This window comes from Hevea brasiliensis, chromosome 7 (assembly GCF_030052815.1).
Source record: "Hevea brasiliensis isolate MT/VB/25A 57/8 chromosome 7, ASM3005281v1, whole genome shotgun sequence".
Classification (NCBI taxonomy): Eukaryota; Viridiplantae; Streptophyta; class Magnoliopsida; order Malpighiales; family Euphorbiaceae; genus Hevea; species Hevea brasiliensis.
The window spans coordinates 1,310,969-1,455,147 of NC_079499.1; the positions used below are offsets into that span (position 1 = coordinate 1,310,969).

At 33.4% G+C, this 144,179-nt stretch overlaps 10 protein-coding genes, 3 long non-coding RNA genes and 2 other non-coding genes across 22 annotated transcripts; 7 read left to right on the forward strand and 8 right to left on the reverse strand.

Moving 5' to 3' along the window:
• The first annotated feature begins 7,775 nt into the window (after positions 1-7,775).
• Positions 7,776-14,302, forward strand: LOC110638130 (agamous-like MADS-box protein MADS4). The gene is made up of 8 exons (XM_021788574.2): positions 7,776-8,297; positions 11,109-11,187; positions 12,978-13,045; positions 13,170-13,269; positions 13,377-13,418; positions 13,509-13,550; positions 13,682-13,812; positions 13,958-14,302. The coding sequence occupies exons 1-8, from the start codon at positions 8,113-8,115 to the stop codon at positions 14,031-14,033; spliced, it is 723 nt and encodes a 240-aa protein (XP_021644266.1). The 5' UTR covers positions 7,776-8,112; the 3' UTR covers positions 14,034-14,302.
• A 5,365-nt stretch (positions 14,303-19,667) lies between these two features.
• Positions 19,668-58,076, forward strand: LOC110638157 (MADS-box protein FLOWERING LOCUS C). 2 transcript variants are annotated; one of them, XM_058149585.1, is made up of 7 exons: positions 19,671-19,979; positions 54,773-54,851; positions 55,053-55,118; positions 55,217-55,312; positions 56,775-56,816; positions 57,384-57,425; positions 57,537-58,076. In XM_058149585.1, the coding sequence occupies exons 1-7, from the start codon at positions 19,795-19,797 to the stop codon at positions 57,642-57,644; spliced, it is 618 nt and encodes a 205-aa protein (XP_058005568.1). In that variant the 5' UTR covers positions 19,671-19,794; the 3' UTR covers positions 57,645-58,076. The 2 variants fall into 2 exon arrangements, with proteins under 2 accessions (XP_021644301.2, XP_058005568.1); XM_021788609.2 differs by lacking the exon at positions 55,053-55,118 and having other exon boundaries at positions 19,668-19,979; positions 54,759-54,851; positions 55,213-55,312.
• Positions 49,048-67,384, reverse strand: LOC110638160 (uncharacterized). Of its 3 annotated transcripts, none has more exons than XM_058149584.1 (3): positions 67,087-67,384; positions 66,834-66,983; positions 49,048-53,809 (listed from the first exon to the last, which is right to left on the reverse strand). In XM_058149584.1, the coding sequence occupies exon 3, from the start codon at positions 52,201-52,203 to the stop codon at positions 50,791-50,793; it is 1,413 nt and encodes a 470-aa protein (XP_058005567.1). In that variant the 5' UTR covers positions 52,204-53,809; positions 66,834-66,983; positions 67,087-67,384; the 3' UTR covers positions 49,048-50,790. The 3 variants fall into 3 exon arrangements, with proteins under 3 accessions (XP_058005567.1, XP_058005565.1, XP_058005566.1); XM_058149582.1 differs by having other exon boundaries at positions 66,834-67,001; XM_058149583.1 differs by having other exon boundaries at positions 66,834-67,384.
• Positions 51,554-51,660, forward strand: LOC131181904 (small nucleolar RNA R71). The gene has a single exon (XR_009150378.1). It is a non-coding gene; the product is annotated as a small nucleolar RNA R71 (small nucleolar RNA).
• Positions 67,385-69,419: 2,035 nt separating the features above from the next.
• LOC110638158 (uncharacterized) lies at positions 69,420-72,352 on the forward strand. Its single transcript, XM_021788610.2, has 2 exons — positions 69,420-70,189; positions 72,002-72,352. Exons 1-2 carry the CDS (start codon positions 69,805-69,807, stop codon positions 72,016-72,018), a joined length of 402 nt encoding a protein of 133 aa, XP_021644302.2. The 5' UTR covers positions 69,420-69,804; the 3' UTR covers positions 72,019-72,352.
• A 518-nt stretch (positions 72,353-72,870) lies between these two features.
• On the reverse strand, positions 72,871-74,151 carry LOC131181637 (uncharacterized). Its single transcript, XR_009150141.1, has 2 exons — positions 74,023-74,151; positions 72,871-73,132 (listed from the first exon to the last, which is right to left on the reverse strand). It is a non-coding gene; the product is annotated as an uncharacterized LOC131181637 (long non-coding RNA).
• A 7,043-nt stretch (positions 74,152-81,194) lies between these two features.
• LOC110638161 (uncharacterized) lies at positions 81,195-84,202 on the reverse strand. Its single transcript, XM_021788614.2, has 2 exons — positions 83,767-84,202; positions 81,195-81,544 (listed from the first exon to the last, which is right to left on the reverse strand). Exons 1-2 carry the CDS (start codon positions 83,969-83,971, stop codon positions 81,315-81,317), a joined length of 435 nt encoding a protein of 144 aa, XP_021644306.1. The 5' UTR covers positions 83,972-84,202; the 3' UTR covers positions 81,195-81,314.
• A 2,831-nt stretch (positions 84,203-87,033) lies between these two features.
• On the forward strand, positions 87,034-95,911 carry LOC110638132 (calmodulin-binding transcription activator 4). The gene is made up of 13 exons (XM_021788576.2): positions 87,034-87,380; positions 87,526-87,651; positions 87,756-87,871; positions 88,591-88,679; positions 88,956-89,001; positions 89,608-90,100; positions 90,782-90,900; positions 91,141-91,228; positions 91,321-91,544; positions 92,863-93,542; positions 94,152-94,734; positions 94,984-95,277; positions 95,607-95,911. The coding sequence occupies exons 1-13, from the start codon at positions 87,368-87,370 to the stop codon at positions 95,685-95,687; spliced, it is 2,952 nt and encodes a 983-aa protein (XP_021644268.2). The 5' UTR covers positions 87,034-87,367; the 3' UTR covers positions 95,688-95,911.
• A 4,948-nt stretch (positions 95,912-100,859) lies between these two features.
• On the reverse strand, positions 100,860-103,194 carry LOC110638142 (nuclear transport factor 2B). Its single transcript, XM_021788588.2, has 2 exons — positions 102,761-103,194; positions 100,860-101,226 (listed from the first exon to the last, which is right to left on the reverse strand). Exons 1-2 carry the CDS (start codon positions 103,055-103,057, stop codon positions 101,152-101,154), a joined length of 372 nt encoding a protein of 123 aa, XP_021644280.1. The 5' UTR covers positions 103,058-103,194; the 3' UTR covers positions 100,860-101,151.
• Positions 103,195-104,743: 1,549 nt separating this feature from the next.
• Positions 104,744-104,825, reverse strand: TRNAS-UGA (transfer RNA serine (anticodon UGA)). The gene has a single exon. It is a non-coding gene; the product is annotated as a tRNA-Ser (tRNA).
• Positions 104,826-105,349: 524 nt separating this feature from the next.
• LOC110638141 (histidine kinase 3) lies at positions 105,350-112,946 on the reverse strand. Its single transcript, XM_058149587.1, has 11 exons — positions 111,491-112,946; positions 110,795-111,076; positions 110,305-110,474; positions 109,759-109,971; positions 109,290-109,476; positions 109,159-109,210; positions 108,824-109,053; positions 108,488-108,586; positions 106,809-107,929; positions 106,026-106,387; positions 105,350-105,851 (listed from the first exon to the last, which is right to left on the reverse strand). The coding sequence occupies exons 1-10, from the start codon at positions 111,974-111,976 to the stop codon at positions 106,123-106,125; spliced, it is 3,105 nt and encodes a 1,034-aa protein (XP_058005570.1). The 5' UTR covers positions 111,977-112,946; the 3' UTR covers positions 105,350-105,851; positions 106,026-106,122.
• Positions 112,947-120,405: 7,459 nt separating this feature from the next.
• Positions 120,406-122,688, reverse strand: LOC131181457 (uncharacterized). Of its 2 annotated transcripts, XR_009149961.1 has the most exons (3): positions 122,606-122,688; positions 121,224-122,296; positions 120,406-121,070 (listed from the first exon to the last, which is right to left on the reverse strand). It is a non-coding gene; the product is annotated as an uncharacterized LOC131181457 (long non-coding RNA). The 2 variants fall into 2 exon arrangements; XR_009149960.1 differs by lacking the exon at positions 122,606-122,688 and having other exon boundaries at positions 121,224-122,569.
• A 6,623-nt stretch (positions 122,689-129,311) lies between these two features.
• LOC131181459 (uncharacterized) lies at positions 129,312-130,995 on the forward strand. Its single transcript, XM_058149588.1, has 3 exons — positions 129,312-129,480; positions 130,021-130,177; positions 130,821-130,995. The coding sequence occupies exons 1-3, from the start codon at positions 129,478-129,480 to the stop codon at positions 130,865-130,867; spliced, it is 207 nt and encodes a 68-aa protein (XP_058005571.1). The 5' UTR covers positions 129,312-129,477; the 3' UTR covers positions 130,868-130,995.
• An 895-nt stretch (positions 130,996-131,890) lies between these two features.
• Positions 131,891-136,186, reverse strand: LOC110638126 (F-box only protein 6). Of its 2 annotated transcripts, none has more exons than XM_021788568.2 (2): positions 135,829-136,186; positions 131,891-133,335 (listed from the first exon to the last, which is right to left on the reverse strand). In XM_021788568.2, exons 1-2 carry the CDS (start codon positions 135,972-135,974, stop codon positions 132,090-132,092), a joined length of 1,392 nt encoding a protein of 463 aa, XP_021644260.2. In that variant the 5' UTR covers positions 135,975-136,186; the 3' UTR covers positions 131,891-132,089. The 2 variants fall into 2 exon arrangements, with proteins under 2 accessions (XP_021644260.2, XP_021644261.1); XM_021788569.2 differs by having other exon boundaries at positions 131,891-133,300; positions 135,829-135,974.
• Positions 136,187-141,048: 4,862 nt separating this feature from the next.
• Positions 141,049-142,882, forward strand: LOC110638154 (uncharacterized). Of its 3 annotated transcripts, XR_009149963.1 has the most exons (4): positions 141,049-141,193; positions 141,302-141,481; positions 141,650-141,783; positions 142,291-142,882. It is a non-coding gene; the product is annotated as an uncharacterized LOC110638154 (long non-coding RNA). The 3 variants fall into 3 exon arrangements; XR_009149962.1 differs by lacking the exon at positions 141,049-141,193 and having other exon boundaries at positions 141,251-141,481; XR_009149964.1 differs by lacking the exon at positions 141,049-141,193 and having other exon boundaries at positions 141,251-141,481; positions 141,658-141,783.
• The last annotated feature ends 1,297 nt before the right edge of the window (positions 142,883-144,179 follow it).

Sequence of the window (144,179 nt, forward strand, 5' to 3'; positions counted from 1 at the left end):
AAAACTCCCCGTTGGAAAGTCCATTTTATGGCCGGACTCTGTCCGTTTGTTTTCTTGATATTGGGCCCAAATGGGCCTTAGAGTTGGGTTAATGAATAGTTAAGGCTTACTACGGGCCTCGGGGGCTTTAGGCTGGCCCAGGTCCTAGTGCCGGTCCGGCCCATAGGTTGGGTCGTGACAAAAATAATAATTTAGTTTACAGACCCAAATCAAATAAACATTTCTAACACATGCGGAAATTCTAAGATTTAACAAGTTTATACAAACATTAATAATCGACCTGCGAGGAAGAAAGCAGGTTAACCTCAAAAATATCCTCCTGTGGCCTGGAAAAATATTGAACATGAGTGAGCGTTCGACTCAGAGAGTAAAATATCAATTTTAACCATAATCTCTATAACTATCTAAAACTAATGCACTCTGTAGAGTGAAATGCAACAACAGCAATAATTGCACATCATAACAGCAAAAAGGTAATTTTGAGCACTCACGCACCCAGCAATATCAATCATATATATATGGGAGCTGATCCCCTATACAGCTCTCTTAATTCCAACTGTGCCAGCGAAGAACTCAGCTCGGACTTTCACTTAATAACCAAATCGGGGTCCCAGCGAAGAACTCAAGCAGTGTCTACCCCGAAGGACAGGGTCCCAGCGAAGATCTCAAGCCGTGCCTACCCATCCTATCCATGGTCCACACCACATCACACGCACGCCAACGCACGCACACTGCTCCAAATTACCACAACAACATACATGGCACTTTCACAGTTATGAATGCAACATAAATCGTGCCTAAAGTTTAACTACATAGATACATACATATAGGTGATGCATGGGCATGCCTGAACATATAATAATATCGAAATTACAATTAAAATTAATATTTTACTCACAGACTGGACAACGGTCACTGTGGCGGCTGGGCGGAGGAAGAAGGTCATCGCTCACCTGACAATTACATTACAATTATTTAATACAAATGACTCCATACAAATCAAGAAAAGACCAAATACGTACTAAGTCGTGCCGAAAATCCGGCAGAGTCTCCCCTATACCTAGGACCTACCCAACCTGCAAAATGGCTCAAAACACACTTCTATATTCACAATCCATATATCCATAACTCAATCACATCATACAGCCCCTCCTGGGCCCATCAAATCAGTCATCCATCACAATATGTAAAATTTCAATTTAGTCTTTATAATTGATCATTTTTGCAAAAACTACCCAAATAAGCTCTAAAAATTTTAAAACTTTGCCCCGCTGTCCTTAGCAATATTATTAGGCTATTGCAAAAAGAATCATAATTTTCTAAGTTACCACGAATATTTTATGGATTTTTAATCCTATTTAAACACTAGAAAATTACGAAAAAGTAAAGTTTGGGTTTACCTTTGCCGATTCCGACTTCGGGAACGCGCTCGGGACGTCTGACAATGGGGGGTAGCCAAAACCTCGGTCCAATTCGGAAACTTTTCCGGTAACGGGTCTTTCTGACCCGAAATTTGCAGACTCGGTCAACTGTCGAATTTCCACGAATTGAGGATACCTACACGAAGCCCACAACACGGGGGTTAGTACATAATTTTTTCAGAATTTTCTAAGCTCATTTAATGCTTGGAAAGACACTGCGAAGTTCCATGGGACCCATCGAAAAATGGTGTCGAAAAAATTTCAAATTTATGTCGCCGCGAAGCTCTCGACGAATGGAGCGCTCTGGTACTCTCGGTTTTCTCGTGGGATTTACGGTTTGCGAGAAATCTAGCCAGAAAGTCAAAATGGGCCAAAACTTCCCGGGCAAAAATTAGACAAACCGCTCGATGGATTTCGGTGTTCTTGGTGTCTATGGAAAGCTCTCGCCGAGTAGATGATTTTAGACACAAGACCCGGTCCGATTGGTGGCCGGATCGGCCGGATTTTGGCCGGGAAGTCGAGGCGTCGCGCGGGCGCTGCGCGTCGTTTCTGGGGCCGTTTTCCGGCGTTCCAGGCGGCGGCCGGCCGTGGGGGAGGGCTGAGGTGAGGCGCCGGCGAGGTGGGGAGGCAGGGGAGGTGGCGGCGCGGCAAGGGGAGGAGGGAGGAGAGAGAAAAGAGAGAGAGAAGGGGAGGAGGTCAGAACGTGCGGAAGAAAAGAGAAGAAGAAAAAGGAGCCGGTCTGATCGGTCCGGTTCGATTCGGCCGGTTCGATTCGGAATACAAAATTTTAAATTTTTACTCTGCCTCGGGACCAAAAACGAGGTCCAAAAATTTCTAAAAAATTTCAGAAAACTCAGAAAAATTTGTAGATTCTAAATATATTTTTAGTTTTGCCACGTGGTCTTTAAATTAATTTTTAAAAATTATCAAAGTTTATATTTTCGAAAAATCGAACCCGATTTTTAAAAATCCGAAAAATCTCAAAAAAATTCCTAAAATTTAAATAAATTAAAATACAAAAAAAATGCTCATAAAATAATAAAATTTAAAATTTTGGGGTGTTACATCAATAACAATGGATTTAGAATAATGGCCGTCTAGCTTCTCCTTTTCTCATAAAGTTTGCATGCCCAATTGGCCATGAGTTCGCACAGCTGAACTTAGCTCTCACTTTTATTGGATAAGAGGCTTTATTTTTTTTTTTTAAGAAAGAATGCAAATACATAGCGCTTAATGATATAATTCGATATTTTAATAAAATCATAATAATTTTATCAAGACATTTTAATAAAATTATAATAATTTTATCAAGATCTCTCGTTTCATATAAATATTACGTACGTACATTCCAACTCTTGATAAGAAGTTCTCAAGCATTTAGGTCACAACCAAAAGCATTAATCATTTTGAATTAATTGCATATCAAAATAGGTTAACTATCTCCTCATTAATTAATGCCATTTTAGAAGGAAAATCAAAAAGAAAAGAAAACGAAAAGTGAATCATTGCGCACCCCATCGTGCGACCGAAGTGTGGAATTGCGGTTAAGGCATGCATTGTAATCCATCTGTCTCAGTTCAAATGTTTTTTAAATTTTTTTATAAAAATTTAGAAAATAATTAAATAATATTATTTAAAAAAAACTAATAATTGAATAAAGTATCATTATATTTAATTAAAATTATATTTAATAATATTAACTATTTTAATAGTTATTAATTATTTTAGTAGTTAATTATTTTATTAGCGATTAACTGTTTATGGTTAACTATTTTAAGTAAAAATATTTGATAAAAATAACTGTTAGATTAACCGTTAAATATAAAAATAACAGTACAATCTTATTGATCCTGGTCAAAATACTCTTTTAATTTTTAAGAAGTAACTTTTCATAAACCACTTTATCAACCTTTAAATTTTAATATAAGTACTATGTTATTGAACAATATAAATAAGAAAAATAATATTTTAACTAGAATTAAAATACCAAATATTACATTAAAAACTGTTACCGAACAGAGCGGAAGATAGAGAATAGTGATGAGAAATAGATAAATATATTAGAAATAATAATAAATAAGGATAAAGTTTAAAAAATTAAAATAATTAATAATTTCTTATTTTTTTTAAAAATAAATAAAATGAAATAATTTTTTTTTATGTATTTTTAAGACATCACTTGGAATGAGACAGAAGGAGTAACATATAGAAGCTAGCTAGCTAATGTTATATTATTATTATTATTATTGATCGAACTCAATTAAAATTTGAAGTGAAAATTACATTCAAGATTTCATTTTATCAGTTTTTTATTATATAAATAGTCTTTTTTTTTTTTATGAAAAAGAAAGCAATAGAGGTTTTTTTTTTCCCAACTAGCAAATAGACATTAAATTACTAATGGTGAATATAATGAATTGAATGATGGAGTTTTCATCTTTTGAATATATATTACAATTTTTAGATAGATTCAATCTACCTTATTATTATTATTATTATTATTGCAAGAACAAGGGCGCAAATCACCCGATGAAGAGAAACTAACGGCCATACACCACTCCTACTCTATCGTGTAGCAACCATGGAAGAACTCTAGTAGGAGGATCCTGTAACTGGTGATAGTCTAACGGGAACATTCTTGCAAAACCAGCAAGCTATCTGCTAAATAATTAGATTCACGAAATACATGAGTCAGCCGGATGTCCTAAACCGATGAAAAATGTAAGTAACGCCAACCAGATTTCCATAGGGACTGAAACCCATAATCATATCCATAACACCCTTATTGTCACACTCCACCACCGTCTGAGTGATACCCAACTCCTTGGCAAGCTGAACACCATATCATTTATAAAATTATTATATGGTAAAATAAATATGAAAAAAATATATGATCTAATTTTTATAATATAATTATAAATAAATATAAATAATTTGATTTATACTCCTTTTAATTATAGTTGATAAATTGATAGGATGATTGCCACTCATCGTAGAATTTTTATCTGGTACAACCATTATACATACAACAGTTTAATTATAATTATTGATAACGGTGAGATTCATGTGAAATTTGCCACAATCAATAATTATAATGAAATTATTACACATACATCAATTTTATTATATAATTTTTTCTTATCGTGACAGTAAAAGTGATAATAAGAGGAATGCTAACAAAATGGAATCTTGCTTACACTCATCAAGATGGGACATTTCAAAACAGAGTGATTATTATTATTATTATTATCTGAATGCTTGCTGCTCATCAGTTTCAGGCACATATTGAAAATTTGAGAAGAATAATAATGGTTTGGATGTTGGACACAAGTCATTGTCTTGATAAAGAAAAACAAAAAAAAATTCCATTAAAAGTACACATATCTTGAAATGGCAACAATTAAACACCCTTACAAACTCCAATCCCTCCTCTTGACTCTTATCACATTGCCCTCTTCAACCTCCTATTTCTACAAATGTTACTTTAACTTCGGCCACATTCAGATAACTTTAATTTCTTCCATAATCTTTTCACCATTCACACTCCCAACTGCCCATAACCAACCAAATTATCTCTATTTTAGTTATAATACATTTTAGTGAGATAAATAGTTATTTGCAGTCATAATAAACATAAGAGAAGGAAATACTTAAACCTTGTTTGCTTCAAACTCTTTATTTTCTGGCACACTTCTCAGGAAAGTAACTTACTCCATAGGGTTAAGTAAATTACTTCCATTAAATTGAAGGAATTTGCTTCACTTATTTACTATGCATGCTTTATTTTATTTATTTTTAACTTATTTATTTTATATTTATTTTTATTTAATTTTAATTTATGACAAATTCAAAATGCAAGATATATATAATATAATTTAAATGAGTTTCAGATATGTATATTTTAAATTCATGTGATCAACAATAATTTTTTATTTTAAAATTTAAATTTTTAATTTTTATATTACCAACAATCACTTTAGTAATTCTATATATTTTTTAATATAAAATTTAAATTATAAATAAATAAAAAGAAAAACAAAAAAATAAAGCAATGAGAAACTTCTGCAGCATTTCCATCGAAAACTCTGTTTAACAGAATGCCGTCTGAGATTTTGACTAATATCATCATCTGACAAAACGCATTTTCTTTTATCTACATTTTTCACGACCAAATAAGCCCTATGTATTACGGGTCAAAAGTGCCAACCAGCCATGCAAGAGAAAGAGCTCATCAGCCTCAGTTGAATGTGCTAGCTATAAGAAGCCAGATTTAAAATTCGGTTTAGGTCAATTTAAATTAAAATTAAAATTAATTAAAATTAAATTAACTAAAATTGGCATCGAAATCAGGCGATTTGATTTTGGGCTAAAATAAAATTTTCTTTTTAAAAAAATAAAAGAAAATTGGAAAAAAAAAATCAACCATTAACTAGATTTGATCAAAATCAGAATCACAAAATTGGGGAATTCTAAAAAATCAATTATGATTTTCCCTGGACCTAGCTTAAATTAAAATCACTAATTCAAAACCAGAACCGTTCCTTGGCGAGGTTTATAAGAAGCTACCAAGCAAAGTAGTTGAGGATAAGGGAAACTTTATTTTAATCAAAGTTCATTGAAAATTTTCCTTTTCCTAACACACTAAACGTGTGGAAGTGGAAGTATTACTTTGAAAAATAAATATTTCTTTTTAATTCAACTAGTCAATTTCAATGAAACACGCATAAGATTTCAATTCACCCTCTCGTTCGAAGGCCTTTTTTTCCCTCTATTTAAATGCATGTAAATTTCAAATAATATTGCTTAGTAATCCAAGAAATAGATAGATAAGAGAAAAATTTGCCTGGGACAAAATAAATAATTAACTAGTATAACACTTAAGCAATTACTATGTAATTAGAATATCACCATGATGTATATCTATCCATCCTTTTTAATTAACCTATATATATATAATTAATGTCTCAACAATATAAGTAAAACATGTTTGATTTATAAGAGTATTTTGCCTTTTAATTCATAGTTTCAATCTCTTATTTGTAAGTTGGGTTTGGACATTTGGCAACTGTTTCTCAAATTTAACCGTAAGAGGATACATGCCCAGTATGCATATATTTTTCTTGTCTATACTTAGTCCACTATGGATTTAAGATATAAGATATATGGTAAGGTCCATTTATTAAATATATGAATTCCACATATTTATATTTTTGGTTTATGATAGATCGGGTCTAGACAAGAATTTCTTTGCATGCATATGGGTTCAAACTCTTCACATCAAGTATTTGGTGTATTCATTTGAATAAATTATTTGCAATGAATTCTCATACAATCATTTTTTATTTCTATTTTTAAAAAAATATATATTTTTTTTAAATTAAAAAGAATTGAATTGTTTTATTTCAAATGTAAGAGTTAATAAAAAATTTTAATTAAATTAAATTTTAATAAAATTCTAAATTTCAAACTGGATAGTATTTACAATTTTCTAATTTGTGCCCAAGCAATAGGATTCCTTGTAGTGAAATTAAGGCAATCAAGAATAATTGTAAGTAAAAGCTTCATCTTGTATATGATTTTATTGTAGAAAACAAGTTTTCTTAGTCCAAAAAACTTTATTAAATAGATTCAGATAAACGAACGATTTTAATTTAGGTTTTGAATCAAACTTTTAAAAGAAATTAAATTAGGTCAATTTTGATCCCTCTCAACCTTAAATTAAAATCAAAGGTTTGATATCATTTAAATCATATTTAAAAGAAAAATAATAATGTAATTGACGCAGGAATGTATCACATGAATTGAATTAGAATGAATTACTCAAAGATCAAAACTTGAATCACCTAAATTAGAATCAAAATTACCATAAATTAGAATCAAAACTTTTTATTGAACCGTCTTGAAATAGGAATAAATTAGAATTGTTTAGAATCGATTTGGCTCTTTTTTTTTCAATTTTAAATTGTTAATTTTAGTTAGATGTAATCCTAACGATATATATTATATTAAAAAATTATGAATTCATGTAACCATGGTAGGTCATTTTGAGAGAAAAATGAAAATGATCAAAGGTAAAATGGGGGGGTGTTAGCGTAAATGGATGGGAGGGAACATACGAAGGTTCAGCTTGTTTAAGGTTAGGTCACATGATTGCCCGAACCCGAAAATGATCAGGCGGATTATCGGACGCCTTCATACTTCACTTCATCTTTGGACACGTAGCAAAACCTTGGTCCCTTTTGCATTTATTGCCACCAATATCACTTCCTCTTTCCATAAGCCATTCTCAGCTTTTCCTCGAGATCCCACTTGTCCACCGTCCGATTCATTTGGACTTCACATCACGCACGTACGAGAACTGCTTTGATTTTAATAAAGGACTAGGTTTTGTGATTCCCTATCTTTCTTGCTTTTGCTTGGAGGGTCATATCATATCATATGTCTTAAACAAAGGCTTTAGAGAGGAAGAGAGAGGCATTATATAATTTTTTTTTTTTATTGGCTTTAGATTATTGTAAAGGGTATAGCCAGCTAGGTAGCTTGCAGTCTTACACTGGGTGGGTGATGGTGAGAGAGAGAGTATATAAATAAAGGGGTCACAGAGCCAAAAGAGAGAGAGAGCTGATCAGGTAAGAATTGTTGGGTTGTGAAGAATTTTTGTTAAAGATAAGCAAAAGAAGGAAGGAGAGAAATGGGAAGAGGTAGGGTTGAATTGAAGAGGATTGAGAACAAGATTAACAGGCAAGTGACCTTTGCAAAGAGGAGAAATGGGCTTTTGAAGAAAGCCTATGAGCTTTCCGTTCTTTGTGATGCCGAGGTTGCTCTCATCATCTTCTCTAATAGAGGAAAGCTGTACGAGTTTTGCAGTAGTTCAAGGTATATCACCAAAACAACCAAACTTTGTCCCCCTCAATACACTAAAAAAGCTCCTCTCTTTTCCTTCTCTATCTCTTAACCCACCTCACAGCTACCTAGATTCCCTCATTTCTTTGATTCTTTTTTCTTGTTTTGAAATCTGACTTTAGATCTTGAGAGCTTAGTGAGGTGATTTTTGCTGTTTTCAGTGTTGGTTTCTTTGAGCTTTTGTTTTGGAAGAAAACAAAAGAAAGGAGAAACCATAGATACAGAGAGCGAAATAAAAGTAGTTTTTATTTTTTTTTTATCGCTGTTGAGGTTTTCCGTTTCCGTGAATGTCTCGGCGTTTATAGCAGGTTGAGTGTATGATGTTAGATCTGCAACTGGAAAACCAATAAAAGAGAATGAAGAAGAAGCAGGAGAGAAGATCACTGTTATATTGACTCTTTAATATATATATATATATATATATATATATATTTTTTTTTTTTTCTTTTGGTTTCCCCAATTCTTTGCCTTTTCCTTCCATCTTTTTTCCTCTTTTGTTGAATCTCTGAATTTTCCATTTTTGTTTCTTGAATTTCTCTGTGTTTGAAAAAGAATAAAGTTTATTCGATCGATCTGTTGCTTTTCAAAGCTCTTGAAAGTCTGATCATAGATGATTTGGAGTTTTCTCTTAATTAAACAAAGCTCATAAATTTTTGCCCGTTAATTTCTTTAGAAGCAACACGTTGTTTATGGAATTTGTTTATTTACCTTTTGTTTCTTTTCCTCAAGGTTTCTTCAGGATTCAAACGTGGTCTGTTTGTTACCTTGGTTTAAACTTTTGCAGTTGAATTAGCTAGCTCTGATGTTTCTTGGCTTAAAATGTTCTTTTATAGGGCTTTAATTACTTTGTTTTGATCAGTTATTTAACTTTTGTTTCAAGAAATTTGCAATCAAATTGATTTCTGATTTTAGGGTTTTGTTTCACCTTCAAAGTCTATGTTCATGGCGTTTTGCTTTTGTTTTTTATTTTATAATTTTAAGAATTTTCGTTGGCTTTTTTGTCAGCTGCATCACAAGGGTAAAACAAAATCCATACAATGACAAATGGTTTATTTCTCTCTTCCCTATGAATTTTGTTTCAGATATATTTGTATCAATCAAGCAGAATGAGACATTTTGGCTGCTATTTCTTTTCCCTTCTCTTTCAGATTGATCCTTTCTTGTTGGAGAGCTTGTATTTCTTCCATTGGATCATAAACTTCTCTCTCTCTCTCTCTTCATGTTTTCCATCAGTTTAAGTTTTCAATCTCTTAATCTGATGGAGACATTTAGGGTTTTTATCTTTCCAAGGCTACTATGAACTTAGGGTTTCTTTTCTTCAGATCAGTCCTCTCTGTCTCTGATCTGCAACTGTTATCTTTCTTTCTTTGTTTCAGATGTGAATTTATGTCGATTATATGATATGTGTTGAAGTCCGTAATTGAGTTCAAGTGCTGTGGAGAGATCAATCTAATGTCTACAGGATGCTCAAATTCCTCTTAATTAGCACTCCATTAGATTCAAATATAATATTATATTTTATGTGCTTATTAAGTGCTTATTTGGTTCAGTTTCATAGCACAAAATTTTGTTGAATTCAATCAGATTTCATACTTTATGCTTTTAGTTTTTTTAAAAAAATAGAATTCAATTATAAAAATTGGTTATTAAAATAAAATACTATAAAATTGATGATATTTGAAATCAATTTTACAAAATTTATATAACATATTTTTTTTTAACTAAAATAAACTTACTCTCAACAAAATTTCATTGAATAAAGAAAAAAAATAGAAACTATAAATTAGCTTTTTATCTATTTATTATTAATATTTTAGGATAAGAATATAAGATATTTTATATTTTCCTAATTTTTTAATATTTAAACTTATCGTACACTTAGTAATGATATTATTTATGTTATATAAATTTCCTATATTATGAGACATGTTAATTTAGTTTATATTTATTACTATATTGCTAATTGGTTTACAATTTTATTAATTGTTTAAATTTATTATATAAGATTTTTTTTTTTTTTTCTCTAAAGAGTAGTTTCTGCCAAGATTCCAATTTTCTTCTTTTAATTGCTATCGTCTTTCCCATTACACATTATTCCAAAACATTATTGTTGAGTTTTGTCACCTAATTTATCCACTAGATTATCTATGTTTTGCTAGAATGCTTGCTTCCTATTCGCATAACATTTTCTTTCTTTTTTGTTACTCTTATTACAACTACATGTACTAGCATTACAACTGCATGTTACAACTGCATGGGAATCAGAAGGAAAGGAAATCTGTTAATTCAAGGAATGATGGTGTTTGAATTAGAAAATTAATTATCTTGAATGTTATCTTCATTCTTTGTCTTGTATGTTATCTTCATTCTTTGTTTCCTTGTAATGGTGTTTGTGCAGAGCAAACCTGAAAATTTTCTTTTAAGTGCTTACTTTCTTAATCATGATTTTCATGAACATTTTTGCTCAAGACTCTGAGTCTAATCTTAATTAACTAAAAGCCATTGACTATTCATGTTTCCCTATGATGCATTAGTTTCTTGATATATTAATTTCGAGTTCATTATTGATCTATCCAAAATTCAGATGAGGTCTAATGAATTTTTAATTAGTCCTCGTACTTCTCCAATAATGATTTTTTTTAATGAATTCTATATGCTTGTTATGATTTTTGCATCAATACTTGTAGATTTTTATGTTCATGTAGAAACTAGGACATTTTCTTAACGAGTTTCATTATGTTAAGACATTTTCTTAACAAGTTTCATTATGTTCTTCAAATTTAGCATGCTCAAAACACTTGAGAGGTATCAGAAATGCAACTATGGAGCACCAGAACCAAATGTATCTGCAAGGGAGGCTTTGGTAATGTTTTCCTGTTTTTTTATTCTTTCATGAAAATAGTTATTTTATTTATTATCTCTAAAAAATTTTGGAGCTGTAAACTTCTTTTTTCATTATTACTGACTCTTTACGTCATTTTAGGTCTACCTCTTACTTTCTTAATCTCTTATTGTTAAAAAAAATTGCTGTTTGCAAACTTCCTTTTTTAACTTATAGCTGGTATGTACCATTTTGTGATCATTTGAGATCCTTTGTTATCCTAACTTAATCCTTTGCTTTGGATTCTTCTTATTTCTTTTATCCCTTTACATAAGATAGAGCTTAAATTATTTGGACTATGTGCTTTGTGGAACCTTAATGACATCTAGACTAACCTTAATAAGTTTCCACTTTCCATTGCTAAAACTGTAATGCATATGTTTATTTCATAGACCTAGACTTGAAATCCTTATTGCCATCTAGACCAACCTTCCACTTTAACTTTTCGTTAACTTCAAGTTGAATTTTGGGTCTATTGGCGTTTAAACTGTTATCAAGAAAAACATTACCTTAATTATGTTAGTTAGAGGGATTATTTTCTACGAGTAAGAAAGCACTAAATTTAAGTGCTATCAGTACACTGTAAAATTTTCCTGTTAGTTAGAAGCTATTAAAAATTATTTTTTTATTAAATTTGAAATGTTATATTTATAGAAAAAAAAAATCAAAAACAGCTTATTTAGATAGCTTTTTTCAACAGTATGGGTATTTTTCTAAAGATCATATTTCAACTTCAATATCGAACATGCTTCTTGTTCATAAAAACTAAACCATATTCAAGATACTACTCACCAAGAGATTTTACATCTAAACAAGAGATTTTACATCCAAACATAGAATAATAAATAAAATCTGTAATCGTGCTATAAATCCTTCTTCCCATTCTAAAGGTTAGAGCTAAGTAGAAACTTCCTACTTAGAATATATTTCAGGTTTTGGCCACAAATTTTATTATATTTCAAATCAAACTTAATTCATCTCTGAAACTTTAGGAAAAACAAAGCAAAAATAACCTCAAAGAGAAAGAAAGAAAGAGATGAATGTTGGAATATTGGTAATAACTCATTCCCATTGTTCTTCGGTACTATCTATCTCAGGGATTAGATGATATTTGATTTTTTTTGATATATTAGCGTTTGTTTGGTTCATTTGCTTTTTTACTTTAAAAGAAAAAAAAGTAAATTTAGCTAAATAATGATATAATATATTTAAAAGTAAAAAGAAAGTATAAAAAATAACATCCTCAGAATATTACAGGTAATTTTAATTACTCTATTTGTGAGTGTGGATTTGAAATACCTATAAATGAGTAAACTCTATCACATAATAATGATTTTTTGTACAACTACATTGCATGTGAATTCTACCAAAAAATCTTGTATATGAACTAAAAAGAAATGCAAGAAAGAGAACAAAATTTTTTTTTCTAAAATTATTGTTCCTGTTATAATATAAATAAAGTAACTATATAAATTTAATAATTAAAAGTTAAATAAATTAAATAAATATAAAAGAAAAATAAGACTTTTATATAAGTCATATCTAAATGATTAAAAAATAAAAAGCACTTTAAAAAAAAGTACGTTTGAATGTGTGGTGGAGTCATGGAGCTTCATGGAGGGGATGGAGCTTGAAAAGACTAGCATTCATATCCTTTTATACTGTTCCCGTGAACAGAAACGATGGGTATCATTTTAGTATATATAAAAGTCAAATAGATATCATTCTGAATCATTCAAGCTGCAAATGGAATTTTATTGTTGTTTTTGCAGGAGCTAAGTAGTCAGCAGGAATATCTGAAGCTTAAAGCTCGCTATGAAGCCTTACAACGATCTCAAAGGTGACTCACTACCTTACCTTATGCATGTGATCTTTCCTTGAAAATTCCCTTAATTATTTTCAAATTGAAGTATGAAGTTTGATTGTTTGAACATGATACACTTGTGTTCTTGCTGTTGCACCAGAAATCTTCTGGGAGAAGATCTTGGCCCTCTAAGCAGCAAGGAGCTTGAGTCACTTGAAAGGCAGCTTGATATGTCATTGAAGCAGATCAGATCAACGAGGGTAAATTGGCTTGATGCATAAAAATAAAGTCTCTGGCTTTGTACGGATAATTAAGATGTTATAGATCATTGTTTGTCTCACTTTCATCATCCCTTCACCTCTTGCAGACCCAATACATGCTGGATCAGCTCACTGACCTGCAACGCAAGGTACGTATACATGGAAACATCTGAAGCTTTTTCTTCTTCTTACTTCGTTTTGTTGCTCCAATAATCCATTTGTTGGATTCTTGCGTGCAGGAACACATGCTGAACGAAGCAAATAAGACCCTGAAACAAAGGGTAGGTTACATTTCCAACCATTTAAACTTCACTAATTAATTACATATGCATAATTAATCCAAGATTGATCCCCTACAATAAGAAAAAAGAGCATCAATCTTGATCCTATTAATGTGCTGGTGCTTTTGCAGCTGGTGGAAGGATACCAAGTAAATTCAATGCAGTTGAATCCAAGTGCAGAAGATGTTGGGTTTGGCCGCCAAGCAGCTCATGGTGATGTCTTCTTTCATGCACTGGAGTGTGAGCCTACTTTACAAATTGGGTATGCCTAGCTAGCCTCTCCTCTTTCTTTTTCTTTTTCTTTTTTTTTTCCCCATGTATTAATTAACTAATTAGAAACCATATTGTTGGAAAGAAGAGAATGCCTTACTACTGCTGCTTTTGATTCCAATGAAATATGGCCGCAGATACCAGCCTGATCCAATAACAGTAGTGACTGCTGGGCCAAGTGTGAATAATTACATGCCAGGATGGTTACCCTGATGAGAAGACTCTGCATCAGCCATTGGTATGCATTCCTTTCACAAGAATCAACAAATTTATCTTTTGTATGGTATTTTGATGAAACGAGCAGTTGTAATTTGGACCTAATATATTTATTTCTTTACCTTAGGAACAGTAAAAGTAATTCTGTAATGTGTGTATGTATGTGTCCAAGAACTGCACTAGCTACCTTAGCAGTTGCAGGCTCTGAAAATAATTGTCATTTTGCATAATTTAGGCCATTTAATTAAGCTGTTAATTTATATCCACTTTACCCATCCCTTCTATCCATGAAATCAAATAATTACGTAATGGTCGTTATTTACAGGTTTTAGAGGAGCCCGTTACCAGTTAGGCCGTTATTTACGGGCCTATTTTGATTTACAGAATAACGGCCGTTACCATTGTTAAATAACGGTAACAGCCGTTAACGGTAACGACCATTACCAATGTGACAGAATTTATGGACTGATAGGAGGCAAAAATCACATGATTTTAGCAGTCCAAAAACTACCTAATTTCAATCCAAAATGGTAGAAAATAATTCAAACTAATAATTCAGTCCAAACTCACTTTTTAACTTTCAAATAATGCTCCATTCTCTAGTCTCCACCTTCATAATTTATTTTTTCTTACTTGAAAACAAAAAATAGCAGGGACAGCCCCTATAGATGATAACATCTTTATTTGATATATAAATGCTTAATATATAGTTGTATATCTTAATTTTATTTATTTTTATCAATATCTACTTTTTTTATGAATTTTATAAATTTTTCAAAAAAAATTGCGTAACGCCAAACCATTACCGTTACGTTACGGCCGTTACAAGCCCGTTTCCGTTACCTGCGATAGTGACCTCGATTGCGACCGTAAACATGATTGAAAACCATGCTTCTATCCAAGAACCATGCTTCTATCCCAAGAACTGCAGCGAATGTAGAACTTCTATTAACTACAGTAGTCATGTGTTGTAAAAATAAGTAGAATAGTCATTTAAACCTTAATCAAATTGAATAGGTGATTTAAATCCTCAAACTTTTTAAACAAAATCCAAATTTAACAAAGTTAAGTCTCCAAGAACCATAATAATAATAATAATAATAATAATAATAATTATTATTATTATTATTATTATTATTATTAAAGGGAATTATTCAATTTACCAAAATCACCTTCAGTGCGAACGATGATTCTGATGTAGTAGCCACGGCGGAGAAGGCGGTTGACGATGGCGAGAACAAGAAAGGAAACACCGCTAGTAACGCAAACAAGCTTCTGGGCATCTTAATTGTCGACATTGAAATCTATGGACTGAAAACGCGACCCGGGGAAATCATCTTGGTCTTTCCTTTACATGTCTCTTTGCGTATTCTCTGCTTTGCAGGCTTGTTATTGCGCAAATATTGACCATAGTTTTTGATAAAGAAGCATAATAACCAGAACTTACATGCGTAGAATAGCAGCATTATCATTTTTTTGAATTAAAAATTCAAACAAGTCCACGTTGTGGCAGGATTATATCTTATCCTCTTTGGTATTGTTATTGTTGTAATTGCATAAATTCAAGAACTTTCTATTCTTGATAATTATATGCTCTTAAAACCAGGCACTGTTGCTACTTCAACTCCAGAAAAACAAGAGAACAACGATTCTAATTTCTAGAGAAGAAGGGCGAGTTTTAAATGAAAAGACAGATCCTTTATAATTGCCTTCAGCAAACCAATTCTCTCATTGTTCGAAACGTGGTCAAGCGATGACGGTGATGATAATTGATGTTGTTTATGTGTTATTTAACCACCACTTCGGGGAGGAACTAGACGGGTACATAGATGAAAGAGTAATTAAGAGATTCACGTAGCCTTTACATGGGCTTTGGTGTGGATTCTCGTTAGGAATAAGAAATTGTGTCCTATGAGAGAGTTCACAATGTATGAGAGTTCACACTGTTCAAATTAAATGGATCTTTTGCATATTGTAAAGAGAAGAGTAAATTGTTATTAATATCCAATGAATTAATAATCTATAACAGTGAAATTGAATCCTTCATTTTTAATATAATATTTTTCAAAAATATAATATTTCATTCATAATAATAGCCATAAAATATCAAACCGTTAGATTTCATCCAAACATAACTACCATAATTTTAATTAAATTTACTCATTTTAAAAATTAAATTAACTTTCTTACCCTATAAATTTGAATTTTTAAATTGAGAAATAAAAGAGCATTTTAGACTAAAAAAATTTAGATAAATTAAAATTTTCAACATTAAGTAATGGAGTGATGAGTAAAATTTGCTCATTTGTTAAGAGAAAACTAAATTTTGTTTATTATGCAAGCTAGCATGATACTAAGATGTGAATAAAATTTTAAATTAAGTACTATAGATAATAAAAAAATAATTATTCAAAAAGAGTTGATGAGGAGGCTAAGGAAGAAAGAGGCATCAAAGTCTACTTATTGCGTACTCATCTGAAGCCAAGTCTTAGCTCTCCATTGGACCAACCAATTCCATACAAGCTCAAACGCACAAGCAGGCACTAGCGGAGAAAGCAGACTATGAACACCAATATCTGAGGCATTTCAATCTCATATAGTCTTAGGTTCGACTTAAGGCATTCTAGCTAGTGAATTACTCGGCAAAGTATACTCCCCTTAAGCTAGCTCATACCATGTCAGAGCTTTAGTTAGCCAAATACGGGCTTAAAACAAAGCTCTCTCTTAGACTGCCCAATATATAAAATCAAAATGCAAATATCTATATACCCAATCCAAATGGGGGAGAGCAACTTAAACTCAGGCTGGAGACCATCATAAAAATACTACACACCTTCCTCTACTCAAAGGGCAGAGAAAATAAGGGAAAGACACTTGGTCAGAACCGAGAAAACAAAGCCACTGCTTGTTGGATTATTTGGAAAGAAAAGAATAAAGTAACTTTTAATAATTCTACTCCTAATCCTTATTTTGTCGCCCAACAAATCAATAGAAGCATTGCTGAAGCACAGATACTAGAGAAAATTAGACCCCCTGATCACATGCCATATTGTGTTCAAAACATTTCTAATAATGTTTGGTTTCCTCCCTTGGCAAGTTATTTAAAATGATGTGATGTGAAAACATCAAGATTCTAAGGCGGTTGCAGCTATTCTGTTTAGAAATCATAATGGCCAACTCATTGATGGATTAGTAAAATCTATTGAGGACTCATCCCCTTTGACTGGAGAAGCTTTAGCTATGCAAGAGCCGGTTCAATTGGCCATCAACATGGGTGTGTCGAAGATAGTTCTTGAAACAGATTCATCCATTCTTCTTTCTGCACTGTCCTTGTAGCAGTAGGTTTTAATGTGGAAAATTCATGTTATTATTATAATGGTTATTATTATTATTATAATGGCTATTAAATTTTTTGTTTGTAAGATTTTTTTATGTCCTTTTCCCTTTGGTAAAAAGGTCTACCAATAAAACTGCAAATTATTTGAAAAAACTTTTTATATTAAAAATATTTTTAATAATTAATTAATTAATATTTTAAATAATTTGTATCTTGCATCAAGATTCTCATAAAGTCTTGTAATGCAATTTTAGTTGCAGTTAAATAAAAGAAAGCCTGTGACGTGACATTCAGCAGAATAATGAAAAGCGTCATTAAGTTAATGTTCATTTCTAAATTTGCCCGTGCGGAATCTAGAACCCTCACAATTTGTTGGTATGCAAAAAGATGATGGGCCAGCCTTCTGGCCGATATTTTTGGTGGGTGCCCCAAACAAGAATAAGCATATGCAGAAAAAACGGAGGAAGAGGGTGAGTGGTAATAGTAAAAACCTACAATGAATAGAAAAAAATAAAGCGTTTGGAAAAATGACATCATATATGATTTATTCTATGTAAAATAGTTTATACAAAATAATTAATTAAAATATTTTGCTACTAAATACTAGCATCAATGAATTTTTAAAAAATTATAACCAACAAATATTTTTTTAAAAAATAATAATTATAATTATTTATACATTAATTTATAATTTTATATAAAATAATCTCGTCTAATTAATTAATTACAGTCGATTCAATATAAAATTTTATATATTTTTATTATAGGAAACTATTTTTTTTCAATTCGATATATTATAGATTTAAATTATAAATGTGTAAAATTTATATATTTAATATATAAATTTCATTATTTATTTTATATTTTTAATTCATAATAAACCAAATTTGAGGATAAAAAATCATGCACTGTAAATAAGTGTTTTTATTTTCAGCTTTAGCTTTTTCTTTTTTGTGTAGTATTTAGTTTTGTATATTTTTAGTAAAAGAATTCATATTATTTTTCTTCAAAAAATGAAATTTAAAATATAAATTACTAATAAAAATGAAATGAAATTAATCAATCATATTTTTGTATATATATACGCTATTTTATTGTTAAAATGCTATATAGGTAATTAATTTAAGTTTTGGGATTCGTATTACTGTTTTAAATTATTATACATAGGAGACCTTGTTCAGAATTGAAATCTGATCGATTTAATTTATAATTAAAATTATAATAAAATTAAAATTTAAAATTAGATTAAAAATGGATCAAAATCATTTTTATAAAAAAGGTTTTAAACCGGGTTGAAAATGTCTAATACTCTGACTAAATTCAAATTTTTTTACTTAAAAATTAAAAAATTTCCACCACTAGATTTAATCAAATTGGACCAAATCAAAAGGATTTTAAAATTCCTATTTCCTTAAACCTTAAATTGGAACCACTATATATCTAAGTCCTACTGGTCCTTAATTTGGCCAACCCTAAAATATTGTAATTAATAGAAGTTTGTTTTTATATAAGAATAAATTTAATAGCTCTTACATTAAATATTTTCTATGAAATTTGTATATAGCTAATTAAGATTTATATATAATTAAAATAATGTGTATATTGACTCTATGTAAATTTCATAGTAAATACTTAATATAAAAACTTATATGCTTAATTCTTATAAAAAATGACTTATAGTAGATATATATATATATATATATATATATATATATAAAAAAGTTACACAAATGTAAATATAAATATTTGATATAATTTCATTTTATATAAAATTAAACTTATAATATCCACTCATATTTAATATTAATTTAATTTTATATAAAAATAAATTTAATAATTATTAAATTAAATATTTATATTAAAATTTATATATAATTAATTAAAGTATATAAATCATAATTTAAAGAACTACCCATAATCTTGATTATTTTATTACTATTAATTAATTAATATTGGTATTGCTGTGCTTGGTTATTTAATCGACCAGCCTTGCCCAGCGCCCAGAGAGAAGCGAAGCCGCAACATGAGTTATGCCACGTGTCAGTAAGGCATTACGTTCCGCAAAATAGTGGATAATACAACTGAAATGGCACATTAATTATGTAAAAACAATTAAATATAAAAAATAATTATTATTTAAAAAAAAATTATTTTTAACAAATAAATAAAATAAATTTTATAAAATTTATTTTATCTTAATTATTACCCTATAATTAATTTATCATTTTATAGAAAATTATCTACATAAATAATCGACTCACTATATAATTTCTCACCTTCCACCGGCTTTTTTTTTTTTAATGCAATCCCAACAGGTATTTATCCCCTTTCACTTTTTGTTTTTCCACTTCTCTAGTTGTCTTCATCTTGGTCTTCACTCTGCTCTTGCTCAAGCAAATTAGGTCGGAATTTTGATTGAGAATGGGGCGAAAGAAGGTGGAGTTGAAGCGAATCGAAGACAAAAGCAGCCGTCTGGTGACTTTCTCCAAGAGGAGAAACGGATTGATTAAGAAGGCTCGCGAACTCTCCGTACTCTGCGACGTTGAAATTGGTGTAATCATCTTCTCCAGCAGCGGCAAGCTCTATGAGTTCTGTAGCAACGGAAGGTACGCTTCCTCCTTTAATTTTCTCCTTCTTCTGCTACTCGTCTTTCTGTTTGATTCCTTCTAAAATACTTGTAAGGAAACACCAGGAAAATGATCCAAGTCTCAAATTAGTTGTGAAAAATGAGCTTCCGACTCCAAAAGTGCTAGTATCTCTTTATTCTTGTTATTGTTATCAAGTCATGTTTATGCTCCTTTAACAGCTCTCTTTAATTCTTCGATTTCCATTAGAATGTTAACATATCTATTACCTTATTGAATTCTTAAAACAGAACGTTCTGTTCTATAATATGTTTTGTAAGGATTGGTACCAGATTTGGTTTTGTATTCTCTCTTTCTCTCTATTCCAAGTACTAAACGTGTGGTCGTTTCATGATTGTCTGATGCTTCTTTAAATTCAGAACGGATTCGCTGTTTTATATATATGACATGATTTTGTATGTATATAAGAGCTAGTACTCCATTTCAGCTTCTTCGCTTTTTTTTAATCGGCTCTTTATTATCGGTACACGTAATCTTTGAATGCCATTGCCGACTGCCTTGCGTATGAAAATAAGATCACCGATGAGTGTTTTGATGCAGAAGGAATGATCTCTCTCCATCATTTTTTTTTCCTGCAAAATACTAAATTGTAGCCATATCTCCCCTTTGTCTTCGATCTCTCCATTTTAACTTCGTAGAATTTCTTGCATACTTAGATTGCTCTCCATTTTGGCCTTCTAGAAACTTCTTATTCTTCGGTTATGTCTGTTTCTTGAACCCTGACTTCCCGTTTATTAATAAACACAAATGGAAAACAATTAAAATCAATGAGATTTAACTGTTCTAGTTTTCAGTCAAAACTAAATGAATAAAAAAGATTAAAAATATACTTTTTATTTTTTTTAATCTTTTTTATTCATTTAGTTTTGAATGTTTGCAAATTACGATAATCTTCACTATCAATTATCACCACCACAGGCTGTGAGATTTTTATAGTTAATTGAATCATAACTTTTACTCAATCAATTTTATTAATTTTTATCAATTCAATTTATTATCTTTCACTAATGAGTTAAATTAGGTTAATGATGATTTTAATTTGTATTTTGAAAATTGTTGTAGATAATGTTTGAACCTGTAGGCTCTATATAAGATGTAGAGTAAAGTAAGATTTTTCATCGTTTTTAAACCTTTATAATTTTATGGTGTTTGAGAGGATAAGATAGAGAATTTATTTGAAGAATTTAAAGGTTTTAAAGAAAAAAAAAACTTCTTAATTTACTAATAATTAAAAAATGAAAATTTTTAAAGGTTTTAAAAAATTTTTAAAAACCTTATTTTAAAAAATCACATATTCTTTCACATGCAAGTTTGAAAAATTTCCTATTATTTTAATAACCTCTTCCATATAAAGGGTAATTTCCCATTTTAGACTTGATATTTAGTTAATTTAGTGGTAATTTAATAATTGACCAGATTCAACTTTCACTGATGTGACATTTAGTAATAATTTATCAATCAAATTTATTTTTATATATTAATATTATTATATTATATATAAAAGTTACTTTATAATAATCATTATTGTAATTTTATATTATTGTGAATTGTGTAATTTACAAAGAAGCATAAAAAGCAAACTCAAATTTATGTTCATAAACATGCCATTTTTTTTTATTATTAAATAATAATTTACATCAATAAAATTAAAGTTTCACTTAGTATCTATTAACCTCATTACATCTAAAAGATATCACATTGATCACTAAATATATTAGTTTATTCCTCTAATTTTTTTTTCCTACACATAATATATTTACTACTTGACATTAAACTCATGTTACATCGTAATAAATAGAATAGCTTGTACCTCTCATTTTCTATTAAATTAATTATCTACTATTACAACTTAATATTAAGAGCAAAAACCTCTTTTTGTGGGCTTCAGTGCACAATAGTAATTTCTATTGGACTATGATAATTTTCATTCGATGGACTACAATCAAATAATATCTCTTACAATGATTCTATTTATAGTGTTAGTCCCCTTAATTATAATCTCAATAAGAATCTTACTCAATTAAAAATAACATAAGAGTTGTTCTCTAGATAAGAGACAATTCTTTGTGCAATAGAAAAATATTAATCCCATTAAAACTAGTTGAAGGTTTTCCACAACCACAAAGATTTTGTCATTAACATAATAAATATTTACCTTCACTTAAAATATACCAATTATACATACTTTAAATTTTTGAATATCTTTAATAATCAAATCTTCGTGCATGAACTTAAATGTGGTGAAATCTTTATTTTTAATCTCATCTTGATTGTAACTTATTTTTTTCTTCCAAATTTTTGTGTCATCAGTTTTCTTGATTTCACACCAAGAGTTTCACATTAATTTTAACTTTTCATAACTTTGGCAATCAAATCTACCTTGTTGTGGTTGTGGAAGCTTGCAATCTACAAAAAAACAAAGGAAACAAACACAATACAATATTTATGTGGTTCATTCTCCCAATATAGAACTATGTCCATGAGTATGTCATTTTCTATTATCATCAAATAACAATTTATATTAATAAGCTTAAAACTTCATTCACTACCCATTAACCTTATTAACCTAAGAAATACCCTTCACATACTACTCATATAAAATATATTAATTTGTCCATCTTATCTTATTTTTTTCTAGACAATTAATATTTTTACTATTTGACATCAATGTCACCTTACTATGACTATATCATAGTAAATGGAATATTTCTTCCTTTTCATTTTGCTCTAGATATAACTAAAATATCTATTATTACGTCATATCATGAACAAAAACCTTCTCCCTCTATAGGCTGCAATAGATAATAGTTTATTTTTTTTTGGACTATGTACTTTCTTCTTCTATGAGCTAAAGTCAAATAACCTCTCATATAATGCTTAGTGTTAGTCCCTTGATTCTAAAATAACATTATAATTTCTTTACATAGGAAATAATCCTCTATCTAATTGAGGAATATTTATCCCACTAAAATTAATAAAAAATTTTCTACATCTACAAGAATTTTGAGTCATTGACTTAACAATCACATTAAAATGTTAAATTATAAATTTATCAAGATTTATGGTTAAAACATGAAATGGCTATTAGAAAATATATATTTTCATTTATTAATATTTAAAAGATATAAAATATCATGTTTAATTCAGTTAACCATCAAATATTAGTAAAACAAAAGTTAGCAAAAGCATCAATTGGTTGGGATTTTAAGATTGATTTCAAATAAATGTTTTGCGTCTACCTGTATTATTTTCCTATATAAGCAAAGTTTATATGCAATTTGATCAAGCTTTTATTTAATTTTTACATGTTTACAAAATGTCTTTTGGTGCCAAAGCTTAAAAAAGTTAAAAGTACCAATGAGCTAAGTATTAATTCAGTAATGTTGAATTATTTTGAATGCTATAAGGTCTTGAGTTTGAATTTCAATTGAAATCAATTATAAAAAAGAAAAAGAGTTAAAAGTGTACTCTTAATACACCAATTAAGCTCACTTGCATATTTGAAAAATGCAAGCACCTTCTTGATATTAGCCAAGAAGGTAAAAAGCAACTACTATATTAAAAAGGAATTGATGAAGGCAAAACTCTAGTTTGATTTCATTGGAATTTTTAACTATAAGGATTACCATTTTTAAGTTAATGAACTAATAATTTAATATTTATTCAATGTAGTTCTAGAAAAATTCTCTATCTACTAATAAAAAGAAAAAGTAAATGCCAAACACTAATTTATGTTAAACAAACAATTAAGGATCGAGACAAGATTGGCTTTCATGACCTATATATTTTTTTGCAGTTTCACCTAACGGAGGGGTTAAAAAGTTGCAAGAATCATTTAAAACAAAGAAAATAAAGTTTTTTTTTTTCAAAGATTATCGTCATTATACCATGAGTTCTTTTTTGAAAACTATTATACCATGAGATTTTGATGAAGTAAATGATTAAAATTTTTACTATGAATCAACTTGAAAGGTATTGTAAAATAGTTTTTCTTTTAAACAATATTTAAGTGGATCATAATTTTAGTGATAGCTAGATATACTGTTATCTATGAGTGGATGTTGAGATCCATAATTTATTAATTAAAAATATACTTTGTGAAAAATTTCTTAATTAACATATATGGTAACAATTAAGTGATTTTTATGTTTTAGATTACTTGAAATAAAACCTATATAAATATTATAAAATTGAGTTTTAAAATAGGTTAATACAATAATGATAAGTGAAAATCTATTTTATTGAAAGAGTTTTTCATTCCTATTTTAGTGGCTATCTCTCTCCATCACTCCATTACAGTCTCAATTGTATATTTCTTTAACTCTTTATTTTTCGTAAGTTTCAACCATATGCACTTTTTCCTCTAAATCTCCAAATAAAAAAGCATTTTTGACATTGAACTGATATAAATCCTGTTAGAATTGTGACTGAAAATCTTAGTGAGATTTAGAGAGAGATCTTTTCCTATATAAGTAGAACTCTTATTTTAGTGTTATTTCTAAATTGAATAGGACTCCTAATCAGATTAGATTGAGGGAATTAACACTATAAATAGGAGAACGGTGAAAAAAGTTATTTGACTTTCAGCTTATAAAATGAGGTTGTCGCCTATTGTAAAGAGAGGCTTTGCCAATTGCTGAAGATTTGACTTTACCAATTGGTGAGGGACTCTTGCCTATTGTAGTCCCATGGAAGGAAAGAGGTTTCGGCTTAAGGTGGAGAAAGGGTATAGAATTCAAAAGTGGAGAAAGGGCATAGAATTCAAAAGGAAAGAATTATTGTCCATTGGCGAGAGGGCTCTTGTCTATATAGTTGAAAACACCCTTTGTGGTGTAATAGTTGTAGTAGTAAATATATTGAGTTATATGTAGAGGAGACTGAGAGGACTAACTAATGTATTTACTATGAGCAGTTTGTAGAGTAGGTTATCTTGAGCGTAATTGGGATGATGGGTAGTATAGTTTGAGCTTGTAATGATGATTATTATTTGAAGATAGTGGAAGATGGCATGTCCATGGATGTAGCCCTATGTGGAGAGGGTGAACCATGTAAATATTATTGTTTTGTGTATTTATTTTATTTTTTTATAGTTTATACGCTTCTGCGGTGCACAACAATTGGTATCAGAGTATGGACATGATCTTAGTGAGTTTGGTTGAAGGTGGAGCTGTTGCGACATGTAGAAAGTCACACATGCAACAATGGAGATCGTGGAGAGTTAAATTTAAGGTGGAGCTCTTGATGCAAAGTCAAAAAAGTTGATGACGCAAAGATTTTCTGAAGAAAGAAGCAAGTTACACCAAAGATGAAGATTGAAGAATTAAAGATTTGAAGGGTTCAAGCTCAAGTATGATGGATTGATGATTTGATGACACCCAAGAATTTGAGGTATGCAATGGTTGATGGATTTTGAGTTAAGGTGGTGATGTTTAGAATTATGACTCAAAATCTTAGTGAGATTTAGAAAAAGACTTTTTCCTATATAAGTAGAACACTTATTTTAGTGTTATTCCTAAATTGAGTAGAAGTACTAATTAGATTAGGATTGAGGGAATTAACAGTATAAATAGGAAAATGGTAGAAAAAGTTATTTGGCTTTTAGCTCATGGAATGAGGCTGTTGCGCATTACAAAGAGGGACTTTATCAATTGCTGAAGATTTGACTTTGCCCCATTAATGAGGGGCTCCTGCCATTGCAGCCCCATGAAGGGAAAGAGGTTTCGACCTAAGGTAAAGAAAGTGCATAGAATTCAAAAGAAATGAATTCTTGTCCATTGGTGAGAGGGCTCTTGCCCATATAGTTGAAGACACCATTTGTGGTGTAGTACTTGTAGTAGTAAATATACTGAATTATGTCTAAAGAAGATTAAAATGACTAACTAATGTATTTACTATGAGCAGTTTGTAGTTTGAATTATCTTGGGTGTAATTGGGATGATAGGTAGTATAGTTTGAGTTTGTATTGATGATTATTATTTGAAGATAGTGAAAGATGGAATGTCTGTGGATATAGCCCTGTGTTTAGAGAGTGAACCACATAAATATTGCTGTTTTATGTGTTTGCTTTATTTTTTTACAATTTACGCGCTTCTGCAATGCACAACAAATCCTAATCAAGATTTGTTGCACAGGACAATAAAATTCTGATAGTGTTTATTTTTGCAATAGGGGCAAAAGTCTTTTGATAATCCACTCCATATGTCTGTGTGAATCCCTTAGCTACCATTCTGGGTTTGTATCTCTCAATTAAGCCATCTGCTTTGTGCTTTATAGTAAACACTCACTTGCATTTAATTGATTTTTTTCCTATTGAGGAGAGTAACAAGATCCTATATCCCAATTTTTGCCAAAGCTTTTATCTCCTCAACCATAGTAGTCTTCCATTTTGAATCAAGATATGCTTCCTTCCAATCCTGTGGAATAGAAACAGATAACACAAAAGTTCTATAGGATGGGGATAATGAGTCATTAGACATAAAATTAGAAATGGGATGCTTGGTATAACCTCTGACTCCTTCTTAAGGCAATAGGGATATCAAGATCAGAATGATTAGAATTAGGATTAGAACTAGTAGTAATATAAGGAGACTCATTGCATACCTTAGGATGTCCAGGGTCTGAATCCGAGAATTCTGATTGATCAGGAGTATCATGCTCAATGGCCTCATGCATTCTGTTCCGACGAGTGTAGGTTCTCAAATCCAACCTATTTAATCTCTATCTAGACTGGGGTGATCTGTTTTGAACATGTTGAGGTGACTCATCCTGAACATCATTACTTTCACCTTGAAGAATTAGGGGGGAAAATGATGGAGGAACAAACACTTCTTCTCTCTTATCACCCCCCCCCCCCCCTCTGAAGAGGTGTCTGATAAAACAATTCAGATTCCCTAAAAGTGACATCTATGCTCATAAAATATTTTCTCGAAAGTAGATAACATTTATACCATTTTTGAGTACCAGAATATCCAACAAAAACACATTTAAAAGTTTTAGGTTCTAATTTCCCAACATTAGTCTTATGAACAAAGCATCACAACCAAACACTTTAGGTGGATTAGTGTAAGAGTTTTTTTCCTACAAAACTTCCAATAAACTTTAAAAATATAGGGTTCTAAGAGGCATTCTATTAATTAGATAGGCTGGAGGCAGAACAACATCTCTCCAGTAACGTGTGGGAAGGTTCATAGTAAACATGAGGGCTTAAACTACTTGAGAGTTTTTTGATTCCCACTGAATGTAGGTAGAACTGCTGGTTTCTGGTTTCGACTTATCTTCAATAATATATCCCTGCAATCCTTTAGATTGAATGAATAGAAGACAGGATCTTGGCCAAGCAAGATAATTAGTTCCATTAAGCTTTATAGGACTGATTTTTAGAGAGGGATTATCATTAAAAATAGTTGCATTACCCCAAGTAATTTTTTTTTTTCCCCTTCAACCATCTCAAAGTACAAGACCCAAAGAACCAAAGAGAGAAAACAAAAAAATCAAAGAAAGAAACTATTGCATAAGAGCCAAAAGATTAAAAAGTGTGAACCAAGTCACAGGTTTGGGCTGGTCAGAGGCACAACATGGAGGGAAGATTGCTGTAAAGAAGCACTGCCGAATAGGATTGCCGGAAAGGTGCTCACGCACCGCAGCGTGGGGAAATGTCGTGAATGGTCTGACGGCGCATGACAACATGTGCGTGCTTAAAAGATGATGCAACACTGGGAAATGGTGGGAATCAGCTAGTCTTCCTTCTGGAAGGGGTAGCGTTAGTCACCTCCTCCCTTAAAGCCGCCCAGAAACTTGACCTAGAAAAAAACCCTGAGTCTTTGTTTTCTCTGTATCACGTAACCTTATGCCAGTTGATGATGGCAAGGCTCTGATACCATGTTGAATTGAAAAAACAAATTGGAGAGGGAAAATCTGTGTATTATTTTTTTTATGTCAATGACTTGTACATATGTCTATTTATATACAAAAATCCTAGCTTTACAAGGAAACTTAATTTAATAGAAAACTAATACAAATAGGAGACAAGATATACAAAGGGAGAAAGAAATAATAATTCCTTTAATGTAGGGATTGGGATTTCAACACTACCTATAATTTGGGCCGCATATATGTGGAAGAAAGCTTGGCAACTGATACAAATTGAATTAGGCGAACACAGTTATAGAATACCAGCACCATTTTGAACATTTCCTAACATGGGCTTAGAAATTATCTTCTCAAGCTGCATCAACAATCCAAGTGGAAGTCACGTTGCATAAATCCACTGATTTGTGAACAATAATGAATTTAGCTTGTCTATATGAACATCGTCTAGAGGGTGCAAATTACCCCAACTCCTTTTACAAGCCCGTAATGTCTCTTCAGAGCTGTGATGGTATACAACGAAGGATTTATGTTTCAATTGTGACAAACAGTACACTTCTAACTACCAGTGTTAAAAGCTATTTTATTTAAAAGAACTTGAGGAATGGTTGAAAGAATAGGATTTGGTAAAATTTTTGGAGGTCATGACTAAACCATAAATTTCTTTACATGACATCTCAAGATTCTATACTCCTCAGATCATGCAAGTTCAATTAAAATGAGTATTTCTCCCTCATTTGCTCTGATCAATTCAGGAAGCACACATAGTTATAATTTTTGCGAATGGGTAATGCATTAGATGCCAAGGAATTTGTTGCAATGTGTCACCGCAATTTGAGGTTTAGACAATTAAGGTAGATTTATACATATTACTCTTAAGCGAGTTTGATGTTGCCTTGGGAGTTGATTGGTTATGCACTTTTGGATAAGTTGTTTGAGACTTAGATTTATGTACATGAAGTTTTTGTTATAGGGCTGTGAAGTAGAACTTAAAGGGATTTGGGAAATTACCAATACAAGAGGGAGCTTGTTGCGATCCAAGGGGAAGGAATTCGCGATAGGAATTTACTAAAATTATGGCAAATTTCACAAACCTATTTTCAAACTAGTAGTTATGCCTCCCTTAAGCAAACATGAACGTTGAATTATTTTGTTGCTCGGGACAACTCCAATGATGTTTTGACCATATTGTTATCTTTGTCGACACCATATTTTGGCCGATCCCCCGAAATTAATAAACTTTGAAGCCGATCCCCAACACAGTCCCTTTTGCCAACCAACCACACTTCCGATCTCCCCTCAAAAAGAATTTAATTAATATCAAGTCTCCAGGTCATTTAAAGCCTCACCGATCCCTCAATCCAATTCTCGAGTCCCTTGATCATTTAATCATATTTCCGATCTTTCTTGTCAAATAAGATTGAACCAACATAAGGTCTTCGTACCACCAGTCTTATTGCCGATCTCTCATTTAAAAATCTGAGAATGATAAAGGTTTCGACTCGGTTTAAAGATGATCCCGATCTTAAGTGTTCAAAGCCAAATTTCTAATTTTAATTAAGTCCCGTTTCGTAACTGATCTCATGCATATTGTGTTTTCCGATCTCCTACACTTAGATTAATAATCACTTTCAGTTGTCATTCTAATATGTTTAAAAAATCAAGTGCTAATGCAATTTAGAAACTTTCCGATCACAATCAATCATTGGACAAAAAGGGAACTTTCATTTCATTTCAAAATTTATACAAGTCATTCGGCTGGGGGATCCCCCAGCCTGAACTACATGTTCATTTTCTCTCTCACCTTCAGCCTCCTCTTCGCTATCCTCACCTTCGTCATCGGGAGCCAGGCTGGCCATCCAGGAGAAGTCTTCCTCAGGATAACGCTTCTTGAGCTCAGCCAGGAGATCTCTATGAGCATTCACATAAGCGCCGGCCACTCCGGTCACCATTTCTTCTTCTTTCGCCTTGAGCTCCTCAGCAAGATGAGCGAGTTGAGCAGCTTCATCAGCTCGGAGCGTTTGAACTCCCTCGAGAACACGATCTTGCTCGGCCAGAACATGAGCTTGCTCGGCCAGCTTTTCCTCATAGAACTTCATTCGTCCCTCAATTTGAGATATGTAGTCCTGAGCGGACGAAAGTTGGGATTGGAGAGAAGACATCTCATGACTCATCCTCTCGACTTCCTTACCCAGGCGATGAGCCTTCTCCCGGACCATGTGCTGGTTCACCAAACACTCCACGTTCAGGCTCATAGATCTGGTCAAGATATCATCAAGGTTATCCGGAGACAGTCTATCCCGATCTTCTCGAAGATAGATGGAGGATGCCAAGACCTTGGCGAAACCAGGGTTCTCTCGATCCGTATGGTTTTTCTCCAAAGAGTGGATCAGCACTTGGGCACCGCGGGAAAGGGACCTTACAGGAGGTTGGGAAGGACCCCCTTCCGCACTCGGAGCGACTGGAGGAGGTGGAGGCGGCTCTTCTCGGCGAGGAGGAGATCAGACCACTTCTATGACCGGAGGCCCAGAAGGTTGAGACGAGCCTTCCTGTATTTCCCCGGGCTCATGACCAGGTGTTTGAAGCAGCTCGGAATGCTTCATCTCCCGTACTTTTCGGGAGATCTCTCTCTTCCGCTTTCGGCTCTCCTTAGAGGCTTTGCCGCTTGCCATACCTGCACAAAGAAGAGGTCAGTGAGATCGCTAAGGTCCAAAGATCTGAGATATAGAAAATACCGATGCCGAGATCAGAGAGCTGAAACCTGCGATCTTGACCGGTGACCAGATGCATAGTCGAATGGTGTAGCTCGGCCGTCACTGCATCCAAATAAGAGAACTTTTCTCTGGACGCCTGCTCCTTCAACTCCATTACCATTGCACCCTCTTCCCTATTTAGGGCGATGTGCTTCGTAAGCAAGGGACCCTGATGTAGCCAGCTCCGAGGGAAGCCTTCAAAAGCGTTCGGAATTTTGCTCCTCAAGATGAAGAAGCGATTCTTCCAATTCTTCAAGGAGGAAGGTAGATCGGTAAAAATCCCACAATGGGGTTTCGCCTGGAAGAACCAATACTCGTCGTCCTTTCGACGAGTTAGCCGGTGCAGTTTAGCGAACACCTTAGCCGTGGGTCGGAGCCCTTTAGCTCGGCATAGGCCTCGGAAGGCTACCAAGATCCGCCACGAATTCGGGTGAACTTGAGCGATGCACACTTGGTGATATTTCAAAACTTCTTTGAAGAAGTCGTCCAAACAGAAAATTTAAACTAAAAGAAAGATCAAAACCCTTACCGGAGCTTGATCGACGTCGGAGGAACTTGAGAAAACGAGAGAATTTGGAAGTTGTTCGCGAGAGACTGAAAATGACATAAAGGAGCAACTGGCTAACCCCACCCCTATTTATACTCGTCCGAGCATTTAATGCTCACGATGTTCCAGGTAGTGCATCGGATAGCGGGACTAGCCAGCTGTTCTGACACGTCTCACGAATATTCTGGAGATTCCATAATGAGATTGGTTAACTATAGAGCGGTAGATTAAGGTGTTTTGAATTACGGATCAGATAAGTGTCATTCAAACAAAGAGTCGGATCGGATAAATACTTCAGAGATCAGAAAATAATTAATGCAATAATAATAAAACAACAGTTGTCAAAATAAATTTTATTTCCGAAAAGATCTGATTACAATATTTGGGCTATCTCTGGAGATCGGATTACAGTAAAAGTCTGATTACATCATAAGGGCTATCTTTAGAGACCGGCGGAACATCCTATCTAAAAGGCCTATGTCAAAGCCTAGTCTCGTGGCTGAGTCAAAAGATATGTTTGACCAGGAGATCGGCTGGGGGGACTATGTCTCTCATGAGAATGAGAGAGGTCGTCATCAAAGTTACCGCTCGAAACCGAAAGCCCGGTGTGGAGGGGAGCCAGATGAACGCCAAAGAGCAGTCATCAGTGTTGAGGGGAATATTAGCAGTCTTCTCGCCCGAAATCAGTTCGCCGATTATATCGGGCGAACGATTCGAGATCGGCATGATCGAGGTCCTCGATCCAGATCGGTTAATTAGTCCAGTTCTCTCACTGTCATCAGATAAGGTCATCATGATTTTTCGATCACCGGGATCGTAAATTTTCAGGCAAGGAACAAAGAGGACAACCGGAAAAAGATTAAAAGCGGTCATTTTGTCCGGAATTGTTGCCGGAACAGCTAGAATAAGGAAAATGAGGAGAATAGGGGAGAAAGTCAAGTGAGGTAGGGCTTCCCAGTTGAAGGTATATATATAGGAAAATTTGAGCATTTATTGCAAGCAGAAAACGAAGCGGACGCCTCGAGAATTGAGGGAAATAAATGCTTTGACTGGACCGAACCCGACGAAAAGGAAGACTGGTGTAGTAAAGATCAGTAGAAGGGAGACCGGCATGAAAGATCGGAAGAGAGCGTGTCAGGAGAAATCGGAAGAGAGGAACCCGGTATGAGAGATCGAAAAAGGATCACGTTGAAAAGACCGAAAAGGAGGGGAGATCGGAAGACAAAGAGAATAAGACAGCTCCTGCCGATTATCGTCATAATCAGAGCTGAGGTAGTTAAAGCGTTGCAGGTGAAATCTCAACCGCACGCTCCAAAATCGCCCGTATCATTGACATGTGCCAGAGTACCTCAGGACAGCGCTGTACACTCTAATCTCCACCATTGATCTTACTTGTAAGGGCGAGCTCGAAGCCCTCGGATCGAAGAAGAAAACGACAAGATCAACGCCTTTCACTCCTAGCCCTTGGATCGCTCTTGACAAGAAATTTTGGGCCGTCAGATTAGAAGAGAGAAAAGGACAAATACTCCGGAAGGGATCCCAGTCGTTCGTTCTAATTCGCTTTAATTCTTGAGCCCTTAGATCATGTCCTTCAAAATCTTAATCCTCCATCTCCCCCAAAACAGATCCTGACCCTTCATGGGGAGTACCCGGTTCCTATAAATACTTGCATGAAAAATTATTCAAGAAAGACGAAAAAAAGAGGGCAGTGACTATAGTGGAAGAACTCTGAAACTTAATTCAGTTCGTTACTCTGCTTTTTTTTTGCGTTCATAAGAAAAACTTTTGAAACCAGTTTTCTAAAATGTTTTCTTGCAAAAGGGATTCTTGAATACTGAAACTCTCTATTTTCAGTTCATTCATTATCCTGTGGTGCTCTCATTTTCAGCTCTTTGTTTTATTTAGTTCCACTCCCATTGTCCAGGCTCAACCTCATTTAAACTCGGGTATTATTTCGACCCGATTGCATTTTAGCGAAGCATCCTTCGTTTCAAGGCGGACCTTAACCTTCCGGTTATCAAACCTGCAGTTCTATTAAGCTTTGTGATTCAATACTTAGTTTAATAGATTTGGCTCCCTACAGGTGAGTGCTCGTATTGCCATTTTATTAAGTGCTCGTTTACATTCTTTTGCATTTCCTTTGTTCTTTTATGTACGTAGTTTTTTTTTTTTTTTTAAAAAAGTTTATATTGCGCTAAAGAATACCAAAAGGTTACTCTCGGGTTTACTCCTTTGTTGATCAGTCCATTCTTTTCATTAATCTTTGTTATTTCTAAATGCAAGTTTTCTAGTCTCGAGTAATGTATAAGGGGTCGGGTAAAATGTAGGTAATCTTATCTTAAGGGTCTCTTTAAAAATAATAAAAGGTCTAAACAATGAGTCGGGAAAATAGTAAGGCCGAATCACTAGAATAATGCAAAAGATAATTGAATAAAACAACACAAGGCAGAGTAAAACTGAACTTTAAGATAGATAAATGGGATAGATCGGGTATCAAAAGGTACTGATAAGGCGATCACATAGGAATGGTCGGAAAATTCGGTTTGGTATCTCCTGACTGGATACAAGGTACCAATGAATTACAAGAAGCCTTATTCCGAGCCCCTACATCTTTAAATGCCAAAACCCTTAGGTCTAGGATTTCGTGACGTGTAGCTGTAATCAAGTTTCAAGAGATCGGAAAAGTCCTTATCCGATCCCTATTAAAATAAAGGAGATCGGAGGAGAGTTCTTATCCGATTCCCACTTAAAATTTTAATAAATACTTAAAAGGAGATCGGAGGAGAGTTCTTATCCGATTTCCACTTAAAAATTTTAATAAATATTTAAAAGGAGATCGGAGGAGAGTTCTTATCCGATTTCCACTTAAGAATTTTTAATAAATACTTAAAAGGAGATCGGAGGAGAGTTCTTATCCGGTTTCCACTTAAAAATTTTAATAAATATTTAAAAGGAGATCGGAGGAGAGTTCTTATCCGGTTTTCCCTTAAAATTTTTAATAAATATTTAAAAAGGAGATCGGAGGAGAGTTCTTATCCGATTCTCAAGCTTAAAAATTTTAATAAATATTTAAAGGAGATCGGAGGAGAGTTCTTATCCGATTCCCAAATTAAATTTCAACAAATACGTAAGATGATTCCCCCTGAAATAAAATTAATACGAAACCGCAACTCACTAAGGTCGTCTCATTTACTTATGTATCTGGGTAATCCGGATTAGTGAAAAATCAAACATTCCTTTCGGTCAAAAGGATTAACATTTCTATTCAAACTCTCCTAACTATGAAGAACGTGAAGTTAAATCTGCTTACCCTCGTTGAGGGACGAGGTGGGGTGCCTAACACCTTCCCCACCCGTTCATGTACCCCGAACCTAGAATCTCTGTTTTTGAAGTGGTTTTATTCTAACTTACTTTCACAAATGGTTTTCTTTAATTTCCCTCAAAATTAAAGTGGCGACTCCTCACTTTTCCCACTTCGGTGAGTGTTCGTCCAGGCGACCGCAAAATACCTTGCGACAATCTTCATCTCCAAAAGAATGAAATTGAGAAACAGTAAAGCAATGTCATAGCAAGGCTTGATTGTAAAAGCCAATTTCCGTTCTCTTCTTTGGTATTATTAGTAGAAAAGCAAGATTGTACTTGGCATCTTAGTGTTAACTACCGTTATTTGAATATGTATAAATGTTAAATTTTTCATTCTCGTTAATGGTGAGTTATTAGATGAATTGCATGTGACGAAACACTTTACAAATATTGATTTGTGCTCGAGTTACCAATAGATACGCATGCACTCAGGTTATGTAAAGAAGACAAGTTATTTAACCCACTATCGTCTTTTTGAATTTCTATTTATGTTATTTGGATTGATAAATGCACCATTTACCTTTCAAGCTTTAATTAATGAGGTATTTCACCCTTCATGCATACCTTCGAAAGTTCATTGTTGTATTTTTTTGACGATATTCTTAATTTTATATATAGGAATACTTAGGCAGAAAACCTTCATCACTTGCGATTAATCTTAGGTTCTTCGTAAATAATGCTTATACTTGAAACAATCCAAATACTTATTGCTCAAGCAAAAGTGACCTATTTAGACGACCAAAGGAAAATCCAAAGTGATCATGGAATGGTACAACCGAGTATCATCACTGGGTATTATAAAAATTTCATTGAAAATTGTTAAGATTTAAGAATAAGAAAGAGAAAAAAAAAAAAAAGGAAGAAAGGAAGAGAAGGGAAGAACCATAAAGGGCTACATCATTTTCTCATTAATTTTATAAAATAATAGATTATATATTTATATATATATATAAATCTCCTATAATTACTCCACTTAATTAGGGATATAATTCCTAAGAGAAGGGAAAAACCATAAAGGGCTCCATCATTTTCTCATTAATTTTATAAAATAATAGATTATATATTTATTTATATATATAAATCTCCTATAATCACTCCACTTAATTAGGGATATAATTCCTACCCATTTTGAAATATAAATCTTGCACTAATTAGGAATATATAAAATCTATTAACTAGAAATAGATAAAATCTTTATGGACTTTCCATATCCCTTAAAATGGAATATCATTAATTCTAACACTTCCTCTTAATGAGAACAATAGCTCAAAAGCTAGATTCAAAAAGACCTACACAAAGGTAACAACACAAAGCACCAAAACTCAAAGCAAACCCTCTCCAAAAGCGATGCCGGCAAGGAAACATCAACACAAAAAGCAACTCATTGGGTTGAACTTCCCTCTCCAATGGCAATGTCGATGAGGGAACACCAACGTAACGCAACTCATTGGTTTGCACTTCCTTCTCCAAAGGCGACACCAGAAAAAAAAAAAAAAAAGACAATAGGTGGTCTTTACTTAAAACTCACATGACTGATTGCAATGGCTATCCAAACTCTAACCTTTAAGGGAGTCTCAAAATGGAGCAGCAACTAGGAATGACTCAAGGTTCAGCTGTGAGCCCTTACCTTTTTACATTAGTTCTAGATGAATTGACAAAATATATATAAAAGAGTATCACTTGGTGCATGATGCTTACGGATAATATAGTTCTAATGGATGAGACGTGAGAATGAGTCAATAGAAAGCTAGAGCTTTAGAGAAGTACTCTAGAGTCAAAGGGCTTTAAGTTAAGTAGAATGAAGATAGAATACATGCATTGTAAGTTCAGTGAAGGCCGAATTGGTGATAGGGAATGAGTTAGTTTGGATAGAGTGGTATTGCCCCAGAGTAATCACTTTAAATATCTAGGCTCAATCCTTCAAGTAAATAGGAGATGTGAGGAGGATTTAGTCATAGGATTAAAGCCGGATGGTTGAAGTGGAGACGTGCCACGGGAGTTTTATGTGATTGCAAGATTTCCAATAAGTTGAAAGGAAAATTTTACCTTACAGCCATAAGATCGGCCATGTTATATGGTAATGACTATTAGGCAATGAAGGAGCTATATGTGTCTAAGATGAGAGTTGTAGAGATGAGAATGTTAAGGTGGATGAGTAGCCATACTAGACTAGATAAAGTCTGTAATGAGAGTATTAGATAAAAAGTGGGAGTGGTGCCAATTGAGAATAAGTTGAGAGAAGGGAGATTGAGGTGGTTTGGTCATGTGAAGTGTAGATATACAGAGGCTCTAGTTAGACAAATAGAGCACATTGGGTTAGAGGATAGAAAGAAAAAAAAAAGTAGACCTAAACTGACTTGGAGTAGAGTAGTACAACATGACCTAGAAGTATTATACATTTTCGATGATTTAACCTAAAATCGTTTAGAGTGGAGAAAGAGAATCCATATAGCTGATCCCAATAAATTTTTGGGATAAAGGATAATTTTTGGGATAAAGGTTTAGTTGAGTTGAGTTAATATTATTATTAATAAACTTTTTTCTTATAAAAAAAATTTGATAGAGAGAGTGAGAGAGAGGGAAGGGAGGAGGGTTGGGCGGCAAATATAGATCTAATAGCTCTAGAAACCTCTAAATCTTGTTTTGACAAAGTAAAGGTAAGTTCAATTCAAAATAAATTTGATCTATGCATTTTAAAATCTTGATGGAAAATTGATATCACTTTTTTTTTTTTTTTTTCTTTAATTTGAGGCTTTGAAGATCATAAAATATGAGAACAATAACACATTTTTTATGCATTAACTTTTTATAATCTATTGAAAAATATTTATTTATCCCTCAATTAAAAAGCAAGTCCTATAAGAATAATGGAAACATTCGCAAATTTATTCATGGATCTCCATTGTCTAATTTATTTAAAATTTTCAATTTTAGCATTATTGTTTTATTAAAAAATGTTTAAATTTTTTAATTGTTTATTATTTTGACAATAAGTATCTATTTTACATTATATATCGGTAAAACTTATCTCTATGCTTATAAGCTTGTATGCAGACTAATCATGAGCTCTTAAAAGAGATTGTTTCATGGGTTAATAAATGACACAATTCACAAGCTGATTATATATGATTCTAAAACTGATTTATTTAGTCCATCGAATGGTAACATGATTCGTTTTCATCCATCTTTAAAGTGTAGGGAGTGGGAGGTCTCAAGTTCAAATCTCTCTATCCACCTAATCTAAAACTTATTACCCCTAAGAATACCTTTTATAAGCAAGTTATCTTATGAATTGAAATGAAATTAGTATTAAATTAAACTAAAACTTACTTTTCAATAGTAAAATGAAACTTGGAAAAACGCTTTTACCTTCTAACTCCATGTTACACACAAATCCTCATATAATTACTCAACCATAATAATTTGAGTTCATTACATTTTAAGTTTAACTATTGTTCATATCTTTTAAATCCTTGTTGCACAAATCCGCAAGTGTACGGGTCGTCTCAAGTAATAGAGTGATGAATCAAGTATCGTTCCCACGAGGATTTGTTGTTTGAGTACTAAACTATGAATGAATCAATTATTTGGGCTAATGATTGGTGAATAAATGGTAAATGTAAATGAGCAAAGTAAATTGATTAATCTAATTGGAATGGGTAAAGAGCAAGCAAATAAATTCTAAATCTAGATGCAATTGAACTAAATTAATAATGGGTAATTTAAATCAAAGTCTAATTATATTTAAAGTGATTCCAGAGTTAGGGGTTTATGCATAGATTAATTAGTATTTGTCTTGGGTATTTCAATTTTAAGGGAAAATAGAGTTGGAAGGTGATTGATTCTAAATTCCTTTGATATCTTTTTCAAGTAAACCAAAGTGTGTTCTAAAATAACCAAACTTACTTTCGTAGTATATTTGATTAATTTAAAACCCATTAAGTTTTGTAATCAATCATCAATTCCTCTTAAAACTTTAGTTTATTTCTAAATCTAAGTAATTTTAAGTTTCAATCCTTAATTATCTATCAATGACTTTCACCTTTCGGTCTTTCAATCAAAGATTAACGCAATACCCAATGGGTACCAACATTAGGCAAGTAAAACAAGTACACAAGGAAGGAATCAAAACTCATATTTATATAAAATATGAAAATGCCTAGTCCAAATCCACAAATTAATCTAAAACATATTTATATAAAATATGAAAATATCCAATCCAAATCTACAAATTAATTTAAAACATATTTTCCTCTGAAATTCAAAAAGTTTACTTACTCATATTGGTATTTACAAGAAAGATTGATAGAAAAGTAAAGAAAAACATGATAAGAGGACTAAAAATAGAAAAAATCAGGTAGAAGAACCCAAAACTTTGATTTCTGGAGCTCTCAAAGATGGTTGTAGCAGCTCCTCCCTCAGAAAAATGGCGTCCTTCTCCTCTCTCTATTTATAATTTTTTTCTTTTCTTTATTTCTTCCCATTTCCTCTTGTGGCAAAAGCTAGAAAATGATGCTTTTATATGGTCCCAAAGGTTACCCTAAAAATAGATAAGAGCCAAGGAGTGGATAGAAAATGAGGTGTAAAATTATCCAAGTCAGCAGCATTATTCACGTTCTGGGCAGTCTGCTTAGGGTACTGATTAACCCTAAGTAGCTTCTTCAGCAAATTTCAGTCTCTGGTTGCACTGTCTGCTTAAGGTTAAGCAAACCCTCAGTAAATCTCGGCAGGCTTAGAATAAAATGGGTTTTTCTGCTTATGCTTGACTTCCAGCTTGACCTGTGCTGCACTTTAAGCACTGCTGCTTATCCTAAGCAGAATCTCAAGCAGGATCTTAAGCAATTCTCGGTAGGTTTTGGGATGAAAGCTTGAATGTGTAGGATTTAAGCCGTACTTGACTTGCGGCTTGACCAAGCTTAAGGTTAAGCAATATGACATACCCTAAGCAACATCATAAGTAAAGTCTCAAGCAAATTTCGGCTAACTTGATCTTTTAAGGCTTGATTTCTTTAACTTTTCTCCATGCTCAAGGAGCTCTAAATTTCTTCAAATCACTTTCTAATGCACTCATTGACCCTTAATTTGCCATAAAAACCTATTAAAAATAATAAAATTACAAAAATTAAATATAAAGTAACTAAAGTTAACAAATAAGCTAAAATAAAGGTAAAAACATAAAATATACTAAAATATAAGGGCAAAATGGATGCAAAACTACCCTAAAAATCCTATATGAAATGAGTGCAATAAATTTCCCCAAACTCAAACCTTTGCTTGTCCTCAAGCAAATTAAAAATAATTAATGCAATTTGGGATACCTTACCTTAAATTTATGAAAATTACTTATTCAAACTCTCAAGCTTACTTTTAGCCACCAACAAACCATATACCCACTTTCAAGGTACAAAGAATTCAATCCTTACCAAAGTTATCACCGTTTAGCCTTGGGTCAATTATCCATATCATCAAGCTCAAACCAATCAATCACGAAGAATAATCATGCCTAAATAGACTATAGAGTAATCCATAAATTAAAGTGTCTCAAATAATGATGGAAGTAAATGAATGGATTAATGATATTCCAATCCAATAGGCAATTCCCCTATTCCAATCTCCACTAATGTAGCAAAACATCATCAAAAGATCAAAAGGACTTTTAAGGGTTGTAATGGGGCTAAGGGGGTGATAATGTGGCTAACAAGGAAAGGATAAAGGTAACAAAATATGAGAATAATCAAATTATTAAAAGATTAAGACATTTTTTTTTCTTTTTTTTTTTTTAATAATCAAATGGGAGAAGAACTTTACAACTGTTCACCAATGCTAGCATATAATTTTGAAGCTTGTGGAGGGACTACATAAATAACATTGACTTTGAATTACAATTGTTCCTTTTAATTCACCCCCAAACTCATTTTTTTGTGTACTTGGGTGGTGAATTACTTTACATATCATAATTGAATTTGTTAGCCTTTTTATTTTAGTCACTTCTCCCAATTAATTATTATATTTTTTCTTTTTCTTTTTATATTTTTAAAATTTTTATTATTATTTTATTATTATTATTTTTTAAGTGTATCTATCACTCAAAGAATTATTCTCATGGAGGGTAGGTAAGTATTTGGGTTTATGGCTAGGCATTAATGTGGGTTCTAAAGAAGTAAGAGGGATAAATGTAGGCTTAAATTGGTTCCAAAGAGAAATTTTAAAGTGAGGTTGGTTAAGGCTAAAATATGAGTTTAAAATTCAAAGAATACCTAGATCATTTCTTTTTTTCAAGTGCATGCTATGATTTTGCCTTGAAAGGTTTAAAAGGATTGTTCTATGATTGGTGAGACATTAATTAGCTATTTCTTACCCTAGAGTTTTCTCTAAGCACTCAAACTCAATGCAATTGATTGGGTGACCCTTGGCTAAGAAAATATAAACTAAGGCAAGGATCTAAACCTTACACATATCCAGAACTTTCAATCAATCAAACCCTTCTAAAGTAAGCTCAATTGCTCTTCAAAGCAATTCTCAATCCTCTAAGGACAAGGTAAAAAATTATTTTTATGATATGCATGATCCTAAAATGAATGCATAAATCAAATTAAAACTAAGTGTAATGTATATGAAAACTATATGCAAATGTATGTGTATGAGTATAGACATGTGTGTGGTATATGTATAAGTGTATGGATTATCTATATATGAATGAATGAAGTGCAATAAATGAATGAATGAAAATTTTAAAGAAAATTTTAAAAATTTTGCCCTCACCCCCAAACTCAAATGAAACATTGTCCTCAATATATAAAATGAATGCAAAGATGGGCAAAATTGTGTGAACTAATCAATTAATGAAATATATACAATTAGGAATAGAACAGATAGTAGAACAGAACACAAGATAGACATAGAAAACAATAGAAGATATCATAGAAGGAGACCAATTAGGAAGGAACAAGATAGGAGGAGGATTAGGGTTGATACTTGGAATGTTGGATCACTTATAGGAAAATTAATGGAGCTTGTGAATACCTTGGAAAGGAGAAGAGTGGATATTGCTTGCATTCAGGAGACTAAATGAATAGGAAAGAAAAGCAAGGAAGTGGGTAATTCAGGGTACAAACTGTGGTTTACCGGAAAGGAGAGAAACAAGAACGGAGTGGGCATAATCATAGACAGGACATTGAAAGACCCTGTAATAGCTGTGAAAAGAGTAGGAGATAGAATTATACTAGTAAAACTAGTACTAGAAGGAGAAACAATAAATGTAATTAGTGCTTATGCCCCACAAATAGGATAGATAGTGAGAGTAAACAAAGGTTTTGGGAAGATATGGATGATTTAATGCAAAGCACACCGAATGAAGAGAATGTTTTCATTAGTGGAGATTTGAATGGACATGTAGGAAGTGATATGCAAGGTTATGAGAATGTTTATGGAGGTTTTGGTTTTGGCAGTCGAAATGAGGAGGGAAAAAATATCCTGGATTTTTCTATGGCATACGAACTCCGCCTAAGTAGTTTGCGCTTAGCCGGTCCCAAGCCCGGATAAAGGAGGAGGGTTGCGGTAGGTGACAACCAGCGTAAAAATTTCGTCACACCCTATGATATGGATTCAAAAGATATAAACGTTGGGGCGTCCTTTACTAACGACGCGCTACATCGGAGCCCGGGTGTAGTGATAAATATGCAAGGGTGTAGGGCGTTCACCGAAAGCGACGCGCTATGCCTGCGCCCGGGTGTGGTGTTAAGTGAGCAAGGGTTCCCACATCATGGACGGGTGTGGGTAAAGAAGTTAGTCCATAGGACAGATAGTAGAACAAATAGTGGAACAGAACACAAGATAGACATAGAAAACAATAGAAGATATCATAGAAGGAGACCAATTAGAAAGGAGCAGGATAGGAGGAGGATCAGGGTTGGTACTTGGAATGTTGGATCACTTACAGGAAAATTAATGGAGCTTGTGGATACCTTGGAAAGGAGAAGGGTGAATATCGCTTGCATTCAGGAGACTAAATGGGTAGTAGAGAAAAGTAAGGAAGTGGGTAATTCAGGGTACAAATTGTGGTTTACTGGAAAGGAGAGAAACAAGAACGGAGTGGGTATAATCATAGACAGAACATTGAAAGACGCAGTAGTAGCTGTGAAAAGAGTAGGAGATAGAATTATACTAGTAAAGCTAGTACTAGAAGGAGAAACAATAAATATAGTTAGTGCTTATGCCCCACAAATAGGGCTAGACAGTGAGAGTAAACAAAGGTTTTGGGAAGATATGGATGATTTAATGCAAAGCATACCGAATGAAGAGAATGTTTTCATTGGTGGAGATTTGAATGGACATGTAGGAAGTGATAGACAAGGTTATGAGAATGTTCATGGAGGTTTTGGTTTTGGCAAATGAGGAGGAAAAAGCATCCTGGATTTTGCTATGGCATACGACCTAATACTAGCAAATACCTACTTTATAAAAAGAGAGTCACATTTAGTGACTTTCAAAAGTGGGCAACATAGAAGCCAAATCGACTTCCTCTTAACCAGGAAGACAAATAGAGCTCTATGCAAGGATTGCAAGGTCATTCCAGGAGAGGCTTTAACAAGTCAACATAGGTTGGTGGTCTTGGATGTCAAGTTTAGGAACAATGCAAGTAAGGTCAGAAGAAATAGTGTAGCTCGAACAAAGTGGTGGGAGTTCAAAGGAGTAAAGCAAGTGAAGTTCAAAAATGAGCTTCGAGTCCAAGTATGGAAGGTAGATATGGAGGCCAATGATATGTGGATACAGATGGCATCAAAGATTAGAGAAGTAGCTAGAAAAGTACTTGGAGAGTCTAAAGGACATGGACCACCCTCAAAAGAGAGATGGTGGTGGAATGAGGAAGTACAAAAGGCAGTGAAGAGAAAAAGAGAATGGTATAAGAAATTACCTAAATGTGATAATAATGAGGCATATGAACAATACAAGATAGCAAAGAAAGAGGCAAAAGGCGATTAGTCAAGCAAGAGCGCAGCCTTTGAAAAGTTATACGATAAACTTGGAACTAAAGAACGGGAGAAAGATATTTATAGATTAGCAAGGAGTAGAGAAAGGAAATGTCAAGATCTCAATCAAGTTAGGTGCATTAAGGATAAAGAAGGAAAAGTATTGGTGAAAGATGAGGACATTAAAGAAAGATGGAGAAATTATTTTAATGATCTCTTTAATAATAGTCAAAATGGAAATAGCGCGAATATAGATTATAGAACAATAGAAAAGAATGTAAATTATACTAGAAGGATTAGATCTTTAGAAGTAAAGGAAGCACTTAAGAGAATGAAAGTGGGTAAAGCCTGTGGACCCGATGAAATACCAATTGAAGTGTGGAAGTATTTGGGAGATATGGGAGTGGCATGGTTAACTAAATTATTTAATAAGATTCTAAACTCAAAGAAAATGCCTGATGAATGGAGGAAGAGTATTTTAGTACCTATTTTTAAAAATAAGGGAGACATACAGAGTTGCTCAAACTATAGGGGAATTAAACTCATGAGCCATACTATGAAGTTGTGGGAGAGAGTTGTGGAGCATCGACTACGTCATGATACTTCTATCTCTCTCAATCAATTTGGTTTCATGCCCGGTCGTTCAACTATGGAAGCGATCTTTCTCATTAGAAGCTTGATGGAGAAATATAGAGATGTGAAGAAAGATCTATACATGGTTTTTATTAATTTGGAGAAGGCTTATGATAGTGTTCCAAGAGAAGTCTTATGGAATGTGTTAGAACAAAAGAGGGTATCTATTAGGTACATACAAGTATTGAAAGATATGTATGAAGGAGCAACTACTATTGTGCGCACAAAGGAGGATACAAGAGATTTTCCGATCTCAATTGGATTACACCAAGGATCAGCCATAAGCCCTTACCTTTTACATTAGTTTTAGATGAACAAACATATACAAGAGAGTATTCCTTGGTGCATGATGTTTGCGGATGATATTGTTCTGATAGATGAGACACGAGAAGGAGTCAATAGGAAGCTAGAACTTTGGAGAAGTACTCTAGAGTCAAAGGGTTTTAAGTTAAGTAGAACGAAGACAGAATACATGCATTGCAAGTTCAGTGAAGGCCAAACTGGTGATAGGGAAGGAGTTAGTTTGAATGGAGTGGTACTGTCCCAAAGTAATCACTTTAAATATCTAGGCTCAGTCCTTCAAGTAGATGGGGGATGTGAGGAGGATGTTAGTCATAGGATTAAAGCCGGATGGTTGAAGTGGAGACGTGCCACGGGAGTTTTATGTGATCGTAAGATTCCCAATAAATTAAAAGGAAAATTTTACCGCATGACCATACCGTCTATGTTATATGGTAGTGAGTGTTGGGCACTGAAAGAGTCGTATGCATCTAAGATAAGAGTTGCAAAGATGAGAATGTTAAGGTGGATGAGTGGCCATACTAGACTAGATAAAGTCCGTAATGAAAGTATTAGAGAAAAGGTAGGAGTAGTGCCAATTGAAGATAAGTTGAGAGAAGGGAGATTAAGGTGGTTTGGTCATGTGAAGCGTAGACATATGGAGGCTCCAGTTAGACAAGTAGAGCACATTAGGTTAGAGGATAGAAAGAAAAAAAGGGGTAGACCTAAATTGAGTTGGAGGAGAGTAGTACAACATGATTTAGAAACATTACACATTTCTGAGGATTTAACCCAAAATCGTTCAGAGTGGAAAAAGCGAATCCATATAGCCGACCCCAAATTTTTGGGATAAAGGCTTAGTTGAGTTGAGTTGAGTTTTTCTATGGCATACGACCTAATACTAGCAAATACCTACTTTATAAAAAAAGAGTCATATTTAGTAACTTTCAAAAGTGGGCAACATAGAACCAAATCGACTTCCTCTTAACCAGGAAGACAAATAGAGCTCTATGCAAGGATTGTAAGGTTATTCCAGGAGAGGCTTTAACAAGTCAACATCGGTTAGTGGTCTTGGATGTCAAGTTTAGGAACAATTCAAGTAAGGTCAGAAGAAATAGTGTAGCTCGTACAAAGTGGTGGGAGTTCAAAGGAGTAAAGCAAGTGAAGTTCATAAATGAGCTTCTCGAGTCCGAAGCATGGAAGCTGGATATGGAGGCCAATGATATGTGGATACAGATGGCATCAAAGATTAGAGAAGTAGCTAGAAAAGTACTTGGAGAGTCTAAAGGACATGGACCACCCTCAAAAGAGAGATGGTGGTGGAATGAGGAAGTACAAAAGGCAGTGAAGAGAAAAAGGGAATGGTATGAGAAATTACCTAAATGTGATAATAATTAGGCATATGAACAGTACAAGATAGTAAAGAAAGAGGCAAAAAAGGCAGTTAGTTAAGCAAGAGCACAGGCCTTTAAAAAGTTATATGAGAAACTTGAAACTAAAGAAGGAGAAAAATATATTTATAAATTAGCAAGGAGGAGGGAAAGGAAATGTCAAGATCTCAATCAAGTTAGGTGCATTAAGGATAAAGAAGGAAAAGTGTTGGTGAAAGATGAGGACATTAAAGAAAGATGGAGAAATTATTTTAATGATCTCTTTAATAATAGTCAAAATGGTAATAGCGTGAATGTAGACTATAGAACAATAGAAAAGAATGTGAATTATACTAGAAGGATTAGATCTTTAGAAGTAAAAGAAGCACTTAAGAGAATAAAAGTGGGTAAAGCCTGTGGACTCGATGGAATACCAATTGAAGTGTGGAAGTGTTTGGGAGATATGGGAGTGGCATAGTTAACTAAATTATTTAATAAGATTCTAAAATCAATGATGAATGGAGGAGGAGTAGTTTAGTACCTATTTTTAAAAATAAGGGAGACATACAGAGTTGCTCAAACTACAGGGGAATTAAACTCATGAGCCATACTATGAAGTTGTGGGAGAAAGTTGTGGAGCATCGACTACATCATGATACTTCTATTTCTCAATTTGGCTTCATGCCCGGTCGTTCAACTATGGAAGCGATCTTTCTCATTAGAAGTTTGATGGAGAAATATAGAAATGTGAAGAAAGATTTGCACATGGTTTTTATTGATTTGGAGAAGGCTTATGATAGTGTTCCAAGAGATATCTTATGGAGTGTATTAGAACAAAAGAGAGTATCTATTAGGTACATATAAGTGTTGAAAGATATGTTTGAAGGAGCAACTACTATTGTACGCACAGTCGGAGGGGACACAAGAGATTTTCCGATCTCAATTCGATTACACCAAGGATCAGCTATAAGCCCCTACCTTTTTACATTAGTTTTAGATGAATTAACGAAATATATATAAGAGAGTATTCCTTGGTGCATGATGTTTGCGAATGATATTGTTCTGATAGATGAGACGCGAGAACGAGTCAATAGAAAGCTAGAGCTTTGGAGAAGTACTCTAGAGTCAAAGGGCTTTAAGTTAAGTAGAATGAAGACGGAATATATGCATTGCAAGTTCAGTGAAGGCCAAACTAGTGATAGAGAAGGAGTTAGTTTGGATGGAGTGGTACTGTCCCAAAGTAATCGCTTTAAATATCTCGGCTCAGTCCTTCAAGTAGATGGGGGATGTGAGGAGGATGTTAGTCATAGGATTAAAGCTGGATGGTTGAAGTGGAGACGTGCTACGGGAGTTTTATGTGATCGCAAGATTCCCAATAAGTTGAAAGGAAAATTTTACCGTACAGTCATACGACCGGCTATGTTATATGGTAGTGAGTGTTGGGAACTGAAGGAGTCGTATGCGTCTAAGATAAGAGTTGCAGAGATGAGATTGTTAAGGTGGATGACGACCATACTAGACTAGATAAAGTTCGTAATGAGAGTATTAGAGAAAAGGTAAGAGTGGTGCCAATTGAGGATAAATTGAGAGAAGGGAGATTGAGGTGGTTTGGTCATGTGAAGCGAAGACATACGGAGGCTCTAGTTAGACAAATAGAGCACATTAGGTTAGAGGATAGAAAAAAAAAAAAGGGGTAGACTTAAATTGACTTGGAGTAGAGTAGTACAACATGACCTAGAAGCATTACACATTTTTGAGGATTTAACTCAAAATCGTTTAGAGCGGAGAAAGTGAATCCATATAGCCAATCTCAAATTTTTGGGATAAAGGCTTAGTTGAGTTGAGTTGAATTTAGTTGGGGATTAAATCAATATAAGCGCAAGAATTCGAAAATTAGCTCAAAATGATATTAACAATGAAGCTTTAGAGAGAAAAATGTGAAAAAGTATTCCAAATGTATGAATTTACACTGCTTAAGATGTTGCTTAACCTGTTGCATAGGGTAAGCAAAAGCATAAGCATTGGCAACATACCATAAGCATAAATAGTAGAAGGGTAAGCTGTTACCTCAAAATGATGTTAAACATATGCAACTCAAAGTAAATTATGCAATTCATCAATATCAACAAAATTAGGACTGAATAAAAGATAAAGTACAAAAATAATGTGCAAGAAGATGAAAAAGTGTAATGAAATAAGATCTAACAGTTAAATCAAGAATTAAATCAAAAAGCATTCATAGAATAACTATATCTATATCAGAAGATAAAATAAAATAAGCTAAACTAAAGGAAATGAATGCAAATATAATCATAAAAGCTAATTAACAAAGTATTGCAACTATTACTAAAGTTTGAAAATTAAAATAAACAGATTACAAAATAAACCTAAAACAGAAACTAAAACTCAATTGAAGAACTAAAACTAGTACTAAACTACTGCTACTGTTCAAGCTTTGCTGTCAAGGCTTTACTGTTGTTCAGCTTGCTGTTGGTGGGTCTACTAGTGCTACAAGGTATTTTGCTGAGGTAAGCACAAAATTACTTAAGGTTAAGCATGACTTGCATTGGGTAGTTGCTTAGGTTAAGCATGTACCAATTGCTGAAGTTAAAGATTCTGGGTAATGCTTAGGGTCTGCATAAATTTGCTTAGGGTTAAGCAGAATTTACATAGGGTACAGTTTAGGAAAAGCATGCAGCAATTGCTGAACTAACGATTCTGGTGTTGCTTAGGGTCAAGCACAAATTTGCTTAGGGTTAAGCAGAATTTGCATAGGGTACAGCTTAGGGTAAGCAACATCATCAGCAAATTTCTACAGGTTTTGGGAAAAATTGTGATTTTACTTTCCAAAAATAGTGCAAATGCTATCATGACTCTTAGCAATTACCAAATACACATTAACACCACAAAACATTAACACCACAAAATTGAAGAATTTAAGCTCATCATCTCTCATAAACTTATCAAGCATGATACAAGCATGTGGTAATTAGCTCAAATTAGGCACAAATTGTGATTATCCTTTGCAAACTTAATGAAATGGTCTTATTCCTAAGTTTATACCCAAAGCACATTTTCAGTAGCATTTGAGACAAGTTCCAAGCATTCAAAAATTGCAGAAAAGACATAGAAATTGACTTCTCAAGTAGCATGAACAGTAGCGTGAACAATAACATAAACAGTAACTCAAACAAAAACATGCAAATTCTAACAAATTACAAAAATTATATATACACTAAAAGGTAAAACTTAACAAACACCATTTTTACACTTTAATAAAGTTCACATTAGTCCTAAATATCAAAATTGATCCTCATTCAAGTTGCATTTCACAAAATTTACACAAGACGTAAAATTAAACATGTGCTATCAAGTAGATTTCAATATCAACAATTTAGCACAAGTTTAAAAGTGTTATTGTTCACAGGGACTAGATAAATGCATGAATTTGCTTTATACTTGCTCCCTCTCAATTCGTCCTTTCTTTGCTACAAGTCTCAATTTGCCCAATCTTCGTGAATAACCTACAAAAAATAAACAAATATCACTTTTGAGTTTAATGAGGGTAAAAACTAAAATGAGATGAAATAGAAAATTAATAAACTATAAAAGGATACGCTTGACTTGTCTCCTAATAAGCGCTTGTTTAAGGTTTTAAGCTTGACCTTCTTTTCAAAGCTCATGGTGGTTGGAATTGGAAAATATTACCTCCCTTCACAACAGGTGTTGAAATGAATTTATACTTCAACTTTTTCCTATTATATGTGAAAATACTTGTTGCTTTATTCAGAATCCCAACTATATCTTGAAGATTATTCTTACAAACTTTATATGAATCTCCTCTTTTGAGTGATTTTGATGGAGGCTTGAGCTTAACTTTCGAAGCTTCATTGTTAATCAAATGAGGTGGTGAAGCTGACTTTTTCTTTCGCACTTTATGCTGATTGCATTGCATTGGAATAGCTTGATTTTCCTCTAGTTTAGTAACTTCAGTTTCAGCATCATGCTCTATAACATCTACCCTATAACAAGAATTCATCATAGCTGGTTTCTTGGAATGTTGGAATAAATTAAACTCTATTTCCTCCACCCCAACTGTCAACTTCAATTTCCCATTCTTTACATCTATATTAGCTCCTGCAGTGGCTAAAAATGGCCTTCCAAGTATGATGGGCGTTCTTACATCCTCCTCCATCTCTAGTACAATAAAATCCACTAGAATGAAAAACTTTCGAATGAAAAACTTTCCAACTTTTAATGGCACATTCTCTAAAATCCCAACTAGATACTTTATAGATCTGTCAGCTAACTGCAAAGAAATAGTTGTGGGCTTTAGATCTCCAACCTTTAACTTCTCACATATGGAAAGCGGCATCAAGCTAACACTAGTCCCCAAGTCACATAATGCTCTCTCAATACTTGTTTCTCCAATGTGACATGGTATGGAAAAACTTCTAGGATCTTTCAGCTTAGGTGGGAGCTTGTTCTGCAATATAGCACTGCACTCCTCAGTAAGTGCAACAGTTTCATAATCTTCCAACCTTCTTTTATTTGATAAAATCTCCCTCAAAAACTTAGCATAAGAAGGCATTTGAGAAATGACATCGGTGAATAGAATGTTGATATACAACTTCTTCAAAACTTTAAGGAATTTCCCAAACTGGTTATCTAATTGTGCTTTCTGAAACCTCTGAGGAAAGGGCAATGGTAGCTTGTACAGTGCAGGAGGCACATATTTCTCTTCTATTTTCTTCTTATCTTTTTTCTCTTCATTTGCTTCCTTATTAGCTTTAGTTTTAGTTGAAGTGGATTCACTCTCACACTCATCTTTCTTTTCTTTCAACTTTACTTCAATTTCGTGTTCTTCCCTCATTACCTTTCCACTTCTTAAAGTAACAGCATTGCACTGCTCCCTTGGATTCTCAGGTTGGCTAGGAAGCTTCCCAAAAGCTTTACTATTTGAAGAGCTAGCCTGTTGAGCTATTTAATTCTCTAACATCTTGTTGTGTGTTTTGCCATTTGATCCACTTTAGATGCTAATTGAGAAATCATTTCTGGTTGACTTTGATGGCTCACTAATAGAGTCTCAATCATAGTTTCCAATCTAGCTGTCTTGTCTGGTTGTGCTTTTTGTGGTGGAGATTGTTGTGGTTGTGGTGGAGCAGGCCCATTTTGAGGTTTGGGAATTCCAAGAGGAGGACATATATTCTGTTGAAAATTCTGATGTTGTTGATACCCAGAAGGTTGCTGAAAATTTTGGTGTTGTCCTTGTCTACCTCCCCAAGAGAAATTGGGGTGGTTTCTCCATGCTGGATCATAAGTTGCAGAAAATGGGTTACCACCTGGTCTTTGATTGTAGTTCCCCACATAATCTACTTGCTCACTTGAAAAATCTTGACTAAATGTAGAAAAATCAGTTGCACAATTGACATTTGCAGCTCCAACATCTACTAAATTACGTGAAGCTCCAACTGAAGAATTTACTTTCATGCTTAGCTTGTCCATCTTCCTTGTCAAAACATCAAACTTAGCATTAATCATATTCATAGCATCAAGCTCGAACATACGAGCTGGTTTCTTGATCTCATTCCTCTCACAACTCCATTGGTAATTGTTATAAGCAATTTTATCTAAAGCAGAAAAAGCTTCATCTTCAGATTTCTCCATAAGATCACCTCCAGAAGATGCATCAATTGTACTTCTAATAGTTGGTGAAACTCCATTGTAAAAGTGTTGAACAAGCATCGACTTAGGAATCCCATGATGTGGACATCTCCTTTGCAAATCCTTGTACCTCTCCCATGCTTCATATAAGCTCTCATCATCTCTAGGTTTGAAAGAAGTCAGCTTATTTCTTAGCTTAACTGTCTTGCTTGGTGGAAAATATTGAGCTAAAAATGCTTGAGAAAGTTCATCCCATGTTGTGATAGAACCCGGTGGCAAAGAATGTAACCACTCTTTAGCTCGGTCCTTCAAATAAAAAGGAAATAATCTGAGTCGAATTGCATCATTAGAAACTCCATTTATCTTCAACATATCACTGATCTCAATAAAGTGTGATAGATGCACATGTGGACTTTCACTTGGACTTTCCCCAAATTGTGATTGTTGTACCATCTGACAGAGTGCAGGCTTTAATTCAAAATTATTAGCTTCTACTCTTGGTCTTGTGATACTTGACATGAAATCCCCAATGTTAAGATAGGCGTGATCCTTCACAGAGCGGTTGTTATTGTTATTGGCCATTTCTTCATGTAATTGCTCTTGCTCTTGTGCTCTTTCTTCTTGTTGTTGAGCTTTAAATTCAGCTTTTCTCCTCTTAGATTCTGCTCTTAAAACTCTTGTTGTCTTTTCTATTTCTGGATTAAATAATAAATTGATTTCTTCACTTTTTGTCCTTCTCATAAAATAAAGTATTTGAAAAACAATATAAACAAATTCTCAAAGTAAAATGGTAAAAGAAAATAAAATAAAATGAAATGCCCAAATTAACTAAACAAACAATCGTTCAATATCAAACAAAAATCAAATCCCCGGCAACAGGGCCAAAAACTTGTTGCACGAATTCGCAAGTGTATAGGTCGTCTCAAGTAATAGAATGATGAATCAAGTATCGTTCCTACGAGGATTTGTCGTTTGAGTACCAAACTATGAATGAAGCGATTATTTGGGCTAATAATTGGTGAATAAATGGTAAACGTAAATGAGCAAAGTAAATTGATTAATCTAATTAGAATGGGTAAAGAGCAAGCAAATAAATTCTAAATCTAAATGCAATTGAACTAAATTAATAACGGGTAATTTAAATCAAAGTCTAATTATGTTTAAAGTGATTTCAGAGTTGGGGGTTTATGCATAAATTAATTGAGATTTGTCTTGAATATTTCAATTTTAAGAGAAAATAGAGTTTGAATGTGATTGATTCTAAATTCCTTTGATATCTTATTCAAGCAAACTAAAGTGTGTTCTAAAATAACCAAACCTACTTTCGTACGGTATTTGATTAATTTAAAATCAATTAAGTTTTGTAATCAATCATTAATTCCTCTTAAAACCCTAGTTTATTTCTAAATCTAAGTAATTTTAAGCTCCAATCCTTGATTATCTATCAATGAATTTCACCTTTCGGTCCTTCAATCAAAGATTAACACAATACTCAATGGGTACCAACATTAGGCAAGTAAAACAAGCACACAAGGAAGGAATCAAAACTCATATTTATATAAAATATGAAAATACCTAGTCCAAATCCATAAATTAATCTAAAATATATTTCCTAACTCTGAAATCCAAAGAGTTTATTCACTCATATTGGTATTTACAAGAAAGATTGATGGAAAAGTAAAGAAAAACATGATAAGAGGACTAAAAATAGAAAAACACAGGTAGAAAAACCCAAAACTCTGATTTCTGGAGCTCCCAAAGATGATTGCAGCAGCTCCTCCCTCAGAAAAATGGCGTCCTCCTCTTTCTATTTATAATTTTTTTCTTTTCTTTGTTTCTTCCCGTTTCCTCTTGTGGCAAAAGCTAGAAAATTATGTTTTTATATAGTCCCAAAGGTTGCCAAAAAAATAGATAAGAGTCAAGGAGTGGATAGGAAATGGTGTAAAATTATCCAAGTCAGCAGCATTATTCACTTTCTGGACAGTCTGCTTAGGGTACTGCTTAACCCTAAGCAGCTTCTTCAGCAAATTTCAGCCTTTGGTTGCACTGTCTGCTTAAGGTTAAGCAGACCCTCAGCAAATCTCGGCAGGTTTGGAATAAAATGAGTTTTTCTGCTTATGCTTGACTTTCAACTTGACCTGTACTGCACCTTAAGCACTGCTGCTTACCTTAAGCAGGATCTCTAACAGGATCTTAAGCAACATCATAAGCAAAGTCTCAAATAAATTTCGGTTAACTTGTTCTTTCAATGCTTGATTTCTTTAACTTTCCTCCATGCTCAAGGAGCACCAAATTTCTTCAAATCACTTTCTAATGCACTCATTGACCCTTAATTTGCCGCAAAAAACTATTAAAAATAATAAAATTACAAAAATTAAATATAAACTAATTAAAATTAACAAATAAGCTAAAATAAAGGTAAAAACATAAAATATACTAAAATATAAGGGCAAAATGGATACAAAACTACCCTAAAATGCCTATATGAAATGAGTGCAACAATCCTCGTAATATGCAAGAGCTTCCCAATATTCATTAACAAATCACTATTTACAAACTACTATTCAGCCTTAAAATGTGTAAATGCCAAAAGCCCTTTCCCTTCAAATTTTTCTTCGGGTTACTAGGCAAAAGGCCACAAAAGCTTCTATATATAAATTTCACAAAACAGCTCCTTGCTATATAAGGAAATCCTAATTCACTAAGTTCAAACTCCACTATAATTTTTGTCAAAAGAAGAAACATATTCAAAATAAAAATAGAAATTAAAAAAAAAAAAAAAAGATACGATGGGGTGGTATATGTTGCATGCTTCATCCTGTAACTTACCTGAACTGAGCTCAATCAAGTTTGCTACTTTTATTTTGTCTTTATATCCTCAATAGCAAGATATTTACAGAATATCATTTGATGCTAATACTTGTAACTCTAATTCTCATTCTTAGTCAATTCATAAAACTTCTAAATAATTTAGCTAGCTATTCAAAAATAAAAGATATCCACTCTTAAATAATTTGATTAGAAAAGTAAGAAAGGTCCAGACCCTTAGTTGGCGTTACGAACAGTTAAAGAATGTGCGGATCAGCAAAGCTTGAATTGTTTTCAATAATTGGCGAATATCGTTCATGAATATTTCTTTTAGCTTTTCCTTATGTTATGCATCTTGTGGTCATTGGTGTTGAACTTAGTCCATTATCATTTGCCAAATTCTTATCTACATATTCTATAGTAGAGGGGCTTAATAAATATATTTTACAAGGATTTTGTGTTTCAATTAATAAAGTTCATGTTGTTAGTTCTTATGACTCAGTTTGGACAAGATTCTCGAAGAATACGAGAGGCATCTTGAAGGGGAAACTGCTTCTTTCAAAGGTGCTAATGATAGAAAGGTAACAAACTTTCAGCACAAGGAAGTTAGTCTATCAAGTAATTTGAGGACTAAAAATTATTTCCATATGGAAAAAAATTTATGCAAAAATAGACTTTAAATGGCTTTATGCTTTGTAAACTCCTAAAATTTCCTGTGTCTTGATCTTTCCCTTGTGATTTATTATATATTATCTACTACTTGCTGGATATATTTTACACAGATCCTTCAAGTGGATTTTTCAAGATTTAAGTCATATGCAGAGCTACTGCAAATAGTTGAAATGCAAGTATTCAAACTCCTTTATATTTGTCTGTTTCTGGATGCTATAAGGTAAACGCATAAAACAAGTAGTTGATTGACTGTAAATTATGTTGACACAGGCAGCTTGAGGGTCCAAATCGTGAGCACCTTAGCTTGACCGATCTTATCAAATTGGAAAATCACTTTGATGCTGCACTGACACAAACCAGAGCTAGAAAGGTTTGTTATGCTACTTCTAGTGATACCTCAAATTTGTGTTATACACCATGTCTGCATTAAACTGTATATATGCAGCTGCCTATTACCATCGGCATTATTGAATATCCACATAAATAGTTATATCGGTTCCACTCATCAATCCATACTGTGCTTATTTACCATGACATACAATTTGCCTATGGACCCACTCATAATTGAGAGAATCAAGCTTAACAGGTGATTTTTGACCAAGGCTAGAAAATAAAACCCCTGGTTTTAAAACTATCATGATTTTGTTGGAAATTGACTAGTATAGTCCCATATTCTAGAGTATGCTTTGCAACCTTTACTATAGATGGCTTTAAGAAGCAGCATCAACTTCATATGTTGAGAACAAGAAAGCAGGTAAAATATATAATATATCAAAATGTCTGCTGCCATACTATCATCTCCCACGTCTTAAAGTCCCTGGATTTTTATGGTTTGTAGGAAACGAAAACTGTGTTCCATCTTAAAATCAAGAGAATATATATGGCATAACTCATAAGATATAATACAACTGTTGCAGCCTTTAACATCTAAGACTAAGTTGGTCTATCTCAGAAAATAACACCTTGCTTTGAGCTATGTTCATTTTATTATTCTAACTCGACAAGTGTTTAATCCTATGTTTTATAGGCATATATAGATATGCAAAATGACTTAATAGACAATGGAGCTAGCAGCAGCAACTACTTTGTAAATTGGTAAACAAGACCAATGCAACCTCTAAAAATAGGAATGGACGTATTTTGCATCTATTATTTAGGCTACCTACTGGTCTGCATCTTTCTTGTTCATACTTTTGATCATATAATTTCTACATAATGACAGCCTCTATCAATTTGCAACTCAATGTGGCTATCGTGAAGACCACTCATCTGAAAATATAAGATATTCTTATTTTAGTATCATTTTTATTGCTGCCATTGCTTTGAAATTTCAAGCCTTTTTTTGTAGATCTCTTAGGCAGATTTCTCCGTAACAGTTCAACATATTGGGTAGAGTTTCCTGCCAAATGATATTAGAACAAATGCTACATTGTGGCCAAATTGGCACATGAGGGACATCGATAACCAAAAATCCAAACAATAGATGAAATTGACTTGGGTAGCTAATATTGTAAGTAATACTTGCAAAATCTGTGCCTTCATCTAATTATCTAAAGTAAACAAATGCATTAGATGGCATTTGGTTTTTTCAATTTGATGAACACCTACAGTGGACCTGCCACTTGCAGCACGATGATAGATTTTTTTTTTTCCATTTTATTTCTGATTTTCTTTAGCCAAATATTTTGCAAGAATTGTCTGGTGTAGAAGTTTCAATTTTTCCGTTGCATCTCTCTTTCTAGAACAAAATTTGACTATTTTTCTGGTTGCTTTCATCGAGTTCAATTGCATATAGTTAAACTGCTTTTCTCATTGCATAAATTTTCTTGCAGACAGAACTGATGTTGGAGTCTATAAAGGTTCTCCACAAGAAGGTATGCAATTAATTTAAACCCTGCTTAAAATTTTGAGGTCTCCCCTTTCACCTGTAACTGAATCAAAAAGTTTGACCTCCTAGTACAAAATTGCAAGAAAAATTTCCCCTGCAATTCCTGACATAGAAAGTTGCATGTTTGTCGACTTAAGAAGTGTTCTTCTAACTTTAGCTCTCGTTAGATTGGAAAACCAAAAGATACTGTGATAGAGAAGTTCCTAATGCTGCTTCCATGTTATGGTATCCTAACTCCTCAATCTCTCATAATCCTTTATTGAAGGCTGTATGGAAGTAAGGGAAATCAAACCAAAAATCACTTGTAGTACTTTATTGGTATATCAAATATCATACCAAAATGTAATTTTTTTTTTTCTTTAATTAGGGCTGCGCTATAATCACACTGTTGCTATTTAACAATTTAGAAGTACTAAGTTTTTCTTAATTAATGAATAGTGAAGAAATAAATGAAGGAACATTTTGGTTCTTCACAATTTTATGAGTATTGATATAATTAAATACTGAAGGATAATTTATGTTGGATTGTTCTACATGATAATACTCTTAACAGGAAATTATGCTGAAAGAGGAAAATGGACTTCTAGAGAGGGAGGTAAGAATATGGAAATGAAAGAGTATGCTTCTTTAGTTAAAGAGTATCACATTCAGCAAGGTCCCAGAAAAACTGAATCACTGACATTATTATATTACCTGTTACTCACAGATTGAAGCAATAGAGAATGATGTTGGCATGATGAAAAGGCTCAGAAGCCCCCAAAACCTCCATTTGGTTCATGCTTCAGAACAAACAACTCTAAGTTTACTTCACTGATCATCTAGAAGAAAGCATTATATTGCCTGCAAGGCTTGAATTAACGGTGATAGGAATTGTAGGGCCTCTAGACCTTATCAATTTCCAAGCATGCATATGCCGCATATGCCTAACAGGTAGACTTCTTTTTCTTGTTGTCAAGTTATCTGTCCAGTGATTTGGTCGGTTGTCTTATTAAGTACCTCTTTGGCTCCACCTTCTTTGATCCAAGTCTGTGATCTATGGTTGTATGACATGGCATTATGTTTTGATGATTCATCAAGATATCCAGTAAATTTTAGAAGATTGTGGAAGACGTAGTAGTTAATAAATTGCAGGTGCTTGTACTCATTTGGATATTATGTTATGATGACTTATCAAGATATCCAATAAATTTTAGAAGTATCTGCAAGACATATTTGTTAATAAATTGCAAGTTCTGGTTTTTATTGATTTTCTGTATGTACATATTATTTCTCGTTAATTAGAACTGTCGCATATATTGACTGATGTATGTGTAACAGAATTTACGCATATGATTTTCAGACATGAGCTGTTGGGATTAATTTGAGAGAACACAAAGATGTTGATTATCATGATGATGAAATTTATGAGATTGCAATTTCAGTGCAAGTATAAATCTGCCTTGCGTGTAATCTGAGCTCTTCTAAGGATATATGAACTTAGTGCCAAGGATTCTCAATTTAAGATGAAAAATAGTTTTACATGAACTCACTGCCTTACCTTACCTTGTGCTGAACTATTCAAGTAATGGCCAGATTTTTACTTTATGTTGAAATATTCAACTGATAAATAGGAATGTTTAGGATTTAAGCTCTGAACCTTTTAATCTAAAGAGGCTCTAATATCATGTCAAAGAATCACTCAACTTGCTTGTAAATGAGGGTAATAATTCTATATCTTTATTACCATTAAGCTTGTTAGATTCACGATCTAAAATCCTATTTGATTTGGAAGACTTTTTCCTAATTTGAGTGGGAAAAATATTCCTCAATAGAATGACTGAATATTTATTATATTATATAGAACTCCTATGTTAGTGTTATTTTTGAATTCAGTGAGGTTCCTAATTAGATTAGGGTTAAGAAACTAATACTTTAAATAGAAGTATTGTTGAGAAATTAATTTGATTTTGCCTACGGAAAGTAGTTTTGCCTATAGATAGTGGTTTTGCCTATTGTTGCAATGTATTTTGCGGTCGCCTGGACGAACACTCACCGAAGTGGGAAAGAGTGAGGAGTCGCCACTTTAATTTTGAGAGAAATTAAAGAAAACCATTTGTGAAAATAAATTAAAATGAAACCACTTCGAAAACAGAGATTCTAGGTTCGGGGTCCGTATACGGGCGGGTAAGGTGTTAGGCACCCCGCCTCGTCCCCATATTAGGGCAAACAGATTTAACATTATGCTCTTTACAAATTAAAATCGATAGTTAGGGGGGTTAGAATGAAGATGTTAATCCCTTTGATAAAAGGGAATATTTAATTTTTCACTATTTCGGGTTACCCAAATACATAAGTACATGAGACGACCCTTAGTGAGTTGGTGTTGAGTATCAGTTTTTGTTTAGGGGGTTACTTTGCATATTGTGCTATTTTAGTTTGGATTTGAGAAGATCCGGGTAAAGGCTTTTCCCGATCTCTGGGGATAATTTATTTAAAGTTTGAATGAAGGATCTCGGATAAGAACTCTCCTCCGATCTCTACATATTTATTAAAATTTTGGTTGAGAATCAGATAAGAACTCTCCTCCGATCTCCACATATTTATTAAAATTTTGGTTGAGAATCGGATAAGAACTCTCCTCCGATCTCTTTTAATATGCAATTTTAGATTGAGAATCGGATAAGAACTCTCCTCCGATCTCTTTTAGTATTTATTAAAATTTGGTTGAGAATCGGATAAGAACTCTCCTCCGATCTCTTTTAATTTTTATTAAAATTTTGGTTGAGAATCGGATAAGAACTCTCCTCCGATCTCTTTTAATATTTATTAAAAATTTTGATTGAAGATCGGATAAGAACTCTCCTCCGATCTCTTTTAATATTTATTAAAACTTTTAATTGAGAATCGGATCAGAACTCTCCTCCGATCTCTTTAAGCATTTCTTAAAAATTTTAATTAAAAATCGGATAAGAACTCTCCTCCGATCTCTTTTAATATGCAATTTTAGAGTTTTGATAAAGGATCTCGGATAAGAACTCTCCTCCGATCTCCTATTTGGTTTGGACGAGGATCAAGTAAGAACTCTCTCCCAACCTCTTGAAATTTAGTTAAGATTGTATCGCGCGAGGACCTTAGGCTAAGGGTTCTGGCATGCGAAGACACTGGGAACCCGGATTAGGCTTCTTTTAACTCATTAGTACCTTGTGACTAGATAGGGGATACCAGACTGAATTTTTACCGATCTCCTATGTGATCGCCTCATCAGTACCTTTCGGCAGGCAATACTCGCCCTATTTCGTTTGCTAGTCTGAGATTCGATTTTACTCCGACTCCCCACCTTACCCAGTCATCTTCTTGAGCCAGTTTAGTGGTTCGACTTCATAATTTTCTCTGATTTATTATCCGAACTTTAATTATTTTAAGGAAACTCTCATGTTAAGATATAGCTACCAACGTTTTATCAAACTACCTACACGTTGCCCATAACCAGAACGCCTATATTAGGAGATAATAAAGACTAAGAACAAATAAATAACATGAACTAATGTATCAAAAGATAAACTCAAGAGAATAACCACCTACGTAGGGCCTTTTAACATAAGATAAACTTGACGAAAGTTACGAGCATGAAAATAAAGAAAATAAAAACAAACACTGGATAGGGAAACGGTTCAGACACTCACCTGTAGGGAGTTGAACCTATTGAACTATGGAGTCACGAATGTTGTAGAGTTGCATGCTAATAATCTGGGGACTAATGCTTGCTTTGAAATGAAGAATACCAAGTTAGAGTGCAGTCGAGCCGGAATGACAATAACCAGGTTTGAATGAGATTGAGCTTGGAAAATAAAAGTGGATATAAAAGTGATGACAACGAAACTGAAACTAAGAGGGGGGGATATCGCAGAGCAATGAACAAACTGAAAATAAAGAGTTCCAGTGTCCAATACTCCTTCAGAGAAAATACTTTAGAAAATTGATTTCTGAAGTTCTTTTCTATGTTGAAAGATTAAAAATAGCAGAGTAGCAAAACTGAATCGATTTTCAGAGCCTTTCCACTATAATCACCACCCTTTTTTCGTCCTTCCCCTTCAACAGTTTTCATGCAGGCATTTATAGGGACCGGGTGCTCCCAATGAAGGGTCAGGATTTTCTTTGAGGGAGATGGAATGTTTGGATTTTAAAGGACATAATCTGATGCTTGGGAATTAAAGAGAATCAAAATGAACGGCTGAGATCTTTTTCAAAATATTTTTCCTTTCTCTTTTCTAATCTGACGGCTCAAAATTTTCTTGTCAAGGGAGATCCGAGGGCTGGGAATAAAAGGTGCCGGTCTTGTCGTCTTCTCTTTGATCCAAGGGCTCTGGACTCGTCCTTACAAGTTAGATCAACGTTGGAGATCGAGATGTACAGGACTGTCATGACATGTCCTGGCACCTGTCAGTAATGTGGGCGATTTTGCATATGAGGCGTGCGGTGGAGATTTGATCTCGTCTGCAATACTTTAACTACCTCGGCTCTGATTATGACGACAGTTATTGGAAGTTGTCTTATTCTCTTCTTGCTTTTCGATCTCCCATTCCTTCCGACCTTTCTAATACGATCTTTTTCCGATCTCTCATGCCGGGCCCCCTCTCCCGATCTCTCCCATTCCTGAGTCTTCTCCTTTATCCGGGCCGGTTCAGTCAAAGCATTTATTCCTTCGGTTTTCGAGGCATCCGCTTCGTTTTCTGCTAGCAATAAATGCTCAGACCTTCTCTGTATGTACCCTTAACGAGAAATCCTTCCGCATTTCATTTTCTCCTCTTTCTTTCTCACTTTTCCTATTCTAGCCGCTCCGGCCACAATCCGGCCATAGTAGCTGTTTTTTATCTTTTTCTGACTGTTCCCTTGGTTTACCAACTGAAAATTTACGATCCTGGTGATCAGAAAATCACGATGGCCACCTCTGATGACAGAGAGAGAACCGGACTAATTTACCGATCCAGATCGAGAATGTTGATCGTGTTGATCTCAAATCGGTCGATCGATCTAATCGGCGAATCGATTTCGGGCGAGAAGACTGCTAATTTCCCTCTTATCATTGGTGACTGCCCTTCAAAGTTCACTTGGCTCCTCACCACATCGGGTGTCCCGACCGCGGCTCGATTCCGAGCGATAACATTGACGACGACCTCTCTTATCTTAATGAGAGTCATAGTCACCCCATCTGAGCTGTACATCTATCCGATGTCGATGGCTGGTTTCCTGATCAAACACTTCTTTTGATTCAGCCACGAGACTAGGCTTTGACATAGGTCTTTACTAGGTAGGATGTACCGCTGATCTCTAGATATCGCCCAAATGATGTAATCTGACCTTTAATGTAATCTGATCTCCAGAGATCTCCCAGATGATGTGATCTGACCTTTAATGTAATCCGATCTCTTGAGATCGCCCAAATGATGTAATCTGACCTTTTGGAAATGAGATTTCATTTTTCCAATTATCATTTTATTATTATTGCATTGATTATTTTCTGATCTCTAAGTGTGTTTATCCGATCCGATTCCTAACTGAATAGCCTTTAGCCGATTTGTAATTCTGAACATCTACCTTAATTCGCCGATCTTTAACTAGCCGATCTCCCCTTATTTAATTATGGAGTTTCCAGAATATTCCTGAGACGTGTCAGAAAAAGCTGGCGAATCCCATTAACCGATGCGCCGCTTGGGGCACTGTGAGCATTAAATGCTCAGACTGGTATAAATAGGGGATGGGTCAGCCAGTTGCTCTCTTATGTCATTTTTAACATCTCACGAGTGATTCCAAAATTCTCTCGTTTTTTCAAGTTCTTTCGACACCGATCACACTTCGATAAGAGTTTTGATCTTTCTTTTAGTTTAAATTTTCTCTTTTCTTTGAAAATGAGCGGTGACGAGGGTCAGAGAGCGGCGAGCCCCCCTTTCGTTCATGTCTCGTGGTCGTCCTATGAAGTTGAGGTGGTCGGACCAAGCGGGCGATCTGATCCTCCCATGACCTCCGTTTCAGCTCGTAGTCAAGCGGGACCCTTAAGACGAACGCATCCCTCAGGGAGAGAAAACCTTCCCGTGGATGAGCTGCCGTCAATCTTTCAAGAAACCGATCTGCAAACGTTTAGCCAAGAATATAACCTTCAGCCCGATTCATACGAACTTATCAGATGCCATGGCGATCTCCGAGCCGATCATTTCTTCGAAGAAAATGATATGATCATGATATACGAAGAACAATTAAAAGCCGGGCTGCGGTTTCCTCTCGATGACTTCTTCAAGGAAGTTCTGAAATTCCACCAAGTATGTGTAGCTCAAGTACATCCGAACTCATGGCGGATCCTAGTATCCTTCAGAGGCCTCTGCCGAGCTAAGGGACTCAGTCCAACAGCGAAGGTGTTCGCCGAGCTACATAGGCTGACTCGTCGAAAGGACGATGAGTATTGGTTCTTTCAGGCGAAGCCGCATTGTGGGCTTTTTACCGACCTACCTTCCTCACTGCAGAATTGGAAGAACCGCTTTTTTATTCTGAGGAGCAAGATTCCGAACGGTTTTGAGGGTTTCCCACATAGCTGGCTGCATCTAGGCCCCTCACTTCTGAAGCGCATCACCCTGAATTGGGAAGAGGGCATAATGGTGATGGAGCTGAAGGATCAGGCGGCCACTCAGAAGTTCTCCTGTATAGATGCGGTGACAGCCGAACTGCATCATTGGACAATGCAGTTGATTACCGGCGAAGAACGCGAGCTTCTGCTCTCTGACCTCGGCCTCGGTACTTTCTATATCTCTGATCTTTGGGCCTTAGCGAACTCACTGACTTTTTCTTTATGCAGGCATGGCGAGCGGCGAGGCTTCCAAGGAGAGCCGAAAGCGGAAGAGAGAGGTCTCCAGAAAAGTGCGAGAGATGAAGCGCACCGAGGCCTCTCAGACGCCAAGGCACGACCTAGGGGAGATGCAGGGAGGTTCGTCCCGACCCTTGGGACAGCCGATCCCTGAAGTAGAAGTGGTTCGGTCTCCTCCTCTACAAGAAGAGCCGCCAGCACCTCCTTCAGTTGCTTCGAGTGCGGAAGGGGGTCCTTCCCAACCCACTTCGAGGACGCTCTCCCGCGGCGCTCAGGTCTTGATTCACTCCTTGGAGAAAAACTGAACTTTTCGAGAGAATCCGGGTTTGGCTAAGGTTTTGGGAGCCTCCATCTGCCTTCAGGAAGATCGGAATAGGCTAACCCCGAACAGTCTTGATGATATCCTGACCTAGACTATGAGCCTTAGCATGGAGAGTTTGGTGAACCAACATATCGTCTGGGAAAAGGCTCATCATTTAAAGCAGGAGATCCAAAAGGTGGGTCAGGAAGCGGCTTTCGCTCGAGCTCAACTTTCATCCGCCCGAGAATATATAGCTGAAATTGAGGGGCGGATGAAATTCTATGAGGATAAATTGGCCAAGCAAGGCTCATGTTCTTGAAGAAGCTCGGGCGCTCCGAGCTGCTGATGTCGCTCGCCTCACTGCAGAACTTAAAGCGAAAGAAGAAGAGGCAGTGATGAGGGAGGCCGATGCTTATGTGAACGCCCACGGGTACCTTTTGGCTGAGCTCAAGAAGCGTTATCTTGAGGAGGACTTTTCCTGGATGGTGGACCTGGCTCCCCAAGACGAAGAGGATAGCGAGGAGGAGGCTGAGGGTGATAGAGAGGGTGAACAAAATGTAGAACATGCTAGGGGTGATCCTCCAGCCGAATGACTTGTATTTTTTTATTTTGAAATGAAATAAAGTTCTTTCTTTTGTTCAATGACTTGATGAGATCGGAACGAATCTAAATTGTACAAGCGTCTGACTGTCTGAACTAATTAGAACATCAAACTTAAAAGTGATTATTAATCCAAGTATAAGAGGTCGGAAAAACATTGTAAGCATGAGATCGGCTGAGAACAAACCTCGAACGGGACTTAAGATTATTAAAATTGGAAACCTGATTTGAACACTTAAGATCGGAAGCATCATTAAACCGGATTAAAACCTTAACTTTGTTAAACGATTATCCATAAAATTTTAAAAGGGAGATCGGATATAAAACTGGATGGCACGAAGACCTAATGTTTGTTTGATTTCGTTTGACGAGAGATCGGAAATGTGATTAACTAGCCAAGAGACTTAATAATTGGTTCAAGAGATCGGTAAGGATTTAAGCGATACGGAAACTTGGTATTGGTTCGGTTTCTTTGGAGAGAGATCGGAAATATGATCGTTTGGCAAGGAGACTTGATGTTGGTTTTAGATCCCTATAAAGAGAGATCGGAAATGTGATCGTCTGGCAAGGAGACTTGGTGTCGGTTTTAGATCCCTATGAAGAGAGATCGGAAACGAATGGAGACTTGGTGATGGGGATCGATTTCAAAGTTTATTGATTTCGGAGATCGACCAAAATATGGTGTCGACACCTATTGAAGAAGTGGTTTTAACAATTGCTGAGGATTTGATTTTACCCATTGATGAGGGGCTCTTGGTCATTGCAGCCCATGAAGGGAAAAAAGCTTTGGCTTAAAGTGGAGAAAGGAGATAAAATTCAAGACGAATGAATTCTTGTCCATTGGTGATAAGACTTTTGCCTATATTGTTGAAGACACCATTAGGTGTAATAGTTAGAGTATTAAATATATTGAGTTATGTTTAGAGGAGATTGATAGGACTAACTAATATATTTTGCTATGAGCAATTTGATGTACTGTGAGCTCTCTTTGGTGTAATTGGGTTGATAGTTAGTTTAGTTTTGAGCTTGTAATGGATGAATATTTTATTGATGATAGGGAAAGATAAAATGTCAGTGGACGTAATCCTATGTTAATAGGGTGAATCATGTAAATATTAGTATTTTGTGTTTATTTTGTTTCTTTGTAGTGTACACATTACACAATAATTGGTATCAGTGCATGAGGATGATCTTGGTAAATTCAGTTGACTGCTGTAACATGAAGACACATACAATAATAGTGTGCAAGTTGAAGGTGGTGAAGAGTTGAATTTACGGTGAAACTCTTAATGTAAAATTAAGAAAGTTAATAAAGGGAAGGTTTTTCTTTCGAAGAAAAAAGCAAGTTACGTTCAAGATGAAGATTAAAGAGTTAATATTTGAAATGTTCAAGCTTAAGCATAAAAATTTGATGAATTAATGATACCTAAGAATTTGAGGTATGCAATAGTTAATAGATTTTGTATCAAGGTGTAGATTCTTAAATTTATTATTCAAAATTCCTAGTTGATTTGAAAGACTCTTTACCTAGATAAATATTCCTTAATAGAATGGAGGAATATTTTCTATATTATGCAGAATTTCTATTAGTGTTATTCTTAAATTGAATAAAATTGCTAATTAGATTAAGGTTGAGGGACTAGCATTATAAATGGAAGTATCGTGGAGAGATTAATTTGACTTTATCCATGAAGAGTGGTTTTGTCCATTGAAGAATGTGATTTTGCCCATTACTGAGGATTTGACTTTGCCCATTGATTAAGAGCTCTGGTCCGTTGCAGTCCCATGAAGGGAAAAGATTTCAGTTTAAGGTGGAGAAAGGACATAAAATTATGAAAAAATTATTGTTATGGGTGAAAGGGCTATTGTCCATATAGTTGAAGACACTCTTATTATAGTATAGTAGTTAGAGTAGTAAATATTGAATTATATCTAGAGAAAGACTGAGAGAATTAAGTAATGTATTTACTAATGTAGTTAGATGTAATGAGATTGATGTATAGTATAACTTTAAATTTATAATTGATGAATATTTTATTGATAATAGTGAAAAATAGTATGCTCGTAAATATTTTAAAGATCTTTTAATTCACATTAATTGGGGTTGAATGGTTAATGATTGCTCTCAACAGCTAAATCAAACAGAATGAGTAGCTCTGGTGTTTGAATCAATAGAAACAATAAGAGCAATGTAATTTAAGCTTTTAACTCAAGTTACAACTGAAACCAAATAAAATTAAAAGTAAAAAAAAAGTGTGGGCAAATCATACCTAGTTGGCTGAAGTTGCAAACCATAATTTCTACCCATTCAACTAGTTTTTTGAGGCAGCTTTTAAAGCATCCTAAGCTGCCGCCTTCAAATTATAATTCCTCCCTGCTAGGTTTCCCTCGCGTTTACACGAAATCACCTTACGCTTCTCCTCCGATGCACAACAAAGCTAAACAAAGCTAAATCTCATCGCTATTGAAGAAAATAGTATTTTACTAAATATAGCATGAAATCCTCTTTTCATATAAACGTACCAGAATTTCTTCTATGTCGAACGGATCAGTGGTCTGACCAAGGTTAATTTGCCTTACCAACCCTGAAAGATGAAGGGAAAAGAACATGCTAGCGTGTAGAAACTAAAACATACCTATTTTCATTTGATTTTATTATTGCTTTCTACTTCGAACAAGCAATGGCGAGGAAGCTAACATAATAATAATAATAATAAAAAGCTTGGTCTGGGATATGGGTTAAAAAGAGAGGATACATCGGTTTATTTTTAGGCTAGTGATCAAGGCATCGTTCATTCTATTCAACCCTAACAAAAAAAAAAAAAAAGAGACACCGCTGAGAAGGCAAACGAAAAGGTTATGCACAATCAAGTCGTTCACTGGCGACGCGCATGCGAAAGCTTCAGGTGTCTTATTCTTATTCTATAAATAAAAGCCAGTTGGCCAAGTGTCTTTTATTGCTTATCGTTCCTTTGGAGTACTGTGAACTTCTGCCTCTGTGGGATGGCCAAGTGGAATGGTGGATGCAGGTACGTGTGTATTATTTACTGGCAGGCATTAACATTTTAACATCTGTTCCAGAAAATGCTTAGTTGAATGCAATTATTAGAAATTTAATAATTACGTATATTTCATAGCCCTCCATTTTCTTTCTTCAAAATCATTTATATTGTTCTTTAAGTTGGGGATTAGAATGTTTATATAATTTAAATTGTTCCAGTTTCTATCAAGGTGAATATTTATATAGTTGGGATTAGACATTCAGATTTTAAAACCTTTTAATGGACAGACATCTAGCAAATGAGGTCACTTGTCCTTCCTTGCAAGCTTCAACCAAACCACCAATTTTGGACCAAGAAAATACTAGAATCAAAAATTTAATTTTATATTATATAACGAGACTTTAACAGAGAAATATAAATCTATTACTTATGGTATAAATACAATTGATAAATATTGGGTAAATTTCCAGTCTCTTTGATTAATAAATCTCTCTAAAATATGCAGAAAAATCATTATGTGAGTGCATGTTCATAATTTTGTATTATTTAAGAAAATGAAAGAGCTTATGAGAGAAAAATATTATTTACCCTAAATGTTAGATATTCACTTTTTTTATATTATCATTTTGTCATTTAAAAAAAAAGATTTAGATAGAATATATTTATTATTTCATTTCAATTATAATTAAATTTAAATATCACCTAAAATTATCAAAAAATTTTATTTTTTTTTATATTTTTTAAAAAATAAAAAATCTAATTTTTAATTTAAAATCAAATCAAATCTAATAATTCTGATTAAATTTAAATTTAATCAATTTGATTTTATCTAAATCCGAACCACACTTATGTCTACGAACAGAGATTCGACACTCAAGTGGACCTTCCCTTGAGAGTTGTGGTTTAATCTTCAATGTGTAAAACAACAGCAATCCCAAGTCTTTCAAAAGCTCTATTCCACAGTATTATTTTGAATCACTGTTAATTATTTTAATAATTATTAATTATTTTATTAATAATTAATTATTATATATTAATTATTAATTATTTTTATAACTATTAAAATAAAAATATTCAATAAAAATAATTATTAAATTATTTATTAAATATAAAATTAATGATATAATTTTATTTATTTTATTTAAAATTTTCTTTAAATTAAGAGTAATTTTTTATAAATCACTTCATCATTCTCTAAATATTAATATAAATATTATATTACTAAATAATATAAATAAAAAAATAATAATATTTTAACTTAATCAAAATAAAAGTTATTTTCAAAAAAGGCAAAATTATAAATTGCCTCTTTCAAATTTTTTAAATATCAATTCAGGTTTTAATTATATCTAAATATTTTGTAAATTAATTTATATAATTAAACTAAAATATAATAAAATTTAATGAAAGTAAAAATATAAGAAAATCTTAATTTATTGAATAATTGTTCTAATAATACGCTACTAATCAATTGCATTTTTTTTTAATTTCAAAAAAAAAATCAATTGCATTTTATTTTTCTACAAATTGCTTTGAAATTGAATTATGGAAAGACAAAGCACCGTAAAATTAGGAGAAATTCATGTATTAGGTTTTTCTGTTAGATTTGCAACTCGTATTGTTGAGTGTATTGTCCGGAATTAGTTAATTTCCATGCCGTACAACTACAAGATTATACGTTATCCTCTACACTAAATTTCAACGGATTCGCAACTTGCCCACGCGCTTTAACTCATTCACAACTATCACACAAGGGGTCTTTAAGATAAGGTCCCACGTCACTCTGGCCCCACCCTAATCCACAGAGCTTTCCCTCGCGCTCTCCACGGACACCTGGGCCTATCTACAAAAGAAGAGAAGTATTTTCTCTCGATCGAAGCGCTGCATAGAATATTTGATCTTTTGAATTTTGGGTATAACTACAAGCGCCGCGTTGCCTTCTCTCTCTCTCTCTCTCTTTCTCTCTCTCTCTAAAACTGTCAAAGAATTTCCTGAGCAACAAACAAAACTCAGCCTATCGGAAAGTGCAGTGCCGAAGGTTAAATAGATTGAGAAATTCCTCTCCAATCAACCGGCGTGGTAGATAGAGGTTTTTGTGTTTATCCACTTGCCTCGTTTTAGCAGTAACAAATTGAAAGTTTTACAAGCGGATTAAGTTTTAAAGATTTTTCAAAAAATTTTATTTGGTTATATTTTGGGTTTTATTCCTTTTTTTTTCCCTTCGAGAAAGGAAATTAGAATGATGAGTAGTCAGCAGCAAGATCAACAATCAAGGATTTTCGACGAGCTATCAGCTCTGGTTCTCAATCTGCTTCGTTCGCCGCCGTCGCCGATCCCTTTCTCTGACCAATCCCCGGAGATTCCATCAGAGTATTCTAGGAGGAGGTCATCGGCGCCGCCACAGATCTCGCCGGCGGGGTTCGCGTCGTTGATGCTGGGAATTTCTCTGGCTTTGATGCTTTGTGGATCGCTGACCTTCTTTATTGGGTTCATATTGATGCCTTGGGTTCTTGGATTGGTTATGTTTTTTTATGTGGCTGGAATTGTTTCTACCATCTCCATGTTGGGCCGTTCCCTTTTTGGCTACGCCTTGGCCCCTCCGTCTCATCGAAAGGAGATTCCTGGTAAGTAACTTATGGTTTATTGAATTCCATTACGTCTTTTTTTCTCCTCCCCAATTTTTTTGGTCGCTTCTTGAGTTCATTTCCTTTCTTCTTGGAGGAATATATGTTGTGATTACCTCTTGTTTGTGTTATAAGTGTTTTGGCTTGTTTTTTCCCCTCAACTTTCTAGTCTCAGAATTTCACATCTTTCGTTTCATTTGCTCTGTATCTTTTTTGTATGCATTTTTTTTTTTTTTTGAAATCTCTTAAGTAATTTTGTGCAGAGTATTATTATCTCCACGCATAGTATCATTATTTTTTTAGATGTCTTACTCTTTTTCACTTTTTTTTAGCTCAAATAAGAATTAAGATAGAAAATTAGCATTGATCTGATGATGCATTACAGAATTTCTGTAGCCGCAATCTGCAACTTCTTAATTCACTGGGGGTTCTGTTTTTAGATATAGAAATCAATGGTGAATAGGCCTGCGACATAGTTCCCAATCTTTGTCTTCTGCTAGATGTGTTTTCATGTGCCATAAGATTGGAGGTACTGGACCTTCATGGCTAGATTAATTAGATTTGCAGGATTGTTGAACTATACCTGTAAACATGTTTTGCTTGTGAGTATGGGGTGGGGGTGGGGATGTCCATACTGCACCTAATTGATCCTGCCCACTATCCTTCATTTACGGCAAGACTGCATTTTAACTCACCTGTCAACATTCCTTGTCCTGCTCTAGATGCCATCAACCATAATGTGTTTATGCTACTCAAGGTCAAGTGGTCAACATTGCAATGCTAGTCGACAGCTGAACAAACTGTTTGATTTGGTTGGGATTTGTGTTATCTAGGTACTTTTGTTTGCATATTCCCTTTTTTTTTTTTTTTTTTTTTTTTGTCAAGACATATTTTCCTTCTTAATTGTTTGATTTTGTAGTATTTTGGAAGTACAATTTGTTTGCTAAATAATCTTTGGCTTACATATGCTATGAACGGCTTCCCTTCAATCCTATTATTTCTCTTGCATGAGATGATGATTGATTAATTCATTTTTTTTTTTCTGTTTGTACTTATGAGTTTGAGTTTCTAATTTTCAAGTTTGCTTAAATGTGCTTCATAAATTTATTACTGTGAACTTTCTGTATTTATAGTTTTTAAGTAGTTTCAAAGCCTCTAGTTGGTGGGTTGTTCATTTGTTGTTACGTCTTCTGTATCAACACATGATGGAATAAAGTAGCTTGGCTTTGAATCTTATAATTTTAACGTCACAACCTGTAAATGGAAGATATAATTTTGTTTGTAATTGCTGGTTATGATGTGAAGTTTTTGGGTTGACATGTCTTCACGACATGTCATTGTCTCTAATATTATGCTTTGCCTTTACTGTCTTGACGTATGGAATTAAGGATGTGTTGTGGCTTCTTTATACTCCAATACTGTGGGTTATGTTGGATTTATCTTCAACCTGTAGGATTTAGTTAAGAAAAGCTTGGATGGTGTAACACTGGTCTTGCCTGTACTCATCGTACTGGATCTGTGTTGCTTCAGTACAATATTAGTGCTTTGTTCAGATAAAACCAGGCAAATAGAGTATTTCGTGAAACCAGTTTAACATAATTTGGAAGTTTTTTAGGTGCAATAATCCTTTTTGTTTTCTTGTTGTGATGGAGAGAACTTGAGAAATGATGCTCATCTATGAGGAATACATGACTTGTTTCTTATTGTGCCATTTTCAATATTTTTGTTTACACGGGCCTGTGTGTTGATAATTAAGCATACACTACTTGTATTGAAAAGTTTGTTAATTCTTTTGTTTCCCTACTGTTGCAGCATGGAAACTTTTGTGAAGCTAAGATGTTGTTCAAAGAGTTACAGGACTATGCAGCACTGCATTCTAGTGAGTGGTGGTGCTGCTAGAGCCATACGGGGAGTGAAAATTACCGAGCTTTTTCAAGTATTCAAGAGCTGGAATTGAGGATAACTGTTTTTCGTGATTACTGAAAATTTGTGGATATGGCTTCTTTATCAAGTAAAAAGAGTGAATTGTTGAAGGTTTTAAGAACTAATAAAACTCAACTAAGCCTTTATCCCAAAAATTTGGGGTCGGCTTTTAAGAACTAATATTGTAATGAATTCCCTCTTGTGAGAAGAAATGTAGGATTATCTCCAATTTCTCTCTAATATTCAATTTCTATTTGATCTTTGTCTGCATGCAATCAACCATCAGTGATCAGGCATTATAGTATTGCGTTTTCTGGTGGCTGTATTTGAATGTTACCACTTAATAAGAACAAGATGATTGAAAATTTTGAAAAGGTCATTTTCTATCAAGTATGTGCTAAAATAAATTCAGAATGGGGCAACTCAAGAGTATCTGCTTCTCCGAATGAACTAAAGAAAGAAGATAGATCTTCAGAGGTGAGGACATGCAGGTAGGGTTGACCTTGGCTTAATCATGAGTGGGTGATATTTTAAATTTAAATAACAGGATTGACTTTGCATTTGATTCAATAATTTAGTTTTTTTTTTTTTTAATAACATCTTAGTTCAAATAAAGTAATACAAAATCTGATATCATATTATTAGATTATTAGATTATGCAATAATTTTGGAAGTCAGTTGTCACGACCTAAAATTATGAACCGTGACTGGCGCATAATTTAAGTATTCTTAAATCATGCAAGCCTTATCAGAGTATCTTAAATGAATATATTGTCACTTACTAATCCCAAAAATAGACAAAATTCAAATAGACAAACTGCTGAATAAACATCATCAATATCCCATAAGTAAACTGCGGAGTCTCTATAGATTTCAAATAAAAACTTAAACTGTTCAATAAACTATATTAATTATTAGCCCGAGAAAACATGAATTCGGGCATACCATGAGAACAAATCAAAGTTGTCCCTCTCCAGAAAATGGACTGAATATTTGGCTCAGCTGCAGAATTCTACTGATCTGAAACAGATAACAGACAGAAAAAATGTGGTTTGAGCTAGATACTCAGTGAATGATAATTATAGCACACAACGGAATAGGAACAGACAGACGCTTGATTAATTTCACAATAAATTTCTATTCAATAAAATCATGCTCATGCTGTCAAAATCATTAATAAAATAATTTCATAAAACATATATATAAAATAAATTCATTCAATAAAATTTTTATGGTACAGTGCACCAGGGTGATGATACCCCACATCACCAAAGGTCAGATGGTAAGCGCGCTACCAGATATCAGATACTTTCCTCCTCCTTCACAAATATCAATGCATATGATACTAATGCAAGCCATAAACTGCAATGATGCATGACTCGATAATGCAACCTAATACCGTGATAGTCCACACGGCGGGGCCAGATAACAGAAACAGATACTGGGCACCGGTACCGATTCAAAACAAAAATCAATTTGTACAAATCAATCAAAATCAATAAAAAATTTCAGATAGCAAATAATAACTTATAGTACAATTCCAATAGCGTATTTCAATAGTTTCAGAGAGTCAATAAAATCAAATCAATCTCAAATCATTTCAATAAAATCAAATCAATCTTAAATCAATTCAGTAACACATCGGTAAATTTTATAGTCAAATATCAATCAATATAAATACATTAAAGGCCTGTTTTCAGAATCCTAATGGGTCTAATGCAGAGATAGTTGGCAAAATCAATTATTTAATCAAAATCGAGATAAAATTCAATAATAAAATAAAACTCTAGAAAATCACATATAAAATCATTGTTAAAATATTGATTTAAAATTTCATTTAATAACAAACTTAATGCTAAGAAATTTTTAAAGGGACAAAAACGGTGTCATGTACTATAATTACCACTCACCTGAAACCTCCAAGACAATAGTTATTTTCAATGGAAGAGAGACAATTTCAACTGACTGATTGAATATTTGAATCTCCTACATACCCAAAATATAAGAGAAAAATATCAAATAATAATAAAATATAATAACTCTTGTTTATATATATATATATATATATATATATATATATATATATATATATATATATATATATATATGTAAAGCTACCATTCCTCCCACGTGCACACCGAAAATCCGCAAAACCATTCCTCCCACGTGGGAGGAATGGTTTATATATATATATATATAACGTGGGAGGAATGGTAGCTTTATATATATATATATATATATATATATATATATATATATATATATATATATATATATATATTATTATCCAATAATAATTATGATGAACACAATTTAATACCAATAATAAAAAATAATTTTATGGAGTAGTTGTAACAGATTAAGAAAATAAAATAAAATTAGATTCACCCATTATTGAATAAGGAATGAGAATTCTTACCTTGAAAACAGAATCGAAAGTGATGATTAGAGAAGTAAAAATTTAGGGTTTCTTTGTTGAGAGTATTTGATAGAAAAAGGAGGTGACAAATAGGTTTTGAAAGCAAAGTTTAGCAGAAGAGATGATTAGGGTATATATATATTTCAAGAGTTCTATTAGGTGTAGGATGGGATAAGAGTTATTATTGAACTGGGTTGTTCAGATTACAGATATATATTTAATTTCAAAAATAATATTTATATATATCTAGAAATAAATAAGCAGACCATCCAATAAAATATATATATTTTTTATAAATATGTTCAATTATTATTAGTTAATTAAAATAAAATAATAATAAATAATAAATGTATATGGATTTCCACATACTTCCCCCCTTAAAAAAAAATTCGGTCCCCGAATTTGAATAGACAAAATTCTAACCTGAAGAATCAAATAAGTGAGGATATTTGGCTCGCATTTCAGATTTTGCCTCTCATGTGGCCTCACTACTTGAGTGATTATGCCACAAGACTTTGACCAAAGCCACTTCCTTAGACCGGAGTTTCCTAATTTGTCTATCTAAAATCTTTACTGGTTGCTCCTCATATGACATATCATCCCTAAATTGCATGGTTTGAGGTTGTAAAACATGATATGGATCTGGTACATACTTCCTAAGCATAGAAATATGGAAAACTGGATGTACATGTGCAAAACCAGGTGGAAGAGCTAAACGGTAAGCAACTGCTCCAATTCTCTCCAAAATTTCAAATGGACCAACAAAACGAGGGCTAAGCTTCCCTTTCTTCCCAAACCTCATGATTCCTTTCATAGGGGAAACTCTCAGAAATACATGATCACCAATCATAAATTCTATATCTTTACGCTTAGGGTCAGCATAACTTCTTTGTCGACTTTGAGCAGTCAAAAGTCGATTACGAATTAGTCGAACCTTCTCTGAAGTTAATTGTATCAACTCTAGTCTAGTAAGCCTTCTTTCTCCAACTTCATCCCAACAAACCGGTGACCTGCACTTTTGACCATATAATGCCTCATATGGAGCCATCTCTATACTTGCCTGATAACTGTTATTATAAGCAAACTCCACTAAAGGCAAATGATGATCCCAACAGCCACCAAAATCCATAACGCATGCACGAAGCATGTCCTCTAATGTCTGTATGGTCCTTTCTGACTGTCCGTCCGTCTGCGGGTGAAAAGCAGTACTAAAGTCTACTCGTGTTCCTAAAGCTTCTTGGAATTTCTTCCAAAATCGAGAAGTAAACTGAGTACCACGATCAGAGACAATAGAAACTGAAACTCCATGAAGACTAACAATCTTGTTTATATATAACTGTGCGAGTTTAGCAAAGTCATATGTAGTCTTCACAAGAAGGAAATGAGCAGATTTTGTCAATCTGTCCACTATCACCCAGATTGCATTGTAATCACCTCGTGTACTAGGTAAACCCACAACAAAGTCCATGGCAATATGCTCCCACTTCCACTCAGGGATAGGCAACGGCTGAAGTAACCCAGATGGTCTCTGATGTTCTGCCTTAACCTGCTAACAAGTCAAACATTTAGCAACAAAGTCTGCAACATCCCTCTTCATGCCACCCCACCAATAATGCTCCCTTAAATCACGGTACATCTTAGTTAAACCTGGGTGTACTATGTAAGCAGAATGGTGTGCCTCCTCCATGATTTCTCTTCTCAACTCATCAATATTGGGGACACAAAGTCTAGTGCCATAACGAAAAACTCCATCATCATTCAACATGAATCCTTGAGCTTGGCCTTGATGAATATTATCTATAATCTCACACAGCTGAGAATCCCTCTTTTGAGCAGCCTTAATTAGATCAATCAAGATAGGCCTAACTCAAAAATGTGCTAAGAATGATCCAGCTATGATTTCAAACTCTACTCCCTGATCTAGCAACTCATGTAATTCACTAATCAAAGGCCTCATCTTGGTAGATATATGGGCTAAACTACTAGAAGACTTCCTGCTTAGAGCATCAGCCACCACATTAACTTTTTCAGGGTGATATTGTATGGTGAAATCATAATCCTTCAGCAATTCTATCCATCTTCTTTGCCTAAGATTAAGATCACGTTGGTCAAAGATGTATTTGAGACTTTTGTGGTCAGTGAAGATTTCACAAGTCTCACCATACAGATAGTGCCTCCAGATTTTCAAAGCAAAAATTACTGCAGCCATTTCCAAATCATGAGTTGGATAATTCTGCTCGTGTCTTTTCGACTGACGAGAAGCATATGCAATAACCCGTCCATGTTGCATCAAAACACATCCTAAACCAATCCTAGAAGCATCACAATATACTACATAACTCCCTGATCCGGATGGAAGGGCTAACACTGGTGCTGTAGTTAAACGAGTCTTAAGCTCCTGAAAACTTTTTTCACAAGCCTCAGACCACTGAAATTTCACATTCTTCTGTGTCAACTTAGTTAAAGGTGCTGCAATACGAGAGAAGTCTTGAACAAACCGTCTATAATACCCTGCTAAACCCAAGAAACTACGAATCTCTGACACAGTTGTGGGTCTAGGCCAATGAAGCACTGCCTCAACTTTCTTCTTATCAACGCACAACCCATCCTTAGATACTGTATGGCCTAGGAAAGCCATACTATCTAACCAAAACTCACATTTTGAGAACTTGGCATATAGCTTGTGTTCTCGTAAGGTCTGAAGGACAATTGTCAAATGCTGCTCATGCTCCTCCTTACTCTTTGAGTATACTAGAATGTTATCGATGAACACTATAACAAATTGATCTAAGAAAGGCTTGAAAACTCTATTCATGAGATCCATAAAAGCGACCGGAGCATTGGTAAGATCAAAAGACATTACAAAAAAATTCATAGTGTCCATACCTAGTCCTAAAGGCCGTCTTGAGTATGTCTTCTTTCTTGACCCTCAATTGATGATACCCAGATCGAAGATCAATCTTGGAAAATATTTTGCACCTTGAAGTTGGTCAAACAGGTCATCTATGCATGGAAGAGGATACTTATTACGCACAGTTACCTTATTCAATTGCCTATAATCAATGCACATTCTCAAATACCCATCCTTCTTCCGTACAAATAACACAGGAGCACCCCATGGAGAAACACTAGGGCGAATAAACCCCTTATCTAGTAGGTCCTGTAGTTGCTCCTTTAACTCCTTAAGTTATGCGGGTGCCATACGATAAGGTGGCATAGATATGGGCTCAGTTCCAGGAACTAAGTCTATACCAAACTCTACCTCTTGCTTCGGGGGTAAACCTGATAAATCTTCTGGAAACACATCAGGAAACTCCTTAACCACTGCAACATTCTCCAAACCTGCACCTTCTACCTGAACATCTCTAACATAAGTTAGATACCCTTTACATCTCTTTCGTAATAATCATCTAGCACTCCGGAGATAAGATTACTAGAGGCTATATTGCGATCTCCCTGAAATTGAAATTCTGCCTCCCCAAGAATTTTAAAGAGTACAACTTTATTATGACCATCCAATGAAATGTGATAAGTGGCTAACCAATCCATGCCTAAAATCTCATCAAACTCAAATATATCTAAAGAAATAAGATCTGTAGCTAATTCCCTATCTCCAATGTGAACTATACATCCCCTATACACCATATCAGTGTCTATTGCGTTCCTCATAGGTGTTGATACAGATAAAGGATACTCTAACAAAGTAGGTGGTGTACTAAATATCATGGAAAAGTATGGAGAAACAAAGGAATAGTTGTGCCCCAGTCTTAGCCATAGGCGTCTATTCAGATGTCTGATTAATAGTTTGAGGTGGTATCTCCCTTATTAGATCAAGGTTTGCATCATTAAGACTCTTGGCCCTAGTTCTCCTCTTACGTCTAACAGACCCAGGTGCCTATTCATTTTAATAAACAAGCATTAAATTTGAAAATGTGAGCCAAATTAAGACAGGTGAGAAGGTACGAAGGACGCAGACATCTAAAGCAATGACAAATTGAAAAGACGTTAAGGATCCTATGCTCCGCAAGTTTACTAGACCTCAACCAAGCTCTGATACCAACTTTGTCACGACTCAAAATTATGAGCCGTGACCGGCGCATAATTTAAGTATTCTTAAATCATGCAAGCCTTATCAGAGTATCTTAAATGAATATATTGTCACTTACTAATCCCAAAAATAGACAAAATCCAAATAGACAAACTGCTGAATAAACATCATCAATATCCCATAAGTAAACTGCGGAGTCTCTACAGATTTCAAATAAAAACTTAAACTGTTCAATAAACTATATTAATTATTAGCCCGAGAAAACATGAATTCGGACATACCATGAGAACAAATCAAAGTTGTCCCTCTCCAGAAAATGGACTGAATATTTGGCTCATTTGCGAATTCTCTTGATCCAAAACAGATAATGCATGAGAAAACGTGGTTTGAGCTAGATGCTCAGTGAATGATAATTATAGCACACAACGGAATAGGAACAGGCAGACGCTTGATTAATTTCACAACAATTTTTCTATTCAATAAAATTATGCTCATGCTGTCAAAATCATTAACAAAATAATTTCATAAAACATATATATAAAATAAATTCATTCAATAAAATTTTTATGGTACAGTGCACCAGGGTGATGATACCCCACATCACCAAAGGTCAGATGGTAAGCGCGCTACCAGATATCAGATACCTTCCTCCTCCTTCACAGATATCAATGCATATGATACTAATGCAAGCCATAAACTGCAATGATGCATGACTCGATAATGCAACCTAATACCGTGATAGTCCACACGGCGGGGCCAGATAACAGAAACAGATACTGGGCACAGGTACCGATTCAAAACAAAAATCAATTTGTACAAATCAATCAAAATCAATAAAAATTTCAGATAGCAAATAATAACTGATAGTACAATTCCAATAGCGTATTTCAATAGTTTCAGAGAGTCAATAAAATCAAATCAATCTCAAATCATTTCAATAAAATCAAATCAATCTCAAATCAATTCAGTAACACATCGGTAAATTTTATAGTCAAATATCAATCAATATAAATACATTAAAGGCCTGTTCCCGGAATCCTAATGGGTCTAATGCAGAGATAGTTGGCAAAATCAATTATTTAATCAAAATCGAGATAAAATTCAATAATAAAATAAAACTCTAGAAAATCACATATAAAATCATTGTTAAAATATTGATTTAAAATTTCATTTAATAACAAACTTAATGCTAAGAAATTTTTAAAGGGACAAAAACGGTGCCATGTACTATAATTACCACTCACCTGGAACCTCCAAGACAATAGTTATTTTCAATGGAAGAGAGACAATTTCAACTGACTGATTGAATATTTGAATCTCCTACATACCCAAAATATAAGAGAAAAATATCAAATAATAATAAAATATAATAACTCTTGTTTATATATATATATATATATATATATATATATATATATATATATATATATATATATATATATATTATTATCCAATAATAATTATGATGAACACAATTTAATACCAATGATCAAAAATAATTTTATGGAGTAGTTGTAACAGATTAAGAAAATAAAATAAAATTAGATTCACCCATTATTGAATAAGGAATGAGAATTCTTACCTTGAAAACAGAATCGAAAGTGATGATTAGAGAAGTAAAAATTTAGGATTTCTTTGTTGAGAGTATTTGATAGAAAAAGGAGGTGACAAATAGGTTTTGAGAGCAAAGTTTAGCAGAAGAAATGATTAGGGTATATATATATTTCAAGAGTTCTATTAGGTGTAGGATGGGATAAGAGTTATTATTGAATTGGGTTGTTCAGATTACAGATATATATTTAATTTCAAAAATAATATTTATATATATCTAGAAATAAATAAACAGATCATCCAATAAAATATATATATTTTTTATAAATATGTTCAATTATTATTAGTTAATTAAAATAAAATAATAATAAATAATAAATATATATGAATTTCCACATCAATGTTCCATTCTTATTCAATTAATTATTCTATATTTCATTCAAATATAGGCATCAATTTAATTTATAATTAATATATTATTTAAAATCATAATAAATTTTATCACAAAGTTGAAGGTTATTCCAATTACTTCCCTTGCTAAGTACAATTATATTTTTTAATCTAGTTGAATATTTGAGGGTGACATCCACTTTGGGGAAGAGCATTATTTTAAGAATGAAATGCCTTCTAAGGAAGAAAACAGATGCCGCGTGGCACTGTAAACTTGTTACGCACTGCAAACAAGCAAATGCTGGTCCAATATCTTAATGCCACCAAATCACAGGTGTCTATATGAAAATTTAGCAATTCCAACCTACCCAGAGCCATAAACTCTGTGAGCTGGATTTTACTCTTTTTTTCCAGTGTTTCACCGGCCATTGAACACAACATCAGAATTAGATCTAATCTGATTTGGTTGATTTCTCTATCTTACCAAGTAGCATTTTGCCAATTTGGAGTGCAGGATTGAAAGTAACCAAATAATGATAAAGAAAACATTATTGCCATCAAAGCACAAGCAATAATTGATAAAACCATCCTCCATATACAGAGCTATATGCTTCTGAAAGATCATTCCTTCAGAATTTTACTCTCTTACAGAAGATGGCAGAGTTCTAAGACCATTTATACACCAGCAACTAATACAATTAAGAAAAGGGCAGTACTAAATACAAGAGAATACATCAGACAGATCAACAAATTAAACAAGCTTTGAAAAGTGAATGAGCTACAATTTAACATGGCTATCCAGTGTAAATATGAACACCAATGGCAATAAGGAAGATGGTAATAAGAGCAAAGAAGATGATGGTATGAACCAGTATAGAAATCCCACTTGTCTGCATATTCCCAAACTCAACAATTCTCCCCTTTCCAGGCAACTGGAATAGTAATCCAGGACTTAACAGCACAAACAGTACAACTGCTATCACCACAGGCCCCCAGTCTGCCATTTTTTGATTTGATTCACAAACTATAGCTACACCTCTGCCACTCTTATAATGTTGGGAAGGAAGGAAAGGAAGAGGTCAGTGATCTGATCTAGGTTTGCTGAGGAAGCAAGGAATATATGAAAAGAAAGGAACGATCTGTAAACAAAAAGAAAATCCACCTCAAGAAAGAATTATACTCGCAAACGTCACATTCGGTATGTTCTCGATAGATACACTAGAAGTGGCACGTGGCAGCTTTATTCGTTTGCTGTCTTGTTCGGACTTGGGAATTTATAGTGTTTTCTGCTAATTATGACACTTTTTTATAAGCATATGCAATATGTTCATCTTCACAAGCAATAAACTTTCCTTTGTTTCTTTGATTGCAAGACAAATAGCCAATAGAAGTTGGACTTACATGGGGTAGTTGGATGTGACTTTCGTTTCCTTTTCTTGTATGCTTCAGTACTACTCTAGACTGTCACACCGATTCCTATACTGTTGCATGTGGAAACGTTTAACTCATCAAAATTGGCTCAAGAACTTGCAACAAGTGCATTTCTTTTACCTTACTGCACTTTTAACATAGAATTGTAATTATTGAATTCTTCCCGACAGTCGTTGATTTCCACCCGAGGATATGGCTTCCATCCCTTGTTGGAAAAGGCAGCCTTCAAACATCCAAAGCTTCTCTCATATCACCTCTCTTTTCAATCCATCCTGAAGCAACAACGGCCCAAAATATTTGGGTTGGTGGCCTTTCCTTTCTCCATCAATTCTTCAAATAATGTTTCTGCTTTTCCATATATTCCTTTTCTAGAATGCCCAACAACATCACAAAAGTTGCCAGATGGTTCCCACTCTCAGTAATTTCGATTTGCATAAAACAAATCCATATAAACGAAAGAGAGAATTTTAAATAATATTTGGTTGGAAATGATTTAATTAAATGACGCTCTAAAAATGATAAAGGCCTACATCTTGAAACGATTAATCACAGAGCAAAATTCGAGGTTTATATGATGCTAATGTCATTCTCTTGTGGCAAGTGAATTCATCCCATATGATCTTAAAATATCTACAAGGAAATCGATCTTCGACCTTAGGATTCAAATTCATCATCTCCCCCAAGTAAAGTGCTACTTGATGCAGCTAGGCGAAGTCAATGGTGATATTATGTATGACCAATTGTCTCCGAACAGCACTGCCACCTTCCCAAGTTCATACAGACTTGGTGATAGAGACGTAGTCCCAAGCAAAAACCAGCTTCAAAATGCTCATTTATGCTGGAAATTTTAAAATGCAAGAATTTGACTTAAATTGCTTAATTTATTGAAAAAAAAAAAATAGCACGATTCTATAAGAATTTAATTCATTTAATTTAATGGTGATAAGAAAAAGCAATTTTATCTTATTATAAATAGGAATGGTAGTATTAACAATTACATATATTTATTCACTTTTCAATTATTTCAAATATTAAAATTTTAATCTTTTTAATAATTATTTAAAATGTGAATTACATCACGAAATTAAGCAAACTGAACTCTATTAACATTATTGAATAGATCAACTTCAATTATCTGATTTATTTTAAATAGTACAGATATCATATGTATTAGATTTGTCTATTAAAAGGAAAAGATTATGCTGTGATCTGGTGCTATAAAGCTTTGAGAGCAGTGCTGTGCATGCTTGCTCGTTTATGCTAAAATGCTTCCAGCTTACCTTTTGGTCAGCAATTAAAAAGAAGCACCTCAATTGAATCTGATTCCATTGCCTCCTAGCTTTTAAAATAAAAAAAAAAAAACATTTACAGATTTGCTTCAACAACTATTGCATACTCCCAATCCACATTGCACTCATCATGTTCATGTTCTCCAGGGAAAAGCAAACTCATTAGACTGATCTCATTAAAAAAAAAAAAAATCAGTACAATCATATGCTGTCCCATAATGCAGAGGAGAGGAGATTGAGAAAATTTGATCCCTCAGCAGCTCTGCCTGTTGTTCTGATTCATGATATTAGCAAGAATAGCAGTATTCATTAAGGAAATTGATTACAAAAAAAAAAAAAAAAAAACACAGAAATTAAAAGAAAACAGCAGCTCTGCCTAGTATTCTGATTCATGATATTAGTATGAATATAGCAGCATTCATTAAGGAAATTGATTTAAAAAAACCCAGAAATTAAAAGAAAACATCTTGTAATTATTCACTACCCTCGCTAGCAAGCAACTTGGGCCAGCACCAACGTTACTAACCAAGGTACAAGTGAACCTTAACAGCCAGGAAGAAGACACAAACAAGAGCGAAATAAAGCAGAGAATGGATCATAATAGAAGCACCACTGGTCTGGAAATTCCCAAACTCGACGCACCGGTGGCGCCCTGGAACCTGAAACAGCAACCCAGGAGTTAAGAGCACGAACAGCACCACTGCCACGAACACTGGGCCCCAATCCGACATTTTCCTCCAATTGGGTCTTTGTCTTCGCTATGGTTTTATGCTAGAGAAAGAGAGAAAAGGAAAGAGAGATAGATAGTGGGTGGATTGTAGACGGGCTTTTATATGGAGAGAAAAAGGAGAAAATGAGAGAATGGTGGCGTGGGGCGGAGGTTGGAAGCTGAAGTCACTGTGGATTCTGTCCCCGCCGTCCTTACTTCCCTTATGTGATTCATGATTTCATTGTACTTTTGTGTGCACGTGACAGCTTTGCCCGGCGATAACTTGTTATTATGAAACTGTGAGCAAGAGATTATAGAAATGGTCGATGGGTTGGGCTGTGAATGGGCCTCAAAGGAGCATCTGCTGACTGCTATTCATTATTCCAATAGCTATGCTAATCCAAAGCAAGTGGCAAGTTAATGCTTTGAATTCTAATCGAAATATATTCTACCATTACCGTTAGGTGTTTATGCTAATTATCTTGATTTAGGACTACTTTATGTACCAATTCATGCTTGTTTCATGGGAGCTTAATCCCATCAATAATCTTCAATTGCGAAGAGCAAACTCTTCATCCAATTGTGAATTGAGAGAGTATTGTCATCCCTAATAAAGAAATGATGTACCACATCTCCAATAATCCGAACGAATCGAAACAAAATCCACAGGTATCTGAATGCTTGAATAAAGTTTAGACTTGATTTTATCTGAATAATTGTAACACACTATTTGGATAACCGAGCCTTGAATCACAGCTTGAGTAATTTGAATTCGAGCAAGTCGTATGAGAAAATTCATCCTGTTATAGACATTTTCATTTAAAAATATGAAATTCTGCTATCATAGTATTTGGATCTACTGAAATTTTGATATAATGGACTAAAAATCATAGATAAATACTTTTCAGTGACTCTAAATAATCATATAATAGGTAAAAGACATTTTCATTATGAAGTATCACATGAATCTCATTCTTTTTTCGAAAGATTTTTTACCTTTGTAATTACTAACTTAAGCAAAGTAACTACTGCAGATCCACATCCTCTTTCGTAGTTCTTGATTGTCAACGAATGATTCAATTCAAGACTCATGGCAATAACAAGAAAAAGAACAAAAAATTTTACTCATTTTCTCTTCCATTACCTTAATTTCTCAATTATGTTTGAGAAAAATGAAATATATTTCTTAATTTGCTTATTTTCTTCTCCCTCCCCATTTTATATTCCATGAATTATGGGAACTTTTTGTACTCTTTCATTTTTTTAGTAATATTATGTAGTATCAGAGCCGCTCCGCGTACAACCTTGAATGATGGTAGGTCAAAGGACGCTGAGTCCCATAAGAGGGTGAATTGTAACATCCTAGGCAAATCTCACATCGGCAAAACACTGAAGAGATGCTGAATTTATAAGTTAGAACAATATCACTAATGGGTACATATTATTAATTTTACATAAAAAATACACACATATATACATATATATGTTTGGAATCAGAGACTAAAATCATATAGGTTCAGTTTTGATTTAAAATGAGTTAAAATTAAATTAGTCAAAATTGACTTTAAATATTATTTGATTCGATTTCAAATTAAAATTATTTTTTTTAAACATAAAATTTTAAAAAATAAATAATTAAATTAATAAAAATCAAACTGACCTTGGGACATTGATTTCAACTACTCGAAATCTTAAACTTGAATCATCAAACCAGGTTTACATATATGGGGGATCTATATTTATGACTGAGGTTGTCCAGTCACTCATGTTTGTCAATCACACAAGACATTGCCAATTTGGACTTAACATTCCCACTTGAGTTTTTAACAAGTAACTACGCAGGTAGCGCCAATCAAGAGCCGGGAGACGATGAAACTTCGTTTTGAAATTGTACCTCAATGGCTTGTTTCAAAGTACTCCCACGTGAACTTCATTTTTCATTATATTAATTTTAATTTCCTCACCATCCCACTTCTCTCCTTCTTCCGTATTCTACAAGTATTAGGCTGGCATCGTAGGAACCCCCAAAACCAAATAAAAATTAGCACGTGCTTTTTTTCGTGTCTTAAAATATTTCAACCTCATCTTCAAAAAAAAATCCCACTAGATTATACATGGTTTTTACCATCGTCAACTCTACAGTAAATTCTTGTGCATATGCAAGTTTTACCGCTGTGATATTCACGAAAATAATTCTATTTAAATTTGATTTTAATTAATATTATTAAACTTAAATCCTTTCAAATTAATTTAAAATTTTTTCTTAACTATTTAAATTCATCACAGACCCAATTGCTATTACTTATAAAATTTAAATTCGTTTAATTTTATAAATTTTAATTAATATTTTATATAAAAAATTATTTTAATTAATAATTTATATTTTAAAAATTTAATAATTTAATAAAATATTTAAATTTTATTTTATATAAAGTAAAATATATAAAAATTTATAAATATTATTATAAAAATATATATATTTTATATTTAATTAAATATTTATATAAATATATTTTAATAATAAATACTCAACATTTAAAATACGAACTCAATTTAAATTAATCATAAATATTATTTTTTAAATTCAAATCCATCAGCTCACATGATATTTAAATTCGTCTTATTGAAATTCGATCGTTCATATACAAAAAAAAAAATGTGATCTATTTTCATCCTAGATTAACTCCTCACCTTCCGCCGCTAAAGTCGTTAAAAGACTATGAAATCATAATAGTACCCTGGAAATCTTCTGCTTGCTGAACCAGGAGAAAATTGATTGAAAATTTTCAACAATTTTTTGCTAATAGTTTTTCCTCTCTATATTGGTTGGTCGCAATTTACACTAGCCGTTGGATGCTGTTACGTTCCCAAATCTAACGGTGCAGGCTTCGAAGTCAAGAAGACAAACATTGTTTAACCGGTGACCTGTAGCACTACCGACACAGGGCTACTTTAGTAATTTAACGAGTACGAGAATGTGATCACAGGCCAATAGTTTGCGGCCACCTCATAACATTAAAAGTATTTCTACTGTTACTTGCATGCAGCAGATATTAACCCTTGATATTTCTTAATTTCTGGTTCCTCTGACCCACGTCGTCTTCGCTCCTCTGTCGGGTTTTGAAGACGTCTAAATCCTACGGCGTCGTAGGCAACACGAATGATATATGTTCTCTCTCTTTATCTGAATCCTGAATCGTTTCTTCAGTTTAGGCTTTAACGGGTTCAAGTCTGATCCCACACAGAATTACTCTACTATCTCTCGTCTTGGAATCATGCTTCGCTCCGGCCTTGACCTCTACAGTTTCCACCGGTAGCGGCTTCACTTATCATAACGATGAGCTCCTCCAGTTCGTGTATGAGCTCCTGGTGGAGTCGAGTGAAGTGAAGTGATTTCTCTGCAATCCTTGAATCGAATATGTCGCAATCAGGTAAGTTTTAACCGTTGCTTCGGTCAATTTTTTATTTAGAATTTTTGTTCAGATCTTAAAGGAGTGAATCTATTAGTGGTTTTTAGTCTCTGTATTTGATGATTTAGTTTTTATACTATATAGCTGCTTTGTTGTGCGCTTTCAGGGTATGATATTAATGTTCTGTTTCAAGAAGCTCAAAGGCGATGGCTGAAACCTGCAGAAGTGCTCTATATATTGCAAAACCATGACAAGTACCAGCTCACTCAGGAGCCACCACAAAAGCCAACCGGTAATCTTTGATTCTTTTTATATCTAATTGAGACGATTCATTTTGATGGTTTTCTATGTTAGCGGAATCAGCTATTTTTATTGCTCACTGGGTTTATGCGACAGGTGGATCTTTGTTTCTTTTCAACAAAAGGGTCCTTCGTTTCTTTCGCAAAGATGGTCATAATTGGCGTAAAAAGAAGGATGGAAGAACTGTTGGGGAAGCACATGAACGACTTAAGGTTTGTTATTGATGCCTATGCAGTTATTTCATATTCGCCTTTCTCTAACGAGAAGCCTATACATATGTCTTCTCGTTCCCTGTTGCCATATTTATTTCTATTTTGTAGATTGCTTTAGGTAAATCACTTCTTTATCCACCATTATTGTAGTTTGTTTTGCAGAGATGCCGTATTTGCTAATTTTTATATATAGTTTGATTGTTTAAAAGTAGCAACGACTTGTCTTTTGGCATACTCATTAGATTAAAGTCAATTTATTTGTAGGAAGTATATTGAGTAATACTTGAGATCTTTTTGCAAGCTGTGCTATGCTCAATTTCCTGTACCTGTTCAGATTTCTCAAGATATTAGTATTTGGGAGATCTCATTCTCAATTGATATGTTTATTTTTATATCCAAGCATTTTATCCACGACCGCATGTATAATGTTCCTGTTCCCTGTTTTGCAGCCATCTGCATCATTGGTGCTTGGTGATGCAAAGTGTAACAAATAGTTTTAGGGGAGAGAGAGAGAGAGAATCCAAAGATACTATGTGTTGCATGTTTGGAGGGCAAATTCTCTGACTCGAAACTATTGGAGAAATGAACTTATTTGTGTCAAAATGTTGTCCTATGAGGTTTATTGGCTTTATATGTGAAAAGTATTCTGTTTCATGCATTTAGTGTGTTTCTTGGGGTTGATGGAATTTAATGTATTGACATTTTATTTGCTTGAGTAGGTCGGAAATGTTGAGGCTTTAAATTGTTATTATGCACATGGAGAGCAAAACTCAAATTTTCAGAGACGTAGCTTCTGGATGCTGGACCCGTGAGTATACCTATATTCATTGGTGCTCTTGATTTTCAACACCTTATAAGTTTGCTCATGTGCTATGATTTTATAGAATTTCTTATTCAGTTAATGAAATTCTGAGAGAGGTGGAAATATAGGTGTTATGCAGATAAAGGGGGAAAATGGGGGGAAAAAGGCTGACTTAAATTATCCACCTAGTCACACTCCATTATAGTGAATCTTTGTGACAACAAGATAAATTGATGATAATGCCATGGGCTGTTTTTGCTCACATTTTGCTTATCTTGGCAGGGCATATGAGCATATTGTTCTTGTTCATTATAGAGAGATTGGTGAGGTACGTTTCTAGAACCAGAAAGTGAAATTGCAAGAATTCATGGTACTTTTTTGACCTTTGTATTTTCAACAACAATGGTGATAGCCTATGGAGCCAGGACATGTTGATTTTACTGCAATATCTATTGAACTCTGATCTAATTTTGTCACACAATCACACAAAAAAAAAATCCTGAAATTTCACCACCCATGCACAAAGTTTCAGGATTTGAATCTGCTGCCACCTTCAGATGAATTTCCCTATCACCTAATACTAGGGCCAGCCACGGTTCTGGCTCCTGGACCTGCAGTTCTGGTTCAAGGGCCAGGGAACCGGAACCAGACCAAAGGGTCCCCCTCTCATTCCAGTTTCTGTCCCTATTTTGATTCCGGTTTTGATCAAATTTAATGGTCAAAATTTTTTCCTTTTTTTTTAAGGGAAAAAAAAGTTTGGCCCAATATGGTTTCAGTCCGGTTAAAGTCCATTTTCAGTCAATCTGGGTTTGACTGGTTTTGGTTCTGAGTTGAACCAGTCTGGTTCTGAGCCGAGGCGTGGCTATCTCTACCTAATACTGCACAGATTGAGTTTCAAATTAATATGCGTGCATGGTTACATTTATACCTACAGGGAAAGTCCACTACCGGACCTGCTGCACAGCTATCACCAGCATTCTCTTCCTCCTTCAGCCCAAGTCCAACATCTTATACTACTCAAAATCAAGATTCTACCTCTGCAATTAGTGATTTATATGACCCATATCGGAATTCTTCCAGTCCAAGTTCTATAGAAGTCAGTTCAGAGATAGTCACCAAGGACAATGGATTAGACACTACAACAGAGTTTACTAGTTCTACAAAGGTTGAGGTTAGTCAATATTTGAGAAGGCTGGAGGAGCAGTTGAGTCTGAATGAGGACAACATCAAAGAAATTGATCCATTATGCAATGAGGAAGGAGTCACAAATGATCCAGAACTTTTCGAATTTGAAAAGGAGATCTCCAAGAAGGATAACTCGGCAAATGTGCCACATAGACTAGAATATGTTGTGAATAATCAATGTTATGATGGACATGATGGGATGCAGCTGCAGACCAACAATCTTGTTCACCTTCAGAATGCAGGTTTGTTGTTATATCATGTGTATAAATTGAACTAGTTTAATGGGTTTTTAACCTGTTATGCTAATTTTTTAACTGCATGTTATGTTTGTTTATTCTTAGTTTTGGTTGATTTATATCATATAAATTTCTCATATCTTGTTTAAATTGAAAAGGGAAACAATTTCAAATAAGCATCATAGGTCTATCGTTCAATTTTTTATATTGGAAACATCATTTAGTTATTTAGAAATTCCAAGAATCCATTGATTATAGATGGAGAGGTTGTTTGTCTTCAAGAAAATTACTGCTGAACTTGGAGTAGAATTGAGTCATGAACCATTTATGTTGTCTTCAAACATTAGGAATCTATTTCTTTTAACATGACTTCTGGAGGATAGTTGGGAACTAATTGTACAGTGTTTTATTCTACCTTGGCGACCCTGAAACTTTCAAATCTTGGCCAGAAACATTAGATATTTTTTCTCCTAAAATTTTGACTTTTGAATAGTTCAGTGGTTATTTCTAGCTAGTACAAGGTCATGTTTGCAAGTGTAACAGACATATCACAGATCTACCTCTATAGCTTGAGCTCATTTATATTTCTCTGTTAGTTATTTTATTTGCTTATATGTAAATAAAATAAAATAAAATAAAATGGGGAAGGATGGAAGAAAGAGTTACTAATGACTCTGTTTTCTGTAGGTGATGGTGGCGAATACCATCAACCATATGTACGCAAGTATGCAGATGGGAGTAAAGAATCTGTGTCTTGGAATGAAGTGTTGGAGTCCTGTGAAGCTTCATCCGGTTTGGAGTACGAGGTGAAATATTTAGAGACCTCACAGTTGTGATGCTTATTTGATGGTTGTGATATTCCTTGCGGCATACTGTCCTTTCATAAATTCTTATCTTCAAAATCAAGTGTCTGTTCAGTGTGTCTGTAAATGCACACACTTGGTGGACACTATGTAAATTATGTTGACCCTTGCAAATTAATTGAGAATTCTGAGAGCCAATTTCAGCAATTCTTTTATGATGGTGATTATTAATACTTGCAACAGGAAAAGCCCCAGCCTTATTTGAGGGAACCAGCTGAAGAGCATGAGTATTCTGGTTGGCTAAATTTCGATGAAATTAATGTCAGAAATTGTATGTCTTCTGCTCTTTTTGATAATTGACATTATAACTTTCAGCATCTTGTGACTTCTTAATAAGCTTTGACAATCCCTTCATATTGCCAGCTTCTGTGTTGCTGCCTCAAGAAGTTGAAAATTTTGAAATTCCTGCTTACTCTTCTGTCATGGGAACTCATGAAACCAATCCTGACTACTATTCAATGCTATATGACCAAGGCCAGCTTGGAGTGCCAATTGAAGCAGATTCAAGTTTGACTATTGCACGACAGCAGAAATTTACTATCCGGGAAATATCCCCAGAATGGGGTTTTACCTCTGAGGCTACAAAGGTATGCTTCATCCAATTCCATATGTTCCATGCATATTACAGAATTTTACTCTTCATTCAATGAGAAAATGGTAATATTCCAACAATGGATCTATTTTGTGGTTTGAAGACTACTCATTGGGTAAGCACTTATTGAAACAGGCTTCTTGCATGGTGTGGCTCTATAATTTTCTAATTGATAACATGATCCCCTCTGCTGCTTTTCCAGCTCCTTGATACTTTTCTATTCCATTTATAGTTATTTTGGATTCAATGAAGTTAAAGTTATGAGTACCTTAGAAATGGCAGAATATGATATACCGGGGTAATCTTGAATAGTTGAATAGAGCATTTTATTTGTTACTACTCTTGGCTAAAAAAATTTACATTTAAGGCAGGACCTGCACCAACATATATTAAAATTGAAGTGCTATCAATCTCAAATGATGATAACTACTAATGATGCCATGGAGGAAGATTCAAATTCTATTTAGGAATTATGTTGATTTAATCTTTTATTGTATAATTAGGATATTATTTAGGAAATATTAGTAGCTTTCTACTATTTAGGAAATACTATTTATATATACCATTTAATTTAAATTTTAAATTAAGTTGATTAATAGATTATTTTTATTATTTTTAAAATTATATTAAGTTAAGTTTTTAATTCGCGACGTGGCAATTTTTGAAGAAGTTAAGTGGCTTATTTTTATAAGTCATCCTCTAAAATGCCATCTGATAATTTTTTAAGAAGTGAAATAACTTATTTTTGTAAGATATTTTTCATGATTTAGCTTATATATATATATATATATATATATATATATATATATATATAGAGAGAGAGAGAGAGAGAGAGAGAGAGAGAGAGAGAGAGAGAGAGAGAGAATCTTTCTATATTGCATCACTGGCTGTCTGTCTGTCTGTCTGTCTGTCTCTCCTTCTCTAGGCTTAGTAACCTAAGTCCTTACTGAACTGCACCCTATTCCATAATTGGTGCAGCCAGAGTCAAGTCCACCACATGATGACTAGATATGTTTGAGAATTCAACTTGCAAAGACAATATTGGCTTCATACGCAACCCAGCATAGCGTTATCTGCTGAGGATAGTCTTTCTTTAATTTAACTGTGTTTGCTCCTGCTGAATAAGTTGCCTAGTAAAATTCCTGTAAATAAACCTGCTTGGTGCAGTGGCCTTTGGATTTTATCCTTAGATACCAGTACATAACACTTACCTTCGGAATTTTCTTAAAGAAATATTCTGATGCATCTTTTGTTGCGGTGAGTTTCCCTTTAGAAGGAAATTGCAAATTTTGAAGCCTAGATTCTTGATGCAGGTGATTGTTGTTGGATCTTTTCTGTGTGACCCATCAGAATCTGCATGGACATGCATGTTTGGTGATACTGAGGTTCCCATTGAAATCATTCAAGAAGGTGTTCTCCGCTGTGAAGCTCCTCCCCATCTTCCAGGAAAGGTCACTTTCTGCATTACTTCTGGCAATCGCGAGTCGTGCAGTGAGATCAGAGAATTTGAGTATCGAGCTAAGAGTAGTTTTCCTCATTGCAACTCATCCCAAATGGAAGTTGCTGAGAGTCCAGAAGAGTTGTTGTTACTTGTCAGATTTGTGCAGATGCTTCTGTCTGATTCCTCTTTGCAGAAAGAAGACAGCATAGAAACTGGAATTCAGCTGCTGAGAAAATTAAAAACTGATGATGATTCATGGGGAAGTATTATTGGGGCTCTCTTAGTTGGTAATGGAACTTCAACTGGCACTGTTGATTGGCTTCTTCAACAACTTCTAAAAGACAAATTGCAGCAGTGGCTTTCTTCCAAGTCTCAGGAAAGACAAGATCAACCTAACTGCAACTTGTCCAAGAAAGAGCAGGGGATCATACACATGGTTGCTGGGTTGGGCTATGAGTGGGCCTTGAGCGCAATTCTCAGTCATAGAGTCAGCATAGATTTCCGTGACATTAATGGATGGACTGCTCTTCATTGGGCTGCTCGTTTTGGAAGGTAAACTAAATCTAGCGTGTTTCCATAAATTTTCATTTTCTTATTTCTGGTTGTAGTGCATTAATACTGCAATAGAAGAAGAGGATTACAACTCAGGGCAGGTGAAAGCATCTATGCTCCTAATCCTTAGTTTTGGTGCTGATCAAATGATTATGCATAGCTAGTTTTTATGTGTTTGTACATATATAAGCAAGAGAGTATAAACCAAAGAAATTCTCCTTTTTTTCAATATAATGAATAAATTAAATGGTTATGATCAGTGGCTAAATTATTACTTTAAATAAGAGAAATACCCAGATCTGTAATAACCAGAGTTTATCTTTGTGATTGCTCTGGGACAAAATAGTTTTTCCCTCTTTACAGTTTTCTACTTTAGGGGGTTTTTAAAGAAGTGTCTTATTCAAAGAGGACGAGAGAATGGAGGGTGTAAATTCATTAGTTATCTTTTTTTTTTTTTTCTTTTTGGTGTATTTTCTGGTTTCTTTGAGAAGAAGATATCTTATCCTCTAATCTTTCTTTCTCACCTTGACTCTGAATTAGTTAAATCTCACACAAGATTTTTAGTAGATGCAACAGGTTTTTTGAGCAGTATACATTGTTGTGTCACAGGGAAAAAATGGTTGCAGCCCTCATAGCTTCTGGTGCATCAGCTGGGGCTGTCACAGATCCCACTTCACGGGATCCAATTGGCAAAACTCCAGCATCAATTGCTGCCAGCAGTGGTCATAAGGGGCTTGCAGGTTATCTTTCGGAGGTGGCACTAACAAGCCATCTTTCATCCCTTACACTAGAAGAGAGTGAGCTTTCTAAAGGATCTGCTGAGGCTGAAGCCGAGAGAACTGTAGATGCCATCTCAAAGGGGAATTTTGCTGCCAATGAAGACCAGGCTTCACTTAAAGATACCTTGGCTGCAGTTCGAAATGCAGCTCAAGCTGCTGCACGAATACAATCTGCTTTCAGAGCACATTCTTTCAGAAAGCGACAAGAGAGAGAAGCTCTTACCTCTACTAATAGTATAGATGAGTATGGTGTCATTTCTGGTGATATTCAAGGGCTTTCAGCTATGTCAAAACTGGCCTTTCGCAATGCACGTGATTACAATTTAGCTGCTTTGTCTATTCAGAAGAAATATAGAGGGTGGAAAGGTCGCAAGGATTTTCTAGCATTTCGACAGAAAGTTGTTAAGATACAGGTAATTCTTCTTCTTCTTCTTTGTTTTTTTTCTTTTTTTTGGTCCCTTGTAACTGTCTGTTTTCTATTTAATTGTAAAAATATCAAGATGTGAAAAAATTGGGATTTGCTTCATGCTTCACTATTTATGCATGGAGACATAGCACATATTCACATATCAATCTTGCACAATCAATGAGCCATTGAATTAATAGCAAATTATTTTGAAGGGATAGAGTATGCTGGATTAAATGCTTATCTTTTTGGGCAGGCTCACGTGAGAGGTTATCAAGTTAGGAAGCACTACAAGGTAATCTGTTGGGCTGTTGGAATTCTAGATAAGGTTGTGCTGAGGTGGAGACGCAAAGGAGCTGGTTTGCGGGGTTTCCGTAATGACGTAGAACCCATTGATGAAAGTGAAGATGAAGATATTCTCAAGGTATTCCGCAAACAAAAAGTTGATGGAGCTATTGATGAGTCTGTCTCACGCGTGCTGTCAATGGTTGATTCTCCAGAGGCACGCCAGCAATATCAGCGGATGCTTGAACGTTACCGCCAAGCCAAAGTAAGTAGAACACAACTTTTTATTTTATTGACATGGAATTTGAGAAATGTACTGTGATCCAACTGGTTAACGTCTTATCTAAGCCTCTTATCTCTAAGCTGATGTTGACTGTAGTTTATGGAACTAACAAGAGCCATGTCATTAAATTGCTTCTTACACTTTTTATCTGCTAAAGACCAAGTAGCTCAAACTAGTTATGTCAAATATCATAGGAGAGAATCTGGCTTCATAACGGATTATTGAAAATGATATTATTCATCTTCTCTAGATGCTGTGGATCAATTTTGAATGGTCAATCTCCGTAATGAGTTGTTCAATTATTTTCACAGGCTGAACTAGGTGAGACGAGTGAAGCAGCAGCAACCTCTCTTGATGACATGGAAAATGATGATATGTACCATTTCCAGTAGGAGCAGCTTCTAGCAAGCTAACTTAAAATTTATCTCCTTGACCAATCTTAAGTTGCCTGATACTGGGTTTCTGGATTCAATTTGTGTATAATGGCCTGCATTCAAAGTAGTTGTAAGTGATTAGGAATGATTTGCACATATTCCCATATCAATGTTGTAGTTACTGCTTGTAATTATGTAAATAGTTTCTTCTGAGGTTGGTTAAGTTTCTTTCATCTTTCTTATATTTGATGTCACTTTGAGAATGCCATCCATAAGGTGTGGCTTCTGAGGCGTAACCATTTAGCTGTTTGCGATCTTGGAAAGAGGAATAAACAAGCTCTGAAAGTCCACAAGGTGTTGTGGATTTTTTTTTATTTTTTTTTTAATATGATCAATAAATAAAAAAATATTTATATTAAAAATATATTCAATTTTAATTTATAATAATATATAACTATTACACTCATAAATGATTTTAAAAATTATTTTTTTAATAATTATTAAAATCATTTAATCAATTTAAAAGTAAATAAAATTTAATTATTAGTTACTTATAAATTAAATTTGCATATTTAATTAGGAGTGAATGATATTCGATTTGAATTGAATAAATCGAATTAAATCATTTTTAGTAATTCAATTTGATTTTTAAAATAATTTAGTTCGATTCAATTTTACTTTTTAAGAATTTTGATTATTTTGATTTGGTTCAGTTTTGAAGAGAAAAAAAATTAATTGAATAGAACTGAATCAAATTATTTTATTTATTTTTAAATTGATTTATTTTTATGGAGAATTTATGAATTATATGTAATTTTATGTATATAAATTGTTTAATTTTATTGATTAATGGTTATTAGTTTCAAATAAAAATTAAAATTAGATCAAATAACTTGAAAATAAATCTAAATTAAAAAATCAATCAAAACTCAAAAACTGATCAGTTTGAATCGAATTAAATCGAAATAAAGCGGTTTGCTTCAATTCATTTTTTATTCAATTCAGTTTGGTTCGATTTTTAAAAAATGATAATTCAGTTAATTCAATTTTAATGATTCGATTTGGTTTGATTCAAATCAAATGCTCAGCTCTATATTTAATATACTGAATAACTCTAAATAAATATTACGAAAAACTTTATAGATATTATTTTTTTAATATTTTTTACATAATAATATTTATATTACTGTTTTAAAATAGTGGTTTATAAAAAGAATAAGATAGTGTAAGTAATATTAGTAAATTAGATTAATAACATACTATGGAATACTATGGAATTCTAATATTTCATTTATATAATGTTAATGTATAAAGTGAAAGTCATTATATCACAAAATAAAATTATCAATAATAATAATTAATGTAAATTTACTGATGAAATAAAATAATAAAAAATTAAAATAATAATAACAAAAAATAGGAAAAAGAAAAATTAATTTGAATTTATGTGCTTTAAAAATTAAAAGGATAAAATAAAATTACCAATGTAAATTTAATAATGAAATAAAATAATAAAAAAATTAAAATGATAATAAAAAAAGAAAAAGAAAAATTAATTTGAATTTATGTGTAAAAGGATAAAATTGTCTTTTTACTGTTCCTTATTGTTTGTTTTAGTTATATATAATAATAATAATAATAATAATTAATCCTGTGCAGCTTCTATTGCATATGTAGCTTCCTGCGCCTTACCCAATGATTCACGGCTAGATCCTAGGCCATCTTTCTTGCATTACCATTATGTAATTTGGTCAAAATTCATGCTAAAGGAATTGAGATCTTGTCAAGTTATCCATCACGTAATGCAATCTAAGATGCTAATAAATTACAACTGAGAACTACGGTATCTATGTAAAATCTGGGACAAACTACAAAATAGAGTGGTGCGTAACAGCTTGCCCAGTCCAAAAAGAAAATGCAGGTTACAACTTGACGTTTCAGTAGTTATAGCGTTTTAATCCATGAGTAGCATACGAGCCACGTGCTCATGTCTCCTTCTCAACAATGATAAGCTTACGTGACGATGAGGTCTGACTTCAATTGCTTTCTTTATTTTCTGCTCTTGAATTATGCATATAATATTTTCCTCATCCAAGACCAACGGATCACAGAAGTCATTAGCAATGGAATCAATTCGAGAACTGGGACTCATTGATCAGGCAATCCAGAAGCTCTTAGCAGAGAACAAACAAAGAACCTCTGGTGATAGTCTCCAAGAAGTTAGTGATAAGCGTCTGCTATCTAGATTACTTTCTGAGGTTACAGAATCGTGTATTACGATTATTTGATCAAGTTATAGCTTTTATATTTTATAAATTAAATTTATGTCTGTGATTATAAAGAAAGAAAAGCTTGTGTTCGTTAGAATGGTGACGAGCTTTTTAATTGTTATTTCTTCCTAGAACACCGTGGGTGGCTGTGTTAGCTGGCTAGATGCAGAGGCAGGGTGAGAGCTGTGGTGGTTTATGAGTTTGTTTTAGAAGCTTTGAGCTAACGGCCACTTCTTGAGTGAATCGTCTGCCATTTTTGCGGAGAAATTGTTCATTTACTACTCATTCCTCTTATATTAGTGGATAAAGACTACCAGCTATCGAATAAAAGAACATAGATTTGACTTGCGAGATCAGATATTTTAGTCTTCGAAAGTTGGAATTCCAGTAGGACTGGGCTTATACATTAATTCCATGTCTTGTGTTCTTTTCCCATAAGAATGATTCTCCCTTGTCTTAATTGATACATTTACGAGGCAAAATGCACATTTTATTAAAGGCATGTTCATGTTCATAATCATATTCATAAGCTGCCTCTAATTGTCCAGATTGTTTCTTAGATTGAGGCCAAGCTTAAGTTTCTTAGATTGTTTCTTCTTTTAACAGTAGGAATCATTGAGAAGTAGCAGCAAAATAATAAATCTGAGGCATCAGCTGAACTAAAGGATCCTTCAGTTTGTGAAGAAGAGTTGAAAAATGAGAAAGTAGGCCAGGTATATTGTTACCTTCTTTCAGCCATGACTGTCCTTACTGTAGCCTGGCAACTACATGAGTTCTACCTTATTTTGAAACTCAAAGATGGGCGTTGATATTGAATCACCTATTTAAATCCTTAGGAGGTATTCTTATAGGGATGCCAAGACCCCTGGCATAAATGCACGAGATGCAGGAAAACAACAACACAGAAGCATCTTCTTTACCTGTCCAAATGCTAGAGCTTTAACATGTGGATTTAGTCTTAAATGGTGAAAAAGATTGATGGGAATTCTATTGTGTTCCAAAATAAAACAAGGATGGAAACTTGTTTTGCTGGAATTATCTTCAATCATACAGGAATATCTGCAGCTGCATAGACACTACATAAATAATGTCATTGTTGTATCATTCTTTTGTCTAAATTTTTGAAAAATAAAAGAATGCAATTAATATACTTAGCGTAGTCTGCTCTAGTGGTTACTATTACCCCAATCCCCTACTAAAAATAAAAAAAAAATGTGAGTTCAAACTTATATAAGAATATGTTTAGCAATGTTTAGATCGAATAATTAAATTAAAATTTGCGCATTCATTATTTAATTATATATATATTTTTAATTGATTTTATATAAATTTAAATATAATTATTTAATTTAAAATTTGATAGAGCTATTCTTAGATAAAATTGAATTTGTATTAGATGTATCTAAAATAAAGTGTAGTGCACAGCTTTTTACTTACTTTTTGTTTTTTACCTCTGTAAAAAAAAAAAAAAAACTTTTTACGAGTGTCAATTTGAGTTGATGGGTCGTATTCGTGTCGTGTCAACACGCAACACGAATACGATTAAAGTCGACACGAACACGACATGATTAATAAATCATGTTAAAAATTTAAATACGAACACGACCCTTTTATTATACGGATTATACGACACCACACGATTAATATTAAATTATATTAGGTGTATTCAACACGATATGACCCATTTAATATGAAATAACCCATTTAACATGATTTGACACAACTTAACTCATTTAACAAGCTACATAAGTAGGTTCACGAGTCATAGTGGGTTAAATGGGTTAGTGGATTACGGGTCAATAACTGACACGAATATTAAATCGTGTCATAAATAGGTCGAGATAAATTCGACACGAACACTAATAAATCTAACACAAACTCTATATATTCGTATCGTGTTCCTGGATCGTATCTAAAATTGCCACCCCTAATCGTAGCTTAAAAAAGCTTTAGGCTGGCACAAAGAAGAATAATGCGCTTCTAGGCAACTTAAGTGAAAAACCTAATGGCACTTTGTACAAATCAAGATTAATGAATTCCTGTAAATATATATCTAATATTGTTATTTGATAATTTAATAAAAATTGGTTAAAATACTAGTATTAAAAAAATAAAATAATGACCAACTTTATATTGATATATCATATTTTAATCTTATTTGTTTAATGACAAATTAGTCAATTAGATATTAACATATTGCATAAACTGGTAAAAAAATATCACAATTATCATCCAATTAAAATAGAAATGATTAAGAAGGAATTTTTGGACTTTCAAATTTGTGAGCAGGACATCAATGATCGTAGATAGCATACATAACATCCATGCAACTTATTCAATTTCTTGACATTAAGTGTCCTCCATGATTTATTTAATACTAATTGGGTATTTACCTATTTATTAACCCTTTTATCAAACAAATAAAAACTATTTATTAGTGTAGGTACAATGGTAGCCTGCAAAACTTGAGCTTTTTGTAGTTGAAATTTTATAGAAATTAAATTTTAAATTTCAGCAAATTAATAACTATATATGAAATAGTGAAAAGTAAACATTATTTACAACTTCAAAACATTTCATAATTTTCATGAACTTTATGCCAAGCTCTACAAGTCAATAACCCTTACCATATTCATTTAGGCTTCCTATCAGTCATTGCAAGTCGCAAGATGATGAGCAACACCTCATCAACCATAGCTGCATTGGTTAGAAAATTGCATTCAAATTTCATGAAACAAGACTTGAAAATACACCCTTGACCCTCACAAGATTCATGAATGACAATCAATGACACGTAATGGGGGTGGATAGTGTCCATGCTGAAGAAGAGAAACCAAAAATGGCTATTAATCATGGCGAGCAAATGCCAGCCTATTAGCGATCAGCAAATAGTTTGTAGTTTTCTCGATGCAAATCATCCTGAAATGCCAAGGACAGGATACTTTAAAACTTAAATTAACTAAAAAGTTGTGAAACCTTTTACACTGGATACTTTAACTAAATAGTCCAGGAGAGCATCTTTTACCAATCCAACAATCACAATAAAGCATCTCTGAATTTTCAAGACAACAAGGTGGCACAACAATGCAACATTGAACATAAACCAACCAAAAATCATAATAAAATGTCTAAAACCAAACTGAGATGAGCAAAGTGGATTCAAAACCCTGAACATTTGAATCACAAAGACTTTTGAGTGGTTGATCTTGCCTTCATGCATAGTTCAACCGGAAAATGTCGTTCAACACATAAAAGCTCCCCTGTGGTGTTGGAATCAAATGGAACATCTGAGAAGCATGACAATAAAATTGTAAGGAAAATAATCATTTCATTTAAAGTCCTAGAAAAGCAGATAAAGGAGATATAATAAATCAATACCGGTATCAAGAAGGGGAAAAAAAGGTAGCAATAACAACAAGGATTCAAAAAATAAATAGCAGGTAAAAATTAAATGCCATATGCAGGTGCATTAAGATCATAGAAAAGCCAAGGACAAAAACCAAGCGAGTCATGAGAGCACTGATCATCATTGAGAAACAGTATTCTGAACTCTCTTTCATCATAAGAATTTGAATGACCAACTTCTAGAAACATTTGCTATGTGCTTGTGACTAAAATTAACATGGAAAAAAAAAACTCCGATATGTTTAACACCCATAATAGCCTAGCTAAGGATATGTTATTAGGACTTGAGAAATAGTAGAATTGACAACAAGGCGGGGCAAGACGGGGATCGCTCCCCCCATCCCCACCCCATAGGAGTTTGGGGTCCAGGACGAGTTTCCTCGCAAGGAGTTTTATTTTTATTCTTTTTTCATTTTAATATATTAGTATATAATATAAATTTATTTATTAAAAAATAATATATAATTAAAAATACAAGTTTCAAATATTATTTTAACAATATATTTAAATTTTTTTGCTAAAATTATAATATTTAATATATAAATATATAGAAAAAAAGTATTTTTTAATAAAAAATAATTTGTTACTGTGCAGACAGGTCACGAGGATTCGAGGCGAGGAGAAGGTCCTACATTCTGCCCCACACAAATTGAGGTGGATTGTATCAAATAGGATTCGGGAACTTTTACCATCCCTACGAAATAGTTAGTAACCCATTCCATCAGAGGTTTATATGCATAAAAACTAGATTGGTTTCTAGTTAAATGATAAAATATTAAAACATTGATTATGCAAAACACCATTACAACGCAATCTTGTTTACAAAAGAAAATAGCTTCAATACTATTAAACCACAATCTTGCTCACAATATAAGACATTTCATCATTTAAACATGACGTAATTATTTTGGTTTATTTTGTCAAATCATCAATTCACTTTATTTTCACTTGATGTTATCATGGTAAATTTAGATCATCCATAAATGATGCCACAAGCTTGGACTCGAGTAAAATGAATTTATTGCTCCAACAAATTAATTGAACTCTATACGCACACATTACTAAGTAAGTCAACTTGATAGAACGCGGAGAACTGCAAAGATCCAGGATTCTAGATCTATTAAAAGAAAAAAATCGAGCTATAGAGCAAACACAACATTGTATCAAGAAAAATCCGAGAAGGACCTAAACAAACCAAATCCAGAATTCACAAATTCACATTAAAGTTAAAGGAGATCCAGATTTCCACATCCAAATCCCTCCATAAGCAAGGATCAATAAGCAATCACAAATCTATGATCGATTAACAAAAGATCAATTCAAAACACACCTCGAATCCTCAAAAACATTAACAAACTCCATCGAGATAAAATCAAATAAAATCCAATAGATATATTTATTTATTCATATCTGTACCTGACTAAACTTGAGGGCATGTTGTTCACCGGTGAGCTGGAGGTTACCAGAAACAAAGACAAGCATGCCACCGGCCGGGCCAGAGGGCTGGCAGTCAACGGTGGTGATGCTGTGCTGGCACTGCTGGAAGGGAAGACTAATGAGCTTGGCTACGATATTTTGGGCGCCCTGGATCTTCTGGCCCTCGAAGGTAAGCATCGAACCCTCCTGGTAGAGGTTGGCCAAGCCCGCCCGGTTCGCATCGAAAGTGGTGTAATAGTGCTCAACAAATGCCTTCGCCACCGAGTCTGGTTCCATCTAGAAATCGGATTCTGATTACTGGTTTTTGCCCTTTTTTTATCGCTTATTTGGCTGCTCTCCCTTGGTTTGTTTCGCCGCTTGCAAGTCACGCTAGTAGGCGCGGAGAGAGGAGAGCAGCCAGAAAGTGGAGAAGAGGGGGAGGGGTTCTTATTTCATATGATCCAAGGGTTGGGATTCAATGTTGAAAAATATCGCAACGGTTTGGATTACGTTAGGTTTAAGTTTTTTCTTTTCTTTTTAAAAAATTATTATTTAATTCTTATATTTTCATAAAATTAATTATATAACTTTCGCATTTAAAAAAAAACATATTATTTAATTTTTATTTTATTTTTATTTAAATATTTAATTTTTTCACCATATTTTTTATTATTCATATTATTTATATTATTATTTAATTTTTCTATTTTAAAAAAATTAATTAATTAATCTATAAATTTTAAAAAAACTATTATTTAACCTCTTTATTTTAATAAAATTAATTTTGATCTATATATTTTAAAAAATATAATTTTTAATAAAAATAAAAATTTTAATATATAAAAACTAAATGTGAATTTATATTTTTTTAATTTTTAAAGAAATTATTTTTTTGTGGACAGTTTGTTTCAATTTTATTAATAGATAAAAATAAAATAAAAATGAGGAAGATAAGAGTGTGGGTGTAGAATATAAGAAATGTAAATAGAGAAAAGTAAAGAATGAGAAGAAATAAATAAAAAGAGAGAATTAGAGTATTTTAGATATAAAAAATAATTATAAAATTATATAATTAATAGAGTCAAATAATAATAATTAATTAATATATTTTTTTAAAATATAAAGATTAATTAATTATTTCATTAAAATAAGGAGACTAAATAATAGTTTGTCAATAATATCTAATGAAAAAATTCACAAAAAAAATTAAATAGTTTAACAGAAATAAAATATATGAATTAAATAGTATATTTTTCAAAATACAAGAAAAAAATTATTAATTTTGTTAAAACATAAAAATTAAATAATAATTTACTAAAAAACCTCTCTTCCGCTATTTTATTTATTTATTATTTAAAATAAATTATTTTTTATTTTTATATTACATCATAATTAATATTTAAATTTATATACTTTAAAAATAAATAAAAATATTTTTAAATTTTAATTTAATCATACACTTCTATTATTTGTTTTTTTTTTTCAACTAATTACTATATAATAATAATAAAAATATCTCAACCTCCCAAGATAAATTATTTTATCTTTATTAAAACATTAATTTTTCTGTTAATCATCTTTTAATTTATTGATTAATTTAAATTAATAAAAATAAATAAATAGCACAATCAAAATTTAGAAAATTTTTAAATTTATCTTTTAAATATATAGTTTTAAATATTATTTGAAATATAATATAAAAATTTTAAAAAAAAGTTATTTTCTTATTATTTATTATCCGTTGCCTAGTGATTGCATTTAAAGCTTTCTTGTATTTGTTTTTTTTTTAATTTTTATAAATGATAAAAATGCTTTGATTGCAAATTAAATTCATGAAATCTACATAATCCCTTAGCCCCATGGAAAGTTTTTCAAAGAAGTGAGTTTATGGCCAACTTTGCTTGAAAGTTTTTCTATAGGAAAATGCTTAATTGAATTGAAAATTTTATTTTCATAAAAATGGTAAACGGGTGCGAAATAATTCGTCGACAGCAGGGTTCGAACCTGCGCGGGCGAAGCCCAACAGATTTCAAGTCTGTCTCCTTAACCACTCGGACATATCGACTTCGTTTGTGGATTCAACGCAGGAAAATTTTGATAGCGCATGTTTATGCCCAGGTTTCGGCATTTATTTCGATGGTTCTTGCAATTCCAGGTGAATTTAAAGAAAATACAGGCGCAATTCTTATAAACCTCATATTTACACTCATATGCAGACCCAGTCAAGGATGAAATTGAAATCCTTCAAATTTAGATTGGTGGACATCAGTGAACTTGTGAATTTCATGTAATTACAATAGAAAAACACAATGCACCGATTAATACTTTGAGAGAAGGATCACATTTCATATCATACGGGTTAAGATAGACTTTATATATTTTTATTATAAAAACTCTCATAGATAAGATTAACATTAATTTCAAACTTCTTTTTCAGAAAAACAGTTTCAGCTTCATGCACTTTGATTAATAGCTTTCAGTTGAAAGAAAACACAATATGGTGGTTGATTACCTGTACCCAATGCAAAGGGTATGCATATATGGTCTCAGAAATCACAGTAGTATTATGTTCTTACCAGAGAAGAATCATGAGATTACTGAGATTTGATACACTGTCACCATATAAGTTACATCAATTCTTGGTACAACAAACTCTTTGTATTGTTAGAAACAAAATGAAGAAGAAATAAGAGAGTATGATTACATCAACATCTTATTAATGAGATAATATACATGATGTGTTCTCTCCTCCTCCGCTAAGTAGCCTGTCTTTCATCCTTTCACCTGAATCCACCACCTATGCTACGATTTATCATCATGAATTTATTGCAACAAGAACAAGAGGATATCTATGATACACTCAATTGTCTGGATTTCTCCATCTATGTGAAATTGGCATCGATTATCAAATTCGACGTCCTATCCTAAAAGCTTTGCCTCTGCACAACCCTAACCAACAGCTTGCAAATGAGATCAACTTTACAAGGAAAATTGAACCAGCTTCACCTTGTGGTCCACAAAACAATCAATGAAACTCAAGCCCAATCAATCATGGCTTCTATATACACTCTTTAACAAAACAATTGTTTTCCTGGAGAAAATGTCAAAGAAACCAAGTAATCAATGAGCAGGTAAATCAACAATGCAACGCTGGAGTATATAATAAAATGATTAAAAACGATTTGATTTATACCATAAATTGTATTTGGGAATTTTTACAAGAAAACTCTCCGTAAATACTGGTTTAGGTTGGTGGAATACTTACTCTTGGGAGAAAATCTTAACCAATGCATGTATCCCAACACGTCCCAGAGAACAGGTGTTTGTGTTCATGTCATGAGCATTTCAATAGAAGTCCCCCTCTATAAAATCACATTGGAAGTTGACTGGAAAAATCGTGAAACCTCCCTATACAGTTGTTCAGCTTCAAATGGCTTAGAAACATATCCATCCATTCCACACTTTCGGCATTCCTCATGTGTAGCTTGGATTACATCTGCAGTCATTGCTAAGATGGGAACATGCCAATTTGGAACATTTTCATAGGTTCCAACTGAAGCATCTCCATTTTGAATAGAATTGTTGAAATTGTGTTCTTTATCCCGTATTTTCTGTGTAGCTTCAAACCTGAAGGGAAGGACATTATATAGGTTCAGAAATAGTACCAAATTGATTGACAAGTAAACTAAACAAAATCAACGTAGGTAAGCATCCAGCTGCAAAGCATTATAATTAATTTACTTTTCTACTTCATTTTTTTTTTTTTTTACAGTAAAGCAGTATACTCTACTGACCTACCGTAACACATCCAACAAACCACTGCTTTCCTTTGTGTGATAACTGTGATACAAAATGTACAACAATGCCTATATATCGAAGACTATGAACATGACAATGACATATATCTAGAACACAAACAAAAACACGGCAGCTACAGAAAACATTTTTAGCAGGAGAGGAAGTAAATTATAGTTTATATGGGTCACAAAAATTATACCCAAGACAGAACTGACCAGAAAAACTTAGAAAGGAATGATGTTGCACATACCCATCCATTTCTGGCATCTGGATATCCATGAAACAGGCATCAAACTGGTGGGGTGGAGTAAGCAATTTGATTGCCTTTTCCCCACTCTCTGCACAGACCACATCAGCTCCATACTTTTTCAAAGCACCAGCAGCTACTTTGAGGTTCACACCATTGTCATCTACAATAAGAATTTTTCTCCCAAGAAGAAGGTTGGAGAGTTCCCCATTGCATGGATTCCCCTTGTTCCCAACACCCATTGCTCGTTGTAACGATGCAGCCAGCATACTTGCCCTAAGGGGCTTCATGATGGCACTTAGGGTATAAACACCAGAAGTTGCAGTATTTGTTTTGGAAGAACTGATAGAATTAGCCAGAAGGAATAGTTTTGGAGAAACATCGTGATCAATTTTCATTATAGTACTGACAAATAGAGCTGAAACACTTGAATCCCTATCCCAAACTTCCTGTTCAATAAGGACCATGTTGACAACTGCATTCTCATTGCTTATGCTACATAAAGCTTGATTTAAATCATAAACCACTTCAACATGAATTCCAAGCCGCTGAATATGATATCTTGAAACCTTGGCCCTAACAGGCCTTGGATCCACAACTAACGCTGTCATGCCTTGAAATTCAGAAAAGATAGTGTTAGACTGGTTGCCGATTTTGTGACTCTTGTACTCATTTAAATTGGAGCAGCCATTGGCAAAAACAGCAGTAAATGTAAAGGTGGTCCCAATCTTGGGTATGCTTACAAACCCAATTTCCCCATTCATGAGGCCAACCAAACACTTGCTTATACTTAGGCCAATCCCAGTGCCTCCATACTTTCGAGAAGTGGATGGACCAACCTGCATGAAAGGAGTAAAAATGCGAGATTGGGAATCAAGAGGGATCCCTTCTCCTGTATCCTCAACAGAAACGATTAGATTGATAAGGTCAGGAGGGGATGGCAAAAGAGTACGACTAGATCCCTCCTGACTGAAAGCCCTAAATCCAGCCCAGCTGCGGCGTCTATCTGCAATGGGCAAACCACTCAAGGTGTTCCTTGATGATGGTTCTGTCCCTGTATCTATGGAGTCAATCACCTCCTCCACAAGATGGACGGTCACAAAGATGTGCCCTTGATGTGTGAACTGGTAAAAAAAAAGAACGAAAAAAAAAAACTTAACTTCTCTACTTTTACAAAAAGCAAATAGATCAACATATATTGAAATATGCAGGAGGAATACATTAGACATTCTATGAGCTTTTTAACAGGGACCTTGTTCTTCTGCACTCTTCCTCCAACAGCCTAGTCAATATAATTTTTTTTTCTTTTATTTCAGGAAAAAAAAAATTTGGTCACAAAATGGCCCAACACCCCAAGTACAGCCAGCAAGCTAATGGACTAGGCAGCCAGCAGCCTAGTCCATGGAATCACTAACCAAAAAAATAACAAATCCAATTGGAGGACCATGAAAAAATACGCAGAACAAAAGCCAAGCTAAGAATTGAAAGTTGAAGTTTCACTCAAGTGCGGTATTCAAATGGCAAAAATAAAGACTGAATATATGCTAGGATGACAGATAATGCTTTATCCTAAATCTCTACAGTGGAGGAAGACGTAATGCAAGTTTTGCAGCACCAAATGATTTTAATATTTGAAATAAGTTCATCATGAAGGCTCAATCCAGAATTAGTTAGACACTTACTTTTATTGAATTTCCCATGAGATTGATGATGATTTGCCGGAACCTCCCTGGATCACCAATTAGCATTTCAGGAACACTATTAGAGATGTAAACTGCCAACTGCTCTTCCCACCAATTTGATCATGCCAATATTAAAATTTAGATATTAGATAGTGAAATCAAGGTAAAGAGGGGAAAATAAACTGGAGGAGAAGGAGGAGGTGATGAGAGGAAAAGAAACAACATAATGCTAAGAGGAGAAATTATTAGATACTGCATATGTAAAGCCTCTCATAAAATGGTTTCAATAAGCAAAATTTATATCTGATCATTTTCATCAGTTAAATAATGCATTACCTCTACTCCTTTCCCTTGAGACTTGTCAGAAAAGAGTGATAATACATCATCCAATATTGCCCGTAGATTGAACTGCACATCCTCAAGCTCAAGCTTACCAGATTCAATTTTTGCTTGATCTAAAACCTCATTGATTAATGAGACAAGAGCTTTTCCACTGGCTTGTGCAGTTCTGACATAATCTCGTTGAGTTACATCTAGATCTGTGTCCATAAGCATATGTAACATTCCTGAAAAAAAATTAACAGATATACATTATCACAGCTCGATTATTCTTGGCGTATGCCAAACAGTGCATATGATTTTGAAAAGTAAAGAACAATTTTACAACTCACCTAGAACTCCATTCATTGGGGTTCTGATCTCATGAGAAACTGTAGCAAGAAACTGTAGCAAGTTGAAAATTGGATTAGGCTTTCATGCTACCTGCAAAAATCCGACCAAGTAAATTAAAAGCATCAAATACCTGAGATTTTGCAATATCAGCTGCCTCAGCTCGTTTTTTAAGCTCCATCATTTCATGATAATCATCTTCAACTTTGGCAATTCGATTTACAGTCGCGTGGAAAATATGTCCAATAAGCAATGCAATCACAAGAACCCCAAATGAAGTTGTTATTGCTAACCATTGCCATGGTGGCTTTTGTTTGAATCTGCATCAAGTAAAAACCTAATTTATGCCCCAATTTCAACTAATATACAAGTTTAAACTTTGTATTTAGTGCATCCCAGATAGAAGATTTTTCTGCATCTTTGATATGGTAATTTAACAGCAACATCACACTGCTGCATGTAGATTTGGACTAGACATATGAATAACTTGACTTTCATTGTATCTTGTTGAGGTATGGTCATTAGCAGTAAATGAGAAAGGTATAAATCACGCACAATTTGAACTCAGAACATAGAATGAAAGAGAGATGCTTGTTTATTACCTGCAATGCATCTCATGCTTTCTATGGGGATCTCCAAAATTAAGAGAGCTAACATGTTGCAACCCATCATCTGATACATTTGAGCCATACATGCTGATGGGGTGAGATTGATTAGTAGTGTCATACACATCCACTATGATAGTTTGTTCACTTGCAAGTTGTTGCAGTAGCTTTTCCACAAGCAATTCGATATCAAAGACTCCTCCAAGATACCTGTTTAGCAGTAGCAAGAACACTATAAGAGCTCCTCCTTAATGCTCATCATTCTAACAAGTAATAACTCTATTTTTCCAGTACATCTTGACACCACAACAAGAAAAAAATCATTTTACTTGTTATCATGGCCCTCTATCAATATTAATTTTTCTTCCCACTGAGACTATTTACAGGATTTTCAAGTATTGACATTCCTTCTAGTTTCAGAGTCTGCATTTGTAAGGCAGGAAGGAGCACGGAGCACCTATTTCCACGCTAGTTCTATAGCCTGTATTCAAAGACATATGAAATGTTTCCTATGAAATTTACAACTGATGGCAAAAATCATACCCGTCAGTCGCTTGAATCCTCTCATTTGGAGTCGCATTTGAGGGGATATCTCTCTTGTAGACAGCAAATGTCAATATAACTCCAAGGCGTTTAGTTTTGAGTAACCTAAAAGGAGCAGTTAGAACCCCTGTTCCTGATTCTCTAGCACGTAACACATTTTCACGGTCTTCCTGCAGGCATAGATATAAGCAGAAACCCAAAAATAAGCATCAACACCAACTACTTCACTCTCCCAGTAAAATAATACAACTTTCAAAATTAAAGAAAAAGAGCATTCCAACATATGAAGCAGTAAACAAAATCTGTTTAGTGCTTCAGTCTAAAATATGAAGCTCTCATGAAAAAAGTGAATGTGAAATTATCACTTCAATTTTGGATTTAAATTACATGCCCATGTAATGACTGATAGTATAAATTTCAGTCAAATCTACAAGTGCAGCTTAGTTATTGAACCACAAGAAATATCCAGAACAAAAAATAAGGAGCATACTTTTCCAGACAGCATATCAAGAGAAACCACATGTGAAATGGTATCCTGTGCAAAGATGACAGGGGCATATTCTTCTTGAATTGGGGATGGCTCCAGTAACTCTGGGGTATAGTCATCTTTATGAACTGGATTTTGCTCAAGGGTATCCATCCTCTTAATCGTCCAGCCTTGTTGTTTCTCAAATTGTTCCCTTTCAGAGTGGTGCACCCTTACAGCATATGCCACACCACTTGTGAGGGGCCTCTCAAAAGCAGTTATTTCTGTGTACCTTGCAAAAGTCCTCTATAAATTCTGAAAGTTAGTTTGTGTTTTTGACTGGATAACAGTGATCATAGACCAAAAAAAAAAACCAACCAGATCTGCTTCTGGATTAAGCTTTAATATTCCAAAATCGAAACCACAAGCAAATTCAGCAAATTTAAGATTGTGAATTAATTTCCTGTTCAAGAAAAACCTTGAAGAAAATGAATTATCCACTGAAATTATAGAATTGCAGGCCGGTGCATGATTAATTATCTTAATCTAACCAAGTAAGCTAATGGATCAAGTCTAGTTTGCAAATTACAGTACAGACACAAATTCACACTCTAGTGCAGAAACAACAAAATAGTCAGACAATTAAGGCCTGCATACTTAGAATTATCATTTCCAAGCAGACTTAGTATCCAGCTAAGATATGAAAGGAGATCTAGTGACCTGATCAATAGCAGAAGGGTTCATGCCATGGTGAAAGGTTGAAATCAAAATGGACATGGCCTGTACATGGTTCATGCTCACATTAAACTGATCCTGTAGCATCCTGGCCCTCTCATCACACATGCTTGCAAGGGTCTCTTTCCTCTTCTCAGTGGCTTGCGAGCTCATGTACCATAAGATCCATAAAGAGACCATGATCCAGCCAATTACCCATGCCACCAAGAGCCTTCTCCACCATGTTTTTCTAACTCTCTTCGACCCAATATACTGGTAGTAGTGATGGTGCATCTTGCAACTATTTCCTGAGATCTTCTCCCAGACCCTGAGCCACATCTTGCCACCATCACCAAGCAAACCAGTCTTGCTCTCCACAATTTCACCATTAACGAACCAGTTCAAAGAAATTACTGATACAATCCAGCAACATAGCATCCAAAGTAGATGCCCCACCTTTAAACCAAACCCAAATACATGGAGCAAACTCATCCAAAACAGTAGCCAACGCAAGCTACCAAGAAACAGTACCAAGCTGAAGTGAGTGTTACTGCTAATTCCAGTTAGAAAACATAAAGAGGGGGGGAGGGGGGGGTGGTGTTGGGGAAAGAGAGAGAGAGAGAGAGAGAGAGAGAGACCAGCTATCAAATCTACACAAACTGTCCAGCAAAAACAAAAGAGGCACAAGAAATAAGGAGGAACAAAGTCCACCAGACTCAAATTCACTATAAACAAGTGGAATCGAAAAGGAGAAGTGGGTATAAGAGAAGATGCTATCTTATCCACCAACAGAGCTACAAATTCAGATTGAGCGCAAGAAACAACCCAAAAATGAAGATAAGAAATTCATACACACCCACAAGAAAGAATCAAAGAATCCATAGATTCTGAGTTTCTAATTCCAACAGAAGTCTGTTTTTATCCTGTTAGCCACCACCACCACCACCACCACCACCACCACCAACCAAAACCCAGAACACGAAATGGACTAACAAAGATTCGAAATTCAGTTATTAAATCAGAAATCTCTGACAGGAAAAATCTAGTCTATAAGTCCATAAATTCCCAAAATTAAACAGCAACAACAACAAAATCAAGAACCCATGACCATGTAAATGTGCTAAAAGGTTGATCCCTCCAATGTGTATATATATATATATATATATATATATATATATATATATCACCAACTTCTCACAAATCTAGTTTATGAAACCCAGGTGGCAACAAATGGAGAATTATAAGGTCAATAGCAGTTGTAGCAGTTTTAGTAACAGCAGCAGCAGCAGTAGTGGTACTAGAAAAAGAAGCCAACAAGAGCGGATTCATGGACACACTAACAAAGAAAGAATCTGAGAAAGAGAGATGAGAAGAATAACGTTGTAGAAATGTCTGCTATAGGCCATTATCCCTATCCATACCATCCAACTCAACCCAGATAATTTTTTTCCCAAATAATAACATCTAATTATTAAAAAAAATAAATATTTATTTCAATAAAAGTTAAATTAAAAAAATATATATTTATGTACAATCACAATTTAAGTCTTTTTATTTTAATTATTTAAAAATAATTTTTATATTTTATTATAATTTTATTCATAATTAATTTTAAAGTATTTTTATTAACAAAATATTTATAAAATTTTATAAAAATTTAATTTAATTATTTTTATTAATTATAAAATGAAGAAATTTAATTTTTTTAATCTAAATTTTTTAAAAAAATTAAAAATCAAATAAAATTTTTAAGAGTTAAATTGAAATTTTTTAAAATAATTTATTTCGAATGAAATTTTGAAGTGACATATCATTAAAAATACAGTTTTTTTCAAAACTTTTGATTAAAAAAATCATTTTAAATTCTTAAAAACTTTTAATGTTGATTTTACAATTTTCAAATATCATAAAATTTTTATGAATTTTTAGATTTTAAAAAATTAATAAAATTTTTAAAATAATAAAATTATAATTATATTATATATATATATATATTAATTAGATTGAGCAATTATGTCATTCATATATTTATAATAAGGGTATTTAATAACTTTATTTTATTTTTCATTAAAAAAAATAGAGGGCAAAAAAGGTGCAGTCCCACTCAGCCGAAGGCCCGAAGTCACCGCCTTTTCACAGCTTTCCTCTGCGTTTCACATCCCTATCCATCCATTAGCCAAAGTAGACAACTTACACACGCTAAGTCTTTAACTACATGTGTTTGTAAGGGCTGCACTTTTTTACTCATTTTTACCAAACTACCCTTGTATGAAAAATAACAATGCACGACCTTTTCTACCCTCGTTTTGGCACAGATGCCCTGTACTTTCCCAAAATTACCCCTAGATAGGACCATTAGTCAAGGGATTAGGTAAATGAAAGATGAATGGGCCACATCACGGGTACCTCTCAAGGTGTTATTATGTTATACATATCCCGTTCCTCCCCCTTGGAATCTAATTCCTATTTCTATCATTATACACTTATAGCACCAACCCATCAATCAATTAATTATTTTCTTAATAAGCTATAAGCACTTCACGCACGTTTTTTATTAGCAGGTGATGAATTGAGATAATAAAGATTTCGTATTTAATTTAATAATAAATAAATTTATAGTATATAATTAGGCCAATTGACTTCTAATTTTTTAAAAAATTTTCTTTATATATACATTTTTATATATACTGATTTTTTACAAATTTAATTATTAAACTCATTTTTTGATAAAATTTTATTTATTTTTAAAATTTTATTCTAATTTTTTCAATAATAAATTTTACTAAGACAAAATGATATAATTTTTGGTTTTATAAATTAATAAATGATTTTGAATTTTTTGTACAGAGATAGGTATTTTGATGGCATTCATAATAATATTTTTTTTTATAATTTTTGAGGTATTATATTTCATTGATTTTAATTATTTATTATAATTTTTAAAAATATTTTATTATTTATTTTATATATTGATTAAAAAAAATTCTTGATCAGCCACTATTTCAGTGACTATACCAAGTCAGGATGTACAAATACTTCACCCATGTTAGTATTATTATCATATTTAGATAAAAATATTCTTTTAAAAAATATTTTATAAAAAATATTATATAAAAAAATATTTAATATTCATAGTATTGTCTCATTTGAATTATTATTTACTATCAATTAAAAAAATAATAAAATTAGTTTAATTAGTAAAAATGAAAGCTTTCATTCCTTATTAACTAAAGTTTAATTCTATTAAAAGTACTTTATAATTATTTATCTTAAATATATTAAACAAACGTGAGAGGGTGCAATAAAAATTTAAGAAAGCGATTTAATTTAAATTCATAAAAGTTAAAAAAAAAAACTCTAATAATGCGTCCCACATCGATTTTACAGAAAGATTTTAGGTGTTATATATATGAATTTATAAATCTCCCTTGTGAGTTAACTTTTAAGGTGAAGTTAAGTTAGCTTATATCATTATAAAATAAATAAATAAATAAGGTAAAGCCTACAAATGATAAAATGACCTTTATAACAAAATGCGGTTGCAACTAACTCTCCCTAACCTATGGATGAGTGATAGGGTAAGCATCTTCTTCCCTTTAGCTTTTTATTTTTGTAAATTGTTTAGGTTATAGGAAGCAATAAGAAGCAATGGCTTTTTGACAAGTAACTACTTTCAGGTAGACTCAGTTACAGTATGATTCCATATGGTAAAATTTTGATTGATTAAAATTAATTTTGAATTAAATTGAAATTAATCTATTTAATTTAAGATATAATTATTTTTCATTTAAAATTTTTAAAATTTTTTATTAATTAAATTTAATCAGAATTAAACCAAATATGATCAAATTAAAATTGACATTAAAATAAAATTTTTGATGGATTCTAATTAGCTATCATTTTTAAATCAAAATTGATAACTTTTGCACGAAACTGATTAAGTCAGCTGGATTAATAAGATTAATTTATTAAATTCAGTTTAAAATTATTTTTATTTAATTTTTTTAAATAAATTTTAAATTTTATCAAATTGACACAATTATGATCAAATTAAAACCCAAATTGATGTGAAATTTTCAATTAATTTTATTTTTTAATCGAAACTGATGATTTCAACACCAGAACAGCCAGATCGGACCGTGGGTTAAGTCTAGTTATGGGCTAGGGAAAAAAAAAGGGTAGGGGGGATTAGGGGTAACATTGTCATTAGGGAAGAGATTCCACCAGTCCAGACGATAAGTAATTGGAGGCGAACTGTGGCAGCATGGTAAATAAAAGGGAAAAGTGGTGCAAAGGTATAAAGCGCACTTTAATCAAGGCTTGCCACGAAGTGATTAGGCCATTACTACCCACTTCATTTTCGGGTCCTCTGGGGGAGCTCGTTCTGACAGCGACCTTCCATGTCAGCAGCACCGGTTCTCCTGACGACAACCAATCACAATGTCCAGAGTGTATTGCATAATTTTGTCTTGCTACGTGTCAGCTGTGGGTTTGGGATAAAATTATAGCATTTTCTGCCACGTGTAAGCATGGGTCACTCTCTTTTCCGTGTAGGTTAATAAATTATTTCGTCCATGAACAAAAGCCACACCTAAAATTTTTATAATAATTAAAAAAATAATTAAATAATTTTATTTTATAAAAAATATTAATAATTTTTTTTATAAATTTAAATAAATGAATATGAATATAATAAATAATTAATTTAATTAAAAATAAGGTGATAATATTAATTTTTAAAAATTTATATAAATATTTATTATAGTTTGTAGAGATAAAGTATAAAATTAAAAAAATTTAATTTTTTTTATTTTTTTAAATAGAATAAATAATTTAAAAAAATAAAAAATTAAATGTGATTATTATTTATGAATAAAAAAATTCTTATTTAGTTTATGAGTTTTTGTTATTATTAATTTTTTTATTTTTTTTATTTTAAAAATTAAATTAAAATATTCATACAATCTTGTTTCATTAAATACTTAGTTATTCAATTCATTTTGTAAGTATTTTCTAACATATTTCACCAATCAAATAAAATAAATAAGAGATAAAATTTTAAATATATTATTGTTTTATCTATAAATTTTGTCATTAATAATATTTCTTTCCTCTATTTTTGAGTTTACATTAAAAAAAATTAAAATATTGGTTTCAATTTCCTAAAGCATTAATGATTCAACGGACTAAATATAAAGGAAAGAACTTTAATGTTTTGTGAAATTAAACTTTTGAGACTTTTAATTTAATTTTTTAAAATAAAAAAATAAAAATGTTTATAATGATAAAGAAATTAAAATCTTCATAATGAAAAAATACATGAATTAATTAAAAAGGTTAACTTAATGACTAATTAATGGTAAAAGCAAAAATATTTCAAATATTTATTTTTTATTGTAATTTTTTATTTTTCCACAGTGTTAACAAAGAATATTTTTGGGTGTTTTTATTAAACATGTTTTATATGCTTTTTTTATTATTATTGATAGCTAAAATCCTATTATAAATGATTATTTTTTTTCTCAATTATTATTATTATATATAAATTACTAATAAATTATGACATGATAGTTTATATATATATATATAATTTATTTAAATTTAAAAACGACTTTCAATATTTTATTAATAAGATACAATAGCTTGTTCTTTCATATTTAGATGGTATTACCTTAGATAGATGCATTCTAGCCATAGCACTTCAGGATTCTCATTCTTTAACTATGCTTGTAGTGATAAGTGATTTCCCTTTCTAGCATGCAACTATTTTAATTATGATGGGTTCCTATATTATGTCAAGATTGTAAAATTTGATTTATTTTATAGTTTTGTTTGTGATTTTCTTATTTCTACGAGTATATTTGGTAATATAACCTTCTCACCAATTTGCTAGCTAGTCTTGTAATCATGGTTTTTGTTTAATGAATTTCCTTTTGTTTATTAAAAAGTGTTTCTCTATATATATAATTTCTTATTTTGACTTGAAATAATAATAAATTTCAACACTTTTTTGGGTAATTTAATTTTTTTTATATAATATTTGAATTGCTAGACCTTCTTGCTATTTGGTAAAATTCTTGCCCACTCTATGAGGGTTGTTTCCTGCTTGTATGAGTTGACATGTGGAACAAAGCTTGTATACATATATAAAAGATCAACTAAAACAATTTTTATCTTATTTATAAATTAATCAAATCAGTTTATAAAATTTTAAAAATAGATTAACTTTTTTATTTATAATAATTTTTTAATTTATATATTAAATTTATAATATTTTACTATATTATTCTTATTTAATTTTTAAAATTTAATCATAAATCTTATTTAATATATTTTTTATCATTTTAATGATAAATATGCTTACAAGTTATTTTTTATTAAACACATCAACTGCTTATCAGTCACTTAGAACTTTAATTAAATAAATAACTATTGAAAATTTAAAATATTTACAAGTTTAATTTAGCTTGTAAGCACGATCTAATTTTTACAAGTTAAATTAAACAATTTTTATAAATCAAGTATGTTTGCCATGATTAAGTTTATAATCAAAATTAAATCAATTTAATTCAAAATTCAAATTAATCAAAAATACTTTTACTTACATTGAATCAAGTTGAAATTAATCGATTTGATTTATAATTAAATTTTTATATCATAAAAAGTAAAATTTAAAAAAAAAATTGAATCGAATCAAATCCATTTTCAATTTCCTAAATTTAAATGCCATACCTACACTCAAAAGGCAAAATTACTAATTTCTCTCACGGCATTATAATCTTCCAATTTTGTCAAACTATAGCTTATAGTAAAATATTCTAAACTCAACACATTTTTTCCATTCCTTTTGCTTGATTTGTTGCCTTTTTTTTTCCTATATATATTTTCATTTATTTAAATATTAGTTTTCTTGATGTCATCACATATTATAACATATTTTCGTTGCCCTATGCATGTGAAAACGATTAACTTGAGTTTTTTTTTTTCCCCTCAATTTTATTAATTATTAAATTAAACACTCCATTAATATTGTTTTAATCAAAGTTTCATCAAAAATAGAAAAGGCCAAAAGGGTGAGAAGATTTTAAATCATAATAATTCTATCACATCTTGAAGGTCACTATCCACCATTTTTAATCAAGTAGTTGCTGCATAACTTGGAAGAATGAACAATGTGCTCTTGGAAATTTTCACATTTATAAATTAAATCAAATTACAATTTTATCCCTCCCAAAATAAAAAAGAAAATACTTTAATAAATAAATAAAACCATGACGGTAGAAGAGGGGGGAGGGGGGGAGAGAGAGAAATTAGCTTACTTCAATGTGTACAAGAAGGTACACAGTTCTTTGGTACTGCATTATTTATTATATGGTACAAATAATAAATGTTACCAACATTAATATCCAACCAAATTTTATCATTTTGTCATTATTGTGTCTTCATAAGAATGAAGGAAAATTTAAATTTAAATTCCATAGGAAAAGAATTTATAAACGAATTCACTTTGGATAGCATAAATCCCTTGGTGGTATCAATTATTAGGCTTCATGGCATCTCATGACTGATGCCAATGTCATTTTCTTGGAAAATAGTATTCTAGAGGAAGTTTCCAAGTAGACGAAGATTTAAAATTAAATATTAAGTAATGAGTATAGAGGGTTAGTCCAAAACTGCTAATACAACCTCACAAAATTATTGGATAATGCTTTCTCATAATAATAATAATAATAAACATACTTGGGTCATTGTCCTACGCTTCTATCCCTAAAACAAACCAAGCGTCAGAGATTACGGCTTTGCACCCACCACCCACGTACAGGCTGCCCTGATGGGATGCTCCCGTCAACAAAGCAGATTCAAACCTTCATTACCCTTTTTTTTTTTTTTTAATCAATGTAAATTACCGAATTTTAATAAAATTAATTATTTAATTTTTTTTATTATAACAAAATTAATTTTTTAGTTTAAATAAATTTTATTAATAATTATATTTAAGAAAAATAGAAATTAAGACGATTAAATAATTTAAGAAATTATTTAATAACTTATTTTTATAAAATATATTTCCAGCTCTTGCTGGGCCATGTCAATTGTCAAGAAGCTGGCAGCAGCTGCAGAGGCGCTATGATCATTTAGCACGTGGCATTGTGTGGATCGTTAGATGGCTAAGGAAAGAGGGGGATCTAATCCAATAATAGGGTTGAAGTGTTAGATAAAGTTTAATTAAGCCTATTGTTTAGGGTTTAAACATTAAATTAAATTAATACATTTGGTTGCAGCAGAAAATTTTCCATGGTGGCCCAACGTGTCCATTCATTTGCCTACCTTATTAATACTCGTTTTCAACCCAACAGGCAGAAGCAGCAGCTAATTAACCACCGACTAGGGACTATCCTATTCCTTAGAAGAATCATTTCAGCTTTAATTAAGATAAAAGAAGATAGAAGAAGAAAAAGGGGCAAAAAAAAAAAAAAAAAGCCATACTTTAGTTTAACCACAAATTAAAAATGCACCATCAAATCAGAATTGGGTTTAGTTGATAATCCTACTTTTCTTGGTGACTCACAGCTCAATAGCAACATCAATCATAAGACATCAGCTTATATCTCTAATCTAATGATAATGTGAAAAAGGAAAAGGAGCTTAAAGTTTCATTCTATGGCCCTATTTGGAGTTTGAGATTGAAAAACTAAAAAAGCATTTTTAGAGAATTATCATCTTGATAATTAAAACACATTAAATTTTGATTTTAAATTAATTTTTAATATTTCTATATGATATATTTAAAAATATATTTTACTGATTTTATCAGTAATATCAAACAGATGAAGTAATAATTGAATTTGTGTTTTGCAGTGCAAATAAATATGAGCTCTCTTTGCTTCTCCTTGCTTACTCGAGCCGGGGGTGGGCGAAGGGAAAACAAAATGATGCTTTGCATTCTACAAATTTTGGTCGGCAGATGTTCTTGGAGTACACGGAACAATGACCACATAGAGAAGGGTGGCTTAAATGGCCAAGCCAATCGTGCACCAACGTTTAAACGCCAGATAGGGACCGGACAACTGAACTGCTAGAACCATCAACCACTCTTAAGTCCATACAGCTGTTCCAAGGGAAAACAGGATTTTTACTGTGACCTTTACAGAAAATTTAATTCATCTGAAACGATATTTCCTGCCTCTGCAAAATATTAGGTGTATTTCCATTTCTAAGTTTGAACAAATCAGAATGCTGATACAAGACAATTTACAGTTACCAAAGCTAGGTAATACAGCAAGCAATCCACCAGAATTTGTGAAAAGAGAGGGATTTTATATAATTAGATGAGAGAGAGAGAGAGAGAGAGAGAAACTACGTGACATTTGTGAGCAATAGAGAGATGAAAGAAAGAAAGAGAGAAAGAACCTTTTTTTTTTTTCCTTTAACATGTGTCACAGTTGAGAATTGACTTGGTATATGGATGGCAAACAAAGCACTCCAAGCAATTTGTAAGTTCCTCCAATGGACGATAAAAGAATCCCATCAACAGACCTTTTTGATATGTATGCAATGTAAATGGGTCCGCCAAGCTCGTCACAATCTGCTGGCCAGGCAAATGGTTGTTACAATCATTGTTGGTTCAGTATAGGAAAAAAGTGAAAGGGAATAATAACACTTAAGTAGAGAAACAAAAAAATCAGCCCCCAATATCATAATCCTAACATGCATCATCCCCACTTGGAATAAAACCTACCAAGGCAATGTCCAAAATCCAACGCCACAGAGCTAAACAAGTGGTCAAGTTCATAGACGGGGATAATCTCTAAGTGGAAATCTGCCTGCCTGATGGGTCCTAGTTCTTTTCTTTCTGTTGATAAAAACAGTGAAGGCAATTTTCCCATCTCCCAACGATTGACCACAGGATCATACACACGTCTCCAATAAAAATCCTCGTCTGCTAAAAAAGCCTGTTTTCATTTAAATATATATATATATATATAATTGCTTGTTGCATTGCAAATAGGACAAAATGAATTTGACAACTGAAAATTTATTGAGGGACCATTTATGGCTTGGCTCCAGAGTGTTCAGGTTGAAGAACCACAGTCATGAAATTCCCCATTACTTTTTCCTGTTAAAAGAATTTGTATAAAAGCAAAAACCAAATACACCTACAGTTATGGCAAGCAACTATGAAAAATTATAGAAAGAGTCTTAAACTTTGTTACTGCACAGTTCACTCATCAGTTTTGCAAAACAAATACTCTGTAACATTGGCTTCACAATTAACAGAAAAACTGAGCTTCAACAATGCTTCTATTGCTTGGTTTTGGACTCTGGAAAGCCAAACATCAAGCAGTTCTAAGACTCCTATATGCAGAAAGATTCGACTGAGACTTAATAACTATTTCAGGATTGTGAAATTCCTGAAAATCTATAAACCATAGGCCACTCTTTTTCTTGTTAAAATTTTCCAACTGAAAAGAGATGTGAAAATCAACATCCAATCAAGCCTTAAATTTGTATATCAGTAGAGTGAAAACTAGTGAGGTTTTCCAAAAATTAAACTGTAAGCCGCATTAGAACAAATTTAAGAGCAGAAGGAACCCAAAGCCAGCAAGAAAGAGGATCCTCAAAACCTTCACATCAAAATTTCTAACATGAGGTTTTGCAAGAACCCATAATGGCAGCACTGTACCAGTTGACCAAGTGATCCATTTTTACTCCCTCTTCCCTAAATTGACCAACTTAAACCTCCTAACAAAATTAACAACGTTTCAAAATCAAGCCCTTCTCAAGGAAGCTATTGACCATTGGGTCCAACACCTAAAAAAAGGGGGAAAAATAAACTGAATCAATCAACTATCACCAGAAGCCTCAACTGAAAACAGAAACCATATTATCAATGAATTGCACCAGCAAAACCTAAGAACTTTATCGTCTAGCAATAGATTATGAGAAAGGCAGTGTTTTATACTGCTTGATATGATACAGTGATATTGGTGCATATAAGAGTGCTCTGAGCTAAAAATTTACAAGTGGGGATTATGACGGATGAAATGGTGTCAAATGAAGTGGAAAAAACTAAAAAAAGTTGAAATAAGATTATAAAGCATTTTGCAAACTAGTAATCACCTCAAACACCATCTCCATCACATTGAGCAAAACTACACCCTTAAATCATGAAGTCCTCAGTTTTCATGTGCTTGTTATGCTATGGGTTCAAAAGTTGAATTGAACAAACATGATTGCCACATTTATAAGCTATTGGAAAGGCAGCTGTTAGCTGTCACTTATTTTATATTTATTTAGGGCATTTGTTTAAGAATTTTTGTGTGCATATCTGTTCTTACCTTTTGTTGTATGATTCTGATATAATTTTTGTAGTTTAACTTGATTAGGAACCTATTTGTTAGCTATAATTTTTTATATATATCTTTAATTTCTGGGGCAATAAACATCAGAATTCTTATTCCAAAATTTATTAGTTCTTTTACATGGTATCAGAGCCATGGCTGATGAAAAGAAAAATGAGAGTTCTGGATCAGGAAAGAAAACTTCTAGTTCTTACACACTAAATTCGAATGACAACCCAGGTAACTTGATTACCCAAGTTCAGTTGAAGGGCGAGAATTACGAAGAATGGGCGCGAGCTATATGGACTGCATTGCGAGCCAAAAAGAAATATGGTTTTATTAATGGATCTGTCAAGCAACCAGCAGATGACTCACCGGAACTCGAAGATTGGTGGACGGTTAACTCTATACTGGTTTCTTGGGTGTTTAACACTATTGAACCGACGCTTCGCTCGACCATCTCTCACATGGAGAACGTAAAGGATCTGTGGTAGGATATTAAACAGAGGTTCTCGATTGGGAATGGTCCACGAATGCAGCTACTGAGATCCGATCTGGCGAATTGTAGGCAGGAAGGTCAACCGATCGTATCCTATTTCGAAAGACTCAAAACGTTATGGGATGAAATAAATAACTTTGATCAGATACCAGTGTGTATCTATGCAAGCTGCAGATGCAATCTTACCATTGAATTGGAAAGAAAGCGTGAAGAAGAGAGAGTTCATCAGTTTTTGATGGGCTTGCATGAAGAAGCATACGGAATAGTGCGCTCTAATATTTTGAGCACTGAACCCTTGACCAATTTGGATCATGCCTATGCTATGGTTGTTCAGCAAGAGCGGGTGTGAACTATGACACGAACCAAGGAAGAAAGAGGCAATCCTATGAGTTTTGCAATTCGAGCTGGTAGTCGAAATTCAGTGGGGATAAAGACAAATCCTCAATTTGTTCTAATTGCAACCGAGAGGGACATGATGCTGAAAGTTGTTTCCAGCTGATAGGTTATCCAAAATGGTAGGGTAATAGACCACGTGGAACTTCTGCTGGACGAGGAAGTAGTCAGAAGCGTGGCAATGGAGCAGGACGTAGCAAGGGAGGAGTTGCTCATGCCAACGCTACACAAGCAACTGAAGTTGTTGGTGGGCGTGGAATTGTGACAGATTCAGATCAAAAGGGTCTTAGTGGATTAAATGAAGAGCAGTGGGCTGCTTTGCTGGGCATGTTGAATTCTTGTCAGAATGATGGCAATGAGAGTCTGACAGGTACGCAGAGGATATTTCCTTGGATTGTTGACATAGGAGCTTCCCATCATATGATAGGAACATTGGCATTTTTGAGTGAATTGTGTAACATTGTGCCATGCTCAGTCTGGTTACCTAATGGAGAAAAGACCTTGGCGGTGAAAGAAGAAACTGTGTTGCTTGGAGGAGACTTGAAATTGCAACGAGTCCTTTATGTGCCAAATTTGAATTGCAATCTGATCTCTGTATCACAACTACCTAATAATTCAAATTTGGTTATTCAACTCACTAACAAAATTTGTGCTATACAGGACCTAAATTCGAGGAACCTGATTGGAGCGGGTGAGCAACGCGAGGGGCTGTACTTTCTCAAGGAAGTGACATCGGTACACGCTTGCAAGGTAGTTGATGTGGAGTCTTTTGAGCTTTGACATAAGAGAATGGGTCATCCTTCTTATAAAGTAGTAGAGTAAATTCCAGAAGCTGGTAGCATAGTTAGGAAAACTAATAAAACTTGTGAAGTTTGTTTTAGAGCAAAGCAACAAGAGAGATTTTCTTTTCTAGTGACAATAAAGCTGATGGTTGTTTTGAATTGATACATTGTGATTTGTGGGGACCTTATAGAGTCCCAACTTCTTGTGGAGCAAGTTACTTCTTAACAATTATTGATGATTACTCTCGTGCTATTTGGATATATTTGCTGAATGAAAAATAAGAAGTAGCTTGTGTTCTTAAGAAATTTGTTGTGATGGTTAAACGCCAATTTGAAAAAAATGTGAAAATTATCAGAAGTGATAACGGAAGTGAATTTATGTGCTTGAAAGAATATTTTGATGAACAAGGGATATTGCATCAGACTTCCTGTGTAGAAACACCTCGACAAAATGGCCGAGTGGAAAGAAAACATCGCCATATTTTTAATGTGGCAAGAGCCTTGCGTTTCCAAGCAAATTTACCCATAGAATTTTGGGGAGAATGTGTACTTGCAGTCGGGTATTTGATTAATAGGACTCCATCTATGTTATTAAATGGTAAAACCCCATATCATATGCTCTTTAGGAAAGTTCCTTCTTACAAACATGTTCGGGTTTTCGGTTGTTTGTGCTATGTGCATAATCTGAATGGGGATAAAGATAAATTTGGTAGTAGAAGTCATAGGTGTGTTTTTGTTGGGTATCCATTTGAAAAGAAGGGATGGAGATTGAATGATTTGGAAACTAAAGAATACTTTGTATTAAGAGACGTGGTATTCGCTGAAACAGAATTTCCATATGCAAATGAGAAAACAATGGGTGATGAACTCATTAAAAATGAAGTTGAGGAGTTCGGTGATGAAGTTGATGGTTTAGAGAAAAACTTGGGAAAGGAGCACGATGAAAGTATAGATAGAGAAAGTGAAGTAAATCCTGAAACGGAAGAATTGATCCATGAAAACAGTAAGGGAGTGGATAGAGGTGAAGTTGTTAAAGAGCAACTAGGTAGGGGACAAAGGGCCAAGCAACCTAGTGTTCGTTTGAAGGATTATGTGACAAACGCCATCAAAACAAGCCCCTCGGTATGCTCACCTTCCCAATCTGATTCCTCAGGTACGCCTTACTCCATAGCACATTATGTGGGTTATGATAAATTCTCTACACAACACCGATGTTTTTTGGCAGCCATTACTATAAGACATGAACCAAGCTCTTATGCAGAAGCAGTTAAGGATGAACGGTGGAGAGCGGCTATGAGAAAAGAAATACAGGCTTTAGAGGATAATGGTACATGGACAGTTGAAAATCTACTATTTGGGAAGAAAGCAATAGGAAGCAAATGGGTATACAAAATTAAATACAATTTTGATGGAAGTGTTGAACGATACAAGGCGCGGTTAGTGATATTGGGAAATAATCAAGTTGAAGGCATAAATTATCAAGAGACTTTTGCTCTTACAGCAAAAATGGTTACTGTGCGCGCCTTTCTTGCCATTGTGGTTGCAAAGAATTGGGAACTCCATCAGATGGATGTCCAAAATGATTTCTCACACGGTGATTTGGAGGAAGAGCTTTACATGAAGATGCCGCCTGGATTTGCTTCTCAATCACCAAGGAAGGTTTGTAAACTCCGGAAATCTCTATACGATTTGCGGCAAACACCTAGATGTTGGTTTGTGAAATTGGCTACAAGCTTACAGATTTCAGCAATCATATTCAGATTACTCTTTGTTCACTTTTCGAGCTGGGACTGTTCAATTGAATGTGCTTATTTATGTGGATGACCTTATTATCTCCAGCAATGATGTTTTCGCTATACAAAAATTCAAGAACTATTTGAGTCGTTGCTTTCATATGAAAGACTTGGGGAAGCTAAAATTTTTCTTAGGGATTGAAGTAGCCAGAAACTCGAATGGTATTTTCTTGTGTCAACGTAAGTATGCGTTGGATTTAATTTCAAAAGTTGGATTATTGGGTTGCAAGCCGGCTAAAACCCCTCTTGAACAAAATCACAAGCTGGCCCTTACCGAGAGTGATGATGTGGATGACCCTGCTCAGTATAGGCGTCTGGTGGGACGACTTATTTATCTAACAATAACTCGGCCCGAGTTGTCTTATTGTGTGCATATTCTTGCTCAGTTCATACAACAACCGAAGAAAGCTCATTGGAAGGCAACTGTTAGAGTTGTGCATTATTTGAAAGGAAATTCAGGTCAGGGTATACTACTGCATGCCAATTGTGATCTCAAATTGTCTGCTTACTGTGATTCTGATTGGGCTAGCTGTCCTTTGACGAGACAGTCTTTGACCGGTTATTTTGTTCTTTTGGGTGAATCCCCCATCTTGTGGAAGACTAAAAAGCAACAGACAGTATCTCGCTCATCCGCTGAAGCTGAATATCAGTCTATGAGTACTACAACTTGTGAACTTAAATGGTTGAAAGGATTATTGAATTCTCTTGGTGTGGTGCATACTGAACCTATGAATTTGTATTGTGATAGTCAGGCAGCTCTGCATATAACTGCTAATCCTGTCTATCATAAACGTACCAAGCATATTGAAGTGGACTGTCATTTTATCCGTGATGAGATATTGAATGGTAACATTCGAATAGATTATGTACGTAGTTCAATGCAACCTGCAGATATCTTCACAAAGGCGTTGGGAAAGAATTAGTTTGACTTTCTTCTTCGCAAGTTGGGCATTCGAGATCTCCATGCTCCAACTTGAGGGGGGGCATTGGAAAGGCAGCTATTAGCTGTCACTTATTTTGCATTTATTTAGGGCATTTGTTTAGAAATTTTTGTATGCATATCTGTTCTTACCTTTTGTTGTATGATTCTGATACAATTTTGGTAGTTTAGCTTGATTAGGAACCTATTTATTAGCCGTAATTTTTTATATATATCTTTGATTTCTAGGACAATAAACATCAAAATTCTTATTTTAAAATTTTTTAGTTTTTTTACATAAGCTATCCTCTTTTTCTTCCAGAAGTACCAAACTCATGGAAAACGACTAATCGGTTGATGTCAACATCTAATGAACCTGAAGCACAGACATAGTACAACAACATGGACACTTGAGTGATCAGAAAAGCAGCTTATCCAAGCACATAGGTCCAGCAATGAACCTTTAACATTTGCTGGGAATGCAAAATTTTATCACTTTTATGCACTCTTAAAAGAATTTCAGGTAACTTTCTTAAAAGGCAAAGCATTATCCCAACTTTTTGATTCCACTATCAGGAAACTTCCTTCCCAATTCAAAGTTGAACAATGAAAATCCGAGTAGCAATAGTTTCAATCCAAATAAGAACAAAACAAGATGTTGATCGAAACCTAAAAGAACTGTGATTCCATGATCGTGTAGCGTCAAAAAGAGTGAGAGAAATCGTTTGGTGTTTAGAGGAGGAGAATGAAGGAATGACCTTTAGGGCTTCAGGGTCCAGAAGCCATCAACGGAGAAGAAAAGGTGCGTGTTGGGTTTCAGGCCCAGGTGATGTATACACCCATGACCCAAGGCTTGGTCGAACAGTTGAACCCAAGATAAGAAAAGGAAAGGAGTAAACAGTGAACTGTGAGCTTTTATCTTTTTGATTTTGGAAATTCTTTTTAAAAAAATACAAATTTTCAAACACCACACCTGTGAATGAGTCGATGAATAATGGTAAACACCACACCAGCCCTTGAAATTCGTTTTTTATTCATGGCCGCACAAATTTGACACTTTCATCACTTTTATCCATTGGCCGGCCAAATACCACGCTAAAGGAAGACAAAAATTATATAATATACTAGCTACACCCTACACGTCAATGATGATAATTATAAGTAATATCTTTAATATGAATATGAAATATATATATATATATATATATATTATAAGTGTATTAAATATATTAGAATTCTAAAATTACAAGGAGAGATTTAAGCTCCGTTTAAAATTATAGTTGTGAGGTATTTGAAATTATTTTTTAAAAAATATTTTATTGAAAATTTTTAATTAAAATATTTTAAATTTAAGAGTCCAATTATTATTATTTTTCAATTAAATCAATTAAGGACATTTGATATAATGATAAACATTGAAAAAAATAAGGGAGAGTTTAGTATTATATATGATTTGATTGAATATAAAAAGAAAGCTAAGTGAAAGTATATCGGATGAGGTCCACAAATTAATCAAGCATATATAAAGATTAAGTGACTGTTTGATATTGCTATTGAAATTGTTATTGAAGAAATTATTTTTTTAAATATATTAATTAAAAATTAATTTTAATTAATTTTAATTATAAAAATATTAAAATAATAAAATAAATTATTTTTAAATTATTTTTTTAATTATATTTAAAATAATATTTTTATTAAAAAATATAATTTTAAACTCTAAAAAATTAATACTAAACAAAATTTAAATATAATGTGTGCGTATAAGAACGCGTGTTTAATCTATAAAAAAAGAATTAAAAAAAATTCTCACTTAAATGATAAAATCTATTTTTAGGAAAAAGATAAAACGCGAGTAAAATTAGTGCGCACACGTTGCCGCGTGGAGACAGGTGTCATTAGGAGACGACCTCAAAAAAGCTCACATCAACCGTACAATTAACCTTTCCAGTCCACGTGTACGTATTCATCCAATTACAATTCGACGCGTGCCCTGTTTGCGTGGTGTAGCCAATCACATCGAAGGCTGTGACGCTACGCTGGTGCATCCTATCAAAGATTTTTTTTTTTCGTTTACCTGAAGATAAAAGGAAAAACAAAATGGAGGGTTTGATTTAAACTACAAATAATCGCACACAGATCGGGACAAGAGAGGGGGAGTGGAAGAGCGAGCTCGCCGGAGAGGGAAAGAAAAGAGATCATCTTTAATCTCTCGTTAAACTTTCTCGATCCAATCGTTTCCGGCTACCAGATCTCCCCGTAACCATGGTAAATTTCGCTGATTTGCTTCATAATTTTTCAGTTTCCGTTTGGTTTGATCTTCATTCTTTCCTTGTTTAGCTGGTGCTTATATATTTATCAATGATATGCCTGAGATTAGACCTGAAAATTCGATGATTGATGATAAAATCCTTCTGATATATATATATATATATATATATATATATATATATATATATATATATATATATTTTTTTTTTTTTTTTTTTTTTTTTTCAATTTCCTATTTTTCGTTTTTTCGTTTGTGGTGTAAATTCTTGCTGGAAATTTTTAATTATATTGAAAGGTTTCTTCCACTTTTCATTTGTCTGATGTGACTTTGATTTTCCTTTAGCATTTAATAAATAAAATTTTGTGTGATCTGAAAAAATTACTGAGATTGATTTAAGGCTATCTCAATAAAAAATTTAATTGCATTACATTGTATACCAAACGAAGCGCAAGTGATTGTTCCTGCGCGCGTTTTGATTAATTCCTAATAGTTGACGATAGTAGATGTTAATAAATTGTATGTTGTTGTTTGTTTAGACTACATCAAGGCGCCTTGCAGATAGGAAAGTTGAGAAGTTCGAGAAGAACATTACTAAGAGAGGAGCTGTTCCTGAAACAACTACTAAAAAGGGAAAGGACTATCCTGTTGGCCCTATTCTGCTTGGATTCTTCATCTTTGTTGTCATTGGATCATGTAAGGCTCATTAAAGTTTGCGCCGTCCTTCACCATTTATTTATGTTTTCATTGCTTTGTTATAAATTTCTTTCAAATTCCAAATCTTTATGGTGTCTTCTTTCAAGAAAACTAAATAAATTCAGAACTGAATAAATCCAAACTGAATAGGGCATCAGACGATCTGCACAACATTATGGTTGCCGGTTATATTTAACCTTCATGTAGTTTGTCTGCTTTCCATATTCATTTTGTTGCATGCAATGTCTAACATATTTGAATCTGCGATATTTGCATTTGGAATTAAAGATTACCATCGAAAATCACATGTAGAGAAAAATGTTGCACCTGAGTACCAAGTGGTCAGATCTACAATTTTATAAAATCAAAAAATGAGGCATAGAGAACATCCTTCAGTTTTTTTTTTTTTGGGGTTCTCTCTCTTCAATGAGGATCTTGGCAGTTGTTTCTGTTTCAGTGAATGTTTGGCAGCTAGGGGTGTCATGCCAATTTGTCCATATGAATTTCGATATGCTTCTTCTAGGTCAAGATTTGTTACTAATGAGAAAGCTAATTGGTTATTGCAAAATTACAACTCTTTCTCCTTATTTAAATGGTTGGTTCCATTGTTAGTGATCACATTTTCTTTTGTTGTCTGTAACAGCTCTATTCCAGATAATCAGGACAGCAACAAGCGGGGGCATGGCATAAATGTAGACAGAGACTCTGAGAGATGCAAGACGATATTAGCCTCTGTAGTTGAGATATGGGAAATACTTAATGACTTGTTATTCATGTTGCGAACTCTGTTATCTTAATAAAAATGCCCTTTCCTATTATATATTTCTAGAAAGCATATGCATGTGTGGTCATTGCATTATACAATCGGTAATCTGACCTAGATTTGTTAACCTATCCAGTTAATCTTATTCTCTGTATGAGTTTGGAACGAAACGATAGTGTTCAGTATTTGATGAATGCCTTCCTGAAGATGCTTTATTCAATGTTAATAGGCATCAAATTTTGTACTGAAATATTTTATGTTAGGTTTTGTTTGAAGGCCTAGTCCCAGCAGTTATGAGGAACTTCTGAAAGAGTGACTGAAAGTTCATGTATTTTATTTGAGATTACATCTCTTGTACTTTAAGCTGGCATCTTTTTCGGGTTTCTTTGTTTGAAAAAAATTCAGAAAGACATTCTTTCATTCAGGAGGAAACTATGCAATTCTTGAAATCTTTATGGAAGCTAAGAAAAGTTTACATTGCACGTCCATCTAGTGTAACTGATCGTGGAGAAGAAAGCAGCAAATGCAACAGAAGTTCAGCTACTCCGATGCCTGCAACCCTACTTGATTACAAAACTATGAATACACACTAAATAGAATTATACTGCTGTAACTTTAAGCAAATTAGAGGGCATAAATTGAATAAATTTTTTGTTGTATTTTGGTATCTGTATTCATTAGCATTCTGCACGCTTGTTATCCTCGTGTCATTCAAATTTCTCTGACCATTTCTTGGCACAGGCTGTAAAGAAATAAAATTTCATCGCTTCCAACACGACCATTTCTTCTCCTGTACTCTTCCAGCAGCATAATAAAGTGCACTTGTAAGGGTTATCTTTCAACTTCATCTGATGGCAACTCAACAAAATTGAAAGTTAATGGTTGATGGGAGATGCGCTTAATAGCTCTCCCCTCTTTGCAACATAAAGAATTACTATAAACCATCTGAATAGCATTTAAAACGTAGTCTTTTCCCATTCAAAGTTATTTTCAACATGTTTGTACAATCATCCCACGGATTTATCTGCTTCGTTAAATTAACAAATAAAGTTGGGCCGGACATAAAGTGGCAGCAACAGTTTGCAGCCAAGTGACTGACCATAAGACCAATACTGCAATTACCCTGCTCCAATGCACGAAGGGAACATATCAAACTGTAGCAGTAAGGCATGGGTGGAAGGCAGTGCCGCATGCAATCCACTGCCGTTTTCTCCCACGTGGCACCAAGCAACCCGGAACCTTGAGCCATTCCCTGCTCTTCACATTATAAGTAACTAGTCGGTTCATTTGTCTTGATCTCAATGACAACATGAGCAGACCTTTGTTGCCCAAGCAAGTCATCCTAACGTGCTTCCCATAAAATTCCAAGCACCATATGTTTGGCATTCTGTCAACCTCCTTCCACAAGAGAGTCATCTTCTGCAGCTCCCATATGCACACACATGTCGCTGCGTTCTTTGTTAGCAATCCCACGAGCATGATTCGGCCACCACACTCTGCAAGCGTGTGGTCACTCAGATGGCGTGGGGCTGGTATTATAAATTGCGTCCATACCCCTGTAACCATATCATAGGACACTATCCCTTCAGGGTCTGAACGCATGAAATAGACGGTGCCATCAATGGAAACTGCTTGTGACTTGAAGTTCAGTGATAGTGGTAACTTAATATTAGAGGGCATGCTTCCTGGTCGAGTCCAAGAGTTCTTCACCGAGTCATAAACCTCATACTCCCCGTCACAGCAAACCCATAGAATCTTGTAGCCCTCACTGACTGCATTTCCATTCAAAGTCATCCCCACAGCAATACGAGACCAGACCTTAACTGACCTGGCTGGCAACTCTTTGAAAGATTGAGTCAGAGGGTTGCAAACATAGAAGTTTCTGTGGCCAATATCAATAAAGCACACCAGACCCCCTGCTGAAGCAACAGGCAAGACAATCATTTTAGTGGGCAGAGAAGAAATTGTAGGGTGATGCCACTTCTTCAAGGAAGGATCGTACATGGCTCCGGAATTCACATTTTCATGAGTTATAGTGTAAAACCAGGGATTAGCTTGTGGAACCTGGGCACAATGTTGAGAAAAGCTCTGAGAGTCCAGCAAAGAATTCCATTTTCGACAAACTGTGCGAAAGCGAAAAAATGTAGCAATGGGAAGTCTGGCAATGACAGCTTCGATAAGGTCTTCTGGAAATTCTTTCCAAATTTCGCATTCCATAACCTCAGTTGTACCAGTAGTTCCAAGTAACTTTCCTCGGTCCTGCTCCTTTCTAGATTTCTTGGAAGGTGGAGGCTTGGAAGGCTCCAACAGCTTGAAACTTCCAGATTTTCCAGCAGCCATCACAAGATCACAGTATTCATCTGCAGAACCATCATTGATATCAAGGACGCACCATCTGTTAAAAAAAGAAGAAGAAAGGAAAAAAAAACTAAACAATTTATATTTTAGAAATGGAGAATGTATTCAATTAATGCATTTGACGTAAATAATTTTGAAAAATCATTGCAAAAGATAAGCCCACAGGATCAGAATCACATGATATCTGGCTTAAAGAAGTTTTAAATTCGCCGTAACTAGAATATTAGTCCCAGCAAAGTTTGCAATGAGCTACAAATTACATGGTAAAACTAAAGCCAATAACTTTTGTGAAAAATGAAAATATTCAATTCTACATGTGCAAAATAAAAGCGACAATTGTAGTAACAAATGCAGTCCTAGATTAGAATATGACTCATTTTTTCCACCACAAGAAACACTTAAACAAGCAGTGCAAATATCAAGAAAGATTTCTTCACTTTCACTGACCCATGCAAACCAAATACTAAAGGAAAAGCAAAAAGGGCCCCACTCTAAGCAGCCTTGAACAGATAGGAGCACACAGCAGATATATACAAGTCTACAAGGATATCCTACAACTAAAAAGCACTAGTTCTGCTCATACCCAACATTCAGAAGCCTAAATTCAAGATGTACACTTCCACTCATGCTTTGAAATTGTTTAGGATTAGGCACAATTCCTCTTCTTTTTTTAGACTATCATTTTCCGTTCTCCAACTATGGATTAAGCTTTTTTTTCAGTAGGAGGCATCATTGCACGCATGAAACAGCATCATTCAGGCAACTATTCTCTAACAAATTGTTAGCCCAAGCAAAATTATCATGTTGCAATATTAATAGCATTCTGGCCCAGATTAGAAGACATGGCTGTATAAAGCAATAATTGTTAAAAAAAAAAAATATCAAGAAAGAAATGAAATCAATCATGAGTTTCTTCAAGAAGACATCACTGTTTGTGCAATAGGCTGTGCCTTGAAATTATTGCACAGGAAATAGGATTGACCCACTTATAAATAAAGTTCAAAGTTGTTAAACTTACAAAATTGACAAATCCCCAAAAATAAACTCAGAATAAATCCTTGATCCTCATACTTATCAAAAATAATATAATTGGTACAACAAATTGAGCCCAAAGGAACTATAACTAGGGGGAAGCATCAATATTCAATACCCACAATTCAAATCCAATTTCATCATCTCCAGTTACAATTGTTACAAAAAGTACAGAACCAAGGAGAACATGTTACCATTCAGTCCAAAGACTTAACTACTAAAAATGGAAATCAAACCATAGCACTAGCAGCTCCTCAGCACAAAAAGATGTGTATATGTATCATGTATGCACACAACCAAACGCAGAGAGACGCAAAATCTGGGAAGCAGAAAGCATTACGTACTTGATAGTTTGTGACTATTAGCTATAAGACCTACTCTGCCAGCATATGTGAATCAGGCATTAGTGATAAATAAATAGGGGAGACAATGTATTTTAGTTCCAAAGACAAATAATTCTTTCTACATGCAATGAGATTGGCTCAAAGCACTTAAGGAATGAATCAGACAGGAATTAGGTCCAATAACTCAAAGATTTCTATCTGCTACAAACAATATATTGAATCTATATTTTCTTTGTGTTTTCCCCTTTGGGAGGCAATGATACCCATTTTATGCATGAATTTCTAAAAACTAGCAAAAATATTTGACACAGAATATCCAATGTTCATAACCTATAACACTATAATGCTATGGAGTATTGACAGCATACACCAATTATTTAACCATATGCACAAAATTGGCCATGTATAAAGCACAAAACACATATAATCAACAGGCTTTAAGCTGATCAAGATGATATTAAAAACAAAAAAAAAAATCAGCATCAAGCAATGAGATTCAAAAACCTTCCTAAAAGGAGGTGGGGGAAGCAACGATAAATTAAGGAGTAAACATGAACAACAGAATGAAACTCAACTAACACCCACATGAATCTGCTAAAAAAAATATAGATAAAAATTCTAAACTAACCAATTTGATAGCCAATACAATTAAATAAGCTGACACAATTCTTAAGACCATCAAATACACTGAAACTCGAATTTCATTGCAGACTAACAAAGAAAAGTGAAGGAAACGAATTTTTAATTGCCAGGAAATGGCAATGTCATAGTCTCACAGATCATCCCAGGAAGTAAAATGTCAAATTATGAAAAAAAAAAAATTAGAAAAAGAAAAGGAAGAAGAACTATAAGAACTAAAATTGCATTGCGTGACATAACACGGCAAGGTAAGTCACAAAAGTCACCTAACTTACCAAACTCAAAAGCACAATTCGATTGAAACACCTAAATTATAATCAACAAAGTAACCGCAAAACAAAATAGAAACACACTAAAAATGATGACTAGTACTCAACATCAGAAAACCTAAAACCAGAAAATGAAGCCAAACAAAGGCAGAAACAAGCAAATTCAAGCTTAGGTCACCAATTGCGAAACAGGAGATAATCGCAAAATGAAAGAGATCCAGAGAGAGAGAGAGAGAGAGAGCAAACCTGTGGTGGTTATCGTGGCGGTGGAGTTCGAGAAAAGGCTGGTGATGGAGGTGGAAAGGAGGAGGAGGAGGAGGAGGAGAGCCGTAGAGAATCAAGAGGTCTTGAAGCTGACCAATAAGCTGCCTAAGCATGGCCAGCCCTTCCATGCCCCGGAAGCAGGCGGAGAAAGAGGGACAGAGAGGCAAAGTCCACCTCTAACAACACGCTAAAAAGAACTCACCAATCCAATCAAACCTCCCAGACCAGACCAGGGAGCCCAAGCCCCTTACCCAATGGAATATTGCCACGTAGGATTCTAGCCCCACTCGATAAAAAATTGTCATTGTTCTCACCCGCACGCACATTTGCCCTGATAATTAACTCTCTCTTTATTTTCTTTGCTTTCCTTTTAGCCCCTTTTGCTTCCTCTCTTTTGCATTTTCTGCCTTTGGTTACTTTCAATTCCTCTATTTTCATTTTTGTTTTCCCCCTTTTACTAATGTAAAAATTATTCCTCTTTTTCTTCTAAAAATTTTTTATAGAAGGGAAAAAAAAAATATTTTTAAGGTCTATTAAGAAAATATTTTCTTAAATATATTTGAAAAAAATATTAAATTATTTGAAAATAATATCTAAAAAAAATCCTGAGATGACTTAATTAAAAAATTTGATAAAAATTAATTTTTCTCATTCAATTATAACTATGACTCAAATTTAAAATTTGAAAAATCTTAAATATTAAAATAAAAGCATAATACATAAAATAAAAATAAAGGTTTTAAAATGTTGACATTATCATTTTCAATTGCTAGTGAATTGGTGGTAAAGAATATTATGGAAAAATATTTAGGAAGCCCTAACATTAAAGCTCCTTTTGTTTCATATAAAATATTTTTTTTATATTTTTTAAATTTTAATAACTTTATTAAAATATAAAAATATTTATATATATATTATATATATAAATATATATCATTAATTGAATATTATAATTAAATAATAAAAAATATTTTTTATATGTAAATTATTTTTTTAAAATACACGGAGCTTAAATATAATAAAAAATATATATAAATCGCTTTAAATGTCATTTTCAATACTTTTTACCTTAATAAAATGATTTTTAAAGTTTTTTTTATTTGACATAATGAAATTAATTTGATAATATCAAGTTTTACGTGTTCAAAGTTATATCATTTCATTGTCTAAAATAAAATTGCTTAATCTACAAAATAAAAATTAAAATTGATTAGCTTAAATGGTTGGACTAAATAAATTCCTTAGTGTTGAGATATGGGAATTAATATTAGGTTGTTACCTTATCATTATCCAATTTAATCATAATCAATTCACAAAATTAAGTTATGATATAATCCATTGAGATTGCAATGAATATAAATCAGAATTTTCAAATTTTGATCAAAATTGCCTCTATAAGTCTCTTTGATATTATTATTATTATTATTTTTATAAAAAGTAATTTTAAATATATTAATTGAAATTGAAATTTGAGCAAGGGTAAGAAAGTGATAATGAAAAATGACCACGTTTTGAGTGCAAATGATTCTCTCCACAAAGTAGAATATTTATTTGACCGGCATCCACGTGTGTGTGTGTGTGTGTGAACGCAGGCTTATTATGGTCAAGATCACCAAAACCCAAAGACTAGCTTTCTTTTCTTCTTTGCATGATCAACGGTCTACATTTCATCTCTCCTTCTTCATTCTTCCTTCCACGAACACCGCATGATTGTCCTCTCACTTTTCCAAATTTATCATCATTTTGTTAGAATTACGGAAGTCCCTACTCGATCTTCTTTATTTGAAATGTCCTATATGCCCTTCCATTAGTAATTATGAAAGGTACCAATAATAATAATAATTTATGCAGAATAATAATGATGCCCAATTTTTTTTTTTTGAAATTATGCCCAATTTCGTCTTTCTTTATTTTTTTTTAATAATGATGATGATGCCAAGTTGAAATTATTTCAATCATAACGTAAAAAAAAAAGAAAATTAAGGGGTCAATTAAATTATCCAAATAAGTGTATTTATTCTTTTTAAAACAGTAAAAAAAACATATTGAATATGTATCTATTTATGTAATGATTTTTATTTTTTAATACTGTGAAGCAAAATTAAATAACAACATAATTATATTTTAATGTGAATAAAAATATTTTATTAATAATAAATAATTATCAATTATCACCTCTTAATTATAGCTGCTAGTTATAAAATTAAAAAAAAAAATTATTTTTTTATAGTCTATATTGATGTTGTCAATTTTTGTTTATTAAGATAGTAACATCAAATTAGCTGAATTTTTTTTTATGGATTTATAAAATTAAATTGTTTTTATTTTTAAAATAAGAAAATGAGAAAGAATATTAATTAAATATGTTTTAATAAAAATAATTAAAATTTTAAAACAAATAACACTTGATATAGATACAACTTCTAAGATTTTTTTTTAATAAGTTTCAACGTCTTGTTTAAAAATAATTTTTAAGTTTTAACTCTTTTTTATAAAATATTATTATTCTAATTTTTTTGATAATTTTAATATTTTAATTATAGTAAAAAAATTAATATCATTATTTTTATATTTATTAATTAATTTAATAATTATTTTTATTAAATATTTTTAATTTAAATAATTATATAAGTAATTAAACACGAATAATTAATATTTATTTGTTAATATTTAATGTAATAATTAATAAAACAGAGTTAAAAGTTTTTTATTAAAAAGAAAAAAAAATCCTAGCTGAGAGGTGGGCAGTAGTTGCCACGTAAAAAACAGTGATCATGAAGGCAGCATCTCCATACTTGCAGTGGGGTAATACATATCTGCAATTATAACCCACCAAGCTTTTGCAATCATTAACCAAATTCATTAAAAAGATCCACAAAAGAAGATGATCATATTTACCACCTAATTATAGCTATCCTATAATACTTATATTTTTTTTTCTTTAATTTTTTTATATATCATTTTACCAATAATTAATGATTGTGTATAAATATTTTGGTGAGAGTTGACGCATGAGAATTAGACTCCATCGATTTAAATTTGAGTTAAAATTATATTAAAATAAATAATTAACTTATTAATGAATTTTATAAGAATAATATTGAATGTGACCATTTTAATTGATTGGGTTTGAAGTCAAAAGCCAAACAGAGGAGTAATTGGTAAAGGCAAAGATAATGATGACGGGCAGAGGCTAAAGTTAAGGTAATAGGCAAGTTCTATGGTTTTCTATATAATGATTAGGTTTCTCAAAACCAAGAGGATGGGATGCGGTGGGTAATCATTTCACTTGTCTAGGGAACACAAGCTTTGATTTTTCCTTTTTTTTTTTCTTTAAATTTTGGGTGGGTATATGCATCATGCCTCGTCATGATCATCATCATGGATTCCCTTCTTTTACGTGTGCATCATCTCTTTTCTAGCCTGAATCTGATCATTTCTTTTTTTCAATTTGGCTTTCCTCATCGGAGACGATTTACAATCATATCAGGTAGCTCGGCCACAGCCGGCGCGATTGCGGTCTGTGGCCTTTTAGGCTTTAGATCGAATTGCATTGGGAATCGCAATGAGACGGATGGAGATTAGAGAATGGGAATCACACTCTTTAACTCCATCTCACAAAGAATCGGGGTTGGAACGAAAACTTTCTCATTGAAGAGCAGAATGGAGCGAATTTTTTCTAAGGATTTTTATTTTATTTATTTTATTTTATTATCATAAAGTTAAAAATATAAGTTTTCAACATCATTTTAATCATGTATATTTTTTAATTTTTTAAATTCTAACATTTAGACATTTAAATTATAAAAAAATAAATTAATTTTTTAATAATAATTTGGAAATTTAAGATGGAAAAATTTTTATCTCTGCTCCTCACAATATTTTTTCACAAATTAAAGTAAAAAAAAAAAAAAAGATCAGGTGTGAAGTGGGATGAATCGAACCGAATCACGATCGCAAAATAATTGTTATCCCTAAGTCACTGTTTAAAATAATATTAATTTTGTTTCAATTTGAGTTAAAATAATTTAATGATTGAAATTAAAAAAAAAAAAAGAAAACCATATAGCTGGTTAAAACTGCTGATTATAGTCTGATATGATCTAAGTGAAAATAAAAAAATAAAAAAAATTCAAGTTTGATTTTTAAGAGTCTCAATTTAAAATTATAAATCAATTAATTTGAATTTAAATTTAATTGATTTCAATTTAATCCTATTGAGAAGATGAGTATGGCGGGTTCCAATATCAGACATTTAAAATTTTGAAGGAATTTAGCCCTTTTTGTGAAGCTATGGCCCTATTTTAGTGTTCTAATGAGCAGATATTCATGCCTAAAAGCAAAAATGCAAGCCCATCTCTATTGCGCCTGTATGCTCAATGCACAACCAGGCTTCGAGGTCATAACACGCTGTGAATTTCACAAGGATCATGTAGCATCCTACAAGTCCCTCGTCTCTCTCTCATTTATGATCTATCCCTTTGGGCTTGGCAAATTATCGTTGATCAAACTGGAATTAGATAAAATCAAACTGAAATTAGAATTGAAAGCTCTACATTAATTCCGATTTAATTTCAATCTGATTCAACTCTTAAAATAATTTATTGTTACATTCACTTAAATTTTTACAAGTAACACTTAAAATATTTACTTACATTCACATCATAAGTTCTACACCTCTTCCCCTCCACTATATTTTAGCTCTTATCAATAATTAATCTCATTGTAAAGAAGGTTGTATGCCAAGACTACATTGCATTTTCTTAATTGGTCCAAGTCTAAAATGGCTCAACAAATTCCTACCAACCAAGCTCCATGGCAAGCTTACTCCCTCACTTGTATAACTTTCCTATCTCATGCAATGAACATGATCTTAAACTTTCTACAATTCCATTGCTCCTTCAAAGCACGGCTTAATCCTAGGCCTTTTTTCCCTGTCACCTACAAGTCTACCAAGGCTACTCCTGTGCCATTTTGCGGCACACGAAGAGCATATTGTCCAAAGCCGATATCCTGCAGTCCCGGTGCCGGAAAATGTGACACTACCTGATTTATATTCCACGATGCTGAATTATATGCAGACAAGGTGGCATTTGTGGAAGCCGTGGCTGGAAAGGCCTATACTTATGGTGATTTGGTTAGAGAAACCTGGCGGTTTGCTCAGGCCTTGAGGTCCTTTGGCCTTAGGAAGGGACAAGTAGTGGTCGTTCTACTCCCAAATTTTGCTGAATATGGCATTATAGCACTAGAAATAATGGCTGCTGGTGGAATTTATTCTGGTGCCAATCCTGCTGCACATGAATCTGAGATTAAGAAGCTGGTTCAGGCTGCCAATGCCAAGCTAATTGTAATCAATGATCTTAGCTATGGAAAGTTGATGAAATCAATATTATAACATTAATAAATGGGATTTTTTAATTTTCTTAATTGAATTACAGTTTTCCATATTCTGCAGGTGAGGGGTATAGAACTACCAGTGATTCTGCGAGGCGAAACGCGCATTGGAAGTGCCATGAATTGGAATGAACTGCTCGATGCAGCTGCCCTTGCAAGCGACAAATATGTCTATGAAGATGTCACCAGAGTGATCTATGCGCACTTCCATTCTCATTAGGCACCACAGGGATGTCGAAAGGTGTAATGCTAACTCATCGAAACATAGTAGCTAGCCTGTGCTCATGTCTCTTCAGTGTGGACCTGAAATGGTTGGTCAGGTCACCACACGGAGGCTAATTCCATTCTTTCATATATATATATATATATACCATAAAGTTCATGTCGAGATAAAAGTTTATATTGATAGTGATGCAGGCATTCAAGAATGACAGTAAATAACCGCGAAGCCTTATGGTTTCCCACAACCGTTTGACTTAACATAAGTAGTAGGAAGGCCTTGTCCAGATTTGATACATGGCCTGGCCAGGTAACCAGTATCAGGTGTGTCTGTTCTACTTATCTTAGACTTTGAAATAAGTCTTTTATTTATTAAGATCTTGGTTTAAATTTTGCTCTTTTATTAAGCGTCAATCTTTTTTCGAGTTATATTGGGATCAGATAAAAACATTTAATGACTTGAGGATGGAGTTTGTACAAAATCCAGATGATATACGGAGAATAACACTTCAAAATGTCATAAATTACATTTTCAGCTGGTGAATTTAAGAAGCAACCACCTTATGAAGTATCCGTATGTGTTTTTAACGTAAAATACTAGGTTTCAACTAATCATTAATAGCTTGTATTTGTAGGTAGTTTTATAATTAATTATAAACCATTACAACAACCTGCGAAGATTTATATCTATACCTATGATGCTTAGAGCCTTCTGCCTTTACAAGGCTGAACAGCGGCCTAACCCCAAAAGTTTCATAGGTTTTTACATATTATTTGTTTTAGCAAACTTTCTTGTTGAATTATCTAACGAATAATATCAATTTGGCACAGGTGGCTCCCGTAGAGATAGAAGCTATCCTAGTTGCTCATCATTCTGTTGAAGATGCAGCTAAGTATATTAACTAAGTAATTCAATATTTATTACCTACTGCAGACTGTATTCTTTTTGTCCCCTTTTTTTTTTTTTAATTTTTCTTTCTCCTCTATTGAATAAATTATACATTTGGGTAAAGGTTACCAATGTTATTTATGAGAGTTCAGGCTGCCAGATGAAGAGGCTGGGCAGATCCCAGCTGCTTGTGTTGTGATAAACCAAGAAGCCAAAGAAAACGAAGAAGATACCATAAACTATGTGGCCTCTAATGTTGCCCGTAATAAGAAATTAAGAGTTGTGCACTTTGTGGAGAGCATCCCAAAATAACATTCCGGAAAAATAATGAGAAGGCTTACTAAAAGATGCATGCAGACCGATCCAAAGCCAATGATCAAGTCACTGGTTCTCAAATGACACACTAATCGTTGTAAACACCATATTTTGGTTGACCCTCAAATGCGTAATTTGTGTAATTAATATACAATTTTCTTCTAAAGTTGTAATTTAGTTTCAAATACTTTCTTGAATGGATCTTCCATTTTAATGTTATCCGATCTCAACTAATTTCCTGACCACAGGTTATTTTCTCTGAACTGATAATAATTCAAGTTATCTCCCAGATAAATAACAAATTATTCGACCTCATGCATGCTCAAGTTAGGTTATTTTCCTATCTCTTCGTCTTTATTTTACCTGTTCAAATTGATATCCGATTTTTGGACCATCTTATTTTATATTCTATTGTTTTCCGATCTTGTTGTGTTCAAATACTTCAAAATTTCAAATTGCGGTTAGTTTTGTGATCAGGTATCTTGCTAGAATTGTTCAAACATTTCTTAATAAAGTTAATGTTTCATCCGATCTCTAAATAATTGTCTCGATCCTAATAAGTTATTTCAACTATGACCCGATCTCAAATCATTTTTCAAATCTTTACAATTTTACAAATCACTCTTCAAATGTTTCAAAGTTTCAATCGATATTCGGTCATAAGTTCATCTGATCTCATGTTCGTATGCAATGGTTTTCTGATTGATTGATAACCGATCTCAGGTTCTATGTTCAACTTTATTCAATCGATTAGAAGTTAATTCTATTCAGTACTCACGCAAACTTGGTTTGATATTTTTTGATCTTATCAAGAATTGATCATAAAAGAACTTAATTCATTTCAAAAGATGAAAAAGTATAAAGTCATTCAGCAGGAAGGTCTTCCCTAGACTGCTTTTCATGAACAATTTCAACATTCTCTCCCTCCTCCCTCTCTTGTTCCTCCTCCCTCTTTTGTTCCTCTTCACTCTCGACCTCAACACCTGGGGCAAGATTCTCCAATCAGGTAAAATCTTCTTTAGGGTAGCGCTTCACCAGCTCGGCTAGGAGATCGTTGTGGGCATTCACATAAGCATCAGCTTCCTTCACCAGAGCTTCGTCCTCCTTGGCCCTTATCTCTCTAGAGAATTGAGCCAGATCAGCAGCTCGGCAGGCCCGAGCGTCTTCAAGTTCCCTCTCCAGTTGAGCCGTTCTCTCCTCATAAGATCTCACCTGGCCCTTTTGGCCCTTTAAGTCAACGATCCAATCATTAGCAGCCAAAAGTTGGGTTTTTGCAGTCGCCGCATCCTGAACCGCCTTGAGGATCTCCCTCCTCAAGAGATTAGCCTTTTTCCTGATCATCTATTGGTTCGCGACCGCCTCCAAGCCCAAGCTCATAGTCTGGGTCAAAAGATCTTCGATGCTTTCCTGAGCCATCCGAGTCCGATCTTCGGGAAAACAGATCGATCGGTCAAAACATATCTCATCATTCTGTTGAAGATGCAGCTGTCGTACTGTAAGTATATTAACCAAGTAA

Bases quoted from the DNA above. Each gene is read 5' to 3' on its own strand.
- LOC110638130 (XM_021788574.2), top strand. From the start codon at position 8,113: ATGGGAAGAGGTAGGGTTGAATTGAAGAGGATTGAGAACAAGATTAAC. The intron at 13,270-13,376 runs GTAAATTGGCTT...CACCTCTTGCAG, and splicing joins AGCAGATCAGATCAACGAGG to ACCCAATACATGCTGGATCA. The intron at 13,419-13,508 runs GTACGTATACAT...TCTTGCGTGCAG, and splicing joins TCACTGACCTGCAACGCAAG to GAACACATGCTGAACGAAGC.
- LOC110638157 (XM_058149585.1), top strand. From the start codon at position 19,795: ATGGGGCGAAAGAAGGTGGAGTTGAAGCGAATCGAAGACAAAAGCAGC. The intron at 55,119-55,216 runs GTATTCAAACTC...TGACACAGGCAG, and splicing joins TGCAAATAGTTGAAATGCAA to CTTGAGGGTCCAAATCGTGA. The intron at 56,817-57,383 runs GTATGCAATTAA...TACTCTTAACAG, and splicing joins TAAAGGTTCTCCACAAGAAG to GAAATTATGCTGAAAGAGGA.
- LOC110638160 (XM_058149584.1), bottom strand. From the start codon at position 52,203: ATGAGAAGGACAAAAAGTGAAGAAATCAATTTATTATTTAATCCAGAA.
- LOC110638158 (XM_021788610.2), top strand. From the start codon at position 69,805: ATGATGAGTAGTCAGCAGCAAGATCAACAATCAAGGATTTTCGACGAG.
- LOC110638161 (XM_021788614.2), bottom strand. From the start codon at position 83,971: ATGTCGGATTGGGGCCCAGTGTTCGTGGCAGTGGTGCTGTTCGTGCTC. The intron at 81,545-83,766 runs GTTAGTAACGTT...GTGTAGCTATAG, and splicing joins TAAGGTTCACTTGTACCTTG to TTTGTGAATCAAATCAAAAA.
- LOC110638132 (XM_021788576.2), top strand. The intron at 90,101-90,781 runs GTTTGTTGTTAT...TGTTTTCTGTAG, and splicing joins TGTTCACCTTCAGAATGCAG to GTGATGGTGGCGAATACCAT. The intron at 94,735-94,983 runs GTAATTCTTCTT...CTTTTTGGGCAG, and splicing joins AGAAAGTTGTTAAGATACAG to GCTCACGTGAGAGGTTATCA.
- LOC110638142 (XM_021788588.2), bottom strand. From the start codon at position 103,057: ATGGAACCAGACTCGGTGGCGAAGGCATTTGTTGAGCACTATTACACC. The intron at 101,227-102,760 runs GTACAGATATGA...CATGCTTCTCAG, and splicing joins ATGCCCTCAAGTTTAGTCAG to ATGTTCCATTTGATTCCAAC.
- LOC110638141 (XM_058149587.1), bottom strand. From the start codon at position 111,976: ATGAGTTTGCTCCATGTATTTGGGTTTGGTTTAAAGGTGGGGCATCTA. The intron at 109,972-110,304 runs GTATGATTTTTG...ACTGCTAAACAG, and splicing joins AGGATTCAAGCGACTGACGG to GTATCTTGGAGGAGTCTTTG. The intron at 106,388-106,808 runs GTATGTGCAACA...CCTTCCCTTCAG, and splicing joins CAGATGCCAGAAATGGATGG to GTTTGAAGCTACACAGAAAA.
- LOC131181459 (XM_058149588.1), top strand. The intron at 130,178-130,820 runs GTAAGGCTCATT...TGTCTGTAACAG, and splicing joins CTTTGTTGTCATTGGATCAT to CTCTATTCCAGATAATCAGG.
- LOC110638126 (XM_021788568.2), bottom strand. From the start codon at position 135,974: ATGGAAGGGCTGGCCATGCTTAGGCAGCTTATTGGTCAGCTTCAAGAC. The intron at 133,336-135,828 runs GTTTGCTCTCTC...TTTTTTTAACAG, and splicing joins CGCCACGATAACCACCACAG to ATGGTGCGTCCTTGATATCA.